General features: G+C 41.6%; 12 protein-coding genes and 1 long non-coding RNA gene across 25 annotated transcripts; 5 read left to right on the top strand and 8 right to left on the bottom strand.

The window, feature by feature from the left end:
- Nucleotides 1-2,286: 2,286 nt before the first annotated feature.
- LOC119902782 lies at nt 2,287-3,118 on the bottom strand. Its single transcript, XR_005444366.1, has 2 exons — nt 2,548-3,118; nt 2,287-2,455 (listed from the first exon to the last, which is right to left on the bottom strand). It is a non-coding gene; the product is annotated as an uncharacterized LOC119902782 (long non-coding RNA).
- Nucleotides 3,119-4,071: 953 nt separating this feature from the next.
- On the bottom strand, nt 4,072-8,409 carry cpb2 (carboxypeptidase B2 (plasma)). Its single transcript, XM_038719138.1, has 11 exons — nt 8,249-8,409; nt 7,815-7,890; nt 7,609-7,733; nt 7,397-7,505; nt 7,175-7,276; nt 6,890-6,994; nt 6,667-6,777; nt 6,475-6,565; nt 4,737-4,939; nt 4,521-4,605; nt 4,072-4,435 (listed from the first exon to the last, which is right to left on the bottom strand). Exons 1-11 carry the CDS (start codon nt 8,323-8,325, stop codon nt 4,218-4,220), a joined length of 1,302 nt encoding a protein of 433 aa, XP_038575066.1. The 5' UTR covers nt 8,326-8,409; the 3' UTR covers nt 4,072-4,217.
- Nucleotides 8,410-8,491: 82 nt separating this feature from the next.
- alg11 (ALG11 alpha-1,2-mannosyltransferase) lies at nt 8,492-12,333 on the top strand. The gene is made up of 5 exons (XM_038719126.1): nt 8,492-8,766; nt 9,487-9,708; nt 9,987-10,358; nt 10,533-11,098; nt 11,198-12,333. Exons 1-5 carry the CDS (start codon nt 8,720-8,722, stop codon nt 11,479-11,481), a joined length of 1,491 nt encoding a protein of 496 aa, XP_038575054.1. The 5' UTR covers nt 8,492-8,719; the 3' UTR covers nt 11,482-12,333.
- A 1,420-nt stretch (nt 12,334-13,753) lies between these two features.
- spp2 (secreted phosphoprotein 2) lies at nt 13,754-15,741 on the top strand. Of its 4 annotated transcripts, none has more exons than XM_038719092.1 (6): nt 13,754-13,914; nt 14,001-14,128; nt 14,254-14,376; nt 14,895-15,002; nt 15,330-15,378; nt 15,561-15,741. In XM_038719092.1, exons 1-6 carry the CDS (start codon nt 13,863-13,865, stop codon nt 15,668-15,670), a joined length of 570 nt encoding a protein of 189 aa, XP_038575020.1. In that variant the 5' UTR covers nt 13,754-13,862; the 3' UTR covers nt 15,671-15,741. The 4 variants fall into 4 exon arrangements, with proteins under 4 accessions (XP_038575020.1, XP_038575019.1, XP_038575029.1 ...); XM_038719091.1 differs by having other exon boundaries at nt 15,540-15,741; XM_038719101.1 differs by lacking the exon at nt 14,895-15,002.
- Nucleotides 15,742-15,889: 148 nt separating this feature from the next.
- Nucleotides 15,890-18,753, top strand: LOC119902757 (secreted phosphoprotein 24-like). The gene is made up of 6 exons (XM_038719114.1): nt 15,890-16,785; nt 16,876-17,003; nt 17,312-17,434; nt 17,937-18,044; nt 18,370-18,418; nt 18,600-18,753. Exons 1-6 carry the CDS (start codon nt 16,734-16,736, stop codon nt 18,722-18,724), a joined length of 585 nt encoding a protein of 194 aa, XP_038575042.1. The 5' UTR covers nt 15,890-16,733; the 3' UTR covers nt 18,725-18,753.
- Nucleotides 18,754-19,043: 290 nt separating this feature from the next.
- Nucleotides 19,044-64,237, bottom strand: raph1b (Ras association (RalGDS/AF-6) and pleckstrin homology domains 1b). 4 transcript variants are annotated; one of them, XM_038719070.1, is made up of 18 exons: nt 63,956-64,237; nt 50,021-50,104; nt 37,658-37,777; nt 37,253-37,358; nt 36,924-37,118; nt 35,763-36,193; nt 34,872-34,958; nt 34,203-34,277; nt 29,146-29,223; nt 27,213-27,372; nt 26,717-26,838; nt 26,312-26,377; nt 26,065-26,208; nt 25,195-25,305; nt 24,804-24,902; nt 24,545-24,665; nt 23,776-23,912; nt 19,044-23,656 (listed from the first exon to the last, which is right to left on the bottom strand). In XM_038719070.1, the coding sequence occupies exons 3-18, from the start codon at nt 37,775-37,777 to the stop codon at nt 21,077-21,079; spliced, it is 4,632 nt and encodes a 1,543-aa protein (XP_038574998.1). In that variant the 5' UTR covers nt 50,021-50,104; nt 63,956-64,237; the 3' UTR covers nt 19,044-21,076. The 4 variants fall into 4 exon arrangements, with proteins under 4 accessions (XP_038574998.1, XP_038575002.1, XP_038575008.1 ...); XM_038719074.1 differs by having other exon boundaries at nt 19,044-23,653; nt 63,956-64,236; XM_038719080.1 differs by lacking the exon at nt 34,872-34,958.
- A 1,840-nt stretch (nt 64,238-66,077) lies between these two features.
- On the top strand, nt 66,078-69,446 carry si:dkey-1h24.6 (cytotoxic T-lymphocyte protein 4). The gene is made up of 4 exons (XM_038719065.1): nt 66,078-66,413; nt 67,250-67,573; nt 67,675-67,811; nt 69,110-69,446. Exons 1-4 carry the CDS (start codon nt 66,329-66,331, stop codon nt 69,227-69,229), a joined length of 666 nt encoding a protein of 221 aa, XP_038574993.1. The 5' UTR covers nt 66,078-66,328; the 3' UTR covers nt 69,230-69,446.
- Nucleotides 69,447-70,679: 1,233 nt separating this feature from the next.
- fastkd2 (FAST kinase domains 2) lies at nt 70,680-76,801 on the bottom strand. 3 transcript variants are annotated; one of them, XM_038718991.1, is made up of 12 exons: nt 76,613-76,801; nt 75,676-76,276; nt 75,474-75,577; nt 75,206-75,314; nt 74,638-74,761; nt 74,286-74,425; nt 74,017-74,189; nt 73,343-73,506; nt 72,981-73,217; nt 72,687-72,783; nt 71,350-71,464; nt 70,680-70,963 (listed from the first exon to the last, which is right to left on the bottom strand). In XM_038718991.1, the coding sequence occupies exons 2-12, from the start codon at nt 76,015-76,017 to the stop codon at nt 70,841-70,843; spliced, it is 1,728 nt and encodes a 575-aa protein (XP_038574919.1). In that variant the 5' UTR covers nt 76,018-76,276; nt 76,613-76,801; the 3' UTR covers nt 70,680-70,840. The 3 variants fall into 3 exon arrangements, with proteins under 3 accessions (XP_038574919.1, XP_038574926.1, XP_038574911.1); XM_038718998.1 differs by having other exon boundaries at nt 75,676-76,119; XM_038718983.1 differs by having other exon boundaries at nt 75,676-76,801.
- An 81-nt stretch (nt 76,802-76,882) lies between these two features.
- Nucleotides 76,883-79,837, top strand: mdh1b (malate dehydrogenase 1B, NAD (soluble)). 3 transcript variants are annotated; one of them, XM_038719024.1, is made up of 10 exons: nt 76,883-77,080; nt 77,164-77,276; nt 77,383-77,517; nt 77,591-77,733; nt 77,825-77,993; nt 78,078-78,435; nt 78,549-78,690; nt 79,050-79,225; nt 79,410-79,549; nt 79,680-79,837. In XM_038719024.1, the coding sequence occupies exons 1-10, from the start codon at nt 77,059-77,061 to the stop codon at nt 79,734-79,736; spliced, it is 1,455 nt and encodes a 484-aa protein (XP_038574952.1). In that variant the 5' UTR covers nt 76,883-77,058; the 3' UTR covers nt 79,737-79,837. The 3 variants fall into 3 exon arrangements, with proteins under 3 accessions (XP_038574952.1, XP_038574942.1, XP_038574962.1); XM_038719014.1 differs by having other exon boundaries at nt 76,887-77,080; nt 79,410-79,822; XM_038719034.1 differs by lacking the exon at nt 76,883-77,080 and having other exon boundaries at nt 77,145-77,276; nt 77,383-77,494; nt 79,410-79,822.
- A 16-nt stretch (nt 79,838-79,853) lies between these two features.
- retreg2 (reticulophagy regulator family member 2) lies at nt 79,854-88,682 on the bottom strand. Its single transcript, XM_038719005.1, has 9 exons — nt 88,362-88,682; nt 87,744-87,847; nt 86,998-87,028; nt 86,510-86,639; nt 85,766-85,850; nt 85,242-85,379; nt 84,674-84,762; nt 84,143-84,278; nt 79,854-82,888 (listed from the first exon to the last, which is right to left on the bottom strand). Exons 1-9 carry the CDS (start codon nt 88,613-88,615, stop codon nt 82,089-82,091), a joined length of 1,767 nt encoding a protein of 588 aa, XP_038574933.1. The 5' UTR covers nt 88,616-88,682; the 3' UTR covers nt 79,854-82,088.
- Nucleotides 88,683-89,939: 1,257 nt separating this feature from the next.
- Nucleotides 89,940-93,288, bottom strand: prkag3a (protein kinase, AMP-activated, gamma 3a non-catalytic subunit). 3 transcript variants are annotated; one of them, XM_038719047.1, is made up of 13 exons: nt 93,143-93,288; nt 92,962-93,001; nt 92,672-92,772; nt 92,463-92,544; nt 92,315-92,373; nt 91,938-91,998; nt 91,800-91,854; nt 91,550-91,676; nt 91,251-91,416; nt 91,082-91,119; nt 90,825-90,971; nt 90,521-90,712; nt 89,940-90,178 (listed from the first exon to the last, which is right to left on the bottom strand). In XM_038719047.1, the coding sequence occupies exons 1-12, from the start codon at nt 93,158-93,160 to the stop codon at nt 90,596-90,598; spliced, it is 1,011 nt and encodes a 336-aa protein (XP_038574975.1). In that variant the 5' UTR covers nt 93,161-93,288; the 3' UTR covers nt 89,940-90,178; nt 90,521-90,595. The 3 variants fall into 3 exon arrangements, with proteins under 3 accessions (XP_038574975.1, XP_038574983.1, XP_038574987.1); XM_038719055.1 differs by having other exon boundaries at nt 90,619-90,712; XM_038719059.1 differs by having other exon boundaries at nt 91,953-91,998.
- A 351-nt stretch (nt 93,289-93,639) lies between these two features.
- cnppd1 (cyclin Pas1/PHO80 domain containing 1) lies at nt 93,640-98,119 on the bottom strand. The gene is made up of 8 exons (XM_038718977.1): nt 97,932-98,119; nt 97,278-97,380; nt 96,855-96,936; nt 96,649-96,769; nt 96,382-96,510; nt 96,232-96,293; nt 95,955-96,072; nt 93,640-95,717 (listed from the first exon to the last, which is right to left on the bottom strand). The coding sequence occupies exons 1-8, from the start codon at nt 97,992-97,994 to the stop codon at nt 95,076-95,078; spliced, it is 1,320 nt and encodes a 439-aa protein (XP_038574905.1). The 5' UTR covers nt 97,995-98,119; the 3' UTR covers nt 93,640-95,075.
- An 844-nt stretch (nt 98,120-98,963) lies between these two features.
- abcb6a (ATP-binding cassette, sub-family B (MDR/TAP), member 6a) lies at nt 98,964-108,259 on the bottom strand. The gene is made up of 20 exons (XM_038718968.1): nt 107,968-108,259; nt 106,706-107,226; nt 105,676-105,816; nt 105,252-105,441; nt 104,702-104,794; nt 104,368-104,560; nt 104,029-104,150; nt 103,784-103,893; nt 103,605-103,670; nt 102,565-102,690; nt 102,197-102,273; nt 102,056-102,119; nt 101,865-101,950; nt 101,679-101,736; nt 101,470-101,574; nt 100,803-100,977; nt 100,498-100,610; nt 100,315-100,409; nt 100,113-100,181; nt 98,964-100,006 (listed from the first exon to the last, which is right to left on the bottom strand). Exons 2-20 carry the CDS (start codon nt 107,216-107,218, stop codon nt 99,850-99,852), a joined length of 2,553 nt encoding a protein of 850 aa, XP_038574896.1. The 5' UTR covers nt 107,219-107,226; nt 107,968-108,259; the 3' UTR covers nt 98,964-99,849.
- Between the last annotated feature and the right edge of the window lie 6,785 nt (nt 108,260-115,044).

The raw sequence follows: 115,044 nt of genomic DNA, 5'->3' as shown, positions 1-115,044 counted from the left end.
ATCAAACTACATTTAGAAGATTACTCTGAAGGAGGCTTTAATACATTAGACTTTCAAACTATAAACCAGATTTTCAAGATTAATTGGATTAAGCAGTGTTTGTCTAAAGGCAGTTGTCAGTGGTTTTATTTCCTAATCTGTTATTTGATAAGTGTGGTTGTCTAAAATTTATATTATGAAATGGGGGGGCTCTGTGTCAGAACCATTTACTGTTGGTAATGGTGTTCGGCAGGGTGGTATTTTGTCACCTTTCCCTTTCAACGTGTATATGGATGACTTGTCACAACAATTAAATAAATGTAATAAAGGATGTATGATAGGCAATACTCTCACTAATCACCTTATGTATGCAGATGATTTGGTAATAATTTGCCCATCTAGTGCTGGGTTACAACAACTGTTGAAGGTTTGCTCTCAGTACGGTTCAGATTTTGATATCAAATATAATGCAAGTAAGAGCAATATCATGATTGTTAGAAGTAAAGAAAACAGGAAATTTAGTATTCCCTGATTTCTTTTTATCTGGTACTGCCCTTAAAGTGTGTGATGAAATTAAATATCTTGGCCATCATATTGTAAATGATTTATCGGATGATAAGGACATCAATAGACAGTGTCGCAAGATATATGTTCAGGCTAATGTGCTTGCACGTAAATTTGGCATGTGTTCTGCTTATGTTAAGGTAGCCTTATTCAAAGCATTCTGTACACTGCTATATACTGCCCACTTGTGGCGGTCTTGCAGCAAAAAGAACATGCAAAGGCTGAATGTAGCGTATAATGATGGCATGAGACTGCTCTTAAAACAACCAAGATGGTGTAGTGCTAGTCAAATGTTTGTTAATGTTGGGGTGCCTACATGCTCTGCCTTAATAAGAAATCTTATTTTTCGATACATGTGCAGAATGTCTGTCTCTGAAAATAGAATTATATAAGCTTTAACCCACAATAATTTTAGGTCGGTCAGGTATACATCTAGACTGTGGAGACATTGGCGCTCCTGTTTGTATATTACAAGTGAAAGATATTGACTTTTTAAATTATTTTTTATCTATGTACTGTATATTTATTGTTATGTTGTAGCTGTTGTTGTTTTGTCTTGTTTTTTTCTGTGTGCTATGGACCTTCCATTCTGAGTCCTGAATAAAGTCATTATTATTATTATCCTGTAATTATTAATGTACCAAACTTCCCCTCAAGCTCTCCGACTTCCATAAACAAGCTCTTGAAGTGTGGAGAATGGCTTTTAAACACAACTTCTCTCCACATTCATGCATATTATGGAACAACCAACATGTGTTATTTAGAAACAAGTCCAGGTACATAAGAGTGGATCGATAAGGGTGTTATATTTATTCTAGACGTACTTAATGATTAAATAATGAGCGAATTTTGTTAATATGAGGATTTTGTCCGCAACAAGGGTTTGGATACTTCGCGAAAAGAATATCATAATGTTTTAAAAAGCATATCTCCAAAGTTACTATTCTTAGGCTACTTAAAAGTGCATTGCTATATTTGAAGGGAGAGATCCCCAAGCTCTCACTTGGTGGGAAAGATATTTTTAATCATATGTGTAATAATCGTCATATCAGAAGAGTAGCCTTCTGACCTCTGGTCATAGGAACTTTCCCAAATCGGTTCGCTTATGGAAATTAAACTTCCCGGAACTCTTGGCAGAGGATATCTGGTCAGATTCTAACAAATTCCTCATTCCAAATAAAAGAAAATAAGTCCATATGAACATTTTGCATGGATACTATCCCTGTAATAAACAGTTAAATTTAAAACAGATTTCTCCTTTATGTACTTTCTGTAATCTAGAAGCTATTAGTCATATTTTCTTTAATTGTACTTATTCTCTTCTGGAATTCTGGATACAAGTTGCTTTGTTGATTTTTCGGCGCTTTAAAACGTTAATACCCATATTACAAGAAATGGTCTTGTTCCTAAAGTGCAACACTGACTCACAACCCATTGATAACGCTGTAAAACTACTATGTCTTGTTGGTGAATTTCACATCCATAAGGCTAGATCGCTTCAAAACACTCCCTCTTTCCATCTATTTTGTATTGAATTACAATATCTCTTTGACCCAGTCTCTAAAATATCAAACAAAAAAAGCTATTAAAACCTCGTTAATGATTAGCAAATTACATTTACGTATTTAGCTGACGCTTTTAACCAAAGCGACTTACAATTGCTGTATATGTCAGTGGTCGCACGCCTCTGGAGCAACTAGGGGTTAAGTGTCAGGTTTCAGGCAGAGAATACCCAAACGCGGATCAGAGTTAGACAGTTTATTCAAAGAGACTCAGCAAGGGAAGTCTGAGATCTCGGGGCTAGGGCTCTCTCCAGGTCCGGGGTGTAGGGAAATCCGTGAGCTGGGAGTGTCCAGGCTGCGGGCGGAACCGAGGCTAACAGGCGGGTGGTTGCTGAGGCGGTGGGAGTCTTCTGGGAGAGACAGAGAAACAAAGGTTAACCAGATGCAACAATTCCTAAGGTTCTAGGCTAGTCAAAGGTTGGCTGGAGTTGACAGGACATACGCGTGGCGATCAAACGATCCGGCGGGGCCTCTCCTTTAAGCAGCGGTGAGTGCAGGTCAGGTGTGCTGATTGCAGATGGGACTCAGGTGAGTGCGGAGCCCGCAGCAGACACGCCCCCAGCTCCCAGACTGGAGCGAGAGAGGAAGAGCCAAGCAGAGACAAACAAACGACACGCTCACCACACGCACACCAGACAGACATCCATAACAATCACAGGCTCACAGCCGGGGCCTCGTGACATTAAGTGTCTTGCTCCGGGACACAATGGTGGATGGGTCACAGTGGGAAATTGAACCCAGGTCTCTCACAACAAAGGCATGTGTCTTTTTTTGTTGTTGTTATTATTCACTGCTTGTTAGTCTGTTTGTGATTAAAAAAGTAAGGGGAAACAAATTATCAAAATCTAAGCGTCAAGGCAGATACAATAGAATGCACCGTTTTCTGGGCAACTCCTACAAAATAACCGACCGACACAAATAATAATAATAATAATGATCCTTATTTGTAGAGCAATTTTCAAAAACAAGTTACAAAGTGCTTTAACAAGTGTAAAGAATAATACAAAAAAAAAACAAGATAAGAGCATGAAAAATTAATATAAAATTAGTAAAATAGAATAAAATAAAAGGGATAAAATAAAGTCAAATAAGATCGGGAAAGGCTCTCCTACAAAAGTATGTTTTAAGAAGGGACTTAAAAGAGTTCACTGACTCAGCCGACCTGATTTCTTCAGGCAGGCTGTTCCAGAGCCTCGGGGCCCTGACAGCAAACTTTCTGTCCCCTTTAGTTTTCAGTCGAGACTCTGGAACAGACAACAGACCTCTGCCCGAGGATCTCAAGGTACGTGCTGGTGTGTATGGGACTAAAAGGTCAGAAATATAACAAGGCGAGAGGCCATGAAGAGCTTTAAAAGTGATCAATAGAATTTTAAAGTCAATTCTAAAACATACTGGGAGCCAGTGTAATGAAGCTAAAATAGGAGTAATGTGGTTATATTTCTTTGTTCTGGTTAAAAGCCTGGCAGCTGAGTTGCAACAGTTGTAACTCAGTTACTACCAATATGGATGTTAATTATGGTATTCATAGTAATTAATATTGACTGGCACTTGCTGATTATTATAATGATTATTCTGACAGTAGTAGCCCAATAGAAGGAAGATACGATAGGGTACAGCAACTTCCGAGGAACTCCTACAAAATAAAACTTCACAAGTTGAGAGAAATGTCTCTAATAATATTCTGTCCAGTGTATGTTTGGACACGGGAGTGGACAAAACATTCACGCACATTTTTTTTAGATATTGTTTAACATTATTTTCTCGTTCACGTTGTTTGGACAAGTAAAATTGATTAGGCCTATTAACACAATCAATAAGATGACTATAACCTTAATTTATCCCAGAGAATAATGACAACCGTTAATATCTGTGTGATATATGCATGATGACTTCACCTAAGTGTGGCATACTAATACCATATGTGGTCAGTAAGTAATACTAAACAGAAAGAAAGACAAACACTTAATCTGTTACTTCAATCACTTCAATCTTTTTTATTTATTTAAATATGTCCTCAAAATAGACACCCATTGGAGGAATGCATCAAAAATACCTTGAATAACAATCAGAATATGTTTAACATTGTGCATGATTCACATTCACAAAAATGGCTTAATAAACTGTTAGAGGATGACTTGTTGGAGCTTGTGTTTTCTCTATAACCTTGAGAGCAACAGTCTTCACAGCAATCAGAGCTTCATTGCAGGCCTTGGGAATGTGAGATGGTGGCAGGAGGAAACCGTAACGCCCAAGGTCCTGGAGCTCAAATGTGAAAGCGTACTTGATGCCAAGGTAGTACGCCCAGTCATCAGAACCACCAGGCGCTAAGTCTGGAGAACAGACAATGCATGTGTAGATGTGTGAGTGTCTGCATCAAGTCAAGCTTATTTGGCTTTAAAAATAAGTCCTACTTACATATTGTCTTTGCTCCAGCACCATATTTGTAGTTATTTTGATAATATCTTTTGATTTTCTGGGAAGCTTCTTTGACCATCTCAAGCTATAAAAAAAAAAAAAAAATACGCAGTTTATAGTCAAGTAAAAGTCTTCAAATACTCTGGAGCTGATAGATAAATAGGCAAGCACTTAGCTTGAGTGTTTGATTGATCAGCCACTGACCCAACCACTCACCAGGTCTTTGTGGTTCTCTGCTTCCTGTAAGCTGCAGGAGAACGGGAAGAGCAGCATTTGAGAGTAGGAGTGGATGCTGAGGTAGAGCTGGATTGAGTCCTTATGACTGCGCAGGAACTCGGCCACAGCCCGCGACTCTGGCTCCGACTCCGGGAACGCCCCGCAGTAGATCTCAGTGCAGGGGTCACTAGAGGCTCCTTCCGCTGGAAGAGACAGTATCCCTTTACCTTATAGATGCTACGGAGGCTCTTATAAATGATCAATTAATGAACAGAAGAAAGAGTTCAGTGTGTTAACACTATATTTTATTGTATTGATCAAAATTATTGTTATAGACAATTCAGTAGTATATTGGTAGGGACATGTTCCTACTAAATTATATGCCCTTGAATTTAATTTAAACCACTACAGTTTTTTGGCTGATAAATAAGCAAATTTGGAGCATGTTTTCCCTGCTCAGAGGAGGTCTTATGACGACAGGGTCAACCTACCTCCCCACTCTATTGTACCTCTACAACATCATACTTAACTTTTGTCTATTCATGAACAGACTGTTGAATATGGATCATAGTTTTCCCATTTAAAATGCCACATTTGTGTTTAGAAAGAACGTCTTATAACTTGAGACACATATGGTCTGTTGTTCACCTTCTGGAGGTTCACAAAGATTTGTTTATTTGATAAAATAACAAGTGAGCACAGCAGACAGCTCTGTTTTACTCTGACTCATGCCTCTACAGGGGAGAGAGTAAGGGAGACCTTCTGTGTGGCTACTTTGTGTTAGGACTGCAGGAGTGTCATACAGATCTAGCCCAATTGCTGTCGGGGGAAATTTCTTAGTGGGCTTAGGTCAGGTAACAAGTGAGGTATGACTTATGTAGGCCCACAGGTCATTAACAGACCCTTCCAGCCCTAGTTCTTTGCCTCTGTCTCACTCATTGTTAGGGTGACGACAGCTGGCCCGATAAGATAGAGACTGTAGTTCAGGTATCAGGCTAGCAGATATCGGTGTTCTCTGGGAACCTTTTAGATTTCAACATGACTTAGATTATGAATTGGAGTCTAAACATCAGGCACATTGACTTTTCTGGTTCAGGCTAGTTAAAAGATGACCTAGTATGGAAACAAAGACAGTTTGGGATAGCACATTGTGGACCAGGAGCTTTCCTTCAGATTTGGTGTTGGCATTGCATGTGTGCACGTTGTACGCGGGAGTGTATCTCCTCAACCGAGACTCTTTAAGCCATGCTGTGTAAGTCTTCAGTCTCTATAAATTCTTCATCACACCTGAACCTGGCTCACTATATTTCCATAACAATTGTGATTGTAATTTCGATTTAATAGAACTGCTATTATGCTAAATACATATATTGTATAGGCATATTATTGTACGTGGACATTAAATATCAACCACTGGCTGTCCAGTTTATTAAAGTAGGCTACTTAATAGTGAAAAGAAATCAATGAGATTACGGAATTATATTTTTTAAATGCAAGTAAGACAGCACTTACCAGAACAGTTGAGGATAGGTTTAATTTGATTCAAGTTATTTTTGTAAATGATAAATTTACCATTACTTGCACAGATCAATGAAAATGTATACTATACTAAAAGTCAAATGTCTTCTTTAACGCGCATGTTCTCAGAGGATTGAAATTAAAGTCTACACTTGAAATAATCCTGCATTACAGGACAGTGAGTGTTAGAGAGAGAGAGAGAGAGAGAGAGAAGACTCACTGCACCAGTTGGCATCAAAATTTCTGTTGAGGTCAACACCGATGCAGCTGCTGTCCTTGCTGACAGAGCGGTTCTTCCTCCACATCCTGTTCTGAGACAAGAAAAACACAGGGCCAGATCATGAATCTAGATAAAACCGCTTTCTTTACGACTGCACTCAACAATATACAAAATTGTTTTGTGTATTCTCACTGTCGTCCATGTGTACTCGTATCCATCAGGGTTCATAACCGGCAGGACGTAGACATCCATGTTGTCCAGGATGCGAGTAATGTCTTGGTTTATATTGTAAAATGACAAAGACTGTTGGAGAAAGGACGCTGATTTTAGCGCTAGACCACTGTGAAACCAACCTTAATGCTGAATGTTCCCTCAACACATTTCCACCCTATTGATACTAGAACAATGTACTCACATGTTTTACAAACCATAAGCAGAAAGCAGGACTGATCCACTCTCTGGCATGGATCCCACAGTCAATCCACATGGCCTTCTTATTTGGTCTGTTGTTTAGAGACAACTGAGGAGGAGAGGTCCAACATTAATCTGAGGTGGCTTTGATGGACTTCATTTAGAGGCTTCAACTAAAAATCCTTCTAACGGAAAGAAACAATTAATTTGAGCTGAATGTAAGCAGAAATAAAAGTTAAAATGATCAACAAGCATCTTTATCAGCTGATTAGGTGATGGATGAGTATACCTTCAGAACATAGAGGGGTCTCTTTTCATGTGAGGAGCCAATGAGAATGGCTTTGACCGTGCTGGGGTTGTGCTGTTGGGTCCTGTTTATCCAATAAAAGATCTACAATGGAGAGACAATGTGTTTGTATGTATACGGTAATATATCCATTAAGTGCAGCACATTTAGACTCTCTCTCTCTCTAATGAAGCTGGAGTCTCTAGGTAAAGGTGAAAAGCATACATCCTCCAGATTGTGATATCTCTCGTAGAAAGTTGCGCTGCTTCGTGGGTCATTGGAGGTGTTCCTTGTCTGCATTTCAATCAACTCGTTGGCATTGGCCAGTAGCACCCTAAATTAAACATACAAGAAAATAACAACCACACAAAGTGCACAATGTGGCATGGAGTATGATGCAAAGCTTTGTGAGTAATGCATGTATATTTACAACATACTCATGTGTCATGGCGTGTTTCTGTAGCAGATCAATGACAGTCTTGGAGCTGTTTGCAGGAACAAACAGGTGGACCTGAGTTTCTTCTCTGATGTACTGAGGTGAAACAGGCTGCCATAAGGCTGTCTGGAAGAAAACATATCAGACAACGATTCACAGGAAGAAAATAAAATGGAATAATCACTCAAAGAAAAATCTACTCTCTACCTTATATTGAGTGGACGCATCCTTCAAGATGTCCACTTGTTCTGGTGTTTTAGGGGTGATTGATAGAATTTGATCACTGAATAAAAAAAATAACAAAAATAAAAAAAAAGACATCAAAAATATGTAATGTCCGCCATGAACTATGCCGACCTCTTAGGGCCAATCTTTAACATGTCTATGTTTCTACCTGTATAATTGACCATGCCAGAAAGCAAATGTGAGGTGTATGACTTCCAGATGTTTTATTAAAAGTGTGTGAGCTTTAAGAAACTCACTGAGTTTGCATTTGTGTTCAGCTGCCACAACATACATGGTAAGGGTGCGTGTTTGCATAGGTGTGTCATAAGCTATTTTCTTTATGGAGAACAGTTACCAGCCCTTTCCCAGATAACAAATGAATACATTTCCTAGACAATGTCACCAAATCAACTCACCGCGTTTCTATGCAGTGTCCTGTCTTCGGGAGTTTGTCCAAATTCATTACAACAAACAAAACTAAAAGAGTTTTCATGATGTCAGGATCCAGATTGGAAATGAGAGAGGTTTTTCAAATCCCAGGGGTAGTTGCAAGGCTTTATTGATTAAAACACTGTTTATTTAGAAGTTAAACATTACTTTTTTTTTGAAAGAACAAGGACATAGTTCAGCCATCATGAGCTGAGAGGGAGCAGGGCAGTATGTTGCTGGTGCTACATTTTCAACAACTTCGTCTAAAACTTTGTTTAATTCACACATATCTGAAGTAATGTACGCTTTACAATTAAACTTCATCAATGCAAGCTAGAAAGGTCAGTGGAGTAATACCTCCTCGCCGGCAGGTGGCGACAGATAAATACAAATAACAGACGCAGAGGAGGAAAGTGACAACGTGAAAAAGGGGATATGTTGTTAAATTTCTTGGCAAGATGTCGGGCCACGATCAACTGGTCCTCTGTTTGTGTGAATTAACAAGGTAAGAGCTATTTATTAGGTGTCAAACCAAGTATTTACACCAGTGGGTAAAATTTTAATGGTCACTTTCATTTCGTGACATCAGTTTGCTTGTTTCATTTCCTTATGTATTAACTTGTGGCATTACTGGTAAATATTGGTAATATAACTGAGCTAATTATTATGTTGTAAGGTTAGTCTTTAGATATATTATATGGAGGTTTTCCTGTTTGTTGTAACGTTATAATGCAAACCAAGCTCTTCACAGTGAGCTAAAGCCGCGCCTCTTCATCACCTACAGGATATCCGTACAGTGTCTGTCTGTATGTTCCGCAACATGTTATATTCCTGTAGACTTCAGTTTATTATGACTTTATTCATGAATTATGTACTCGTATAACGTTAACTTACAGTTAACTTTAGTTAACTAGTATTTATCCTCTATTTCACTGCATTGTCCTTATAACACTCCTACAGCTTGTTTACACTGAAGGTGTTTGCAATTTGTCTTTTAAATGCACGTTAGGGTCAAAGTTTTTTCTTCAGCTTTCTCTTGGGCTACATCTTTTGTGGTTTGTGCACTTAATTCTGTTTGCTTTTATAACTTCTGTCTCTCTTTTATCTCCGTCTTGTAAAGCACTTTGTAATGTGTATATTGAAAAGTGCGATTTAAATAAAGTTAGCTTGATTTTTTTTTTGTCACTTACAGTATAATTCAGTGAGTTGTATCTCTGTGTTTCAGGCTGCTGTGGAAGTTGCTGCTGCCCCTGCTGTTCCTGTGTGTGCTGCTGATCGCTGTCCTGGTCCTGCTGGTGCTGGCGGTGCGTTTCTGGCTTCAAAGCAGCAGGAACGCTCGGCGGGCGAGGGACGGCCGTCCCACGGTCGCTTTCTTTCACCCCTACTGCAATGCTGGTGGTGGGGGAGAGAGGGTGCTCTGGTGTGCTATCAGGGCACTACAGAACAGGTAAAGCTGATTACATTTTCCAACATGTCATCACACAGTCTGGTCAAAACTCTGCCATCTAGTAAAGCCTTCTTGGGAAGATTTTGACAGCATTATATGCAGCTAAATATAAAGAGTGAACTAGCCAGGAAAGAAACATAAATCAGAGCTGAGTAGAGAGGGAAAATGACTCTGTAATACAACCAAAACAAGGTTTAGCATACAGTAGGTAATACTTAATGGCATCAAAATACCTTATTCTAATGTGTCTTGCTTAATCCGAACCCACATCTGCACAGGTACAGGGACATCAACTTTGTGGTGTACACGGGGGACCTGGGTGTGACGGGCCAGCAGATTCTGGAAGGGGCTCGGCGGCGTTTCAACATTGTGCTCCCCCGGCCGGTTCAGTTTGTGTTCCTGAAGCACCGGCTGCTTGTGGAGCCAGGCCTGTTTCCTCACTTCACCCTGCTGGGACAGAGCGTGGGCTCCGTCTTCCTGGGATGGGAGGCACTGACGGAGTTTGTCCCCGACCTTTACATTGACTCCATGGGCTACGCCTTCACGCTGCCCCTGTTCCGCTACTTGGGAGGCTGCAGTGTGGGGAGTTACGTTCACTACCCCACCATCAGCACTGACATGCTGTCTGTAGTGAGAGAGAGGAACCCCAGGTAATCACTGTGTGTCTTTACCAAAGCAAACTGTGTTGTGAGCACATCATACAAGGTCTTTTTTAAATTATATTATATATACAATTACAATTTATTCGGCTGTTCATGGGTGCTTATAACTAAAAACCACTTGTTTGCTATCTCCTCGAATAACACAAACCATTAATGCCCTAGGTTCAACAACCCAGACTACGTCTCCAACAGTCTGTTCCTGAGTGCCTTCAAGGTGGTCTACTACTGCCTGTTCGCCCTGCTCTACGGCATGGCCGGCTCCTGCTGCGACCTTATCATGGTCAACTCCTCCTGGACCCTCCATCACATCCTTTCACTGTGGCATGCTCCCAACCGCACCAGCGTGGTCTACCCACCCTGCGACGTCAGCGCGTTCCTGGACGTCCCACTGGAGGAGGACGGGGACAGGAAATGCCACTCGATCGTTTCTGTGGGGCAATTCAGGCCGGAGAAGGACCACCGTCTGCAGATCAGGGCTTTCAAGAAGGCGTTAGACAAGAGGAGGGAGAGGGTCGGGAGCATGGAGGGACTGAAGCTGGTTATGATTGGCGGATGCAGGAATCAGGAAGACGAGGATAGGGTGCTCATGTTGAGGGGGCTGTGCCAGGAGCTGGGCGTGGCCGACAGGGTGGAGTTTAAACTGAACATATCCTTCGAGGAGCTGAAGAGAGAGATGGGGGAAGCTACCATCGGACTACATACAATGTGGAACGAACACTTTGGAATAGGTGATAAATCTGTCTGAGCTGACGTTTACTCTTATTTTTAAATTTGACTTTTTCTAATTATATTAAAAGTTCGTCTTCACTCTTCTTTCCCCCCTCTAGGCGTAGTGGAGTGTATGGCAGCAGGGAAGGTCATTCTGGCGCACAAGTCCGGTGGTCCCAAGCTGGACATTGTGGTACCTTTCGAGGGAGGCCAGACAGGCTTCCTGGCTGATGACGAGGACAGTTACGCGGAGGCCATAGAGCGGATTCTGGCGCTGCCGTCCGCCAGCCGGCTGCAGATCAGACGCAACGCACGTCAGTCCGCAGCTCGCTTCTCAGATCAGGAGTTTGAAGCCTGCTTCCTTGCTGCTATGGATCCTCTGATGGGAACACTCGAGCGATGAGAAGAAGTGTGTGTGTGTGTGTGTGTAGTTGACGTGATAGTAGCTATTTGACACTTTGCGCACCTTTACTTTAATGCACTTGAATGGCTGCATTCACACTGTAGGACTGGTGAGAAAACCCGGTTATAACTGAAGCAGGGATCCCTCACATGCTCACACATAAGTCTGCTGAAATTGCTAACACATGCTAAGATTGTGCTTAGTTGTTGGCTCACCAGTCAAAGCATAGCATACTTGGATGTTGCCTAAAAGCAGAAAAGAGGCAGTGTACATTGGAATCAGAAAACTCATAATTGGGATGTATTATCACCTCAGCTAACAAATTTTTTGAGCACACTGCTCTTCTTCTTTTTACTGAATGTAAATCAAGAAAGTTTTTCAGCCATTCTTATGAAGGTCTGAGTACAGTTTAGATGCATGGCCTCACATCAGACACATGTTTGTAAGGTGAATGCAAATCAGGTACCGATAGAATCTAGTTCTGTCTGTGCAACATTGAAAACATTAGCTGTGGCTGGCGCGAATTCCGCCACAGCAAATTGTGTAGTTCTGCTTTACTGTTGAGTTGTATTTGTAAATATCTTGTGAAATCACAGTTCAAGCTCTTGTGACATTTTTCACAGAACGCATTCTGTCATTAGTGTCAGTTTAATTAAAAAGAGATGCGCTGTATTTAGGATGGTAAAAATGGATGAATGGGAACAAAGTAGTCTTTTTTTTTTTTATAGAATGTGCTGATACTAAACAGAATTTACAGATTTACTGTTTACAAGTATAATTCTATGTGTCCAAAATGTGAAGTATTTTTGATATTGATGATGAATGTAATAAAGATATGATGGTGGTAAGGGATTGTTGCAGTGAAGTAAGATAAACCTTTATTGATCCCCAGAAGGGAAAATAAGGAATCACGATAACCGTAAATAAACTGTAATACACTGTTTCAGAGGAAAAAGTGGCACCCAGGAGCTATTCATATTCTGCTTCACTAGATTTGGTCTAAAGGAGCAGATGATCAAAATGTAGAACATATATACAGTATGTACTATATGCCAAAACTGCTTCATGAAAAAACACATCTCAGATATGTATTGCTTCAAGTGAGTCAGTTTATTTTGTGTGTTTTTGGCTTCAGTGGCATTTCATACCCAAACAGCTGAAAATAGTCATCAGTGAAATAGTTATTTAAGGGCTGCAAGCAACTAATGATTATTGTCATTATTAATTCATCTGCAGATTATTTTCTGGACTGATCAATTGTTTGGTCTATAAAATGTCTGTAAACTATCTTAGAAGACTGTGAAAAGCAGCTGATTTTATTCTATTCTTTTCACACACAAGCTGAAATAAGCTGAAACTTGATACTTTTGTTCAAAAACGTATTTAAAAATTGATCATCAATGTGTTGATGCAGATTAATTTCATTTAACTGACTTATCATTTCAGCTCCAGTCATTTTAAACATTAGGAACCCAAAATAACTAATCAGTGGTTTGTTAAAGTGATACATAAGTAAAAAGAAAAAACTGGGTTGCTGGTGACGCAGTGTCCTCCAGTGATAAGACCTCAGTTATATACAGTATCTCACAAAAGTGAGTACACCTCTCACATTTTTGTAAATATTTGATTATATATTTTTTTGACAACAATGAAGAAATGACACTTTGTGAGAGTGATAACACCAGATTCAACACACCTGCTCCCCATTCACACCTGAGACCTTGTAACACGAGTCACATGACACCAAGGAGTGAAAATGACGAATTGGGCCTAATTGGGACATTTTCGTGTGTACTCACTTTTGTTGCCAGCGGTTCAGACATTAATGGCTGTGTGATGTGTTATTTTGAGGGGACAGCAAATTTACACTGCTATACAAGCTGTTCACTCACTGCTTTACATTGTAGCAAAGAGTCATTTCTTCAGTGTCACATGAAAAGATATGATCAAATATTTACAAAAATGTGAGGGGTGTACTCACTTTTGTGAGATACTGAAAAAAAAAAGTCAAACAAATTTTCTAGGCATATTGTATTCATTTAATTTAAATAAAACAATGTAAAGTCCTAAAGAGACTGCTAAATTAACTGAACTCATCAGATTTGAACATTTTCAAGTTAGAGAGTATTTTAGACAGAGGCTGTGACTGAAAGTCTGATGTAAATTGCAGTGTTCGTTTAATTCACCCTGGGATCAATAGTACTGAGCAAAGGTTAACAGCTATTGCGTGCAGGAAGCTGGACAGACAGCAAGGGAGGGAGGTTTGTTTTTAGGGGTTATGGAGGGTAAGAGGCGGTGCGTAGGGGTACTAGGACAAAGCTGAAGGTATTTAGAGGGAGGTAAAAGGAGGACTGAAACACTTTGGTTTGGTGCTAGTCAAGATGAAGTCTTACGTGCTTCTCTTGGCCCTGCTGCAGTCTCTGGGATGCTCAGGTGAGTGGCTCTCTGTACTGATCACTTCATAGATGCAGTAACTGTCACTGACTTTCCTCTCACATCTTTGCCGTTTGACCCTGCAGGAATCCCACTGCACAACACTGAGCTGGAGTCCATGGCAGACAGGGGTCTTGGAGCAGTTCTGGCAGAGGTCAACTCTGCATATGCCGTCAGCCATCTTTACCGGATGACTAGAGGCTCTGTCTCAAGGGTGAGTCTGCAAATACTTCAATCTTTAAGATATTATCATTAGCAGGTGTGTTATCTTTATGCAGAGTGTCAAATTCCATATATTGGTTATTTGTGGGTTTATAACAAATATCACATGCATGCCAGGTTATCCCAGTGGGCCTGAACACCGTTGACCTGCTGATGAAATTTGGCGTTAAAGAGACTGAGTGTCTAAAGGCTTCCAGAAATGACCCCCAGACATGCGCCTTCAGACCTGGCTTCTTTGTGGTGAGACGTTTATTGTCATAAGGGGTAAAAAAATAACCCGAATTACATAATTTCATGGTTTGTTTTAGTCCATTTAGTTTGCTGCCAAAGGGTTGAGGTATAACACATAAAGAGATTACAGCAAAACGCTTAGAAGAAATAGTGCCTACCTGAAATGTTTAATGATATCTGAAATAAAGAAAATGGACTTTAACACTTGTATAATCCTTTAATGCAAGCTACCCCTCACCAGTTATATAATATTACAGTCAAAAGCTGACTGTTATGTTGATTGTTAAATATTTCACCGTAAATCTAAATTTTGGATAAGACACATATTGACAAACTGATGCAGCCCACTGTTTGCATTGGCATGAATTTAATGGGAGAGAGTGTGTCAAAAATTTGTTATCTATACATGAGACAGTTGATTTTGATCATAAAAAACTAAAATAGCTATAACAAATACTAAATAATATCTGCATTATATAGAATATTAAAAACACCATTCTCTCTCCATTTCCACTCTTTCCCTTCAGCCATCCTTCTCCTGCTTCAGTCGGGTTCGAATTTCAGCCACCTCAACCCAGGTTGTTTCTCTGAGATGCGGCCATGACGAGAGTTCCAGCTCAGAGTCCAGTGAGGAGGTGAGGACACAGGTGATGGGGTAGAGAGGGGAAGAGGGAGGATAAATGGTGGTGGTGGTGGGGGGTGTCTTTATCATTTATTTAAAATTCCAAAAGCTCATTGTCCATTTTCTTTTTCAAGTCAAAGCAAACTGTAGCGGCTACAGAATTTTTTTTAAAAGTTGCTCATCATAAAAAGGACGTTTTCCATTAAACAGCAAACTAACCTTAATAAATAAACCTGTATCCTACATAAAGGTAAAAGAGCTAAGCTCTAAGCAATCGTCAATATAAAGGGTGTCCTGAACAATGAAGTGCATGTGAATAATGAAGGCTTTGATTCCACAGATGTTCTCAAGAGGGAGACACCAGTACAATATCCCGTTTGCAAATAGAGGTAATCACATGTTTTAACTAGTGATGGTACAGCACAATAAGTCGCTAAAGTGTTTAACTCCTTCACACTTTGAGACAAGCTTCAGACAGAACTGGTGCCTAAAATTTACAGGCTATTTCAAAAATAAAGATCATGCTAATTGTTTTTATGTAACTGACCAGAGCCCCAATATCTTTCTGCAGTCCCGGCTCCTTCTGCACCTCCTCCACCCATCCAGCCTGGTCGCTCCTTCCAGAGCCAGACAGTGGAGGTCCGGCCCAGAGGGGACGCTTTCAGCAACTTCCTGGTGTGAGAGTTCAGCTCACTCTGAAAGCATTTCAGCGCTGTTTAAAAGAAAAAACTAATTAAAAAACAGAATTTGCACATTGTGGTTTTTGTCCCTTTTTATGATAGCCTATTTAATTGGTAAATTTTAAAGAGCTGCGTGTAGATCAGTGACCCACATAAGGAAAACACATTTAACCTAATGATTCATGACTTTTTGGAGTTCAGTGTTGAATCTGTAATGCTGTACATCTTTTCAACCGGGTCACCTTGGATAAGATGAGTATATTTCACATGACTGAATCCAACCTGTACATTTTACTTCCTGAATTGTTATACCAGCTAACTTCAGAAGGCCACAGGGAGCGATAATAACGGAGTTGCAGCTGCAACTGTACAGACACAAACTGAAAGATAAGGTCCAAAATCAAGCCAATGCAAAGGGAACTCGCATGGTCCACGAAGATACACCATCACAGGCCTCCCCTCTCCATTTACAAGAAAGTGTTGTTTTCCAGTTGCACAGTCCAGACTCTGAAGGACCTTTAGAAAAAATCTCCTTTCTGCTTTGACCTCGGTGCAAGACTTTAGTCCTTGCTGCAATGTGAGTCACAATGAGTTTGACAGGCACCTGTGATGCAGGTTGTGTCGGACCTGAGGGAAGAACTTGGTGAGCTACTGCAAGGACGTGACTGCGCAGCTTAAGCAGTGATGAGATCAGCAGCCTGAGAGTTCTTTTAATAAAGGCCTAAAGAGCCTTTAGAAGCTGCTAAATGAACTGAACTCATCACATTTTAACATCTTCATCAAAATCAAACAAGTTTGAAAGTATTTCAGACAGAGGCTGTGACTGAAATCTGATGTAAATTCTTATTACAGAGTTTGTTTAATTCACCCTGGGATCAATAGTGCTGAGCAAAGGTTAACAGCTATTGCATGAAGGAAGCTGGACAGACAGCAGGGGAGGGAGTTTTGTTTTTAGGTGTTATGGAGGGTAAGAGGCGGTGCATAGGTGTGCTAGGACAAAAGCTGAATGTATTTAGAGGGAGGTAAAAGGAGGACTGAAACACTTTGGTTTGGTTCTAGTCAAGATGAAGTCTTACGTGCTTCTCTTAGCTCTGCTGCAGTCTCTGGGATGCTCAGGTGAGTGGCTCTCTGTACTGATCACTTAATAAGTAGATGCAGTAACTGTCACCAACTTTCCTCTCACATCTTTGCCCTTTGACCCTGCAGGAATCCCACTGCACAACACTGAGCTGGAGTCCATGGCAGAATGGGGTCTTGGAGCAGTTCTGGCAGAGGTCAACTCTGCATATGCCGTCAGCCATCTTTACCGGGTGACTCAGGGCTTTGTCACAAGTGTGAGTCTGCACATACTTCAATCTTTATGATATGATCTACACTTAGTTCTATGATTCTTTTATAACTTGCACCTGTTTATTCCATATCTATAAATTTTTACATTTATTTATGTCAGCTGTGTATTTGTTTACGTGTAGCACCTTATCACCAAAGCAAATTCCTTCTAGCCTACAAGTAAAATACTACTTGGCAATAAAGCTCATTCTGATTCTGATTGTTTGAGGGTCTAGTCTAAGAAATGTGACTAAACCCATCTTCCATATATTGGTTATTTGTGTGTTTATAACAAATATCACATGCATGCCAGGTTATCCCCGCGGGCCTGAACACCGTTGACCTGCTGATGATATTTTGTGTTAAAGAGACTGAGTGTGTAAAGACTTCCAGAAACGACCCCCAGACATGCGCCTTCAGACCTGACTTCTTTGAGGTGAGACGTTTAATGTCATCAGGGGTGAAAACCTAACCCGAATTACATCTTATGTTTTTTTTTTGTCCATTTAGTTTGCCACCACATGGTTGAGGTATAACACAAAGAGAATACAGCAAAACGCTTAGAAAAAAATTGTGCTTAGCTGAAATGTTTAATGATATCTGAAATAAAACACTTCCTTTTATGCAAGTTACCACTCATCAGTTACATATTATCACAGTCAAAAGCTGGACTGTTATGTTGATTGTTCAATATTTCACCGTAAATCTCAATTCTGGTTTAAGACACGTTGACAAACTGGTGCAGCCCACTGTTTGCGTTGGCATGAATTTAGTGGGAGAGAGTGCATCGAACAAATTTGTTATCTTTCCATGATGCATTAGACAGCAGCTTTTGATCATAAAAAACTAAAATAGCTGTAACAAATACTAAATAATATCTGCATTATATAAAATATGAAAAACACCATCCTCTCTCCATTTCTATTCTTTCCCTTTAGCCATCCTTCTCCTGCTTCAGTCGGGTTCGAATTTCAGCCACCTCAACCCAGGTTGTTTCTCTGAGATGCGGCCACGACTGGAGCTCCAGCTCAGAGTCCAGTGAGGAGGTGAGGACACAGACAGGTGATGGGGGGTGGAGAGGGGAGGAACGGTGAGGGGTGGTGGCTGAGAGCAACAGTTCTGTCACAATTCCTCAAGCTCATTTTCCCTTTTCCTGTTTGAGTCATAGCAAGTTAAGTTAGATGGTATAACAAAAATAAAGTGAAAAAAGTTGCTGGTGACAAAAAGGTAGTTTCCCATTAAACAGCAAACTAACCTTAAATAAACCGATATCCTACATAAAGGTAAAAAATAAAAAAGGTAAAAGAGCTAAGCTTTCTATAAAGCTGAACTGCAAAGTGCATGTGAATAATGAAGGATTTGATTCCACAGATGTTCTCAAGAGAGAGACACCGGTTCAATATCCCGTTTGCAAAAAGAGGTAATCACAATTTTTAACTAGTGATGGTACAGCACAATAAGTCACTAAAGTGTTTAACTCCTTCACACTTTGAGACGAGCTTCAGACAAAACTGCTGCCTAAAATTTACAGGCTATTTCAAACATAAAGATGATGCTAATGGTTTTTATGTAACTGACCAGAGCCCCAATCTTTCCAACAGTCCCGGCTCCTTCTTCACCTCCTCCGCCATTCCTTCGCGGCCGCTCCATCCGGAGGCAGACAGTGGAGGTCCGGCTCAGAGGGGACAAGTCCAGCTCAAGTTCAGCTCACTCTGGAGACATTTAGGGGCTGATAAAAAGAATTTGCACATTGTGGTTTTTGTCCCTTTTTACGATATTTAATGAGTTAGATTTAAAGAGCTGCTGGTAGATCAGTGACCCACAAAAGGAAAACACATTTAACCTAATAATTCATGACTTTTTTCAGGGTTCAATCCCCCATCATTTTATTTATTTGGCTATAATGGCTCCGGAATGCTGAGCAAAAGCTGATTTTTTTTTCTTAGTGTAGGGCAGAATAAGACCACTAGAGGGAGTGTAAGGTTCATCTACCAAACGTTTACCCCTCATCTAAATTATTTGAACAAATGAGGACGGAGACAGAATGAGGTCTAGTTTGAACATTTATATTGTGGTTTTCAGTTTAAATGCAAGGGGACACATTTACTCTATCTGCAACCATTTTTCTTCATTTCACTTGGCCCCACATGTTCACATCAGCACATTAATAACTTACATACTGTACTGTAGCAAACATCCTGTTAAGGACAATGATATTCAGTTATAACACATGGTACACTGCCTTCAAGTGGCAATCAAACCACTGTGGGACAAAAGAACAGGGCTCGTGTGGAAACAACCAATACCATCTTCATGATAAGCTCACTGGACATGTGGATGTAATGGTCTCCTCTGAACACTAGCATGTAAACCTTTTTCACAGCACACATTTCCACACTAAAGCCAAATTAAAACCAGTTTGAATGGTCTGAAATATTAATGATATATTAATGATATGTCACCATGGCACAAGGATGTTGAGAATGAGTTCCTTGAAGGACAGCACTAGCACCAGCACTGCTGATAGAAATGAAAAACCCTTCATGATCCACTCTGTAGGTACAAAATCAAGGGATAACCTTAGTCCATGTGCACCACGGGCTGACGTAGTAATGGCACCATGAAGAAACAAAATACGATAGACACACAGTTGAAAGCAACATTCAGTCTAATGACAGTCAAATGATTTCTGTTATTGACTACATGATTTAATGCTCTGTACATTAACCAGACAAATGTATGTTTTTTTTCAACCGGGTCACCTTGGATAAGTAGAGTTTATTTCACATGACTGAATCCAACCTGTACATTCTACTTCCTGAATTGTTATACCATGTGACTTTAGAAGGCGGCGGGGACCGACAATAACGGAGTAGCAGCTGCAACTGTACAGACACAAACTGAAGGATAAGGTCCAAAATCAAGCCAATGCACGGGGAACTCGCACAGTCCACGAAGACATACCATCACAGGCCTCCCCTCTCCATTTACAGGAGTCCATTAAATAAAACAAATTGTATTTTTCTTTTCCAGTTGCACAGTCCAGACTCTGCTGGACCTTTGGAAGAAATCTCCTTTCTGCTTTGACCTCTGCGCAAGACTTTGGGAATAAGGCTTCCTTCTGATTTGCATTTGCCAAGTAGTGAAACAGTCTAGTCTGAGAAAACAGATTTCAAAGTTTTATCGGTTTGAGTGTTTTTTTTTTTTTTTTTTACTGAATAACTGCCTTCTTGGTGTGTATTTGTTTTCAAACTCACCTTCCCATATACATTCCATTGTGCCCTAATGTTTTGTTCCTAACTAGACTTTGTTGACCAGCTATTAAAAGACAGACTTACAAAAAAAAATCCTTCCATTTATCAATCATTAAATATTTTATATAAAAGCAAACCTAACCATCCCCGCTCCGCGAAGGCCTTCCCTAATTGTTAACTACTTCACCACCATAAAATCATACATACATGCATGCACACAATGCATGTATGCATATTCAGTCTCAGTTTCTCTCTCTCATTCATGCTCACACACCGGAACAGCTTCATGTTTTACAGCTTATTCTTACATGAGGTCCATGCAATACCAAAGCAGAACGATCATGATGTGGGTTTTTTTTTGTCTCCAGTATGCGGCACAAACTTATGACAAAGAAGCGGACACGTGGTTTGGCTCAGACCTGGATCCACTAATATTTGCACAGTTCTTATTAGTATTTATTTAAACCTGCTTGGTGTACCAGATGGGTGGGGTTTACCATACAGGGCAATTCAATGTCTTCCAGAGAGTTTAGACAATTGCAGAAAATTTTCTGTGACTTTTCTGTGACCCCAAACTTACCTGCTCCAGTCTTAATTGTCCCAATTATTGTAAACCCCACTCATCCAGAATACCAAGCATGTTAAAAAATGCAAAAACACTAATTGACCATGGTCTGGTTTGGGTTTTGTATATACACAGTCTTCTATTTATTATTGTGATCTCAAGAGGACAGAAGGAATTCACTCCCATTTCACAAATGAGTGTTCACTTCATTGTCTATTCATCCACCTTTGTTGTGTCCTGATCTCCAAGTTCAACACTCTCAAGTAAGTTTGGTGGCGTCCCCCCGTTTCGGTGGTGCAGGTGGCGGTCCTCGTCGTAGAGTTGCATAGCCTGAGATGTTTCCGGACATGTAGCCACCATTTCCTCCATTGCTTTGCTTTCCTTGGTCCAGGAGCAGCTCAGGGGGTGGCGGAGGCAGTGCCATGTCGTCCATAGTTCCCGCCGGTTCAGACTTGCCCGTGAGACCAACAGAGTTGAGAGAACCTTGGCGACCCACTGACTTTCGCTTTAGTGTCCGGTGGAGATCATCCAGGAAATTGGGCTGGCCTGAGCTGCCCTTTGGGGAGGTGGGTGGAGGTGGTGAGAGTGGAGGGGGCTCCGGGGTGGTGTTACTACGCCGCACGTGTGTGGGTGGAGGAATCTTTTTCAATGAGCTCTTCCCCCATGATGAGTTGCTGACAAGGGGGACAGGCGGAGGGGGAGGGGGAGCCTGTGGCTGGGGGTTGACCACAGCTACCCTAGGAGGTCCTCCACTGTGTGCGTCACTACCAGGAGGTGGAGGAGGTGGGAAGAGCTCAGAAGCGGGGGGAGGAGGTGGGAAGTAAGCACACTCAGGTGGTGGGGACGGGAAGTCGCCACTGGACTGCTTTGCCTGGCTCACTTTGGCTTGGAGTGCCAAGGGAAGGTTGGACAGGTTAAGCTTGCCTGGTTTTGGGGGAGCAGGGGGTCCAGTTGAGGGGTCTTTGGAAGGGGATCCAATGGAGGAGGAGGTGGGACATGGGGAGGAAGGAGGGGTGTTGCTCTTGGGAGCGAACTTGCTGAGCAAGTTTCTCCTGGATTCTTCATAGGAAGCTGAGGAGTTGAACTTTATGCTGGAGTTCCTTTGCGGGGTGGGAGGAGGTTTCTTGCCTGCCAAATTGGAGGAGCCAGAGGGTGACCTCTTTGTGGGGGAGCCAAGGTTTCCAGGAGGGAGAGGAGGAGGAGGTGGAGTTGGTCCCATGACAGGGGCTGGAGGAGGTGGCGGAGGAGGAGGAGGGGCAGGGAAACCAGTGTTGCTGTCTGGAGGAGGAGGAGGGAACTCTGGAGACTGCAGCTGTTGGCCACCCCCTGGCTGCCATTTTGGTTTGGTCTTGACTGCAGGTGGGGAGAGGGGGGCTTTGGGGCTCTCTGTGTGATTGGCTACTTGGGATGAAGCTCCTGGAAACTGACTTGCAAGTTGTTTCACCAAAGACATAGTAGGAGGGGATCCTGTGGAAATGGGTGTTTGCTTAGACATGCTGTGCTGTTTTGGCAGAGTCGGAGGGGGGTGACTGGAGGTGTGGCCTGCCTGGAGGCTGAACTGCTTCTTGAAGGGTGCAGGTGGAGGAGGGGGTGGAGGTGGCGGCGGGGCCGGGCCACCCAGGGCAGCAGAAGGTGGGGCAGGAGGGAATGGGGAAACAGGTGACACAGGTTTGGGGGCAGGATGAGGCACAAAGCCCGGTGTGAAGGTTTTGGGTGGCGCTGGTGGCGGTGGAGGAGGAGGTGGGAACTGGGCTGGCACTGGGAACTGCTGGGGAGGTGGAGGAGGTGGTGGCGGAGGTGGAGGTGGAGGAGGTGGCGGTGGTGGTGCGGGGGCAGGCGGTGGGGACTCTTCAAGGCCTCCATTTGGAGAGAGGAGGTCCCGTGGCGGGCTGGGAAACCTTTCCTTCAATGCCTGCTTCAGCCCGTTGGGGTACACAGGCTCACTCATGGGAGCTGGTGCAGGAGGGGGTGGGGGAGGAGGAGGAGGTGGAGGAAATGCTACTCCATTGGTCTGTGGAGCAGGTGGAGGGGCTGGGGGAGGAGGAATGAAGGCAGGCGGGGCAGCTGGGCTGGGAGGGCCCAGCTTTAACACAGCCATGGCTGACCCAGGCGTTGGCATGGAGGGTGGAGGGGGAGGAGGAGGAGGAGGCGGGACATTAGTCCTTGCTGCAATGTGATTCACATTGGGTTTGACCTGTGCTGCAGGTGGTGGTGAGGGAAGAACTTGGTGAGCTATTGCATGGAGGTGACTGGGCAACTTGTGGTGATTGGCAGCCTGGGAGGGCTTCTGGTTCTGCAGCCTGGTGATCGTGCTGTACTTGTACATGGTGGGAGCCGGTGAGTGGTGCGACACCATTTGAACTGGGGGTAGGGGCGGAGGGGGAGGCGGTGGAGGAGGAGGTGGGGGTGGCTGGGCCAGCTGTTGCTGCTGTAGGGGCATGTGGTTGTAGTTGTTGATAGTTTGTGGCTGCTGCTGTTGTGAAGACTGCGGTAACTGCTGAGGGCGCTGATGCAGCTGGGGGGGCGGCTGTGGGGCCGGCTGAGGAGACTGAGGCTGGTGCTGGTGTTGTGGCTGGGTCGGTGTCTGGGGGTACATTGGTGGATGCTGAGCCTGGGGTTGCTGAGCCTGGGGTTGCTGAGCCTGGGGTTGCTGAGCCTGGGGTTGCTGAGCCTGGGGTTGCTGAGCCTGGGGATGAGGCTGGGGATGAGGCTGGGGATGAGGCTGGGGATGAGGCTGGGGCGTCAGGGCTGGGTGATCCACTGAATGCTGGCTGTGATGCCGGTGACTGTGGGAAGCATGCGGCAGGGTGGCCCCTCTGGAGGCCTCCATTCTCATCTGCTGGAAAGAGACTGTGTGAGCTCAGTGAAGTGAATGAAATATTGTGTAAAATGAGCAACTTTAACAGAGATTTTAAAATCCATGTGACAAGCCCCGCTGTCTTTGAAAGAAAGCCATACCTTAGTGTTTTCCTCGATCTGGGTACCTCTCTTCCAGGCCTCAGAAAAAATGGAGCTCACCACACTCTGGGACCGGCCATGAGAAGAGCCCGTGTCCACCCCGCTGTCTGAATGGCCTGAATGATTAGACTGGGACTCTAGAAGCACACATATCTGACAGTGAGACACTTTCAGAGAAGTGTATTCTTAAAAGTATGATGTATATTAAGTATTAAATTGTTCAATTCTTGAATTATAACAGACTACTGGTAAGACAGTATCTATTTGAGTACACATCCCCACAGACACTTCATAATGGGATTGGTAATAACAATCAAAACCATCAATTTCTTCTTTTCTGAGAACACATGTTGTTGCAGTAACTGTGAGGAAAAAGAAAAACTAGCTTTCAAAGTTCAGGAACATAACCCCGGCTATGTCTCACTGATGTAATCAGGGTTTTCTCCGTTTGGGCTTGAAGACGGGCATTTACTAGGCAGGGAAGGTTCAATGAAAGACTACTGTGTTGCATTACGGGAAATGTAGGATCTAGTGTTTTTGGAGCTTGACCCATACTAAGAGTGAAAAAATCAGGATATATCTGCCGCTGTGACCTTAATTTCGACAATTCTTCTTTTAATATGTTTCTAGAAAGACTCACAACTTCTGATGTGATAGAAAATTACTGGAGTATCCCTATAAAAATGTTTCAAATGTCAATCACCATGTACTAGATCTCTACTTGAAATGTATTATACTGATGCTCAGCCTGATTTGACTATGAACTAACCAGGTATGCTGGCAGAACTGGAGCCTGATCGGATGCTGGAGGTAGATAGAGATGACCAATCGTAGGCTGCCTCTGTCCTCTTCATGGCTTCCTGGTAGTTCACATATAGTTGCTTCCCATACTGCACACACACAGTGATAAAACACAATGACATTTAATGAATTAATGAACACAATTCCTCATAGAAGTGTTACAGAACAATTTGTTTGTCTTTTTGCAGACTAAACAAACCAGAGCAGACACTCAAGCTTGGACGCACCTTGGCGATGCGAATTCCGTTCACCCATTGGTGCAGGGTTCTGACGTCATCACAGCACAGATACTTGATGTACTGTGACTTCTTCTGGATTTGTGGATGCTTCAAAAACAAGTAAATATGTATTTTACTATCCAGCAGTGCCTCAAAAGTCCACTGAAAAATGATACAAGGTTTCTTCGTTATATAATGGGCTGGAAATCTTTTGGTTTTAAATCATCTTCTGGACATTAAATTTCTACATAAAGACAGCGAGTAATAATAAGTTATCTACTTATTAAATGGCAATAATATTAAACAATCACATTGACTTGTTTGGAAGCAATTTGTGCTTTTAATAGAAACCGTAGCAGCATATCTCCATTCAGTGGAAGATATAGGGAGAGTGCTTCACCTTCAGGGCCAGGCAGTAGTCAGTGGGAGCCTTGTATTTGCTGCGGTAGTCCTGGCCGTAATACACGTTCACATGGTCCAACTGCAGGAAGCACACAAGATCTCGGGATGCCTGCAGAGAGGGAGACAGAGAAGGAGGGACTGATGCGTGGTTGACTTCACAAAAGGGACGGATGCTGAGTGAAGCTGCTGCTCTGTGCAGGGTGGTGAAGTCGCGTGCTGTCCATGATGCCAGAATAACTTGGAGGCATTGAGACTTCCCTACAGGTACATCTAACATTTCTGGTCACAGTTTGGACAAAATTACATATTATTGGTCTAACAAAGTACTTTAGGAGCATATTCTGTTTCTATGCTTGAGTGAAGCTGCTCTAAATTTAAATAATCATGCGAAGAGGATCTAAGTCCCACTGTAGTCCAAGTCTTGTGTCTACATGTTTTTGAGGGTAATTACACAGATCTAAATGTACAGTGCTTTATTCAATGCCTTAGATTGCACCATAATGTGTTAAAGGACTCAACCTACTTTTTAGCTCAAAGAAGATTGCAGGATTTAAATGATGCAACAAAATGAGAAACAAGATTGGTCTCTAGTAGTGCAGCTACTGAATGCTGATGTGGTCACTGAAGACTGTGGAAAAAGTGTGTTAAGAGCACATGTGCACAACAAATCTTCCCTGGTTGAACGAAAACAAAAAAGCATGCATGGTTTCTGTTGTTCAAAGTGATCAAGCACTAAACAGGAAATACCACAGAGCAGAGTGTGTAATCTGGTTCTCATAACCCCAACCTACATTTCTGTTCCCCATCTTCATTTTGTCTGAGTGGTGTGACTGTATGCCTAAAGTACACCATCTCAAGTTTCACTGACCTTGGCTTTGCCTTTGGGGACGTAGTAAATCCCTGAAGCTCTGAGGAGGAAGTAGCGTTTCTTCCATGACTTCTTCCCATCCTCCTTCAGCCACAGGATGCCCTCAATCTCTGGCACAGACACAGAGCCGCCACAGAAACACTCCTGATAGACACACAAACAGAAATTGATGTCAAAATTTATCTTGTGAGTCCAGATCTGTAGGAATGATAAAGTCAACAGTCTGTGTGCTTGTTCATCATCTCACCTCTAATAAAGCCTCTTTATTCCTGTCAGCCATTTCGGATGTCTCCTTCCGCCCCAACAAATAGTTCTGGAGATAATTGAGAGGAACATTGAAGTAAATAGACGACAGGGAGGGGAGGAAGGGGGGAGTGTAAAGTCAGCGGCTCACCTCGTCTTATGTTAAATAAATTATTCACCTTTACTCGCTTTAGAGCTTTGACCTACTTCCAACTCTCCTACACAAACACACTCCCTTGTTCACTCCCTGGGCCGTGCAGGCACTGAGCATGCATACACAATGTGTTTGTGCGTATAGCATACGCTTTCAGCATTTACACACTGAATGCAGAGTGGCTACGGAGGGTATTAAGAAGATGATCTGTCCTCCCTCTCGTGCTACGTGTGTGTTGAAGTGTAGGACAGTCACCTGAGGGTTCTTGAAAAGAGCATATTTCTCGATGCGTTCGATGAACATCAGCTTGTTGTGGCTGTCCCGGGTCCAGTTTAAGAGATTCTCCACCAAGTTCTCATGATCCTCAAAATTACGCTCTGAGAGTGAGGCAGAGAGAGAAAAGAGAGTAATGAAGATAAGGTGCAAGATATGCATTTTTATTTTTATTTTTGGCTGACCTGCAAATGTGCACTTAATTTCCTCCCTGGAGGGATTTCTGGTTTTTTGGGTGGGGCAGAACCTTTAACTGTAAGCCTAACAGTTAGCTTGAAGTCACAAACAGTGGCTATTCTTAGACAACAGATAATTATACTACAGTACATGTTTGTCACTCATATAATTTACACCCCCCCACGCTCGCGTGCACAATGCCATGTGTCATCCATATGCAAACAGTGCAGACTAAAGCAAACCGTAAACAATGTTTATTTGACTCAGGTGTGGTGCAAACTATCTGGGGCTCCTCCCTTACCCATCTGTAGCTCAGTGATGGTTTCTACAAGAGACCAATCAGGGCTGTAGCCACAGTGTGACTTATCCAGCAGGCTGTCCAGCACCTGCCTGACTGTCTGCCGCTCATCCACCATCATGGTCTTCGAGCTCTCGTCTGACATGTGGACCCTGATCACCAGCTGAGGAAGAAGAAGAGGAGGAGAAAAGGGAACAGCTTGTTTTTTAACGTAATGCAAAAATTTAGGACAAGAGGCACCAATAAAATCCCCATGTATGCACTTTAGTATAAACTATTTTAAATGATTTCAGCAAATGTAATCATAAGTTAGCGTTTCTCTTTATTACTTACTTATCTATAGTCTTATTCCATTTTATCTATTGCCCACCATATTAAGTAAAGAAGAACAGTAAGTCATACTTAATCACGCTTCACTGTAGCGGCTACATGTTTTAAATTGATCACTTTTGACATAATAATAGCACGGGACAGAAATCCCTGGGAATAAATGGGCCGGTATCGTCATCTCTTATCACCTAGCGGGCAGCTTGACCAAAGAAACAATAGAAGTTCATCAGCCTCTGGGGCACAATGCTCTTTGAACAATTTGCAGTAAATGAAGTTATGCGAACATGTTTGAAGGCACAATGTTTTTTTTTGCAGCAGCCCATATCAAATAAAGCCACAGAATCTGGTTGGGGATAAATAGCTTAAATGTACTTGGAGGATGAAATCTAATCATGTGCTTTTAAAGCTTGTTTCAAATATGTCAAACTTTTTATGGGGTCATTACGGTGACAATGTTGCATATATGACCACTAAAATCCAATAATCTGGCCAAATTTTTACATCCAAAGTCAACCAAAAGTCCTCCATAACAAGCAAGCTTAAAGTAATCTGGATGTGACAAACGCACACACGTGCCAAATCCAGCCTCACACAATTGCAGCCTACATAAGACTTGTCCTGGTGTGAAACCAAATAAAGCCCTCAATTCCTTGACCTCCTGTTTGTCCCCTCCCACCGAGACCCTGACATCCAATGGGTATGCGGGTACAACTGATTGACAAGAGACTTGGGCCAATGAGAATGCTGGGAGAACTGCGAGACTTAGACATGAGGAGTCTGACCTACATTTCTCACAGGAAAGACCCCTAAACCCCCCCTTAGCCTGGCAGAAAAACAAACAAAAAAAACCCCCACTGCTTCTACGAGATCAATTTCTGAACCTTACATCCAAATGCATACAACTGCTTCAATGTCATGTATGCAAAATGTAGTAAATTGTGAGGCATAGCTGGCTGTGTAGACCGCTTACAACCGTAGGACTAATAATTTATCACATCACAGCATTTTCCATTTATGTGCCGGCTGTACCAGCACTCTTTATCTTGTCACATTGTATTCACTTGGTAGAGTGAAGTCTAGCCCTGTTTGTTTAAACACTGTTGGGTCTCAACTATTCATTGCATGTGAAAAAGGACACCATTCTGTTGCTCTCATTCACAGAGGCAGTTCATTCACTGGCGGAAGCACTGGTAAAAATGGCCTGTCTGTGGGGTCCCATACCGGCTTCCCAATGGAAACATACACATGCCATTGTCATCAATGGGGCAAGGCGTCCCAGTTGTTCACCGAAAAAACAGCACTTGTTTGGTTGACTGGGGTTAATAGGATGTTTTGTGTAGAACGTGTCTGCATTGTCTTGCAGAGCTCTTTTTCTGAAGCCTCTTTCTGATTTCTTGCTCCCTCCCCAGCACATACACACACATAATCAAACACTGCAATGACCCATTTTTCTCTGCGCTTCACCGCCTCGCTGTGAATGAAGTTCACAGGGAAATGTGGTGTGCAGTGAATATGACAAGACAGCAATTATTATGAGTCAGAATAGTCATTTAAAAGAGAAACTTAGTCAGTAAGTGAGAGTGTGTGTACAAAGAGGTGGTCCTACCTTTTTGACCTGTGCCTCCTTGATTTTTTCCAGGGCGACTCGGATCTTCTCTGCCTTCAGTTTGGCAGCTTGCTCCTCCTGGATGGACACACAGGAGTATGGTTAATACAGTTATACACATAAATCGCACACATGCAGAAAACTGACAAGAAACGCCTTTTGATTTCAAAGCTTTGCCTCATCCTCATAACGCATGTCTTTCATTATTCTCTGGCAGGAATAAGACATCATGCACACAACTTCATTAAATAGTAAGCAGCCTTCTGAACCATTTAAATGCACACGCCTCTGGCATGATGGCGCAAATGAAATCCATTTTTTTTTTTTCATGCTTTGGGTTACTTACCTGCCCCCTCCAACAAGATGCCATCACCTCCATCCCGCAAGTTGTGTGTGCTTCCACGTGTGTAAGTGGGTGTGTTGTAATCACTTGTGAGTGAATTTTCTGATCAAACACTAACAAACGCAGGGATGCTAAATCGCTGCTATTGTGACACTGGTCTGGTGTTCCGTCAAATATGGCGCTCCATTTGCTGTCTACGGTTCCATATTGGATTCATAAGGAGCTGCAGCCGTTTCCTTTGATCTCGCTATACAGCAGAAGGGAAACAATAGTGGAAGATCCCCAAAGGGCGAGAGGCTGCGGATGATTGTAGGATCAGTTCAGAAAGCCTCAATACCCTCCACACAAAAGATGCAACGATCTCCTGCAAAGATCATATTCGGATCTTCAGGGCCAAAATATACAGAAACGTCCATAACTAATGAATTAAAAGAAGAAGAAAAAAACGGTTGTCTTTACATTTCAAGATAAAGAAAAAAATGGGGGTTTTTGTCTGCTTGCCACCTTTCACAGTAGGCGACTGCCATATTAAAAGTTATTCCACAATTATCCTCAGTGGGTGAAATTCAGCCGATCATCCACATCTTCCATCACTCAAAGACGACAGCGGATCATCTAGCTGAGGATGTGCTGCGCAGAGACTTTGTGGCAGCGCAGGTTCACTGACACGCAGACATGTGCGCCTGAGATGAGCACAACTTGACTAAAACCCCAAGTGAGACACAGTAGGGAAGACGATGCCCCTCCCCCTTCTACCCTCCCACACGCTCTTCCTGCTTCCTCTTCCCTGTCTCTCTCGCTCTCCCTCTATAACAGATGCAGGGCTTTGGGAGCGTGCCCAATCGATGGAACATAATCCCCACAAAAATTGTAGAATGGGGGGCCAGCCAACCAGCGAGCCCCTATTGCAAGACATTCAACTGTTTAGCCAATCAGGCGAGGAGGGGAGGCCCGTGACCGACACTGGTGCCCGGAGCTAAACTACAGTGACAAGGACGGAGAGTGGAATTTGGGTGAATGAGAAGCTGAGGTGCTAAATATTTGAAGTTGTGTGTATACACAGGCAAGTGAGATAAAAGAAAGGGGATGAGGGGTATTAACAACCGCTCCCCAAGCCTCTTATCTCAAGAACCCCACCACCACCCCACCTTGACCCAGACTACCTTTTCCACATGACCAGCCACTATGAGTTGGGCCAACACATGGCAAGCTTTTAGTCAGTCAAGCGTGAGCATGTGCGAGTAAGAAAAAGTTGTGGGAGAAGAGAGGTCACGGGGGTTGCACAGATTACAGTCCAGAGTCAATCTGAGTCATGCTGTAGGTTTAGCCCCATAATTGTCAGTGTAACCCCCCCCCCCCACATGTGCCTCTCCCCTCCATTATTTCCTTTCCACATGACACCTAAACCCTGCTTTTTAATAGAAACTAGTCTGATTCCCATTCCACAGGCGTTTTCCCTTCCACTTTCACACTCAGCGACAGCAGAGTCAATTTTAAAAAGGCTCTTCTGCCTAGCCTGGTAAAAAAAAATCTTGGCACCCTCTCCCTTTGATGTCTTTCCACTCTCTCTCTCTCTCTCTCTCTCTCTCTCTCCTCGCTTGTTCCCAGACATCCTGCGCTCATTCAGTATTCTGATTTGCGAGCGAGGAGAGGGAGAGAATTTGCGAGTCCGGGGTGATCACGGCTCCTACTCTCCCATTCTCTGGTGAAAAGTGTTAACACGAACACAAACTCCCTCACAGCCTGTACACCGCAGGCAATCTATCCTCTGCCCCGTTTAAAAAAACCTTCCAATGCTCTCTGCATACACAGATAGACTGAGAGCCAGATATGCCAGAAACCTATTACCTTGAAACACAATAAACAATCATTTCCGATTCTTTTGTTATACAAAGAGAGAAACTAACTTCCCCTCCAAGATTTTGGCTCTAAAATCTAAAGGCAGATGAACTATGTGGATATTACTGTGAGAGTCAGCCAGTTTCATGATAGAGAGCCATTATATTCAAGTAAACGGAGATAACAGAAAGGGCTTTGGAAAGACATCTACAATTCAATGCCAATGACCGCTAATGGAGATGTTTCTCATCATAGTCTCTTACATGAATAGTAAAAAGCTTTCTTTTTTATTGAAGTCTTTAAAAGGAAGGGACTTTTAAAGTCCTGAAAACAATTAAAATTATTTTCCAGAAGTTTCCAGACCCATAGAGGAACCCTTATATTGTCCAAGATTAGTATAATTTGTGGTTTGCCTCATATTCAGCATATGCTCTTGGGTTGTTAAATCTCAATAGGATTTAAGAAACTCTGGCCTACATCTTCTGCCTCTCTTGGAATCCACTGCTTTGCACTTGGAAAGCACTCTACGTGTCATGTAGCAATGGTGGGATAAATCACAATCAACTTTGAAACACAAATCTGCACACATCTGAGCAGCATAAGCTTTGCAAGCGAGCCAAAAGGCTGCAACCAATACATTTGCTGGGAAAACTGCTGCCAAGAGGTTTACAGTAAAACAGAGCATTGGAAAAGTTGGGAGCTACGGAGGACCAACACATAATGGATAAACAGACAGTGGAGCACAGAGGGTTCACATTTAAAATGATTCTTCCCCCACTCTTCTGGCACACATCTGCCAGATGTTTGTGCATTTCATTGTCTTGTGTTTGTATGAGCATCGTTAGGTTCATGCGTATACTTTTTATTTATTTATATATGTAGCAAAGCAAATGCAATAAATCAGAAAACACACAAAAAACTTTGAGATAACATATAGGACTGCAACTAACAATTATTTTAATCTTCAATTAATTGTTTAGTCTATTTAATGTCAGAAAAAAACCCACTGTAAGTCAAGGTCCTCCGTCTGAGCAAACCCCATCTGCTGGGGGTGACTGTAAGATGCAACTGAAATCTCAACTATTAAAATCCTTTGGTAAAACTACTTGTGCCAAAATAATGAAAGAACATCCACTCTCTATTTCACACGTCTTGTTTTGTCCGACCAACCACTTCAAAACACTAAAATAATTTATATTGGATATATTGGAAAACAGAGGGGAAAAAAAGCAAATCCTCACATTGGAAGAGCTTGAATGGTATGAGTATTTGACTAATAAGTGACTGAAACGATAAATCTAGATGAATTTTCTCCTGACTAATTGTCACAGCTCTAATAACATAATTTCATAAACACTTGCTGCCCCTTCACAAGCTTTCCTTAAAGAAGACTGAGTGCAAATCAAAAGCCAGCTACATGGAGAAAGAGTAAAAATGAATGAAAATAGAAACCCATGAACCAAAGACCACCTGCCAGTGAAAGATAAATGTGGAAGCAAGAACACACAAGTGTATATAATCTGTAAGCATGGTACATGCTGGAAAATGATGTGAAGGAAAAATCCATGCTGATAGACCCTGTTAGATATTTGAATATTTGATTTACATTTCATGTGATATGGTCTTATACATTGTTTTTGGCATGCCCGATTTCTCTCATCTTGTCTTGTGTTTTTTCTTCATTTGTGCATTTTCAAGCATACTATTAAGGTAAATTTAAACTCCTGCATCAAATCTACGTATAGCTGCGTACCCTATGCCATACCCTACACTGTAGGCCGACGCACACCTCCCCAAAAATTTAACTACATGTCTATGGAATCAGATTTTGCCAATTTAGCCAAACAAAACTCCTTAAAAATCAAACAAAAGTTAAGATTCTGAGACACAATAAAACTAACTGAATTAAAAGTAAAATGTAGAACATGCAAACAAACAATTGGTCTTTTACGCTTTCTCCCTGATCAGACTTTTGCTCTCACTGTCAGCTTTGCAGTTTCGCTGCCAGCTCGCTTGTTTGCACTGCCCGACTTTTTGTTTGCAGTTCTGACACAAACTTCTCTCATGGGCGGACTTTTCAGGGGTGCATACCCATTGGCTAGTGAGCGTCTGAGTGACAGCTCAGTGCCCCAGATATTGTTCAGTTCAGCAAGCCGTTTTGACACCCTAAGCACTGGAAACTTTGCTGGAAACTGGATTTCTACAAGATTATTAAAGTGTAAGTTTTGATCATGTATATTGTCTGAGCTGTAGCTTACTAGCCCTTTTGTTGTCTTCAGTTAGAAGTAAAGCTGAGCCTTGCAATGTAAGTTAGCTTTCAATAATTATAATGTTGAAGCTAATTTGTGGTCTATAACAATTGCTAGCTAAGTAAAGTTAGCCTGTACTCTGTGTGTTTGTGTGATAGCTTTTGTAAAAACTATTTTTTTTATTTGTCTTCTTTATGTAGAACAATGTAACATTTAGACCTTCATGTTCATTGCTTATGACAGCCCATAGCCTATGCCATCAGCTACGGTGCAGACTCTATGCATAAGTATAAATTGGCCTTTAGACAGCCCTCACAGAACAGGCCTGATTCTGTTGGAGACAGTGAGAGTGCATCTCCAGGGGAGAAAAGCTGATGCCCTCTTGTTGGCTGAATTTTTTTTTTATCTTTGCCTTTTTTTAATTTAGTAAATAAATAAGCTGGTCTGATTTCCAGCAGGTGTTTCTCAACAGTCCTGTAAGCATGGATTTTCCCACTTAAAGACATGCAAAGTAGAAGAGAGGAGCAGTGCATGCGCACACACACACACACACACACACACACACACACACACACACACACACGAGAGAAAAACCAAAGACGCGAGCGAGTGTACGAGGAAGTCACCTTGGTCAGGAGGTGAGAAGGCTTCCCAGCTATGCTTTTCAAAATGAGCGAGGTTTCTCGGTCCAGATAGGAGTGCTTGGGTGAAGAGAGGATAAAAAAGGAGAGCAGAGGAACAGACAACATATAGAAAAGTCAGTGCCAGATGATTCTTGGAGGCTTATTAATCGCAGGTGTTTTGATCTTTTTTTGCATAAAGAAGCGTGGAAGCGAGAGATGGTTCCATAAATGGAGCGCTCAGCAGTTGGTGGTTGTCATTAGCTGCAGCTGTGGGTAAAGAAGCAATGATTGTGAGAAGTACTGTAGACATGTACAGAGCAAACATGACTGCAAAAGATTGGAGTTTGTGAATATGCAGCATACTGTGGTTTGCTACAAAACCTACAGCTACTTTCACAATCCAACTTTCATGTCAGACACACGTCAATGCTTGTGGATACATTACACAAAGGCTCCACACTAAAGCTAAAATGTCAATTCTGCTCTTCCAACAATTTAAATTGAATTAAAACTGTAAAAAATTATGTTGCAAACTAATTGAATAGAAATGGTTCAAAAGTGACATTGTTTCACATAAGTGTGATATACGATTACGCTCTAAAACAGTAACCTGCAGCCTTACATGGGCAAATGCCAAAACACATGCATGCACGCTCACACACATGCACTTACAGTGGCCCGATCCATTTCACCCTCTCGTGAGGTGAAGTCAAGCTGCCGCCTGGCTGCTTTACCATTGTCCCGTCGCAGTGTGACATGCTGGGAGAATCAGGAGGTGCAGGCAAGGTGTGTGTGGAGTGGATAGAGACCACAGATAGGAAAGATGTAAACACAGATAATATGATCACATGCGGGGGGGACAGGGGACATGCAAGATACTGTGTTAACTTTTTCTTCTGAATTGAAATACCATCTCACCATCAGGGTTTTACTCTCCTCGCATATCTCTATTTTTTTCCCTCTCCTACAAGTCACCTAAACATACATATCTGTTTATATACTGTATATTAGCTTAGGTCTTTGTTTCTTAAACATGTTAAACTCTTCTCAAATGTCGAGGATATTTTGCTTTTGTTAGAGAGCCAAGGTGTTTGGTGAGTGAACAAAAGAGCTCAGAAATGGTAGATATGAACATTGTAATCCACACCAGCCTTATAGGAGGTTACAATGTATGTGTCAACACACCATCCAATGCACAATACACAGGCCGTATTGTGGATTGACTGTCAATGCACTTCAGGCATGCGGTTTCTTCCAAATGTCATGCTGTGTGGTTAAACATGCAGGTTCAGAGCCGGACTGAGGTCAGTTCAGGGCAGTAAAAGGTAAAGTGTGCTTGTTTTCTATTGAAACTAAAATCTGACAATGATTTCTTTGTTGTCCTTTATGCCAGAAACTGAATTGACCCCAAAGTTGATTCACACACACATTTCACTTACCATTACATGTAGAAATGTACAGAGTCTTTCACGCTTTCACACTTTCTCATTAGCTCATAATACTATGTCTACCTCTTGAATATGTGTGTGTTTTATCTCTGTGTTGGTATTTTGTGTGTCATACCTCTGTGCTGGTCTGGTTTTGTCCTTGCGTGCTTGAGCTGCTCTGGCCCTCCACCTCTCCACCAGCCATCACTTTGTCAATGTCAAGGGAGTCCATGCTGGACGCTGAGGCACATGCTGAATTTACACTGGACCGCTGGGACGGAGCTTCCTGCTCGCTGACCGTGCCCACTGAGCCTGTCCTCCGGTGTTGCCCGCCGCCAGATGACCCAGACGAGGGCCGTCGGAGCGTGGTGGAGGAGAAGGAAGAGGAGGAGGAAGAGGAGGAGGAGGAAGAGGTCTGACGTGCTGCTTCATCCATGCTGAGAGAGGCTCTCTCCAGCTGAGAGGTGATGTCATCCAGGGAGATGTTGGAGGCTGCGGGGCGGCCGCCGACACTGCCGCCTCGTACTGTGTTGGCCGGCGATGCCCGGGTACTGCTACTGGCGCTTCCTGTTGGGGAGTTTAAAGGCAGCTCAGATGGAAGCAGAAATTAAGTGGATGGGACTGGAATTCAAGGGATACGTGATGTTTTTTTGGAATTTCTTAAAATTACACTGCATGTACCATACCAGATGGATTTCAGGTGCCACATGTAGCATTTTTCTGTTTTAAATGCAGCATTTTTAAAACATCAATATACTGTTTTTAGAATACCATAAATTAGGTTAGGTTGTAAACTTTTTATCATTACCACATAAGACCACAGCAAAAACACCTGGCTGCAATTATATCATACCAGTGGTACAGTCATCGCTCCTGTATGCTAAAGGCTACATTTCCCTGATGCAAACAGGATGCTGCTAATTGTCCCACCTTCCTCCTCTGTATTATTACTCTGCATGTGTTTGTTTTTGCTTTGGCTTCAGTAAAAAAGACATATGTTGGAAGAGTTCCTCTCCCCTCTCCTCAATCAACCTTCTGGCTCTTCCACAACCAGAAACACCATTTGCACCAGAAGAAGAATGACATCTTCCTGTTTTTGTATTGCATAGCAAATCCAAACATTATCCAAGGCCAACAAAGTGGGCTGCTATGTAAAATAAAAAGCGTTTGAGTATGGCAGAGGGCTCTATACAACAGCCGTATTTGTTTACAATAATATTTATTTTTAGTAATTGGTGGAGTCATTATTTTATTGTTGCTAAAATACCACATGAAGTACATTAATCAGCAGGACTACCTCCGCTGCTTCCCCCTCCACTGGTGCCTGCGTGCTTGGTACTGGCACTGCGCCCCCCAGGGCCCCGCTGCTGGCCTTTGCTCTGGCCGCGAGACGTGGAGTTTGGCTTGGAAATGGTACTGAGCTCCTGTTCGATGGAGCACAGGTCAGCCATCAGGGCGTCCAGGTCCACTGTGTCGCCCTGGTTCAACGCCTCTGCAGGAAGCAAAAATAAAAGCAGGGCAAGGTGAAGGTGGTGGTGGGGTTAATGATTTCATTTATCTGATCTTTTTTTGATCTGTACTGTTATTAGTTTGATCTGGACAGTGTGTCAGAGAGTGATGTCTCACCATTTATGTTATACATTGAGAAGCGGTAGGAGAAGTTGGCCATGTTTGTCTCCTGTCTGAGAGGGGGCTTCTGCAGTGTTTTCTGTGGCCTGCCATCATCCAGACTCTACAGAGAACACACACACAAAAAACATGGAGGTGCACATATGCAAAAACCACACACATTCTGACATTACAGTCAAAGCATGTCTGCCTGCTAGACCCCCTTAGTCACAAACCCGCACGCACACAATACAAAGTGGTGGTGGGAGGGGAGTTGCTAGGATACAGTATAGGGAGACAGGATTAGCAGTGTTAAGGTTGCTATGGATACAGCGCCTCAATTTTTGTCCGCTCTTCTACCTGTGTGAGTCTGTATCTGTGTAACCAACCCCCCTCTCTTTGTGTGTGTGTGTGTGTTTTAACCTGTGTGAGCTTATCCAGTTCTCCCAGCCAGGCTCCAAACATCTTGTCCAGGTCCTGGTCCTCCTTATCGCTGTCCTCCTCTGCTCCGTGGTCCAACTCATCATCTGACACCTGCTCCATCTGTGTGCACACACAAATCAGAAATTGTCAGATAATTCCACACATGTGCACAAATTCACACGCTATCTGATCACACCCACATAGCAAAATTGATCTAAAGGAGAAAAAAAACAACTTCAGCTAAGCTCATGCCAACCTCACTGCCTGTTACCATGACAACCGCTCATGGAGCTCTAGCGGGCACCCTGTGCAGTCTAATCGGTGCAGTGCCCTGTAGTGTCTAGTGTGTGCGGTTCACTGCTGACACTCCCAACACCTCTACTTCTAAGGATCCGGAAGACAGAGATGCTGATGGAAGAAAAGCAGGAGCAGAACACCAGTCAATGTCGCCTACATTGACACACTGAGCGGTTTGGGGATCTATAAACCTGCAGTGAATCTGTTTACCAGTGGCATCCCCATGGAGAAGATATCAATCAAACCAAACTGAACAACACTAGTGGGTGGTGTTAATGGCTATATGGGGCCGTGCGCTGTGAGTGAAGGAAGGCATGGCAAGCTGGTTGTGAGAGCCAAGCTGTGTTCTGTCAAAGGTGATGGCAGAGCTCCCTCTTCTGGAAACAAAGAAACATGCAGCTGTGTGGCTGACTCAATTCCCACCCCGAAGCAGGTGATGGTCTCCGAAAAGCATTTGAACATTGACGCACAGTACAACAAGAAAGTCATTCTTGTGGATATATATCAAATGGTTACGAATAATGATATATTCTGAGGATCTTTAAAACGAAGTCATTTTTTAACTGACTTATAGCACATATAGACAAGACACTGCAGATATAATTCTGTGCCTAGCTTTCTAGTGCAGAGTTCAAATGCAAAGGCCCTGAATGCAAACTACCCAACCCTTTTCAGTGTACACAAGGACACTTTTCAGTAAACAATGCACTAAATCAAAACATGAAAATCAAGGAGACAAACCATAACAGATAAGGCTTCAAGAACAATGCAAAAATAAATCCATTCTGCGGTGTGAAAAAATATGTAGAGTCAGTGTGAGCCATCCACCCTGCCTGTTTTTTTTTTTTTTTAACACAACTGACCTAGAAATGCTACAGTCAGACTTGTTAGATGATCTGATATTACCCAACGTGGGGAATGAATAAACACCCATGAATTCCAACGTACATTAAGGAAGAATGCGGTCTAATCTGGCGATATGACTGACAAGTGGAAAGAAAAGCTTGGTCAAGCACAGAAGGGGTCATGCCTGGTCAGATACAAGAAGTCCCGGGCCCCCCCAATACAGTCCACTCACATGGACTATTCCTGGGTAATCCCATTGATGTTTTCAGGCGGTGTCATTCCCTTCTATGAACCACGGTGTATGGTGTCAGACACTAGTGGGGACTGTACCAAGCCAGGATTAACCCCTCTGACGACCCCTGGTCTTCTGATCCAGCAACATGTGTATATGTGGCTTAAGGTGTATGTGTGTTTTTGTGTGTCTGAGCCTTTATGGTTACACATAATACTTGGGAGCAATCTAAAAGTCCTGCTTTGTTGTTAGAAGGTGATAAAAGCAGGTAATAAAAGGCAGTCAGTGAAAGATAATGTTGAGGGGCGCTTGTTTCAGATCAGAAGAAGTCACATTCCAGTCAGCTCCTTAAAGTCACTGTATGCAGTGCATGTACAAAATATACTCCTCCAGTCTCACATCCCCTCCCTTGTGTCTCTACAGCTGGTATTACAAGCCAAAGATGCCACTGCTGTGTGCGTGTGCATTACAGTACTGATGACGGATCGCTTCCTGTTTTGGCACACATATCAAACACATGAGGGACATGGACATCTTGTCGAGAAGTATTCAAACAAAAACAGGTCAATGAAGAGTGTGTGTGTGTGTGTGTGTGTGTGTGTGTGTGTGTGTGTGTGTGTGTGTGTGTGTGTGTGTGTGTGTGTGTGTGTGTGTGTGTGTGTGTGTGTGTGTGTGTGTGTGTGTGAGTGAGTGAGTGAGTGAGTGAGTGAGTGAGAGAGAGATATTAAATCCATGCACTTGAGCGTGTGTGGGAGTCCGAACAGGAAATGGCCAGGATGTACAGAATTCCTAATTTCCCCACACGGCCTGTTCCTTGGCAGGAAACTCCAGCTGTCCTTCGGTTTATCCGTGCCACTTATTGGGGACGGGAGGGACTTCTAAGTAGGAGGAGGGAGACCCCTCCAACCCTATACCCATCAACAGTGTCTTTTAGGCTGACCTAGTGGTATACCAGAAAAATGACAAAAGTATACAATGCATAATTTAAATTACATAGTGCCATACTACCACTTAAGAATGGTTTGTCTATTTCTCTACCCTCAAACATGGCTCCATATGGCGCCCTTTGGTCACAGACATATCTATTTGGGGGTTCCCCAGTATGAAAAATGTCCTTGCTGTAAGGCATGACATCATAGCTGGCTGGAAGCACACAGGAAGAGGGAATGGCTAGAATCAAATGAGCTTGCATTGTGTTTGCCAAAACCCTCTGGATGTGCTTCCATATGTAAATACATAAGCACACACACACAGACATGCAGATGGGTACAAAGAGAAATATACATATGCTGTAGTAGGTATGTAACAACATAACCGCAAGAAGAAAACAGAACAGAAAACAAAAATGATGGACACACAAAAACAAAACAGCACTTTTGAAAATAGCCCTGCTGCGGTCATTCTAATGGAATCATAGCCACACTGGCAGATGATGCTGCAAGTTTAAGTGAACTACCACCTGAGGCCCTGCTTTTAAGCTTGTGGAGCATGACTTGAGAGACACAGGGATGGGAGGAAGCTGGGTGTGTGCGTGTGTGTGTGTGCATGCGTATAAATGCACTCCCACAGGCATCATCTCAAACCTAACAACAGCCTTGGCCTTTTCTCCCCTCCTTATACTGCACGGTCCCTCTCTCTTGTCTGAGCATGACCAGCACTCATCTGTCTCCAGTCACTGCTGGGTGGCTCAGAGGTCTAGGGTGAAAGGTTAAAAGGTCAAAAGGTCTCCCCAGTGGAGTCTCTCTGTGCAGCCTTTGTTCAGCTCCGTATAAACACTCGCAGTTCCAGCTGAAGCTGCAGCGCCAGCAAAGTGAGATGAGGAATGAGGGGAAGGGAAGATGAATCTCACTAAGTCTTAAAGAAACCATCCAGTGCTGGAGAGGATGAAGAGGAGGAGGAGGAGGAGGTGGTGACATGTCTATCTTTAGACTAAGTCGTTCATATCAGAGAGTGTCAAGAGGATTGGGAAAGGGAGCGGTATGAAGACTAGATGTTAAGTCGCTGTACAAAGAGTAGAGAGTGTCGAGAATAGTTTTCCATAGTTCATTCACCTAACAACTATCCTACTAAATATCAGACAATAGTTTTCAAACTGTAAAGTTTTTAGTCAAACAACAAGATGTCCCCGGCCTAAATCATGCACACTGATTACAGCCCACACTGTTGTTTAGTGACAGAAAGTAGGTTAATAAACAAGAAAGGGTACCTTCGCTTGGGGCAAGTAAACACCGCCCTATTGGTTCAAAAGTAAACTCACTGACTTCTCGTCACATGTTAGGTCACACGTCTTCCAATGACTGAGTGCTATTTTCACACCAAACTTGACTAAATGTAGTCGCGCCAAACTGCAGACATGTGGGTTAGAGACGTTTTAGATTTATTGATAGCATATTAATTCTCCCGGGGAAATACATCCTCAGCAACTGATCCAACCTAAATATTTAGGACCTAATTCAACTGTGAGGTAAAACTGCAAAGTGTGTATTCCTAACTTCCTCTTTGGGTTGACAGGAAACTGGGGCACCCAAAGATTATACAAACTCGTCTAGTTGGGGGGGGGGTCAACTTTGTGATTGAGGCAACAGTGCTAACCACTACCCCAAAAAAACAGAAATACGGAGAGAAAGAGAAGGATTGAGAAAAACAGCTAAAGAGAAAGACGCACAAGTATTTGGATGTGACCGAACGAAAAAGGGTGAGGGCAACATGACATCACAGGTCAGATAAGGTCTCCATGGCTCGCTCCTTCCTAATTCAGTTTGCATGGTGGGAACAAACTACTGTTGTTCATTTGGTTCATATTAAGCTTACTCTGGGATGGGGAAGCATGGCTTTTACGATTCACCTTACTAGCTAGAGGAGTAGCACTTGTGCTTTGGAAAGTTTAGGTATTGTTACGCACTGGAACTTGCTCACTTTGCAGTCACTTTAACAGCAATGAGATAGGGGACTGACTCATTCCAAGACTAGCCTGATAGAATCACTTTGACTGTATCACCCTATTCATTGCCCTTTTCCCACAATATTACACAGGTACCATTTCCTTTATTATGAGTCAACACCAAAATAGAGCTTTTGGTAAGTGCTAAGTTTCTATATTGAACTTTTCTTTGTCTATACAGCTAGGTAGCTATCACTGCTCATGCGTACTACCTACCTACTTCTTCTGATTAGTAAAAACAAAACAGAAACACTGCTACTGCTATAAAGAGTGCATCACTTCCTGCCCTTTTTTATATTATGTTTCTCCCCCCATATTGTTTTATATGAATGCTCTAATCCTGTTTATTGGGCTCAAGTTAATTAGTAAGCCATACAATCCCAAAATACAAAACAATATAAAGGAAAACATAATGTCACAGCCATTCATTGACTGTTTCAGCACCACCTGCCCTGTTCCCACATCGACAATGACATTCAAATGATGAATTGCTTCTAACATATGAGTTACAAATAAAGTCCTTTAATGTTTCAATCACACAGGAAATACGAGGGCTTGGATGTAGAATATGACCTTAGCTGTGTAAACATTATTGTGGCCAGATACTCCTGCTGCAATGATGATTGATTGGATGTTTTCATCAAGCACATCTACATAGACTATTTTTGGACCAAATACTCCACCTAACCACATTTTGTGTGTGTGTGTGTGTGTGTGTTTTAAGTGTTGTAAGGTTGCAATGAGGACTGTAGAGTTTCAAGAACCCAGGCATTAGTCCTTTGGCTCTCATCACGTCCACCACGGAAAAATGGTGAGTTATACACAAACTACAAAAGCCACCTTGTCCTCACAGCTATTTTCCTTTTCCCTCAAATTATCTTTGCAAAAATAACTTCATGCAAATGTCTGACACCTCTCTTCTAAAAATATTCTCAACATATCATCCCACCAAAGTAAGCCAAAACGGAGAAGAAAGAGATCGGAAACAGCTGGGCACGGGGCTAGAAAACAGCACAGCGGTTACAGAAACTCAGTGAACTGAGCGCAGCTGCAAACATAGAGTGGGAATGCTTGAGAGTTTAGTGGGACAAAAACGCTCACACTGACAGGAGTCTCCAAGGGGCACATGCAGACAAAGCTCAAACACAGGGAGCAAGTAAAACATTTAGCATACCCACAGCTAGGAATAGCTCCAAACACAGTCACTCAGCAGGCCGGCCCGGCTACAGCCCACACTCTAAATGCTGCTGACTGACTCTGGGGATATTATGTGTGAGAAAATGTGAAAGTGACTGGTGCATGTGCACAATTTTGAGGCAAAGTGGGGTGGTTTTGCATGTTTGAAGGGGCCACTTTCAATTTCCGCCAGACTCAGCGTGGGAAAATATACCAGATGCACCCTAGCTACATAATATCTTTTAAAAGCAAAGCTGTCGTGTGTCCCAGTACTGTTGTTTATATGCAAATACAAACAAATATTTTCATGTCAAACCTTCCTTGTTAAAATCCAGCAACTGTAAGCCTAGTTCTTCCTGAATCTGCAACTAATTTCAAAACTGTTGATTACTTTAATTCAAATAAACAAACAAACAAAAATAAACATGTTAAATTAATGCTTTTTATATCATGTTTTACACAATATTCTAATAGATGGTAATCTTCCAGGATAGCTTATACCCATCCATAGAAATAAAACAACTACTTTTAGATACTACATGGTCAAATGTTGTTGTGGGAGATGGATCACCAATACTCAACTTACCATCTGCTGCACTTTCAAATACATAAAAATCTTTCATACCACACCTTCTCTCTCCTGACCTCCTTTCCGTCACTGTCCAATGTCAACCTATCATCTTGTGTGAACTGTGCTTCTGGCTTGACAGACTATGAATCACCTCTTATACATACGTGTCTGAGTGTCGTCATAGCCTGCAAGGCCTATAAACTCAAGCCATAAAATAGGCACACTTAAATGCCAATTGCCTGGATATCATAATGACGCCCGGTGTTGCAGTAAAGCCGTTTAAAGCTAATACACATTTACGAGTGCGTATTGTGATCTTGTGTGTGGCTAGACAGGCTAGGCATCCGTCAGGAATGAACAAAGGCTTTATTGCTGCTCTTAAATGTTTGGTTTCACTGCCTTTGAGACATAAAACAGATACAATCTTGCTGTAAACGTGTGAGCATGTAATAATGGTTATTTCCAGTCTCATGTGTTCAGCGCAGTCTGTGGTTATTTTTGCTCCCATTCGTTCTTTGCCCTGCCCTTTTTTCTAGGTCGACTCCCTTCGTGTACGGACGTTACACAAGGAGAGTAGAAAAGGAGACCAGAAACCAACGTCACTGTGGGAAATGGACGTTATTAAGTTAAAAGTGGACAGAGGAAATTCGCTAGGCGCTGTAGCTAGCAGTGCCAGTGAACAAACTCTTTGAACAATGGCGTGACTAGTCGGCTGCTGTCCAGAGTCTACTGGGTGTGGTTAGCTTATCAACCTCAACTAACCTGTGGTGGCCACTGATGTCTGACACAGAAAATGACATAATATGTGTGTGTGTGTGTGTGTGTGTGTGTGTGTGTGTGTGTGTGTGTGTGTGTGTGTGTGTGTGTGTTGCATTCACCCTTGATGAGTGAGAAATGTAGGGTGGATGCAGCTTTAGAGGTTAAAGAAGCAAGAGGGAAAACAAGAAATGCCTATGGCAAGGAGCTTAAAGGAATAATCCACCCGCATACACTAGAATTCTTGGAGATCTTCATATGAGTATTGCGCTTTACCATACTTTATCGAGAAAAAAAACAGAATATAAATATGACACTTACACATCAATATGATCTGAGAAAATGCAGAGTATTCTTGAGACTACATTGCATACTGGTCAGTTGAGGCTTGTGCCAGTAGCTGCTTTCTCTACCTCCTCACTAATGGATTTCTCATGGTATTCACTGAGTGCCAGAGCTAAACAGCAATTCTAGCTCTAAGTCTGAAAGACTAACACCAAAGATTGACATTTACCGTTGATGTTTTAGCCTGTTTTGCTTTAAACTCTAGTGCAGAGGGAAAATACACCAGCAAACAACAAAATGGGTCCAATAACTAACAGCTGTATTGAACATTGCTGACATTTTTAGGATGGGCTGCGCACTTACACCACACGGTTTCCTATGTATTTCTTTGCAGCTAGACGAATGAGTACATTCTAGTCAGAGTAAATGTTAAATTTCAGCAGATTGGTCCCAAACACTGTAATCTGAATTGGGTTTTTTTCTTGTCAAAAGGCAGTGCAAAGTTGTTGTTGTCCATGTTGTCTAAGGAGCCTACATCAAAAAGCCAATCCTCCTTTAAAGTAAAACTAATACCCAAACAGGAACATGCCTGTATGATTTTTAAAAATGTGACATCCTGATATTAACAATACTGAGATGTGTATTTACGATATATTTAAAAAGGATTGCGAAATTGACATCGCTGCTGGCTCTGCTGTGGAGGGGTTAATCAACACTCCCAGATAGACATAACAGCTATACTAGACTACTACACCTCAACCATGTGTTTTTTTTTTTTTATCAGATCGTCATGATTATCACCTATCATTATCAGATTGTTTTATGACAATATCGCCCATACCCTTTTCCCAAAGCAAGGTAGCTTTAATATAAATGTGCACTAATGTCGAGACAATTTTGTCCTACAGAATTAAAAAACACAACATAAACAAAACTTGATACACGTCTCATAAAAAGGAGGAGAGAGAGAGAGCACTGAGGGAAGGACTGATAGGGGAAGAGAGATGTGTAACAGGCAAGTAAGGAAGCAGGGGGAGTGATGGAGGGAATGATGGATAGGTTCAATAATGGAGGAGGGGAGCTATTAGGTTGTGAATAAAGGGGAGGACCTGCTGGCCAAAAGAACAGTGTCATTAGTCAAGCACGACCAACAGCCTGCAAGCACGGGAGGAACTCGCATACAAACACACACATATGGATCCACAAACACATCTGAGCTCACTCAAGCACAGCGTGACACAGCAAGCCACTCTGGCTTCTACCGCCAATTAGGATGGAGGGGCAGAGAGAGGAGAAAGATGAGGAGGATGTCAGAGGCGGACAGATGGAGAGGGAGTGTGTGTGTGTGTGTGTGTGTTTGGGAAGGGGGGGTGGGTGGCTGAGAGAGCACGATAAAGGGAAGAGAGGGAGTGTGAAAATGTACGGTCACAGTGGTGGGCGGTAGGTGTGAGGACTCAACAGCTCACAAATCTAAGAGCAAGCCAAACTTCAGCTGCCCTGCATCTATTCGAACAGCCACTGCCATGGCAACACACATGCATCTCCATCTCCATGTTGACATGCTCCGCAGACAGACATGTGGCTATCACAAGGCTTCACCGTGAGCTTGGCCTAGATCCTCTGTAATAACTAACATATTGACGTGATGTTTCCACATCCCTGTCCGCAGGGTGTCCATCTGCTTTATCATACAACCACAGAGCATTCAGCTGATGTTTGCCCAGATTTCCACAATTTCCCAATACTTCATGTCATGGTAAGAGAAGAAGAAAGAAAATCCGCAGTGGTTTTGCTGGGTAAAATGGCTGACTTCACACTGACTTCAAGTCCTTGCTCTTGTCTAATTTTGCGTGTGTGCGTGTCTCTCTCTCTCCCTGTGTCTGGCTATCTCCCCTCTCTCACTCTCTCCCCCTTGCACACAAGCGCACCTAGGATGTGTCAGCTTCCCTGCTTCCCTCCAGGGCAGCAGTCCAAACGTGAAATCAATAGTCTTGTCCGTGCCCTCGGGAGATTGGGTTACATCCACACACATAGGCGTCCACACACTCCCACCCACACAGGCTCAGGTGGTCTGCTGCAGTGGAGTCACAGACAGTTTTAAACATGATGCAGCACTGCAGCAGCAAACAACAAAGACCGACTGCAGGGAAGTGCTAGCTAAACATTTAAAACAGGCACTGCTTTCAAAAGATGAGAGGCCCGCTGCTCTTTTAGAACATAAAATAAAAAGAGCCTCTGCTGTGAAGTAAATCCTCAACTGATGTTGCCCTGTTTTCTTTCTGTGAAACTGAAGTGTGTTGCTTAGTAATGCAATACCTCATTTTGTGCCTGGTCAGATAGTGTAGCCCTAAAAACATTTAGAACCTGCTATAACTTATTTTTGAGACCACATAGAATGCAGTTTAATAACTGTTTTACAACCAACGTATGACAATATGATGGAGTTTTTAAATCTGTGATATTACCGCGCTGGCGCAGCAGTAATGATTGGTTTGCCAGAGCTGAAGAGAGCACCAACCCAGAGCCATGTAGAGAGCTCCACAGTCTGCCATTGCTGTAAAAAAGTAGCAGCTAGGAGTATGGCAGAAAAACATTAAAAAGCATCCAAGAAAAGTTTCAGATGCAGAAAAAAAAACTAAGTTCAGGTTGCTATTTGTATAATATGTGGAGTAGGCTATGTAGCAATTACATTTACTCTACTTAAATAATGAATGTTTCTATCTCTGAACACGAGCCTGGGCCGAGCTCACCTGTAGGCACACGTCATAAGCGTGCGTCGACAGTAGGAGACAAAAGTTCTGCACTGTTTAATGAAAATGTTCATAACCCTCTCATCCTCTGTTATCATCTACTCTAGATGAATGGAATCATTATGGTGCCAACAGATAGAATTTTTCATCAACCTTTAGTTGCTTGGTCTAGCAGAACAGCAGGCTTACGTCTGCCACCTGTTAGGGAATACAAAGCACAGTAGGTACAGCATACAGCACAGGCAACACATGCCCAAACACACACACACACACACACACACACACGGATGGATAACTGGTGCGTGAACAACACATTCTTACTGCAACAAGCCAGCCGTGTGCAGTACCTAAAGGCGAAAAGAAATACATACACGCGTGCACGCACGCACACGCCTGCACACAAGCCACTAGCAGCTGAGAATGTCTTCCTAGCTTACTACGTTTCCCCATCTCTCCCTTGCTCAGTCCTTCACATAACCAATAACCCCTGCAGCTGGCCACTGATTGGCTACTGTCGAGAAGCTTCTTGTCATCTGAATTTAAAAGCAACTGTCCAAGTGTGTGACACACACAGAAAATGGGCCGGCCTGTTTCCCGCCACGCCACCTCCAACATTGCCATCCTTTAAATTTTGGAAGGAACACACTTAATTTTTTTACTAGCAGTAAAAGGACCAAAGAGACCAGGGTATGGTTTCAAGGACAGCCTGTTTTAAGAACGTCCAATGCATGAATGAAACAGTTGCCATGACAACGGCGTCACCTAACAATGAAATGTTAACCATGGCCCTGCTGCATGTGTGACGTACATGTTGAATAATACTGACAGCTGAGTGTCAAAGTTAGTAAGCATCTTCACATGGCCCCCCCCAACCCCTTAAAACACATGACACACACACACACACACACAGCTCTTTATAAACCTCTCTGACACATAAACATCCCTACTTCCTGGAACAGTTTAGGATAGCAGTCTTCCCCCTCCCAGCCTCAAGCTCCATCACCGCTGGGGTCCCAGTTTAAAAACCCGGCTTCCTTCCCTCACTGCCGGGCTTTTTACACATCATGGGTTGTTTTCCAAGATGAAAATAATACTATGTGTGTCTGGGCTTTTGTCCACTCACTCCACCAATTAATATTTTCTAGACATTTTTCATTTTTAAATACTTCATCCAGACGTTAAATTCCCAGCTGACAAGCCAAGGTTCTTTAACTTTTACAACATGAAAAATAACACTATATTCATGTCATGTCTAGGTATTAATTAGGGCAGGTACAAGTAACCGATTAATCTATAATTAGTATGCCTACTCAATACAGTAATACGCATCCTATGTAGGCAAAAGAACCTAATGTACCAGTAACACTATTAACAAAGCAATTTACCCAAGCCAAATCCTTGGTTCTGGTTGGTTGCTCAGTTCTCCACCACTACAGCTAGACTGCACCTGACTGGCTCTGGAACATTTGATTAGTTACATTAGCTAGCTTTAATAACAAACTAGATTTCATGGAAGAAAGCAGCCTATAGGAGTCCTTTTATTTCTTGAGTTGTTGGAAGTTTTGCTTCTGTTTCTAAGGCTGCTATTTTATCTTCTGGGTCTTGTGCACTCTGTTGCTCTGCCCCGGGCAAGTTATGTAAGCCATAACTCCCTATTGACATTATGATGCATTTTTTTCTCATTTTCTCATTTGTGAGTTGAGAAAAAAATCTTGGTATCAAAATCTGACACTGAGTGTGTTTATTGACAAAACTTTTAAATGTAAATGGGAAATAAAATCCAGATGCTGATGTTATGTAGTCATGTTTGCATTTTCACACTGTCACACAGCCAAAATGGTAAGTAATAAAAATAGATATATTTGCCTTGCGAGTAATCAATCTGAAAATTTGTACATTATGCAATTACTTGATCTTTGAGAAAGAAAGTTGTCTCCCTTGGATAAATATAAGTGGAAAGTCTTAGAATCTGCGATAGTGAGGGAATAAAGGCTCACTGTAAGGAGCACCTCTTTGCTATAGACTCACATGGTTCCACTTAAGTCAGGAATTATCTCTGTCGGCGAGAGGAAGACTCTCCCTTGACAAGTTTCTCAGAAGCTTGACTCCTCTTTCATTTTGATTTGATTTACAAGGCCTTCTGATGGAGGCTTTGGCGTGGGGGGGGGTGACACTCTGGATTTACCTCTTTTTTTTTTTTTTTTTTTACAACAAACAACAAACACATGGATCCACACTGTTGTCTGGGGATTCCACTTTCTTCAAAAGGCACGGCAGTAACATGACAGATGATCTGGTTTGACGACATGATGCCTCAGACATTCAGGCAGAAGTTCTCTGGCAGCAACTTGTGTCACAAGAACAATCTCTGTGGCATTTGTGCAAGGAATAGTCAGTTTTGCTGGGCTTACTGGCAGCAATCGTTACCGTTTTTCCTTTTTCAGAATTTATTGCCCACAGAAAGTAGCAATGGCACCATTTACTCACTCCAGTTTACAGGAACTCTTACCTCTGAAGTGGCTTTCCCTTCTTCCCGCTGAGGTTAAAGGTCAGATGAAACAGCTACTCCACTCTATGACTGGGCTCTTATTCCCTGGAAATAAAAAAGGAAGAATAAAAATGATTAAATTATCACTGCACTGCAGGAGAATTCAGCCGATACAGCTGGAGGAGAGCAGACCGATTTCACTGTCACAAGAATGCAGGGGATTAACTACAGAGGGTGCTTGAGCGAGAGACTTAACTAAGCACAGACAAAAAAACGACACGCACAGCCAGAAAGACAGTTATTGCTCTGAAAGCAATCAAGCGCAGTTCTCCCTTCATTATAAACTCTCCGCATCATTACTGCAAGATTAAGAATGTGACATTTGAGCTGCAGAGGCCTCCTTCATTTGACTACAAAGCCTTTCAGCCCCCCTTCCACACACACACACACACACACACACACACACACACACACCCCTTAATAAGCACGACAACTGGCACCACAGGTTAATAATTTCACAGCATGAGTCAGTGAAGAAACTCACACCTTGTCAAAACTCTTACTCTTACTGTATTGACTATGACTCAACAGTTTGCACTGGGTCCCCAACAATGCTGACCAGCCTTAAACATTTCACCGAATCATCAGCTCATCAACAACGGTGCTGACTCATACCAGCCTAATCTTATTTTATGTAAAACAATCTAGATGCTGAATCATAGACTGGTAATAAAATATAATTAGGGCATGTCACACAGTCTGATGGTTGTCGGTTACAACATGCTGAGGTGGACAGGAAATATCAATGCCATGATTTGGTCAAAGTGTGTGTATGTGAGGCAGGCAGCTGATGTTATGGCTAACTACTAGGAAGCTATTCCCGCTGGCCTCAGCTGTCCCTTCGTTTTTCTACACACCAACTGTTGTTTAGTCACAGCATGTGGCCCCTCTCTTGGCAAAAAAGTGTCTGTGTGCGAGTGTGTGTTTTCACAGCAAACGGACTTCTTGTAACGGGGAGAGTGTGTCGGGTAGAGTATGACGTGTGTGTGTGTGTGTGTGTGTAAAATACACACACAATTGCCTGCTCAGATTACAGGTCTCCCCACCACCTCCATCCCTCCAGTGTAATTTGCACACAGTTAATGTGTGATATCACTCAGTCAACAGAAGGCCATTGAACAGGTGTGGGAGTGACACATGGCCCTGTGCAGCTGCAGGGAACACAGTTGCTACAGTCACAACAGGACAGGGGCCGGCCGCCAGCTGCTCCAATGCTGAAAACAAAGGCAGGCCTGCAGCACACAAAAACATAACCAACTTATGATCAAAGAGCAAATAGTTGTACAACACATTTTCATTTTAAAAGACTCAAATCAAACAACAAATTCTTCTGTAATAAAACTGGCAAACATATCGGTATGCACAGTCAAAATGTTGTTATAGTGTCAAACCATTTTGTGTATTTGTTCATGTATCACCTGAAACAATACACTTATACAGAGGTGAGTCTAACCAAGATTAGGTTAACAAAACACACCAATGCTGCTAGCTAACACCGGTATTGTTACATTTATAGTTACATCAGCAGATTTGTGTATGTGGAGCCCGTGCATTAAGCCACATAGAGCAACAAGCTCTGGAAAAAATATCTGTTCTTAAACACAGAGTCCAATGTAGTAAGACACAGGTGTGTCCTTGTCCACCCACACTTCTCCCATTAACAGCAGTCCTTTGGTGCAGCTCATTTCCTGTCGGGGCAGGAAGTGGGAAGGAGGGCAGGGCACTGAGCTAGCAGATGTGATGATGATGTCACAGGAGGAAAAGAAAGACAGGACTGTTGAAGGGGAGCACAGCAAATGAGTAAGGGCCATTCCACAGGGCTAAACGCACAGTAGATGCGTACAGTGAATGTTGGTATTGTATGTTTGTCAAATCCCCAAATATGTCACTTCCACTAATCACACTGTACTGTAGAAGTACTTCCTGTGATGAGACTGTAGCGTGATAGACACATGCTGTAACATGGGTTTTACATGACCACATCACAGACTGGTCCCAAACTGACATTAAAGAAGGGCAAAAATGACATACAAGCTACTAACAGCATTTTTGTTGGTTAGGATGACACCCCACATTAAGTGGGCAGATCAGTGTACATTATGCCCCTTGGGCACTTGTGTCGGCCCCATTCAAAGAGCACATACCCCTCATGCTGATTTCAGTTATGCTATTCATTCACAAAGAACCCAATCTGGGAAAGAATATACTGTAAAATATACTATGTACACTAATATATACTGTAATCATGTTTGCCTTTTTTAAAATGATTTTACTGCCAATGAACACAGCTTTATTTTAAATTATCATACCAGAAACATTGCATCTGTTGTTGAATTTTCCATTTTATAACACACAACATTACAAAATAAATTATAATTTTACACATAGTGCTGCCAAATCTGATATATTTGATCGGTATTAGCATTAATACAGACAAATGGACTGTGTACCGGCCATCTGTGCCCAATCCACATGAAACATTTCCTTACTCATTCTACTACCATATAATTAACATGGATAATAGGAATGAAAGTCAAACCAACTAAAACTGGATTTTCCATTAGGTTTTGGCACACTAACACTATCTAGACAAAATAACAGGAAGAACGCACAGCAGAATACAATCCAGTACAAAACCACCAAAAACTATAGCCTTAAAAATTTCTTCACAGTTGAATCAACACCTATCTTAACATACTCTTGCAGGGTAGTGGGAACAGATTGCAATACAATGTATTCATTTAAATCTGTGTCTAGACATTTTGGACACAGCAAGTTATCTGTAATGTTGTGAGATAATGCATCTACTCACACTTAAGGATTATAATTACAACCATCTTAGAGAGGAGTCTGCTCAACAGTCTGCTGAAGAAAGCTCTGCAGCGGGTGATTAAAACTGCTCAGAAGATCATTGGTGCCCATTTCCAAGCACCAGTGATATCAGTGAGATGAGGTGCTTATGCAGAGCCCAAAGGATACTAAAGCCCCTTTTCCACTGCACAGTACCAGCTCGACTCGGCTCGACTCACCTTTGTTTGGTTTACCATTGTGGAAAAGTTGTACCTGTACCTGTTTCCAGGTACTTTTTTTCGTATCACCACTGTTGAGCTGAGACTATACTAAAATGTGACGTGCACACAGCAGACTGCTGATTGGTCAGAGAGAATCGTCACTATTCACTGCATCATCATTGAGCGCGCCTGACAGAGGCCAGCAACAGAAAGTTTTCTATTTTACAATTTTCGTACTTTATTTCATCACAAAATCCACTTCTGAGAAGTTTTGAGGTGAGACATCAGGTGTTTTCATACAGCTTATCTGTCTTTACATTCTGAGTAAGGCTGAAAAGTTTTAACTTAAATAAAGAGAAAGCTGTATGTGGATCGCTGGTGTGTGTGTGTGTCACATTGAACATTACATCGCGGCAGTTGTGTGTGGCGTCGCTATGATGACCAGCTATATTTAAGCGTAGTATCTCTGGGTACTACCTGCAATGGAAAACGGAGCACGGCCAAACCAAGTCGAGTAGACTCGAGTAGAGGCCAGCTGGTACTGGTAATGGAAAAGGACCATAAAAGGACAGTACCACCCCAGCCACAGCCTGTTCACCCTGCTGCCTTCTGGGAATAGATATAGAAGTTTCTGCTGCCAAACCACCAGACTGCAGAGCAGCTTTTTCGCCCCAAGCCTCTTAAACTCTAATTCATCCTCATCAATACTCCAGTGATGATAGTTTATGTCGGTTTACCATTGATTCTGTATTAATGTATATCGTCTGCTATGTAGCAGAAGGGAGTTACAAAACACAATTTCACACTATAACTTGTAATATTGTGACAATAAAACTACCTACCTATCTTAATCATAACCGCACAAAAAAAACCCCAAAAAAACCAGAAACCCCATGACATAGTGACGCAACTCAGACTACAGGTTAATGATTAAAAGGTGCAGTACGCTCAGTCTTGTATTGCACGACAAAATAAAATCTGGAAATGGGATATATTATCACGTTGTGTGGGTAGTGACCTCTAATTCACAACGCAACATAGATTTACTCCCTAATTCACCAATCTGTATATCAATGGCTGGATCAAGGAAGACTTATTGATCAGACACTAAACAGAATCTTAATCTGGTTTCAGAACAAGATAAGGCCTTAGCAGTGACCCTGAGAGTCCTGCAAGGGCAGCGAGGTAAACCATCAGGCAGCTGAATGATGGTTCAAACCCAGTCCTCACTGGGAAGGTGCATTAGTATTGATCAGAGCATTGCTTTTATTCCAAGGCAAGTGCAACTCATAAAAGCAACTGCTTCCATTATTGCACAGTTCAATATAGAATCACTTCAACAGTTTCAAGTCTGAAAGGCCCCTGCTTTTAGATCTATCAAAGTTGGGAACAAATGAAGATGCACACGCCACGTCACTGTACAAAAGATATGTTAATAAAATTCTATATAATCTTTTCACATCCATGTCACACTTTGGGTAGTCTTTCCTGATGAGTAGTGGAATTTCAGTGAAGTGATTCAGGACTATTATGACTAATAATAAACACAACCCATATGTGTACTTAATTTCATTCAGTGTGCTCAACATCTACACACACTAAAGTGCCTCTTGGTCACATGAAGGGCTGAAACGATTCATCAAATAAATTGATTAATAAAAAGTTTTTTGTTTAATCCATTTAACTTTACAGCACAGTGTTTCACACGGACATTTATTACTGTTGCACATCGCGCGAACACGTGTGAACACAACGTGATTATAACGGAGCTGTTTGAAAAGTGGAGGAAGAGAGAGAAAACAGCGAGGGACCAAAAAGAAAGTGTCCAATGTATGGGATTATTTCAAGCTAAACAAAACAACAACTCTGTAACGTTACCGTCTGTCCACCGTAAAACGAAACTTATGTCGCCTCCGCAACAGCACCTGAACAAAAAGCAGCCGGTGTTCTGCCAGCGGACCACAGACAAGGTAACAGTAACATCAACTTTAGCATTTAACTGAAGTTCTGATTGATTGTTGAGTTGAAGGTAGGGCTGGACGATATGGCCAAAAATGTTATCACGATAAAAAGTTTCATATCTTTCGATATCGATAATTATCACAATAAGTATCAAATAGTTTTTTCTTTCAAGTTTAAAGGCTGATTTTTGCTCCTGAGTGAAAGTTGAAGAGACCTGATGGTTAACTGTGGTTTAAACTTTTCTTTATGGTCAACACTTGATGCCAAATAGTGGATCACATCACAAATCTGAGATAGAACATTCAAAATATTTATGATAAAATCTTTGTCAACAAATATCTTTAAGTAAAATTAAGTAAAACCTTTTTCAGTCATTTTCCTCAAAAGAATAAAACATCTTAATAAGAAAAATTAAGTCCTAATTCATGTATGATTCAAATGAATAAAACCAAACATTTATTGAACATTTGTTATATCATTATTGAAAAAAATTATATAGCGATAATTATTGTTGTTTTATTGTCCAGCCCTAGTTGAAGGTTAGCCAAAGTAAGCCGCAGACCTCAGCTGAAAATATTCACACGTGCGTTTGTTGTTCTCCTTTTTGGGCCGTGAGTTGGAACCTCAAAGTCAAGAGTTAGGTGGGTGTCGGGGAGCTGCACCTTTTAACTCCCCTCCAGCTCTCTCTGTAGCTCAGACAATCCCTGCTACCTGCTTGTACTAATCAATCCTTTCAGCTATATTCTTTGTCTTTATTATCGCCATCTTTATAATAACATTTCGGGTGCCATAGCCTTTGTCAGCTCCTGTAGAGTTTGTGTGTGTCCCTGTCACTAATCAGTCACATGGTGTGAACGCCACAACAATTACAAGACTGCCGTCATATGACGGCAAGTTGTGTGAACGGCACGGCCATTGGCTGATGCTGAAAGTCGTGTAGTCTGCACGAGTATGACACTGTCACTGTATGACACACTATAAACGTGGAAAGCCAAGCAAAAGTACTTCTTAAGCGACGCATCGATGAATAGTTGAAATAATCTATCGAAGTTTCGAATACTAAAATCATCGTTCGCTGCAGCCCTAGTCACATGACATGTCATTCTCTGTACCTGGGCAAAACAAACAACATGCTCTCTTAATGAGCTTTACCCCGTGGTGATGGTATTATTGAAGTGACCTTCCACTATCATGCAGTGAAGTCTGGTTGCGATTACAAGGAGCTGATCTCCTCTCCTCAACAGGATTCTCCACGGTCCGTGCAGCGAGCACTCGGCTCTGGAAAATCCACACATGGTGGGAATTATGGAATAATGCTGCGTCAGGAATGTTCCCACGATGGCCAGTGGGATCTGATGGAGGTCCCACTGGCTGGCTGGTGGGGTTTATGGGTAATGTAACACACACATACAGAGTTACGTGATCAAATGCCTCTAGTGTTAGTCTACATTTGGACCCGTTCCCTTTTGCGTTTGATCAAAATAGTCCTTTGTGTCAGCATTTGAACAAGCGTGCAGAAGAAATCAGTGTGCTCAAACTTGATCAGTGGCACAGCTTGCTCGCAGCTATCAGCTTAAAGATCTCACTCCTCATTTACACAGCAGCAATGAGGGGTCAAGCCGAGTGTCCACAAATAGTATGACAGTGACCCTCCTCACAGCCTCAAAGTCGGTCATGGTGCCAAACTCAAGGGCAGGCCTCTATTCAGTCACATAGTAGAGTTGAGTTGCCTGTGTGGCACATGGGCCGAAATAATCTGAACTCACTAGAGAGTGAAGATCAGCGGAGCAAAGAGAGATTAGCAAGCTACTCAGCCACTAACTTAACCCAGAGACTCAGTCAATAGAGGCTCGGGCTCACTCGCATAGCTGCCAGGGTATTAGTCAATGAGATTTGGCAAGAGGAAGCCACACAAGCGCACCCACACAGCGCTATTTTGTGGGATTAAGTCTGCAGGTTTGAGTGACTGTCAAGGGATTCTCTGTGTCAATCCACTTCTACCACGGCAAGCACGGCTGCTTTCACTTGCATTCTCTCTCGTTGCGTTGTAGGTCACTGACTGAAACTCTAGATTCCTTCAGTGTCCTACATGAACCCTGATGTAGAAAGAAAAAAAAAAATGGAGCAGCCAGCCAACATCAGTCTGTACAGCAAATGCAGAGCAGTAGCTTGAAGCCAAGCGTTGTGAAAAAGTGAGACTTCCAGACATTGGCAGAGGACGCAAGGGAAACGAAGAATGACCTCAGTGTTTCCAAGCTGTCATATTTCACATGGCACCAGCTGCACTGAGGAACATTTTATTGGTTCTCATGAACCTCTCTGTCCTGTCCTCTCCTTCCCTCTGTGCCTCATCTGTCTGATACACTTTTCACCCTCTTCCTCACAGGTGTTCTTCCACTTCCCCCAAAGTCTTTTTGGCAGCTTGCTCGTTTTTGGAGTCACTAGTGACATGGCGATGTGCGGTCAACCTTGTGGCTCTTGGCTTGGGATGTTTTGAACGGGCAATGTGACAAGGGCAGGCTGCTTTCCAACCCCCTCTCTCGTTACCCTTCCTTGAGGTTTCACCGCACACTTAAGTACCGCCTGGATAGTGTAGCTACTTTCTAACAGACATGAGAGGGGGTAACTTTCATGATTATGGGTGAGAGTGTAGTTAAACTTTCTGAGGGGGGAAAAGTAGGCTACAGTGAGTGCATATTTAATGACAAAACAAGCCCATTTCAGCCCTAGTTTTTGGTGCACTGCTAGTTCGTGGCTTGAACTCAACACAGAAACACGTTTCAATAATTTAAGTGTGAGTCTGTTTTCGGTATCAGTGTATGAATGTAGTGTAGCAGAATCCCTACAATTCAAGAGGATGACAACTTAAATTCAGTGCACGCTCAGGTCTGGAATCTATTTTCTATGCGTGGCAGGATATTTGTTCCAATGATTCAGGCATATGCCACTGCTTTTGTAACCGCACACAAACATGACACCCCCAACACAATATGATGCTAACCTCTTAAAAGAGACACTAGAAAAGAACACTGTAATCACTGTAACTCCATCCTTGACTTTCTCTGATAGTCTCATAATGCTGCTATTGTTAGTGTACGCTAAGTGGCACACAATCCTCAGTGGATTTGACTGGAATGTCAATGGTTAGAAACTGTACAAGCATAAACTCATCAAAACAGAGTTAATCTAAACATTTTGGGCCAAGGGGCAGGCATTTCACAGTGGGGTGAGAGAAAACAGTACAGTTCACTTTGTTTGCATCTGTGTGTGTTTGGGGTGTCTCGCTCTCAAACCCTTTGTATAATGGACTCTTAAGTGTTACCAGAGGCGGGCAAAAAAGGCAAACACACACCATCAAGCCTGCACACACATAAACAAGTAGACACGGAAACTGCTGTTATTGTTTCATGAGAATAGGCTGGACTCAGACACAAAGGACACATGCCCCGGTGTTTATCCCATGCTATAAGGTATGGCATGACCCGGTGCAAAGAACAGGCCATTTCATTTGATTCAATTAGGGATGCAAAATAGCGCATGCGAAAGCAATACAGTGAGTGGGAAATAAATCCACTTCTTCCTTCCATATGTACGTCTTAGACCAGACAGATCATACATCACCAAGTCAATAATGCATATTTTCTATACAGCAGCCAGACAGCCCACGTATATTTCCTCTGAGTTAGCACTTTGTGTGCTCTAACTACTACTCTCTCTCTCTGAAGCACTCCTGCTTGCCTTAAGGATTTTGTGTTCCATGTCAAAGACCCATTTTCCATTGCCCACCTCTAAAGGCTGTCCATCCACACAGACAGGCCGTCCCATTCATCAACCCATCCCGTTGCTTTAACTGGATTTTGCAGTGGATTACATAGGCAGGTGTGGTAGAGAAAGAAACATGATACCATAAATCACCTCCTCCACTCCACCCTCTGCGTTCTACTCGCCAACACCTGATGCGGATGCTGGAATTCTAGCTGCGAATTCCCACTGGGATGATATTTTTTCCAACCTCAGATGCTAAGGTAAGTTTCATGGTGCCTCAAGGTTTTGTGGCAGTCACAGGTGTTGATCATGCAGACTGCAAGATCAACTGACGTGACAAAGAGTAACATTCACGACAGTATGTTTCACAAAAGGCCCAATTTTTACAGGGCTCACCATTTTCTGTCACATGCACTGTTAAGTTAACAAAGACTGACCCCTTACAGTGAATGGGACAGACCATCTGTAATACTGTGGGGTTGGGTGGGTGGGGCTGGTGGCACCAGTGAGAATCTGCCACCTGCCATTGTCAAAGTCACACTGATTAATAGCTGCCTAAGCTGCTTAAACAAAACATACAGTGGTACAAAGAAAGAGGTAGCAAACAAAAGAGACAATTAATGAATAAACAATACAACAGGATAGACATGCATCATAGCAGATCAGATAAAATATAGGAAAATGGGTCATGGAATAAGTGGTGAGACAGTGTTTCCCACAGAATGACAGTGTACATGCTTGCTAATAACTTTTTTAAGCTGGCTCTCCTACATTGACAACGTGCAGCTGTGTTCATAAGGGAGGGAGAGAGCGAGAGAGAGGGACGAGCGAGGGGATGTGCTGCGGGAACACGCTACGGCGCTCTGCAATCAAATACAATTTTAAATAGGCCTAGTAAAAAAAAAAAAATTGAAAATCAATCTGTGGCGGTCAGCGTAAATGAACATATAGGAAACACTGTGAGATAAAGACGGACAGACTGAGGTTGTCATATAGTGTAATAGATGGCTCAAGACCCTATTAATGATTTCCAATTCTCCTTAAAAATACAGAAACAAAAACTGATTTCTTGGTGCCTCTCCCTCTAAATCAAAAAGCAATGACTCATTTCTGGACCCACAAATTTTCTACAGACGCTTAACAATTTGACAGGGACAAATCCATCTTAAAAGAAGCAGGGGTATCACTTTCTCCAATTATAGAAGCTTCAGTAGACCAGAATGCAATGAAACCACAACCAGAAATGGTGTGTATTGAGTAAGGAGGGCAACCATAATGTTTTCTCCACTTGAAAACTTGCACTTTCCACCTACAAATTATCACCCACAGCTAGATGCAACAAGTGCAGACCTGTTCTCCGAAGTTAATCTGGGAAATGTAGGTAGGTAGACAAGGCCGTTTTAGGGGAAATTAAAACATTTCATCATAAAATAACTCCTTTCCTTTAAGACTGTAATTCCCAGCAGGGCTGACCTGTACTAAAAATGTATACACTCCTGGCACGGGAGAAAAGGTTCCCCCAAAGGCACAGATATTAAAACGAACAAAGACATCCAAGTGTAGGTCAATCTTCGCCGTTTGGCTCACTAGTTGTCTTTATATAGCGGTGTGTATGTGCCTGTGCGCTTGAGTGCACCTGCTGAACGAGGACCTGGATCATGTATTGCCCTGAAAGGAGAGGAGGGTGCCCTCCATCTGCCTACTCCAATAAGCAGTGCAGCAAGAGGATAGAGGCTTGTGTTGTCCATGCACTGGCGGATGATATGACACACCGTCACATCTCTTCACCTTCCACATTTCCTGGCGGTGGGTTCATATTCATGAAAAACAATACAGAAACTGAGGCACAAGAGTAAAAGTGCATGTTTTTTTCAGGCTCCCCCACCTTACCCTTAGCCTTGTCGAAGGACAGAAATCAATCATCACAAAAGAAAAGGCTGTAGATCTCAAACAACAGATTTCCTGCCACTGATATAAGTTGCTCTGTACGTATGAAAAGGCCAACAGGAAGAGCAACTCTATCTGGAACAGTAGAGGTTCTGCAGGCTACAGGCGGGCTGGTTAGCCATTTGTCTTTGTTTCCAAATGGCAGGGGCAGCTGCCACCAAAGGTCAGCAAAATGTTACCAGAACAAGGCCCTATAGAGCCTGGGACCACGCACGGGTGACAAGAGGGGGGGGGGGGGGGGGGGGGGGGGACGGGACACACACCCAGGTTGAATGACACATAGACACTTTCACTAACACACAACACACCCTAATGTGGCATCTTGTTTGGCATCAAGGAGCAGGGCCCTGATGCCTTTTCCAGTTTGTTTTCCACTCCCTGACCCAAGTCACAGTAGTAACTCCTATCATTGGAAATATCAGCTTACACTCTCCCCTCCAGCTCTCCATGGGGTGTGTAGAAGGCTGCATTTGAAGTGCCATCCTCCCCCTGCCTTCCTTTACCCACCTACACCTGCGGCTGTAACACAACCTGGGTAAACTTACACCAACCACCACTGCCACCCCCCAGCTGCATCTCTGGAGCTTTTGTGCAGAAAAGTCTTATGCCCAGGGACATGGGTAGATGGATGGGCGGAAGTCAGACATGGGCCTTGCAACTCGCACGACAGAGCCAGTAAAGTGCTGACAGACGGACAGGCTAGCACGCAGGAGATGCTAACACACACACACAGTCTCTGAGGATCATTCCTCATGCCAAAAATTTCTTTGACAACTGTTTTTCTCATGGAATCAACTACATCCCAAGGAAATCAAGCATACAAAAAAAGAATGAAAGAGAGTAGAGGGTTGGAGAGAGGAAAGCAGAAGGGTTTTTTCTTCCCTTCTTCTTTTGGCAAAACAAGACAGAGTGGGTGAATGAGAAAACCATGTTCCTGGTTATGTATTTTGAGCTGATGTTTCCTCCAAAATATATAGCCCCTCTCCCTTGGTTCTCTTTTCAGTAGCCTCGGGAAAGAAAGCTGACAGTGAAAAATTCCTTACATGTGCTTTTAAAAACAGGGGTAGTGAAATGACACGCTCTCTTCTAACATGTTATACCTCTGTGGCTGGAAATGTAATCCATGACTGAGCTTTTTATGGATGAGCTGTATATCATATTGCCTGAATGCAATGACTGCGGGACTATTAACTCTACCAAGTAAATATTTTGTATGATCCTATTACTTTCTACTGAATCTATTTCTTTTTAAGTTGCTCATGTGCTCGCACCAATGCCAACATAACTAAATCTTGCTCATTATGTGATATTGCTACACCTACAATGACAATAATTCTGTTGGGATTCAGCCAAAGGACTAAAATGAACCCAATAAGATTGCCTCTAACATCAAAAACAGAGAAAATATTTTAAAACCCTCCATTTCATCAAAACAGCTGATAATTAAGTTCTTAAGAAACACTAATGGGACACAGACACAGAGCAGGAAACAGAAACACAATAAAAATGCCCAAAGGAACAAATACAAAATATCACCAGGCTTTCCAGATGTGCTAGTGGCATCACTCATTTTCTGTCCTCTTATGTGTCTCTGACCAGACGGCAAGTGAAATCTGACTCCAAACTCCTGTTATTTTCCAGAAACATGACAAACCTAAAGGCATCTGCCTGAGGGGAAGCAACCAGAAGGTCAGTAGTTATTTTCAACCCATTAACTGCACTGTAAGCGAATGGGTTGCATTGTTGCTGCACTGTCTCAATGCCCAGAATAATGTGCTTCTAGTCTATTGCTTTGTGAATGCAAATCAAGCGTGCCTTAAGGACACAGACAGTCTATTATAATGCCACTGTGGGGAAAAAAGGCTGGGCCAAGTGGCCTTTTTTTTGGAGCCAATACAGTTTGTTTTGTCTATTCACCCCTGAACGGAAGAGATACAGTTAAGAAGGTGCCCTGGCCAGGCCTTGGCTGTGTAAATAACACCCACACACAGGCAGGGAACGTTTACTGGGTGAAAATCTGGGCCCATATGGGGGCCAACCAGACAGCAGCATGGTGTACAGCCCCTTTACAAATGACCTTTGAACCCCACTGTCAATGAAGGGTCATTATCTTCCCAGTGTTAATGTCTGAATGCAATAAAAGTCTGAGGCTAAGACTTGGGAGGGAAAAGTGGCTTGACTTCAGTGGAGATAATTTGCAATAGTTTGGTTATTTGTGAACCTCTAGTTGTTTCTGCCAGTGAAGCAGCGGAAAAGTATAAACACAATATGTGTTTTGAGATTTAACTTTTCCACTTCTGTCTAGCTTTATTTGTCCAGACGGCTTCTGAACAAACACAACACACTGCGTCGTTTTTTAAAAAAAGATTTAGGCTACTTCTCCTGGCTAAAGTGGATGCTAGCATTAATTTGGATAGTCACTGGTCAAACTGGCTTCATGTTATCCAACCTGCTGGCGGCGTCATCCAACAAAGGGAACTAAAGCAGTGTTCATGTGCTGCAGTGAAAGACGTAGCTAATGATGAACTCAACACAGCCACACTAACATACATTACAACTTATTTTACAGGGTTATAAAGACAAAATATAGTATTTTTGAATAACCCACCAGCTCATTAGCGCGACAAAACCATCGGCCATTACCAGAAGCAGATAGCCTCCTCCCGCTAAACAGGGTGGAGACTATACATCTCCCTGTTCACTGAGATGCAGGGGAGGAAAATTAGGTTGAAAATGCCACCAGCCGGCCACGACAGAGCCCAAAGGCTTGGCTTTAGCCACATAACTAACAAATACAACATAACAAAAGGCTCGTGTTGGATTGAAAGCTGCGGCTCTTTTCCAAGTCGGCCAAAACGCTACACGCCCTTTATCCCCAAGAAAAGGATCGTTCAATGGCCGCATAGGGGACACACAAACCCCCATTCAAACAGCCACACTTTCTGTAACAGGCAACAACACATTCACGGTGGCTTGTTTCTTAACACCTAGTGGTCCTTGTCTTTAACAAGCATAGTAAGCATACAGCACAGCTACTCCACTGTCTCTTTTCCAGAAGACACAATCTAGGATGGGCTGCCAGTGGATAGCATAATAAACGGATATTATTCATGATTGGCATTTTTAGTCTGAGTATGCTTATTTAAAGGACTAGGAAAAAAGGTGTTGGTGAATTAAAACATGCCGGAATAGTAAAGAAAAATCCACTTACAGTCAAATGAGATTCACAAAGAGGATCCTCTCCTCTCCTGTGTTCTCCAATGGGAGCAAATATCCCTCTCCTCAGGGAAAAGAAGAAGAAAAACTCCTGATAGTCTATGATATGTGTAATTATCTGTTTTAAAGAGGAATCTAGTTAAAAACTGCCCGTTGTGCTCATGTTTTCCCACATTGGCTCGTCTACATATACAGTCACATTCCCTTTTCCCATTCTTCTCTCCCGGAGCTGCTGAGGAGACACGCTGCGCGTCTCCGTCGTTTCCTGTCCAGCCCAGAACCCAAACGCTGCCTTCATGGCCTGTCGGAATTATCTTATATTAGAGTTGGTCGCAGAGAAGAAGCTACAGTAGCTAATATACTGGAAAAGAGTTGAATTGTGGTCTGTGAATTTAACATCTCACACATTTTAGTGCAGTTTTGTGTTGGATTAAGTATACCTTCGTCCTGCCGATAATTATTCATCGCTCCTTATTTATATAAACGGATGAAAACTATTGATTTTTCAAGGTGTTTTGGGCCATCTCAAAAAGCACTGGAATGAGTTTTTATTTTACAGATTATGAAGTCGAAAGTCGGAGATAACAGAAACATTGAAGGCAGCATCAGCATCCAGCAGCTATTCTCTCTAGTTAGTGAAAGTAGATAATAATAATAATAATAATAATAATAATAATAATAATAATAATAATAATAATAACAACAATAATAATAATAATAATAAGCACCAATATCATCACCATAACAATAGCTAAACTAATAATAATAAAATACTGCTAAAAATAAAATACATATTTTATTGCTCTTTATAAGATAAAAAGATCAAGGCGAAATATGTTTTTTTTTTTTTTTAAGTTGAGTGAAGCAGACACATTTAACCAGACTGGAGCTCTGCATGGGTTCTTGCTGATGCTCACCCAAAGCCACCAGACAAAAGGGACTTGTTCCAGATTAGGAGATTATTGCATGTTATCCATATGGACACATGGCATTACTAACCTGTCATTCCCAACACAACATTTTAGAAATGATTTAATCCCCACTTTACAACCCCCTGAATCTGTTGCCATGTGTTGCCACACAAAGTAGATACTTTCCACCCTTTTATGGTCTCTAATCCCTGCTCTAGGTAGTTAAACTTGTATAAAACAGGAAAGGCATTGAAGCAAAGGGACATTATGTTGCAATTAATATAAGATTGTAGCAAATAGATATTTTCCAGGTCTGTAGCAGTTAATATGCTGATCAAAATAAAAGGCTTTGTTGTCATCTAGTGGACCAAGAAAGCTATTGCACTTTCCCATCACCATTTTGTTGACACAGGTTTTTAAACCATAGAAAAATCAAGTTACCTTCTCTTATAGCTGATATTCCTTCACAGCACAAACACAGTATTTTCCCCAACTGACATGTTAACATACATGTTATGTGCCAGTGTCTGTTCTGTACTCATACAGTATGGAGATGGTTTCTTGTTCACTTCCCCTACACTTAAGCATCTGGGCTTCCTCTGTCTTTTTGTGAGGTAATGATATTTTGGCAGTCACGCATGTCAGTTCAAATCTGTTCAATATCTGTTTGGTGGTGCTTCTCATTATGTTCAGCAAACCTTTCCACAAGGCACACTGGGTCATTGCACTTTAGGTCACTCGCTCCAACTGCAACTGTGGCTGCAACATCTACTTGAACACATACAGCTAGAGTGTATTTTCTCTAATATATTTTAGCAGTGCTCATTTGCATTGCATGCTAGTATTATAAGTAATAAGTATTTTAAAATGTTTAAATTTGGTAATAAAAGGAGGATGTTTTGTATAAGTCCGCCCTGCATGTTGGTGAGGTTCCCACATTTTTTTTCTCTCCCCCATTCTCTTATTCTTTGTCTCCAGACAATGATTCAATATAACGCATCAAATTAAATATGCATCAGCTTGCAAAATACTTAATATGTACAGAACTGGCATGCATTGACATCTTGGTCTAAATTAACACATAACATTAGTCTTAAGTTAAGAACACAATTAAGGCATCAAAGGTCACAAACTATGGGAGAGAGCGGAAACTTCAGAAGAGAAGGCGGTTCTGCCACAGGATGTTTTCCCTCCAGAGAAGATGTGTGCGGCTCAGTCACTGCAGCACCGTGGGAGTGCTTCAATCAGAGGCAGAATGAGGATATGATGCATTGCAGTCAAAGAAACGCGTGCACGGAACCAGCGTTGATAAAATCTAATTACCAGATCAGATTTCTCTGCAGTATACAGGTTAATGTAGTTTGTTGGAGGAGCTTAAAGTTCTAGGTGATGAGGGAAAGCCTCAAGGACATCATTCTGCTGGAGGCAAGTTCACACTCTCAGTGCAAAAGATCAAGATGAGTGCTTGCTTAGTGTTCACGATCCTTATGGGCTACAGATTATCTCATGCTGCCGAGTCTCAAAACATCTGCGCCGGCAACGGTAAGTTGTTGACGTTACTGCAACCCATAAATTCGAGCTAATTTAAAAAAATGCTTGTTGTAATTGGTTTTAGGTAGATTTATCCTCAGTTATTGGCTGTTTATCTATTGATTACCACCTATGATGAACTTAAAGTCTCATAATGCTGGCTGAATATGTGTATTTGTGGGTTCAGACACATATTAATGTGAACCAGCATCTACCAAAGTGTTTCCCCAGCTCAAGGATAATTGCTGTTTCCATAGAGTGGAGAAGGCATTCATTTCAACACTGATCCATACAACAAATAGCACTACATTACATAAACCACAACCTTGTGAGTGGCATACTTGAGTCAGTCACTGGCTGACTCAAGTATGCCACTCACATTCAATGTTTTTTCATGTGAAATGTGAGACTGGTTAAAAAAAGTAAATGTACTTAGATGTGCTGTTATTGAAAAAAATTCCATGTGGGGGTGAAATGTGAAATGATAAGTTTCAAAGCCTGAATATCAGCCAGGGGAAATAAATGCAAATAAATCAGTCTTGTAGCTGAGTTGCAGCCTGTAGCTCTAAGAACCCATTTCCTTTGCAAAGGTGTGTTTAGTTACAGACAAAGACACAGGTATCCTTACTTGGTTTGCTGCAACAACAAACGCAGTGCTAGGCTCCTCTAGCTCTCTGCTTAGCAAACTGTTTCTCTATTCCAAAGTTTCAATGTGTTAAGTATTTGCAAGCTTTTGTTTGTGCATCATTTATATTATTATAAATTATACTGTGTGTGTAAGAGACACCTATGATCAGAAATCAATATAAAATGGTACCCTGAATCATTATTACATTTCTTTTCTCCAGACACGCTGGAAACTTTCAACGTATCTGCTGGAGGCAATGTGGCCGTGCCATGCCCACAGCTGACTGGTGAACACCTGAAATTTAACCTCCTAAAGCAGCAAAAAGTAATTTACACCCATTCAAGCCACAAAAACAATGTATCAAAAAGTGATTCACCATACACCAGGGAGGACGTGGAAATGCATGAAAACAAAGATAATAAATCGTTCAGGCTCACTGGAGTGAACAACAGTCACCATGGTATCTACAGATGTGAGGGCACGGTCATGTACCCTCCTCCTCTTGTAAAAGCATATGGTTCAAGGATCCTGGTACTTGTAGAAGGTAAATATTCCTTGAAGGTGCAGAGGTTTTACACCAATCCTATCATTTTCATGTTCACATAGTCCCATACACTGAATACTTCCTGAATATATTTCTTCCAGGACACCAAGGCATTGACTGCAAAAACTGCAAAGTTCCTGAAACAGTTCAGCTTAGTGTATCTCTCTGGATTTGGATTGTGGTGGGTGGTCTCATCATCTACAGCATAACTGTCACAGTTATCGCCATCATCAGCTTGGTAAGCTATGCCTCAGGACAACAAAGAGAAACTTATGTTTTGAAGTAATCATTCTGAGCAAATACTTAAACCTTTTAGACACAGAAAAAAGAATTCAACTCAAAACCTTTTGGGAAAACGTTTAGTCTTTTAACCAATGGACAGTGTGTGTAAGAGAAGAGGGTACATATTCTGTAGTTCACCTGCTAGTTTAACATCACCCATTTTTTCGAAAGATCATCTGAAGCATCTTTTTAGCATCTTTCTAGCATTTTTCTAGAATTTAGAGAACAGTCTTTATCATTTGACTGACTTCAAGGATGTCTGTAAACCATTATTTTTCACAAAAAACCCTGCTTTATTTTCTCATTTCTGTTTTTTTTATAAATTCAAAAAACCAATGCATGTCCCAAATTGCCACCAAGATGGTCTAAAACTGTTCTCCAAGAGCTTTCACATCTCAGCAAAGAATTTTGAGAATTCTGTTAGGGAATTTGTTGTAATACTTATCAATTAATAGATTTATACATTTTTCTTGGCCAGAACATAGTCAGCCACGTCTGATAACTCCCACCATGGGTAACTTTTCAATTACAATAAAAGCATCATTAATTTGAACCAACATAACCTGTTAATTTTAATTCAAAAGTTTTGGCAATATTAAGTGGTCAAATTATTTCATTTAGATGTAATTTATATTACTGGAGTCAGAAGAAATAACACATTGCAACCTCAGTTTTTCTGATCAAAATGTTTATTATAAAACTCTTTATGTCCAAATCTTTCATTTTAACAATGGGCAATATTTCAACTGTGCACACATGTCCACATCCAACACTACATAAAATAAAAATGTACCTCATATCTTATATCACAGTGTGTTCAGGAGCTTCAAATGAGCACGTCAAGTCAAATTATTGCAGGCTTTCACCAGGAAGTGGCCCTCAAACTAAAATTACAACATATTAAAATTCTTTTGAAAGACGGATCCCCTGAACTGGGTCCAGCTCTTCACTCTGTGCATGTTAAAGAATATAAAGGAAAAACACGGCACACTAAATGCAAAGGAATGCATTCATTCCTCCTTTCTCTTGTGGTAACATCTGATGCTGTCTGGCAGCAGAACGATTCAAAGTTGGAATATTAAAATAAGTGTAAACATGTACCAAACCTATTCACTACCTCTAAGATTCTATCCTTATATGTCCTCAATGTACAAGGTACAGTCCTGGCAACGCTAACAACCATACTGTGTGTGACACATTATGAAGCTTCACAGACATGATGCAGTTGTTTAACGGTCTTCTCGCGTCTTGCAGGTCAAACTGAGGAGGACAGATTCCCAGAGTGACTACATGAACACCAAACCCAGAGCACCCAGGGGCCACAACAAGAAAAGAGGGGCTGGAACCCATATAGGCCTACCACGACACTTCTGATCACCCGTGCATCATCTGACCATTTGCACAGCTATCCCCATTAGTTTAGTTATAAACATAGGGGGGTCCTTGTAGTTGTTAGCCCTTATTGTGTGTGAGGTTGTTGTTTAGTTCATTTTGTTGTCAGTTATAGTTGTTTTGTGTCTTCACAGCGAAAGTAGCAGTTCCTTTTACAGTTGTGCCTGTATGAGGCAATAAAAAAATATCTTGCCTAACAGTTTGGTTTTGCTCATTTCCTGTTTCATTCACTATATCTACCAGCCTGTCACACCCACCCACCCCTGGAACCCCTATCTTCATGGTCGAAACAGAAGGTGGTGTCTGCATGAGGGGATCTAACCACATCCAAAGGGGTTCATTCAGCGCGTAAATCTGTGGAGAGGCACCACAATTTCACTAAATTTATAAACACAAGCCCATACAGCCAGCCCTCTACATATTTTGTTGTCAGTTATAGTTGTTTTGTATCTTCACAGTGAAAGTAGCAGTTCCTTTTAAAGTTGTGCCTGTATGAGGCAATAAAAAAATATCTTGCCTAACAGTTTTGGTTTGGCTGGCTTCCTGTTTCATTCACTATATCTACCAGCCTGTCTCTCTCTCTCTCTCTCACACACACAGCTGGAACCCCCATCTTTGTGGTCGAAACAGAAGGTGGTGTCTGCATGAGGGGGTCTAACCACATCCAAAGGGGTTCATTCAGTACGTAAATCTGGAGAGGCACCACAATTTCACAAAATTTACAAACACAAGCCCGTACAGCCAGCCCTCTACAAACTACGGCGTCAAAATTCACACATGTTCAACTTTGCACGCTCTTATTTCTAAGAAATCAGTGTTCTCGGAGAGTACCATCACTGTGGTTGATGAGAATCACATATACAACAGGGAGAGGCACACGTCAAACAATAACAATCTGCACAATTTCCTGTCTTCCTCCCTCTACTTTTCCCTCCCTCATGCTTTCTGCAGATTGTAGCTGCTTCAAAGGGACTCTACCTTCACCTTGCTCACCTTGCAGTTTCTGTACAGTTATTGCAAGCGCACACTGGTTTTATTGGTTTCGTTCAGCAGCAGTGTTACTCATCAACTACCATACGCATCAGCAAGATTAACACATTGTTTCTGTTAAGATTTTAACCCATTTTGGGACTTAGAGATGATTAAAAACACTTACGATAAAAGACTGTTTCCTTCCCCCACAGTCACTCCTCCGTTGAAGCTTAATTACAAGATAGGAACACTTAAATATTTCAGTCTTATGCTGTCACCAGGCTGTGTCTTTTTAAATCTTGCAGAAACAACTGATTTAACTATTGTTCGCGCGCACGCCGGGCAAACATGTACGTTCTTTCTTTATGTAGGAGGTTAAAAAAAGAAAAGAAAAAAGATCACTGTAAACACAACACAGTTTTTCACAGATGGATAAATGACCCTTCATGTGTGACACAACTCAACTTCTCCAGGGACCAAGTTTATTTAAATACTTTAATATAGGTTTTCCTTCTTAATTGTTTACAAAGCTTTGAATAGCACACCAAAAGCTGTGTGTTCATGGCGATTGCACGGAACCACGTATGGCTCTTGGAATCCATTTAACAGGGACATCTGTCCTCAAGATCCCAGGAGCTCAATTTTAGGTTGCATGTCTGATCTGCGGTGTCCTGGAAAAATCCGTCCCCTGAGAAACTCTGTCTTCTCTTCTTCAGACACAGACCGCAGCTCCTGCTCAGTAACCTGGAGAACAGGATTAGGAGAATATCAATCTCACCATCACTCAGATGCACTCAACACAGATACTTCTTCCATTTGTATTTGTATAATTTGGTTGTTGAAGAAGCATTTTTCCTAAATGTCAGTGAGCTATTATCATGGAGGGAAATATATACCAAGGTTCAGAGGTAATTTGACAGTAAAATGCTAACACGGACATCTGAAAAGAACATGTGGCTGAAGGTTTTATTAAGATAATTTAGGTGGCTACAACTAATTTGTAACAAATTCGGCATATGAGAAAAGCTATATGTAGTATTAGTATTGTAACACTTGGAAATTATCAGTAACTACTGGATCCTTAGAAAAAGAATAGCCAAACTCAAACTTGATCGTCTCTCGAGCCTCACCAAGATGGGGTTATATCCCAGGATCTTCAGATGGCGAGTCTTCACAGCCAAAGGACCACGGGGATTGGACGTACCATAGCAAAAACCAGAGAGTGGTGCGCAAATTACTGCAATTCTAAGATATCAAGACAAGAGTTTCTCAGCTTTAAAAAGGTCAAAATTTGAATGTAGATACAGGTATGACAGGATGAAAGTGGAGGTTCGGTTAGAAGAACCTCACTGGGAGGCAAACATCTGAAAGCTGAAAAACAAAACAGAGCACATTGTGGCTTTCTTTTTACTGAGGCAACACTGTGCTTGGAGCACTTTATACTGAACTACAGATATTTAGTTAGAAGGGTTATTATAGTTTTAGATTTGTTTGTTTTGTACTGTATTTTAATTCATCTTTCAAAATGTCTTTAAATTTTACTTCTTTATGAACAATGATTGAAGTTCAGAACAGGCATTGCGCAATACAAATGAAAAATCACATTCATTTCTACATACGATATACAAAAAACAGCCCAAAAAAAAGGACGGTTAAAATCAAGGGCAACTGGATTTGGTTGAAGATACTCAGAGTTTCACCTCTCATCCAAGAGGCTTCTTCAACTCCTCATTTGTTTATTTTTGTAAGTTACAGTTACTGTACTGTATTTTATTTCATTTCATCTTTAAAAATTTATTTAAAATTTTTTTTTTGCATTAGACAAAGAGAGATAGTGAGGAATTACTACTTAGGAGACTCCTTGCATAGAGTTCAACAAAAAGACATATAATAAAGGCACCAAGAAAAAGATGTCAGTGCACAAAACAGTAAAAATGCTAAATGTAAAGCTATATCCACTATTTAAATGGTTGTTGGCTTAAGCTTTTATACATGAAATTTTCAACCATGTCTAATGTTGTTTACAAAAAGCAAGAAAGAAAGTTATACGCGATTTTCCTATCTCAAACCTTTAAAATATTTAAATATGGGATTTAAACTCTATAGCATCTAATCATTGTGACGGTCAATACAACTAACAAGCAGTCTGGCTTTTAGAGCTCTATTTAATGCCCTTTATATATTTAAAGTGTCTTAGTTCAAAATGTAGATTGTATGCGCTTTGTTACATGCAGTTATAGAATAAGATATTTAATCTACGCAATCATGGCTTGCGTCAATGCCCGACAGTGTCACTACCAAAAAGGCCAAACATCCTCTCCACCTGATTTCACATCATCAAATTTTACCAAACATGACATAAGCACATTTAATCAAAAACAAAATGTGAAAGTAAAATACCACTGCAGATTTGCTCAAGATTGAGTCTGGTGATGTGGCCGGCTGCAAACTGATGTTGATGTCTTACCTTTGACTGCTCCCTGCTGGAGAACACTCTTCTCCTGCACAACTACTCACTTCAGTCACAGAGGTTTGGTTCGGCAGAGGTGTGGTTATCACACCATCTGAGAGTCAACACACACACAAACACAGGCGCTTGCTAGCATCACTCTTTCAGAACTAGTGGTGTTCTGTAGCCGTATTCTTGAAGCTAAAGAGCAAAACGCAGGCACAATAATCTGATACTGGGGTAATCATCAATTCTATAACAAGACCAAAAAAAGATTAGTCTGCTTATCTTCACTTCTAGCTCTGTCTTTACCTATGACGTAGAAGTCCTCCACCTCCACCATCTCCTGTAGCACTGTGTCTGTCTGTTCCCCCACCAGTCTCTGCAGGCCCTGTGAGAGCCACGGGTTGAATGATGGACTGCTGCGGCCGAGGTCTCCCAGGAGAGATCGGGGGACAGTCAGGGTCCGAGAGAGCAGATGACGGTCAAGACGGAGGCATATGTTCACTGTCTGAAACATTTTCACCTGGCTATGGAGAAACTTGGGTGCTGAAGAGAAATAGAGGAAGTTCAGATGGATGTAATTGTGTGATGTGAAATAAAAAATAAAGAGAAGCTGCAGACAAAAAAAAAAAAGAGAGAGAAGAATAAGAAGTCTTTTGTCTTTGTGTTACCTGTAGTATTAAACTGCTCCAGGGTATTGGCCTGCAGGAGTTGCTCCAGTAAAGCAGAGGGGAAGTGGCCCAGCAGACACAGATAGTATACAACCTTTAACAACTCAAACCCGGACATCTTGGGTAGATAGGAGTTCAGAGCCTGGCAGAGACTTTCCAGGAACCTAGAACAGCAAGATGGGACCCAACAAAGACATCAAGCCTGGAAACCAATAGACATGGAAGTTATGCAAAATATACTGTCTGACGATAACGAGAAAAAAAAAACATTATAAGATTGTTCGCCTGTCATGATAGCGGCCTTGTCAATTGGTATGTTTGTGAGAGACTGTAAGGTCGCTTTCAAATATAATAATTTTTCTGTAAATTTCATCAATTTTACCAAAGACTACCTTCACTTGTAATCCCCTGATCCTACTTTTGAAAGTAGTAGCTCTAAAAACAAACTTTATACTGTGCAACTTGGCATTTTAATGTGGTAAATTACACATCCTCTGTCCTGGTTTTGAGAGTATATTTCAGACTTAGATTTAGCAAGTAAGTAATTAATAAGTAACAGCAGGGCAAAAAACAATTGATGATGAACAATGGACATTTTTATTAAATTAGCTGTAGACAATTCTGAAGGGCCAGTGTACAAGGAAAAAGATGTGTGAGACACGTGCGTGACCTACTGTTGTCTCCGGTCCTGCAGATCATAGTTAAGAGAGGAGTAAACCTTGAGGACACAGAGGAGGTCTTTAAGCGTCAGGGCGTCTGGATTGGCGATAACCTTCTCAGCAAATACTTCCATTAAGGCGGTGGGACAGAAAATGAGGTTCTCCAACACAGATAGGAAGAGGATCAACTGAACAAGAACAGAAAAAGCATTAGCTTCTTTTAGATTCTTGCTAAACACCCTGTAGCATTAAGAATATTAATGAACGGTTGTCTGTTGCAGCACCTGTTTGTTGGTCCATATGTCTATCATAGAAGCAATGTAGTCCGAAATGTCAGTGAGCAGATCTAAGTCTCTGTAGTGCAGATCCCTACAGGACTGCAGAACTGTAAACAATCTGTTGAAAGGAATTCCGTGCAGGTTTTCTACCAGAGAGGACAGATGTGGAAAAAGAACCAAAGAGGGATATCAGGTTGGCAAAACTATGAAAAAGAAGTCTTTTTATGATATAATATTTCATGCTCCTTTAACAGGTTCTTCAATTTAAGAGGATGACCACACACTCATACAAATGTCATTACCCGTTATGAAATCCACACATTTCCTTTAAAAATTTTATCTCATGGAAAAGTTTTACCTCTGATCTTCTTACTGCAGACGTCCAGCAGTGGTTTGGAGTAGAAGCCCATTGTGGCCATGGTGGAGATCATATACTGGGTATTGGGAAGGCTGAACTGGTCTGTCATTGATAAAGCCTTACCCTGGAGGAAGCAGTGCACAGAATGAACGTCAATGTGGAATGGATTCAACTACAGGTACAAAAATACAGGACATTTTTGGTCATGCCCTGTAGTTCAAAAACAAAGAAAATGGTGAGATTGACAGACATTGTAAAGGGGCACTGAGACAGAAGCAAAGTAAATAAAAGGTTGGATCTGTCCTTGAGTGTGTTTACATGCACACTAGTATATACGCAGATTATTCACAAACACTTTTTTCTTCTGTTTCCCAACAATCAGAATATCATCAAACTAAATCCTGTAACAATTAGACACCATATAGACTGCAAACTGTAGTGAAAATGTTAAGCAGTCAAGGACACGCTTGCACGAGAGCTAGCAAATCATAATTCTGGATAATGTTACAAACACATATATGGAGATTAGAATTCCAAATATCTTCAAAACCAAGAGGCATAAACCAACCTCTAGCTTCAGTTTAAGGTGCAGTGGGACATCTTTCCCCAACAGACGCATCATGGTCTGGAGAGGCATTACATTCTTGATCCCGGGAAGACGAGCCTCAACGACCAGCCTAAGACATAACCACAATAAAAATCAATGCTAATTGAAATTGAAAAATCTATTTAGTAATCTAGGACTTTATGAAAACTTTGTCTAATGTGGCATGGATATCTAAAATTCTGATGCTTATATTTTGGCTAAGACATATGCACCATTTGATAATCCTGACCTCATGCCCGCCTTAAGTGCAGCCACATTGGGGCTGTCCCCCATATGTTCCAGACAGGAGGCCAAGATTGACAGGCCCTTCTCATCAAAGTCATTCAGTCTCTCCTGTTAGTGGACAATAATTTCATTTAATATGGGACACACAACAAAACAAATACTGCCAACATGTTTGCTTGCTGATTGAGAAGTCCTTCACTGCCTACCTGGCAGGTTCGGAGGAAAGTCTGGACCACACGGCTACGTTGGGGAACACCTAGTTTGACCATACCCATGAGAGAATAAGCCATGTCCTCGTTGCGCATGTGCCCCACACTCTTCATGGCCCTTTGCAGTAGCCTGTCAAATGCAGGATGCTCAAACATCAGCTGCAGCTCATAGTGTCTCTGCTCCTCCGACATCTTCTTAGTGGTGGTCCACATGTGGGTCAGGCAGTTGCTGACCTGTCGAACTGTGGGTGAGTATTGACAGGTAAGGTCTAGCACGTCTGTTGGGGAGCCACAGCGCCGCAGATGGTCCACAAAAGGGGACCTCCTCTCTCTCTGCATCGAGACTGTCTCGTCAGGTTGGATTTCAGCAGGCAGCGAAGACTCTGTCCCTGGAGAGGAGAGAAGCTCCTTCTCTTCCAAGTCCTCATTGTGAATCCTATCCTGTGAGTAAAACCGCACTGAACACACAAGACTCCTAGCCAGGCATGTCTGACTATGCCCGGTGCCCCAAGTGTGTGCTAAATGTTGACTTCGGACAGATGTGTCTTTGACTGATGCTGTCACCGGGAAACTGCGTTTCTGCCATAGAGACCTGCGGCTACAAAAGCGCATCCAGACAGACATTGTTCTCTAAAACTTAGGGGTTGAAAATGTGCCAGATGACAGATTTTTTACCAAATTATGTAGATGGAATCAAAGTAATGGCAACTATATTAACGTTAATCAATTAGGGTTATGTTAATGTTTCCACTTCACATTCTAGGCTGCATATAGTGTTAAAATATGCAAGTAACGTTAGTTAGTACAAATGATGAATTACAAAGTGCTACGACTAAGTTACTAACAAGGTCAAGGCCAACAGACCCCCTCCTTTAAGTTATTCAAACATTGGCTAGCTTACATTAGCTAGGGTTAGCTAAGTGATGCCCCCTACCTTGTTACTCTAACCGTGGAAACATGCAAGCAATTGTCCACATGGCACTTGTTGTTGAACCCTGTAAAATCTATCTGTGAAATCACTGTTTAGCGAAGAGGCACAGAGGTACGTTACACTAAAAAGAGGGTCCAATTCATGTTTGCTAGCGTGACACTCTCACGCCAATAATTCGTGCTGTGTGCGCTCCCATGTTTAGTCCGTCTGGCACAACTTGTTAAATCACTTACTGTGAAAATATAATAACCAGTTTTTATTTGAATATAAAACATCTCAAGCATAATATTTATTACGGTTAATGAATATATGTGTGGGCCTTTTTAATTCATAGGTCTCAAAGTCATCGTAACGCGTCCTGATATTTTGTATTTGTGGATTGTTTCCTACTCGGACTCAAATAAGCGCAACATCCGCGGTCTCCTAGCAACCAACGACATCCGGATAGAATGGCCAAATTTGTTCTTGCGGGTAAAGTTTGATATTTTTTTTCTTTTAGCTTTTAGCTTTTAACTGTAGCTATATCAAAATATCGCATTTCTCTATTGTTACAGGCAAAACAGACTGCCCACATTATGCCAAAGCAGAACTATTAGCTGACCGTCTGCAGCAATCTCTGCCAAACTTCAGGATCCACAAGATATCCATCCTCCCAGACAAATGGAAGGTCATATTCTTATTTATTAACTATTTATTATATTTACAAATATTTAGTATATTATTCACATTACATATTCGTCACCTTAATGTGACCTCTCAATGGTCTCTGATAGGAATGGCTGGAGGCCACATGCAGAAGAAATGGCTGGAAACATGAGCAGTCCCCTTTGGTTTGGAGGGAACTGGTGGCCCGAGGAGGGAAAGGGGTGCTCTTGGGCGGCTTCAGTGAGTTCCTAGAGCACTGTCAGGTAGGCATAGATTAGGATTTCTCAATAAAATCACTTCAAAACCTGCAATTTTCTTTAATCTGGGTTTGTGTAGGACTATTACAACATCACATCAGACATGCCTACAGATATAATGCTGAGTGTTGCAGCAGAGAATCTGGAAACCGAGATGAATCTTATTGTAGAGGAGCAGCATCGTGTCAGTCTTATCAAACCCCTTCACATATGGATCAGTAGGTGGGTTAGTCTGATAAAATCAAATCCCCAAAAATACCCCCTCTGTTGAATTTTTGGAAATTTGTTAAGTGTGTTTTCAATACCTTTCCAGTGCTCTCAGCCCAGCCTGCCACTTCCTGATCCCCAATCTGCTCTCTACTGAGGTGTTCCCCCACATTTCTGCCATCAGCCTCCACCTACTGGACCTGGAGGGAAATGAGGAGGGACTGCAGTGGCTGAGGATGGAGACAGAGGACCTGGCGCTCCCTCTGCTTCATCAAGTATAGTATTTTTTAAAGGAACTTTTCAGTTTTTGACCCATATCAGAAGGAAAATAAAGCCATCAAACTATCATTCATTTTTAGGTGACCATTCACACAGATCTGGAACAGGCCTTCCAGGAAGCAGATGTCATTGTATTGCTGGATGAGTGGTGGTCTGATGTCCATTGTGATACAGAGAATGAGAATGAGGAGGAAAAGAAGAAGAGAAAGGTAAAAGGGATCTCAGACAGGTACAGAGAGTATGGACAACTGATTGACACAAAGGCCAACAAGGAGGTGAAGGTGATTGTGTCTGGTGACTCTTTTATCAACCTGAGATGCTCACTTCTGTTGGACAATGCACGCTCCATTGACAGCCGCCAGTTTGTCACCACAACAACTCAGCTGGAGAATGAAGCCAGGGCCATCATTGCAAAGAAGCTTCAAGTGAGAACTTCAGGTAGATACTGTAAATCCCCTCACTCTATTTGGTGAAACTCAGTCACATTTACCTACTGCATATTCCCATTGTCACTTGATGATGAATCATTATTGCCTCTTCTTCTGCTCTAGATGTTAGAAATGTCATTGTGTGGGGAAACATCAGTGGTAGTTTCTACATCGACCTGCAGAGGGCAAAGGTTTTCAACTATGGTGGGGCAATCAAAGGACCAGCTTTCTTTTCCCAACCAGTCCAAACAATTCTCCATGATAGGTTTGTTACAATAACAAGCAGGATTTCAATAAGTAAGTTCTTCAGACTCCTGGTTCAGAAGTATAGGCAATTATTTATGTGTTTTAAAACACTAGATTAATGACATATCTAACTGTAGTGGTTAACTCCACCAATCTGGCACTTTGGCAGGCTAAACAAACATATATAATATAATATATATATAATAATATAAGGCACTCATCTACCACCAAATCACAAAACTGCCTACCAATGTGTACCCTGCTGAGTACAGTATGTGCCAGTGTTTATTGCACAATACATCTGACCCATCATTCTGACAGTTCTGTTTAAAAACAGGGATATGCCAAAACAGCCAATCATCTCCTTTTCTCTGGCAGGAAATGGTTGCAACAAGACTTTGAAGACTTGGTATGTTCTCAGCGTGCGGCTGTGGTTTCAAAGACCTGCCGAGCAGCTGCCATGTCAGCAGCCAATGGGATCCTCACTGTCCTAAAGGCTTGGAATGGCATTTGTAGTCCAGATGAGGTCTTCTCTATGGGTGCACTTTGCCCAGGTGATGACACTGCCAAGCACAATGTGTGACAAACACGGGGAACGGGGGGTATGTGCAGGGATGAAGTTTTAAGTTTTAAGAAACATTTTAAATGAGGGATCCATATCCAAATCTATACTTTATTTCTCCATATTGTCACCGATTTTGCTTGTGTTAAAATATGAGTGTCTTTGGCTACTTGTAGGCTACTACAATCTCCCAGAAGGTGTTGTCCTCTCAGTTCCAGTAACCTTCGGAGATGGTAAATGGTCTGTGCTGTCTGATGTGCTTGTTGGAGACGAGCTGAAGGAGAGACTTCAGCTTTCTGCAAATGAACTCAGGCAGGTAGGTCAAGGTAGAAAAAAGAACGAGGGATGTTGCACAACAAACATTTTCATGGCTACAATCTGCTTAAACATTTGGTGTTTTCAAAAAATGTTTCTAAAAAGATTTTAACAGTTGTTTTTTTCCCCAGGAAAAAGAACTAGCGTCAGAAAATTGCCTGATTGTTATGAATAAAGAAGACAGTTGATAGACATTTTTTTAAAATCACTTGCCTATTGACAACGCATAGTAAAATCATAGTCTAGAAGTTGATTAAAATGATGAAAGTAAATAATCCAGATACATTTCAGTGCCACATCTTAAGTTTGTTTCAGTTTGTTCTTTTATTCTCTTACTTTCACATGTGGAGTTGCAGTTTTTATTTGACCAGTTTAATGACAATAAATCTTTTCTGCTTTACGAAACTCATCCATTGCCATTATATTTTTAGATGTAAAAGATCAAACTGAGTACTTTATGGAAAAAGGAGAAATTAGAAAATATATTCCTTTTTTTTTTTTTTTTTTTTTTTTTTTTTTTAAATTGTACTGTTCAGTAAGTGCCTTTTTTATAGTTCAAGAAGCAATATTTGAAGCATATAACACACTAATACCATACACAAACTAGTTTGTTAATATCCTTCTCTAAATCTGATCACTTGCCACCCGTTTCCATTTACAGTTGGGCAGTTTTTAAAATGAGGACATCAAAACTTGTATTCCCCTCATTGGTAATTAAATATTAAACAAACTAAATTTAATGGGCTCTTTTAACCTGAAACATTCAAATTGATTTTTTTTTCCTCTCACAAATTGTGCAGTACATTGTCAGCTGACAAGGAGAACTTGAACAGAGTGCTGTTTTTACATGCAGAATATACACTTTTTTTTTTTTTAGCATTTCTACACTATACACAAGGAGGCATTGACTGAAAAAGGGAAAGGTTAGTACAAATACAATGCACTATGACAAGTCGGGAAATGGACACATATTCTGCAATGCTATATTCAATTTGTACAACCCACCCCTGAGATCTGGATGCAGAGTGGTTTACAAAAGCAAAACTGGCCTCTTTATACAGTCAAGCATAGTGCTAGATTGCTTTTCGTCTTGCCAAACATTTTCCTCAAATTCCCTGCAACGGCCAGATACATAATGTTTAATTTAACTAATGTCCCTCCAAAAACAGGAAAAAAGAAGCTCCAGTAAAAGTAACACTCTTTTGAAAATTGACCTCAAATATTGATCATGGTAAATACATGCGTGATGCATGGCATGCATGGACCTGCCGTGGCACAAAGGAGGTTATTTGGTAGATATACATATCCCAGTGACGACTATACACGTACAAATAGTTGGGTATAGATGGGCCTCTCTCTCAAGAAGCCTGTGATTTTCAACAAAGTTGTAGATCTACATATGGACCAATTACATATGGATGTATGTAATTAAAGTCTATTAACAAATTTTAATAAAAATGAGGCATTAACCACAGAGAGGAAAGTCAGGAACATTTTTGTTTATCTTGCCACACCAAAGTCACTTACGTGTATGGGTGAAGATCTACTACCTGTCAACATCCAACAATGTCAAAGATTAAGTTTCCATTTCCAGGCAACAAGTGAAAGACCACTAATGACTGAATGCTTCTGTCAAAACTGTAACCTTGAAGACCTTGGAGATGAGGATAAAGTGAAGGATAATACTATTGTTTTACTAAGTCTAACTCTGGGAATACACATTTTAAACCTGTAGCTCTACGGTGTCATCATTAAAACAATTTTACAATCATTATGGGCAACTGAAGGGATTACATTTACTTTTAAACTCCGCCTCATCTCGACAATAAAGTTTTATTAACTGACAGTTAAATTAAATAATTTATGGCATATATTAATAGTTATATAATCCAACATTTCAACTCTTTATAAACACCAACTAGATAAACATCTGCTGAACAAGGTGGAAGGGTTAAGGTCCTAGCTGAAGAAGAAAATAAAGGCATCATTATTGTGACATGAGACTGAACATGGGCAGAGTTGTCACTACGCTATAAGAAAAATGCTTGCCAACGTCAATGCTACATGATAAAGCAAAAACATATCTAACAACGCTTCACAACCCCTGACAATAATGATGTCTCTATGACTGTTAAGCCAGGTCTGCCCTGAACCTGCTCTCACTGAACATGACACTATCGGGGCCAGCAGACTGTAGGACATAAAGCATTACTGTAAATGCATTATTGATGATTTCTGTTATAGTTACCTGCACAGGTCAAAGCTGTGTCATTATGAATAAATGCCACTTGATAGTAGTTGATGATCCCGATAATGTGACGAGGCTGAACAGACCCCCTGTAATGACAGGCTACGAAAGCAGAGCGCACCGAGTAATCTCATCAATCTGCCACACAACCAACACACCAACCAACCGTATTAAACGCCAAACTCTTTGATAAATGTTTTGTATATAGCAGTATGTAGGGATATAATAAGCTCTAACGTACAAATAAAAACATAACATTTGGAGGTGGGGGTAGGGGGAGGTAACCGGGAAGCTATGACTGTGGTTGATGCTGGGGAGATGAAGGTGTCTCTGGAGCTCCTCCCACCACCTGTCTGTCAGAGCTGAGGTCCAGCCCCTCATCCAACTGCTCCAGTTCACTTTGGTCCAGAAGCTCAAAGTCCTCTTCCTCGGTCGGTACTAGTGTGTCATCAGGCATCTCCTCGCCGGCGCCGCTTTCTGTCGCCATCACCTTATCCGGGTCCTCATCAGTCCCCAGCGCCCCTGTTGTAGAAATTGTAGTGTTAGCAGTGGTGTCGGTGGGTTGGGCGGAGGTCTCTAGGGCACCCAGTGGGATTTCAGTGGGAAGAAACTCAGCCAGGGCGGGCTCCTCGCTGGCCTCACTGGAGCGCAGCAGGGCTGACAGAGTGTTCTGCACCACAGTGGAGATGGCTGTGCTCACTATCTCCTTGCTCAAGGCCTCCAAGGACCGCTGTGCACCCTGGGTCACTGCAACTTCCTTCTCCTCTGCCTCCTGCTGCCCCCCTTCCCCCCCTGTGCCTGCCGCAGGCAACAAGCCCTCCTCCCCCCCAGGTGGTCGTCCATGTCCGTTGAAGTGTGTGTTCACGAAGTGGAGCGGAGAGGCTAGGTGCTGGATAAGGAGGCTGGCGGGGCTCAAAGGTTCCCCCTCTGATTGAGCACCAGCCCGGGCTCCGTCACCCTGGCCGGGGCCTCGCAGAGGGAAGTGGAGCAGGTTGTGCTCAATGGATGGAAACTCCTCAACTGAGGGGAACTCAGGGAGATCCCGCAGGTAGGACTCCTCTGGGTCGCTGTGTAAACTCTGCTGGTCTAGGTCTGTAGTAGAGACGAGACAGCAGGAAAAAAAAAAAAAAAAAAATCTAACGCAACTGACAAGCATCTAAGCCAAACATAATTTATAGAACACTTTACAGATCAAGACGTTTTTAGTTTTAAAAATAACTTTTAAACATTTATTTAGTAAAGTCTGGGACTGTATCTGATGCTATATGTCCTTTTGTTGTATCCGGCTATGTTTGTTTTTCCTGTGTATCTGCTGTCCTCAGGTCTCTCTTGCAAAAGACATCTTGATCTCAATGAGATTACCTGATTAAATAAAAGGAGAGTTCCACAGCATTAAAGCTGTTCTGGAGGCTCTTGTGGCCTGACTCCATACTATTGACCCTTTTTCACTGCATGGTACCAGCTCGACTTGCCTTCGACTCAACTTTTTTGGTTTTCTATTGGGGAAAAGTTGTACCTGGTACTTTTTTTTGTATCACCTCCGTCGAGGTGCCAAGTGAGCCCAGTCAAGCTAAGGCGATACCAAAAGGTCACGTAAAAACACTGCAGACTACTGATTGGTCAGAGAGAAACATCACAAATCACTGCATCATCATTGCAACATCAGCAACAGAATGTTTTATATTTTACAGTTTTCATATGCCATTTCATCACTAAATAGGCTTTGAGTTTTGAACTGTGTAGATTTCGAATATTGGCAGTTCTATGAAAATTAATGGTGGATCGAAAATGTGCTTAAATGTTTTTGGAGCTGAGAAGCTTCACAAGTGCCCGGCGGGGGACGCTAGTGAGCCAGCCGGCCAGTTAGCTCACAGACCCCTCTGGTCCCACAGTCCCACAGACTACTGCAGCCAATGCAGCAGAGACTCAAGCAATAACACATTGTGCCATTACTCTGTCTTTACATTCTGAGTAATTTTGAAACGTTTTAACTTAAATTAAGAGACATCTGGTGGGTGTGTGTGGGTCGCGAGTGTGTGTTGCGTTGAACATTACGTCGCTGCAGGTTCATGCGGTGTTGCTTTGATGACCAGCTACATAGAGGGGGTACTATCTGCAATGGAAAACGGAGAATGACGGGCCAAAAGCGAGTCGAGTAGTTGAGTCGAGCTGGTACCAGCAGTAGAAAAGGGGCATAATTTTTCCTTGAGCAGAGCTAAACAACAGCAGGTTGTAATATGATCTGGCTCCAGAGCTGAACTGACTCCCTAGCTTTCATCCCAAGCCAAAAACAACTTCTGTAGAGGCATAAATTGAGGTGTGACGTTGATTTGACTGATCATTTACCTTCAGAGACGTCAGTGAGTTGAGGAGTGGTGGCTCTGGACACGGAGAACCCTCCACTCTCCAAGATGGATGCCTCCTCATCCGACAACTCTGAGTCTGTGATGGCCATCGCCAGGGCTGTGGTCTTCACATCCACCTGACCAACAAAAACAGAGCATCTCATCTCATCTTTTTCATAACTGCACTTACTGGAGTTAAGTTTACTTAAGTTTACACAGTGCTCTGCAGGTCTTAATTCATTCCACAGATACAACATTGTGACTTAATACCTGACATTACATCAGAATTGTCAGTTACTGAACTATATATGTCCTACAGGTATGTTAATGGAATGTGGTAGTACTTGAAATACATTTACTACACCACTCTACAGAGCTCCATCCCAGCTTTCCTAAAAGCCATGGCTGACTTCAGCACAACACATACCTTGCTCCCAACACTACTGCTGCTAACTCTGTTGGTCTTAATCTACAAAATAAAAGTCTATGTGGCAGTGTATTGTGGGTTGAGGTTTCAGCCGTGTGTCCATACCGTCGGGGCGAAACAAGACAGCTCTTCCTCACTGTCACTCTCTGTTTCAGCTCTTGGCTCGTCCCCTTCCTCCACCTCCTTCTTCACCTCTGTGAAAACACGCATACCACACATTTAAAAATGTCACCCTGGAGAAGAAAGTGCATGCCAATTGCACATGATCACCCAACAGCGGCAAATGACTGATTCAAAAGACAGAACGGCTCTCGGTTTTATGCCATACCTTAAGAATGTGCAACAGCTTACGTATAACATCCTGTTACAGATACGGGATCTAGGTACAAATATAACCTGAGAATTTATAATCACACTTCTTGATGTTCAACACTGCTCTATTTACACAGTTATGTAACACAATGGCTATTCTTTCTGTTTTTGCATCAGTAAGAGGGAAAAGAAAGGCGATCTGCGTCAATTCAAAACTCAAGCTCCTTATCGCATGCTATAGCCCTGTATTAATGTTACAAACATAAACCTGTTTTAATAGCTGCAGGATTTAAATTTGATCTAATGCCCACAAAGTGTTAGGCCTAAATCTACTGCCTGAAAAAGTCACAGTGGCACTCACTCCTTTTGTCGTGCTTGCGGTGCTCTGTATCTCCTTTCATGCTGTAGTCCAGTTTCATTAGGATTGGCTCCAAGCCTGTGTACATCCTCTGGATCAGTTCGTGGTACACCACTAACGGCCACAACAGCACGCTCAGGACTGAACAGGTGCACAGAGAAAACATTGACAACTTTATACTGCACTTATTCTTCACGAATATCAAAGCAAGATACTGCAGATGCACACAAGAGTGTATGCAAAAAAGGCTGATTTTGTAATGAGGATCATGTTATATCCACTTACTACAAACTATTAAAATACAAACATGACCTATTAGATAGAAATTAACCTGCACCAACAGGAATCCTGAGTTTATAAATGCATCAACAAGGAATCCACAAGCAAATGTAATTACTCCATCGAGTGCTATTACTACCTATTATCACACACACTCTGTTTATCATGAAAAGCACATATCCAATGGGAATAAAGGGCTTTGCATGACAGTTTTTGTGAATATGTCAATTAGGGAAGAGGTGACTCACCTATAATATAGGAGATCATGATTCCTGGTACATAATGTCCAACCATGGCAAGTACAAAACAGCCACTGCACATCATCACACAGAACTGGGAAAAAGACCATGTAAGAGAAATTAAGGCTTCCACATCTTTACGCTGAAAGTGTACAATATAAGGAAGTGAAAAAGTGGCATCTCTGCAGCTGTGGGGTGTCTTGGTGTATGATAGAAGAGAATGTCTGGGTGAGTTCCTGCTACTGCAGCACCTGCTGAGATCCGACAGATTGTATCACACTTTATAGATTCACGTTCTTTCAATGATGTTTTCAGTCTGCAGGTAAACTAAAAACACGCATCTACGTTATTTGTCATTTATTCAGCCATAGCATTAGTAATGTTGACTTTTACATACAGTATTTGGCCATGTCTGCTTACAATGACCTGCACAAGGCTGATAAAGGAATCAAGACACCAGATAGCCTGAATGTAAATAGAGATACAAAGGCTTTTACAATAAACGAAATCAGATATCTGAACAAGGCACATTATTACAATTCTCTCTCATCTGCTAGTACACTCGTAAAGATCTTTAGTCAGTGAAACGCACATTTGTTAATTCACCTCGTCTTTATTTTCTGTAGATTAAAAGGTGAATTCGCAATTGCACCGTTTAATCAAAAATACAAACGTGTAAGGTGTCTGAAATGTCACATAATTCCAGTGCATTTCTTTCCTTGTGTTTCAATGGGCGGAGTCGGAGTGCCGTACCTTGCCATGGTTCTGTCTTTTGTACTGCAGCATCTCCTGCAGGTACAGGCAGCAGGTCAGGTAGCTCTCCGCAAGGTGGTGGCTGAGCTCAGGAATACTGAGCAGACGCTGCTCCCCGCTCATTGTTTCACTGCACGCAAACAAGAATACACACAACACCAAACACAAGAAGACAGTGAGAAACACAACACTTGTAAAGTGTACTTAAAAGTACTTCAGGCTATATTTAAATGATTCAAGAAAGGAGGTAGTGTAGGTTTGTGTAATGATAGTGCGGGGAGGGAGACACACACAGAGTTGAACACAAATACAACAGACTACACTAGACCAGTAGCCTGTAATTAATTCTGATGATATGGTGTGACATGTGAGGAAAATATTATTAACATAAAGACAAGACTTCTCGCTGTAACAGATGCTCATATTCTAAAGCAAGAATATGAAGAAAATGTAACAAGCAATCTGTTTATCATGTACATACTACACACCTTTGTACAGTTTGAGCCTCTGCATGTTGAACTGCGGCAGGAGAAAAAACACAATTAGCAGCAGATTGTGAACAAAAAATGAGACCATGGAGCCTCAAATGAAGGTGAAATTATTCTTTTACAAGTTTAGTTTTTAAGGTTTGTGCTTGTGGGCCTTGGTGCATAAAAAAGTGTATTTTACATTTGATATGATGTAGTGTGTTTGACTACATGGTTGCTGAAAAATCAAGCTATCCTATACTGGTTGCGTTAACCTTAACTCGATTAGAAAGTAAGATTTCTTTGAGTTACATATTTGCATGAGGATTTCCCACCTTGACAAGCCCTGCAGTAAAAATAATATTTGTAAAATCTCACAAATATTAGTATGACAGTGAACCACCTTTGGTGAATAGTCAAGAACTGTCAGCAGCTTCAGACTAATAGCACCATGGTATTGGCAGTGAAAACTCCTCCTGACTTAAAGATGATTTTGATAGTATCATTACTCAATTAACAATTTGATGTCTCCCTTGGAAACCAGACACTGTACCAGGATGGTATTAATGCAAGTTGAATAAAAGTATTTAAAAATATGTCTTTTAAACACACACAGTGTAAACACTGACAGTCGTAGTAGCAGGCTTCTCCATCCAGTGAAGATACTGTGCTCCACAAATATAGATTTTAATTGGCTCAGCAACAGAGAACATTTGCTTTGACAAAGCCTGATGACCAGATTATATTCCATAAAGGCCTGGGCTTACCAGTAATGATGGGCAACTTGGACTTCCATCTCTCCAGTAGCATTAGTCCCAGCAGGGACACACTCAACAGGAACAGAGGTCGCAGGGAGGTTGATGACAGGAGCCTGTGGAGACACAGAAAAACAGCCTACCAGTTGACTTATGTCCAACATATAAACATATAATATAATAAACATACAAACAAACATCAGGAAAATCACTTCCAAATTAGACTTAATAAATAAAATCTACATCTGCACCTGTAAATTGGCTCTCACTGACAGCTGGTTATCAAGGCCCGTGCCACTCAGCATGACATGAGTGTTTATTTTGTTTAGCAGAACAAAAGCTAACACGAGTAACAACTCAAAATAACCACGACTGTCTATTTAAGCAGAGCAATAATGAGTTTCCTGATAGTGTTTCACGCATGACGCCGAATTTGCCGTGCTGAAAATTAAGTTTAAACTGGCTTGCAGGCTACGTTAGCATTAGGCTAAAGACGTGGGATTAGCTAACTTATCTTGACATTCACTCGTAATATCCTCCCTGACGTTAGCCAGCTAGCTAATGATGTTCAATGCAACCTCGTCGAGCTGGCAAAGAGGTGGAAAACGTGATTAACGTGAACGCTATTACCAGAATAATGTGTTGAGTGTCAGAGCGACAGTGATGCTGTACAACGGCCTCTCCCAGACCAGCAGCCTCTGCACCCACAGAAGTAGGGGCTCATACTGCGATAGCCAACCCTGAAGCCGCTCCCGCAGGCGAACGAGATCCGGGTTTGCGTCCCCGCAGGCCTGCTCCGACGTCCCTGCAGGGAACAGAGACTCGAGGCCGACCGAAGACGAGGTAACAGAGGGGCGTCTTCTTGCCTCCTCTTCGCTCGCCATGTTTCCCCCACTTTGTTATGTTGTTTTGGGTATCACGGGGTATATGGAAAGATCAACGTCAAGCGTGGTAAACTTAAAAAAAAGAAGCTTCCCGTTGTGACTTTCAAAATAAAACATATCGCCTGTTGCAACCATAGACTATATAAAAAGGTTGCAACCAGGATGCAACGACAGGTAGCGACAAGTAAGTTACACAATATTTGGTGAATGATAGTACGTTTGGAAAAATGTACTCACAAATAGCCTATTGGAACGACCAATGTGAAACTATACACACCCAAAAAGTACAAAAATACATATGCATATATTCATCAGAATCAGATTTATTTGCCAGGTATATGTACACATATGAGGAATTTAACTCACTTTAACTCAGCTTACTTATACAATAATACAATAACACAATAACACAATAATACAGTAAAAAAATCTAACACAGGCTTCAGTATAGAGAATACATACACACTATAAACAAAACAGAAAGATTGAATAGTGCAATAGTGCAATGAGCAGAGTGCAAAGGATGCAGGATTAAATTATTATTACCATTATTGTTGTTATTATTATGTACATGGTGGAGGTGGATGCGATATACAGGTGCACATACACATACAAGCATACATGTACACAGTGTGATGAGTGCAAAGAATGCTGGAATATTATGTGCAGTGTTATGTACATGAGGTAAGTGGATTTGGTATATGGTATATACAATATACAATATGACAAAAGTAACAGTAAGAACAGCTCTTTATAGTTAAGTTAATCTAAGTTTGCAGACTCTAAATATAAAACCGGATGTGTTTTCAGATAACTTCATATTTAATATAGTGATTTATAATTTTTAAATTTGATTACATATATTTTATGGATTTTATGTCAGGTAAGCTTATTTTACTTGGAAGGCAATCTCAACTTCCGGCCTCATCCTTAATAATTTCTGGCAACTTGATGTACCAATGACACAGATGGCGGACGGATCACAAGGCCCGTCACGGATGTGAAAAAAAATACAGTCACGTGTTTCCTTGTTTACCGTATAGGGGTTAAAGCCCAAGCGTACCACCGTGTGGTTAGAGGAAAGTGCTGCATGCATTAAATGTTGCATAAGCTCTCTTTCCAACATGACCAACCTCCCACCACCAGTGCTGCTTCTACTACTCCAACTACTATAACTGATCATCTATACCGTGTATATTTTGATGGGACTATAGCCTATGTGTGTTACATTTTTATTCTTATTTTGTAAACTCTTCTGTAGAAGCACAAGTCAGCCATAGTCCACTTACTGCATTTCTCCAAGAAATGTACACACACAAGCCAGTTTGATACAAATGTTTAATTCAGAGGTATATAGCATTGAGTAAACATATATTGATCAATTTGATCAAATTCAGCCAATATGGACATTTTTCTAGAGACCTAGAAGGTCAGCTCACTCTGTCCATTATTGCTTCTTGAAGACAGCACATAGATTGGGGAATACATGTTAATGTAAACAGCAGCACACCCAAGGATTTTTCCTTCCACTTGTGATCCCTCACTTCAGTCACATGTTGATTCCTGAAAGACATAAACAAAAATTACTATCATTCCACTCAGCCACTATCATGAGTATCCTCAAAAACACATGGATTGCCTGTGTTTGCAAAGCATCAGTCAAGCAGCCGGTGCTGTGTGAGTGAGAGCACGTGCATGTCTGTGTGTTTGTGTGTGAGATTTGGTCACTTGCACATAACAATGGAGCGAATCTAAGCAATCGAAAGCAGGGTTAGGTTTTTTTAAATTTTATTATTGCGCTGAGAAACACAGGAAAAGCTGATTGTGGGGTCAAGGTCTCTGGATACTGGTGACCAGACAACAGCGTAGGAGGGGGTTGTAGGTGGGATGGACTCCAGAGCCTACCTGGCTGGGTACAAGGCCAGGACTCAAGCCTACACAGTTGGTAAAGGAAGGAAGGGGATGCTCTGTCCCTTGGTGCTAGGACAAAAGGGCGTCAATACCTGCAGGTGTTAAGACCATAGCCTGCAGCAGGTCAGACAGAGAGATGATGCCCTTCACCATGTCAGCCCTGTCCACCAGGACCAGCCGATGGACCTGGGATAAGAAGAAAAATTATATTATATATATTATCCTGTATTTCTCTTGATTTATAACTTGATTTTTTGAACTCTTGAAGAGACCAAACTGTTTCAAACTAAATATCTACCTCAGCTTTGACTATACGGTCGATGATGGTTTCCAAGGTTTCGTCAGGGTAGCACTTGATTACTCCCTCAGCAAAACATCTGCGCCTGTGAATGGCCTCCTGCATAGTCATGTCCAGATTGTTGTAAGTCTTTTGGGCTGCTAGATTCTGCCGTGGAGCAAACACAGATACCCCAGTGTCCGAGCAGGTGTCAGCGAAAAAAACGGCACAAGACATTCAATTTCTTGAATGAAATCTTGCTTATATGTGGTACTTACAATCACATCAAATCTTGAATAGAGTGCCACCACTTTGCCTGTGAAAACAAATTGTTGGATGCTGTAATATAGAGTTTGGATCCTTTCTTCAATGCATTTCCACCATACTACTACTACAACTACACCAGTACTACTAAGTACAACATTATGAAATCAAATTAAAGTATACCATGTTTATCCACCACTGGTAGGGCAGACACCCGCCTTTCCACAAAAACGGAGAGGGCATCATAAAGTGTAGCTGTTTGCTGAATAGTGGCGATGTTACTGAAAGTTCCGATCCCAAGATCCTGGATCTGCCTTCGAACGAATGCAGGCGTGGGAACTTTTTCCCCCTGAAGACACCCAAACAACACGGTAGAAGAACACTGAGTCCTTTATTCATGGTAAGGTTATGACAAACATAAACATCAGATATAAATAGAAGTAAATCACATGCTTAACATGCTTGAGTTAAAGATTGCTCACAAATATATGGAGGAACTTGAGGATTCTTTTGTGGGTCAGAATGTGCAAGACATTTCCAGACTCTGGGTCGATGACTGGCAGCCTGTGGATCTTATATTTAAGTAACGAATAGATGGCTTCAAAGAGCCTAAGAGGAAAGAGTAGAAGAAACAAAAGAGGAATTCACTGCCTTTCCGGATAGACAGTTGACTGGAATGCAAACAGTTAAAAGTAGGTAATCAAAGATTACATCTGAGTTGTGCGCACTCACCTGGCCTTAGGAGAAATACTAATGAGGAAGCGATTGGAAGACTGCAAGTAGACATCTAGACAGAAGAAGAGAGAGAGCAGCTCTAAATTCATAGAGATGTGTACGCATAGATGCCATTGATCTATGTGGCGTATTTACTTTGAAATGAATCACCTCTCCATGTCTCAATCTTGTGGCTCTCCAGCTCATACATTTGAACCTTCAGAGGGAGACCCCAATGACAAGTTATGAGTCAATAATTACAGATCAAGGACAGGTCAAATCAAAAAACTGCAACCCCCTAAAATCTTCTGTTTGATGTGGGGGATGCACACTGTGTTGTACTGCCAGCATTGCGGTGGCTCATGTCTAGAATATTCTGGCTGTGCTGATCAAATAACATTGCTTAACTGCCATCTCTGGCTTCTAATAAAAACATGTGGTGCCAAATGATAATCTTTGAAATCTATGCTGTACAAGTGTGCGGAAAGTAACTCCACAAAAACGAAGCTAAACTGCAATGTATTCATGCTCACCAAAGGGGACTTGTAATAGCAGTGGAGGATGTTGATGAAATCTGTAATAGTGAGCATACCTGCAAGAGAAAAGTGTTTATGTTCTCATTATAATAATTCCCAGTGACCGATACTTCACTTTGGCTATGCAGTCAATCCTTCGTCTTACCCACAAATCTCTGTAACTTGCTGTCCCATAAAGGCGCAGCCCTCAAGCCATTTGCCACCAGTGCAAAAAAGGCCTTTTTCACCTTTGGAAGTAATAAATTCAGTCAGTGAGAGAAAACATCAATGGCGATTCAAGCTTCTGTGTATTATAGTATGTGACACTGGACACAGTCTTGTTTTTATGTTCCCATTGGAAAGCTGCAGTCTTACTTGTAGTGTGGTATCAAATATGACCAGTTTACAGCTGGTTGGAATGGCATCATAGCAGCTGTGACTTTTCATGAAATTCATGTAGACTGTGGCATCAGCCTCTGGGAGAAATCACACATTATACCACATATTACAACAGCTAATCACACTACCTGAGTACAGACCTATAGGCGAATGCATGGTTCCAAACAAGCATGGGATCCATGTGCTTGCCTGTGTACATATAACCCTACTTAATATTTACAAAGACAGATCAAAACACACATGTATGGCAATTATTAAAATAGTACCTTGCTTCTGTATTTCCTGCTTCTTTTCTGGGAATGACATCTACAATAGAGCAGGCGAAACATTCTCCATGACGTTGTCAAAATAGTTCCACAATCCACAAGTATCCTCATTTCCAATAATAGTTTAAACTCCACAAACGTGTTCCCCTAAGTTATATTCATTCCAAAAGTAACATTTCACCTGTGAGGGAGGCTCCATGATTCTGTTGTGTGTCCATGAAAAAGTTGTTTTCAAAGCTGCACGCTCAAACTGTTGGTGACTCTGCTCAGTTTGTTACCCTTTCTTACAAAGCAGTTGGGTCTATATTTGGTAACTGTCAAGTGGTATATGTCAGGAAGGGGCTCAGGGGAGGGGTAAAAGAAGAAGGCACAGGCTCAGGAGGAGGGACATTCCAGCCCAAACCAGACATCTGCTTGCCTTATCTGTAACACACATGCAACATCACCTTCCCTGTATGGTTGTTTAAATGAATGTATTTGGCTTTAAGTGATTTCCCCTGCCACTCATTTGCCACCGTTTATTGGCTGCAGCACACAAAAGGTGGAACTTCTGGCATAGAATTAACCGTTAAGACTTTTTATAAATCTGGCTTATATGATTTATCAAGGCCCATAAAGAGGGTACAATTTCTGCTAATAATATGGCATGAACTCTTTGTCTATAAAAAGTAACAAATGTCACAAAGAAATTAATTCTTTATTAGTTTTTTTTTTTTTACATTTGTACAATATTTGCATTTTACACCATGTACAAAATGTATCAACACCGTGCTTTAAAGTGTATCAAATTCAGATGCTCAGAGCAATTTGTCAAAAGGTTTAATCACAAAGTAAATGTCCTGGGGACTGTGTGTGACTGTGTACATAAAAAGTGATCCATTCTGTAAATTATTTTAATGCTGTATGTGCAAGTCACTTGACAATGCTGTAATGGTGGAGTGAAATGTCCTTTAGCAATGAAAATGGAGCCAGATGTGCAAATTCCAGACCGCATCAACAAAGAAGCACTGCCGTTTGCCTTTAACATGTCACATTCAAAATGTTCACTTTACAAACACCAACCAAAATATCATGAAACCCCTTATTTTTATACAGGCCTTCTTCTCCTTGGAGAATTGGAAAACATATAGGTTAATCTCTTAAATTTGGCTACCCTGTTATAGAAAAATGACTTTGATGTTTTATGTTACATACAATCCAGCGATTTTTCACAAGATTTTTCTAGAAAAGGACCAGATAACAGAAGTTGATGTTTGTGATTTCTGTGGTCAGTGACAGTTGAGGTATGGAGACAGAGTCTGCATACAAACAGTCTCATTTCTTCGATGCTTTCTCCTGAATAAAAAAGGGGAAAGTTTACAAGAACAGGAGACAATTTATTTCACAAACAGTAACAAAAACTCTCTGGTGTACAAAATCAGTGCTTGCTGTATGTGTATGGCCAATATCTGGTATAAAGCTCCTTATACACAAATGAAAAATATATGTAACACTAAGCAAATATGAATAAGCCAAAATTTTGAAGCCAACTGGTTTAGTCCCTTCTATTCACAGAGCGCAATCATAACTAAAAAAAAAAAAAAAAAAAACTTACTGTGAAACCTTCAGATATGCTGTGAAACCTCCACATACAGGCAAACCTACCAAGTAGCAAGCAGCTGTGATAAAATAACTCCAAACACAATCCTTAAACGGGTCTTGCATCACCATCTGATAGGACTTTCAAACAAATATAAATGTGGGAAGCAGTATAAATGTTTGGTTGAAGCCAAGAAAACAAACACATCAAATTATCTTCAAATTCCTTGTGAACTTCTCTGCATTGTAAATCAAGTTACGGAGCATTAACTGAACACTATGGCATTTTACTCTGGGCAAATGTGTTCTGCATTAGTGAACTATCGGTGACCTCACACCTATCAAACTCTCACCACGCCTGAAAAGCGCCTAATTACTCTTGCCTTTGCACTTTTATTCTGGATCCGGAAAAGTAAACAAACAAACAAACAAAAATAAAAATATGACTTGAAGTGGTAGATGAGTCATGAAGACAATGCTGGTTTCATTTCCAGAGTCCATTACTACAGGCTGACAGGACACGGGTTTGCCGGTCTCTAGCCGGGCATGAGCAGAGCTTGGGCTTTGTCAACAGGTAACATGGACTTTGGTTGGCAGGGTCCCAACTGCACAGGGGGAAACACCCCTAGGCGAGAGTTCAGACTTGGTTCCACCCCTCCAAGGAGGCTGGGGGCCAGCCATGGTGAATGACGCTGATTGTTATCAAGGGAGCCATGAGTGAAGACTGTTGAGGTGTTTCTGAGCCCGCACTGAAGAGGAGGGAGGGATGCAAGACAGCCAGGACAGAAGAAGGAGGCAGGAGACCAGGTTTGGGGATCTTCCATCTCAGAATTTGTTTCAGGGTGTATGTGACCCATTGAGGCAAGGAGGGAGCCCCAGAGACACAATATTGATGTCTGTGAGGAAGCCGATGGGGGATTTTGTGAGTGGTGCTGGCCGATTCCAAGTGTACCCGTCTGATGGTTCAGACTCTTGTTGGCCAGAACAAAACAGGGGAGGGCTGCAGACGGAGCTTCTGAGTTCAGGTCGGAGGTCGGAAGGTGGTCTGGGCTAATCTCAGCTGGAGGTGGAAGCAGGCAGTGGCCGCTTCTGGAGAGACTGAGCTGGTGCAGCACAGCGCTGGTGGCAATAAGGCCAGCCACACTGGTCAGATAGACAAGGCCGAGCATACAGGATACCTGGAAATAAAATTAGTTCAAAACTGATGACCAAATCTAATACCTTAACAATTCTAATAACTAATTCCTCTTTTAGAATTTTGACTTTATTGTTGTTAAAATGTTTGTTATACAAGTTATAAACATAGAACAAAAACAAGACATAAAAAAAAAAAACAAAAAAAAAAGAATACACCCGACATATCCCGAGCATATAAATATTCTTTCAGCTCCATTCAACTCAAACCCACTTCTCACCTTGGTAAAGTGCTGGTAGATGGCTGTGAGGGCTTGACTCCACGCTGACTGCTCCAGCAGCACACAGAGGTCGGTGTAGGTGAACCAGCCACGTTTCATCCCCTGTCGCTCTGCAATGCTGGGGATATAGAGCCAGAAATACTTTTTCACACAAAGTGGTAGTGGAAGTAATGTAAGTGGGCTTGGCTGACTCTTGAAAAGACATTTTTAGGGATGAATATTTCTTACAGACACTGTATTTTGGTCTAGTGCAATTTGAACATAGCGGACCACCAACCTGGTTTCCAGTTGACTTAGTATATCAAATAAGTCATTTGGCTCTGTGAAGAGGCTCCACTCCTAGAAAATAGGACACAAGGATTAGGACAAAGAACTTGAACCAAACATGCATGTAAGCACATATGACATGCAATGCACACACACTTACAATGGCGTTCAAGAAGTTCATCTCCAGGTTGTTGACAGTTTTCACGTCCAGCTTTCCAGCTGCTCCCCACTCATCATTGAAAACTTCTTCTTCCTCGCCTTCATCATACAGGTACTTGCTGGCAACCATCTAATGTGAGCGAGAGATCGGTGCGTTTGTCAGTGCAATGTTATACTAGTTTTATGAATCACAGAAAACAGCAGTATAGGCCAACATACTAGAAATAGCACTGACATTTAGAATGACATTTGAACTCAACACACATACCATGGAGATCAGGAAGAGGTCAGAGGAAGAGATCTTTTGTAGGTACTCAGGATTTCTATGTCGGAGCCTTTCTATGTAAACTAGAGCCAGCATCATGGCACATGGAGAGATGCAAGCCTCCCTGAAGCAAGACATAGATAAGTGTTTAGATGTATGGCTGGTAGTGGTACATGCAGTTCCTGTAAGAAGGTATAATCTACGCATACCTGGAAACATGAGCAGCATACTTCTTCTGTAGTTTTCGTATTGGGCTTGGGGCAGACTTCTGGAAAATTTCGACAGCAATATCTGGAAGTACAGAGATTAAAAAGACAAAAGTCAACTCATGTGATTTCATCTACTTGTTTTTAAATTTATCAGAATCTGATTCAGTTTTATTGCCAAGTAGGTTTACACATACAAGGACTTAGGTAGGTATATAATAGGTAGAAAAATATAAGAAAGATAAACATAGAGTAAGAGCTTCTTCTTCTGTATATGTAACATGTAAGTTTCATACTGGCACAACATTTTTAATACAACACAAAAATAATCTTATCCAAGAAGATTGTACATCAAGTATTTGTTATGAAGGTGTGCCGGGGAGGAGCGTATATCTTTCTACTAACCTAATTTAAACGTTAACTTACCCGTAACAGGACAAGAAAGGGCATCTAGAGAAACGTCTTTGTCCAGGCCATAATACAGTCGCTTTCTCACTCGTTCAGTCAACTTCTGGTGTCCAGGAAGAAACTGTAAAAACACTAACATTAGCTAGCTATAACTTAGTAGTTTTGGGGAACTATGTTAGCTGGGTTAGCTAACGTTAACTTAAGTTGAACAGCAATAAGTATAAAACACAGTTACCTATAAATCCTTAGCACTGACTTTATTTACATGCACATAGAAAATGCTTCCATCAACACTAACATTTGTTTATCGTTTACAGCAACCGTGTTACCCATATACAACGTTAGCTAAGCTAACGTTAGGCCTGTAACTGCCCAACGGAGAGCGAGCGTAAAATGAGTGATAATCTACTAACGTTAGCGTTAGCTAACTAGCTATATGAGCTAGCGTTACTCATGATAAAGTTTCTTTAATTTATACATTTTAAACGACACACAGTCGTACGGGTAACTTGGCTAGATCGTAGCTACGTAATGCCACCGACCAGCATATTCAGACAAGGGATCCGATTTTAACGTCAGTAAACTTAGCTAACGCGCCTAGCTTCCGTACTTTGTTGACCAAGTGTGGTCTTTGCGTAAGTTAGACTGTATATAAAAAGCTCAACAACATACCGTGAACTCCTGGAAGTCCGAAAACTGAAAAGTCTTCTCGTTAAACAGAGCGTCGAAATCCATATCTACTATAGATTAAACATTAGTCTGCCGAACGTTGAAAAGACGACTGCTTGGCCTGGCCCCCGCCTTAGCTCAGCTAGCAACACAACCTGACCGGGGACAGTCAGTGACGACCGAAGCCTCCAGCTGTTTATCCACACAAATACAGATGCTGCTGGGGCCGGGAGGGGCCGCGCTGTACAGCAGTTACAATTGGCCAAATGATGTATTAATGTTTTCACGTACTGATCATGTTTCTTAGCAGGATCAAATGTTTTATTGATGAAGGACATCAGATGCTGTTACGATGATGAAATCTGAGCAACATCAGAAGTGAATACCGGTTAAATATTAATAGGGAGAATGTATTTCCCTAGTGAAACAAAACATGTACTGACACGTGCTGCTAACATTTTTCACTCATCCATGAACTTAATAATTTGATACCATACATTAAACTATTTTGTTGGGCATTATGAAACACCATTAGAAAATAACTGAACAGGGGAGCATTCAAAAGCTTATCAAAAATAGAAACTGTTAACCCAGCTGTGAATCACAGTTAACCACAAATTCATAACTGTCATTGACATCAAGCTGTTACAGCACACACAAATACAATACGGTAAGTTCACCTATTGGTATTGCATCATAGCTGGCCTCAATTATTATGGATGTAAAGACTCAATAAAAATCCAGAACTAAGTAATGGAAAATGGACATATAATTTAGTTGGGACATAGGTTAAGTTAGTTTAGGAATGACTCATGTCCCTACCAGTAATATCCAACAACTACTGAATTGTCCTTAGCAATCATTTTAATCAAAACAATTAAATTCAAATTTGCAGCGTTAACAGGGTGTTTTATGTCACCTTAAGAAATTCATACTCCAAATTTGCTTTTTTTCTCTGGTAATTAGCTAAAAAAAACTGTAGTGTTTTAAAATCAAATAAATGGAATAAGGATATATTTTAAATCTGAAAATTGATTTTACAGATTGGAACAAAAGTATTTTATTTTAGTCCAAGACGAAACTAAATATTTACAACAGGTAATAATCATCAACAGTACCTTTTGTGATTGTAAAAAAAATATATAATTCCTCTTGAGAAATTGTGTATGACTGTATATATTTATATATTATTATGATAATGGTGGGTATGAATTCTGCATGTTCCATTGAATTTGATGGCATATCTTTTTCAAGGCAGACTTGTTAATGCAGCAAAAGCACATATCTAACTGATAACTTGGTTCCAATATATTCAGGTAGCAAGTCAAAATGTCTGCCATGAGAAAGGTATATTGTCTTTAACTGCCAACAACAGGCAGACATGGATTTTGCAACTTTATGTGTACATCAGCCAATCTAAAAATCTTTTGCCTTAAGTATTCATTAATCCTTAACAATTTAGAAGACACAATAATCAGATGAGCAAACACACTCCGGTTTATCTTAACAAACAAAAGTATACAGTCTTACACATTTAAAAAACAACAACTTACACTTAATAAAAATAACTAATAACAGCAGAGCTCACAATGTAAAAAATAAAATAAAGATGACTATAATCTCTGACAACATGTATACAAACCCAGTGTCATTTATATACTATTCAGCAGGAAACACAATCATTAGCCCCTCAATTCAACAAGATGCAGTTCTGAGGTGATAAGTGCTTTTTATAACCTGATTTCTTGCAACTCTTCCTTCTGTATCTTTAAATAATGTGTCAACAATTCTAAAAATAAATAACATTTTCATCTTGCTGAGTGTTGTATCATGTTAAAATCATCCATCAACTTTTTACAATTAGGAGGGGAATCAAAATGTAGAGTTCTTTTTTTTAGAAAAAACAAACAAAAAAATACATTCAGTGGTGGTACCCTGAAGAGGTTGATGGTGGCTGCAGTTTCTCAGACTTGCAGTCTTTGGCTTCTGTTTCTGAGGAGGAATCAGAATCCTGGATCTGCTGTTGGTTCATCCACATATCTGCATACAAGCCTCCCTTGAGCAGCAATTCATCATGTCTTGGATGGAGAGAAAGTGAGTCACTTGGAGTTCAATGAAAAAGGGAATGTACTATATGGTTGTCAGTGTGACATTGAGAACAATAAGTAAATGAGGGACACTTACTGTCCTTGTTCAGCAATCCGGCCATTACTTATAACCAGAATCTGGTCTGCTCCGATTATGGTGGACAACCTTTTATGTAAAAAAAAAAAAAAAAAAAAAAAAGAGAGAAAGAGATTCACACATCTCATTAGATACAACCATTGGTTTCCTAAAACAAAGAACATTTCAAAAACTAAAAATCTACATTATGAGCATCTCTTACCTGTGAGCAACAACAACTGTTGTACGATTGGCACAGATTTTAGCCAGTGAGGCCTGGATGTTGCGTTCTGTCTGCGTGTCTAGTGCAGATGTGGCCTGTAGAGGAAATAAGAGCAAAAACTTTAGTTTCTGTTTTCAGTCTGCTTGGCCACTCAGATATCATTGCTACTTTTTGCAATCTCACCTCATCCAGCAGGATGATCTGTGGTGCTTTGAGGATAGTTCTGGCAATAGCCACCCTTTGCTTCTCTCCTCCACTCAGCTTCAGACCTCTTTCACCCACCTGCGTATCGTAACCTGCCAGGGAAAAATACAGGTAGGTGGTAAAACCAGCGATCTTACAGTTACTCTGTGGCAGTCAGACGAACACTCATCACATTACTTTAAATGTCTACGATATACTAGACCAATCAGTAAAAAAAACAAAAAAACAAAACACAAATAACTCTATAAACTTTGAGAACACAGGAGTGTTAATCTATAGGTTACCTTCAGGGAAGGTCATGATTTTATCATGGATATCAGCAGCTACAGCAGCCTCCTCCACCTCCTGGTCAGTAGCAGAGATGCGGCCGTAGCGAATGTTATCCCGGATGGTGTCGTTGAAAAGCACAGTATCCTGGGGAACCACGCCGACATGAGCTCGCAGAGATTCCTGCTTTACCTGAGAAAAAACCATGAAGACACAGTAATTACTAGTCCAGAGTATGCCCGTAAACACACACAGTCACATACAGCGATATTAAAGACATTGTAACTGGTGCTTTCATTGTTCTTGGTAATCTGAAGAGCAAAACAACAAGGGGCTAATTTATGTTTATAGCAGTTAGAACATGAAATAATGTCCAGTGTCTTATAATACATATGAGAGCTTTATAAAGTTGTAATGTTACATTTAATTGAATCAGTGTATCCCAGAGGCATTGCTTGAACTCTAAAATATTTTTGAGGCAATTGTTCATAATGATGTTGAACCAACCAGAGAGCTACCGTAAATTACAAACACGAAGGTACAATTTATTACACAGATAATGTATTGGATGTATTCATGTTCACCTCCAGTTTAAACATACTGTGTCAATATGTAACGTTACTGGGCTTTGATTACTCTATGCTAAACTGTACTTGGAAATGTGTTCTGGTGACAAAAATGTACTTTTGATATATCCTGGCCATCAATGCTGATGCTGCCTCCCTGAACGTCATAGAAACGGAAGAGGAGTCGAATGATGGTGCTCTTCCCGGCGCCCGATGGTCCCACCTGGGGGCGGGGGGATTAACAGATTATATTATAATTGTACAGTCCTAACAGATGGCAGGCAGTTTAACTGTGTGAACGAGTAGAGAATTGCTCCTTAGATTCACCAGGGCAACTGTCTGTCCTGGAAGTACAGTGAAGGAAACATCCCGGAGAATCTCCTTCCTGTAAAACAGTAAAGAAATCTAAGAATGGAGTATTGTAAAATAAAACTTATTTCTCTACACGTTGGCTTACATCAACTTTAAGCAATGTTAGTTCTAATCAGGCATCTAAATCCAATGTGAACCAACCCATTTGCATAGCTGAAGTAAACATTCTCAAACTCCACTTTTCCCTGTTTGTAGAGGAAATTCCCAGCATTTACTTCATCTTTCACCTGCACAAGTGAACAAATATAGAGAATGTAAAATATAGATTATACTTATGAATGATGATTATAAAGTGAAAACACAGTCCAATCATTTGCCAGTTTCCAAAGTACCTCTTGCTCTTCTTCAAAAAGTTTGAACATGCTTTCCATGTCAATGAAAGATTTCTGGATCATTCTGCGGGGAAAAAATGAACAGGTAAGAACATTTAAGGCAGATGGATGCATTTCTAAGCTGTTTCTGCCTCTTCTTACCTGTAGTAGGTTCCAAACCAGTTGAGGGGGGTGTACAACTGGATGATGTAGGTACCAAAGAGAACAAAATCTCCAACCTATGATAAGAGGATTTTTTTTTTATCAGTCATACTGAATGGATCAATACATATTAGCATTGTTATTCTTCATATTGTTATCAGTTAAACATATAATACATTTGAGCTTATTTCAAGACAGGGCAAGGCAAGTCATTTTAGAAGTGTTCGTTTACAACAGGTGGTTCTAGTAGAGATTGGAGAACAGAATAATATAAGCAACATAAGCAAATTCAAAGAAACATTTTGGATTAATAATGACGTCGATAAATGGCAATTTCAGTATCATAAAAGATATGATGTAATCAGTACCATAAACTTTCCTTCAGTCACAAAGTAGGCACAGAGTAGGGAACCGGCCAGCAGGCCTGATCCGATGATGAGGTTCTGCGTTTGGTTGAGCAAGGCCAGGGACGCCTGGGTCTTCCACTCCGACACCTAAAAACAGGAGGAGTAAAGAACCGTTGCCTGCATGCTTGTATAGGCTGGTAACATATTTTAATACACATTTTATCAGCCTCCACATACAACTACTGACATGTAACAATAGGAGAGAGCAATATTGGAAACCACAACAGAAGACTAGTTCCTTCACTACTGCTTTTATAAATGCAGATTTGATGCTACCAAAATTATCTTCTAGTTTTAAACAATAACGCCCTGTACAGGTTTTCATGATCTGCTTGATGTAGACCAGATGTTCTTCAATTCAGCTTCCAAATTGTTCTTAGCTCCACTAAATTTTGTATTTTCTAAGCACTGCATTATAGCACAAAAAACAACTAGATAATACTGGGCATTAACACACACACACACACACACACATATATATATAATCTTCTATTAATCTTCTATTATGACTATACTAGAATTCATATGTGTGTGTTCTTGCTGGAAACAACTGTGTTATATATATATTAATCTTTTTCTTCTTGAATTTGTTTTTAAACTAAACCAGCCCTTAATAATCATATTTCCTGGAGGGGTTTGGCCATCTGCTGTTGGGCAACTTGATGATTTGCTTCCACTTGTGGAGCTTGGCACTCATAGCAATCTCAAAAGCAGAGATAGCCACATACAGACAGGGCCGAGCTTTCCTCCAGGCTTGTTTTGGCATCTTTCAAAGTGAGCACATGAACATATCCTTCTAGTAGCAATGATTGTGTGGAGGCTGGGTTTTTAAAACGCTCAGTTAAGTTTAACAGCTTTTAATACCAGGCTGCAGGTATTGTGTACAAATAATTAATGTCTTTGATAAATGATCCAGGTTATAAATAATAATTTTAATTTACAGGATGTTTTAAGATGCAAAGTGTTGATGACTGCAAATTAACTTACTACCTCTGACTTACCTGATATTTTAAGATGGCACCCTCGTAACGGCTGACCTCATAGTTTTCTGCATTGTAGTATTTGACCTATTGAACAGGCACAACATAAAAATAAGAGAAACAAAATGTGACATCTTGGAATAACTTCTACTACTTAAAAGAACCAAAAGTCAGATGGCTCATCAAAATGTTTGCTGTACCGTCTCAAAGTTTAACAAGGAGTCCACAGCCTTGGACATGGCATTGTTGTCCTGCTGATTCATGTCTCGCCTGTACTTGGTTCTCCATTCAGTGATGATGATGGTCACAGCTGGTGGAAATATCATCAGGCAGTCAGAAAAAATTCAGGGAAAATGTTACCATTTATGAGTAATTACATTGTTTAATATTATGAACTAAATTCAGTGGAAATTTGGATAGCTATGGGTGAACATGCACTACTTACTGAGGTACAAGGTCATGCAGATGAAGACAATAAGGCCGAACCAGGCATTGAAATAAGTGATGAAGTAGATGATAGAAATGACAATATCAGCGATGGTTGGTAAGATGCTGAACACTATGTAGCTGTGGGGGGAAAAGGGACAAAGTGAATTTTCTCTTCAAATTCAATAATATGTTATAGGTTATGTGTATATAATCTTCTGCAATTATTACCGCAAAAATAGAAGCCATTTTAGTTGCCACATGATTTGACAAGCTCATATTGACTAGCTAAACAGTTGAATTCATTAATTATTCCAACTTTTATAATCCTCCATCACATATCTGGGGCCAATCTAACCTGAGCAGGCTGTTAATGGAGGAGGTGCCACGGTCCATGCTTCTCAGCACATCACCGGTTTTGCGGCTCAGATGCCAGCGCAGGGAGAGGGAGTGCAAGTGGGAAAACAGCTGCACTTGAACCAAGCGGTTGGTGTACTGCTGCACCTTGATCCACAGGAAAGAGCGCATGTTGCTGACAAATCCCGAGGCACCTGGGAAGAGGAGAAGGTAATGGTGAACCTCAGAGACTTTCTAAAATGTGATTTGAGATAGAAATCAAATGTGCCTTTCTGTGATGCTGCAAAGCTACCTTTCTACATAATGCATCCAGGACATGAATGAGTTAATCCTACCTGCCCCGCCGCCCTGCATGAACTTGAGCAGGACATAAACACACACTGTCATAGACAGAGTGTGCCAGCTGCTGCCATCAGTCAGTTCATTCACTGAGAGAGGGACAAAGACATAAAGGTAAATGAGAAAAAAGTCAGACGGTCAGGTGTTTTGCTTGAAGATAAAAGGTAGAACAAAATGATAAATGAGACATGAAAAATTCAGAAGGTGTCCTCTGTCACCAGGGTATCTTATATTATTCTCTGGCCTCTGGAGGCACTAAGTAATCAGGAGAGGGATTTCTCAATTTTATTTTAATCACACATCCAGAGGAACACCGTGTGTTTATCGTGATAAGTTTGTCTACAAGCCACGACGTGTATATTCAGCATTGTAATTTGGCGTGTTTGTATGTTGCTCAAACTGAATAAATAAACAACACTCTTAGCTCGTGTCTCAGGCTTGTTGCAGCAATGTAGCTGCAGAAACAGGCCACTTACCTTAAGGACCAGCTCTGAAATAAAATTACATTTAAGTCTACAGGGTTGTGTAAAAAGATATGACACTCACCAATATTTTTGTAGTAAATGGGTACAAAGACATTGATAGCTCTCTCAATCCCAATCAGCCCCAAACAGAAGAGGACCAGTAGCTGTAGCAAGATGTTGCCCTGGGGCCACATGTAGGGAACAAGCATGCGGACTTTCTTCTTGAAACCCTGCCAGGTGGACTGGTTTTCTTCTGTTCTGCCCAAAAGACTCTGAGGTGGAGAAATATATTAAATACCAAACATAGCAGTGCATGGCGTATAACAGTGGAATAGAAGGCATGCCTGAGATGTGACATTTTAAAATACTGTTGCCAAATAGGAGTGTCACAGGTTTTACTGAAACAAGTTAAAACGGTAGGAAAAAAGCCGGCAATACAGTACGACCTGACGTTAGTTTAAAACAGATGTTGGCACAACTTTCAAGAGCCATTTGTGCGACACTACCTGTCCGCTGCTCTCTATGTCCCGCTCATCTTCGTTTATCAGTAGCATGTATGGTCTGCGTGGCAGCCCTGGAGCTCTGAGACCAATGAAGAAGAGCAGCCCGGTGCCAATGTAGCGCATCAGCCACAGGGCAAACTGCACCTAAGGGGTTCATAGGCAATAAAAAAAATAATCAATATGGATACCACAATGCAGTTAATCAGCGTGCAAAAGTGGAGTGTTGGTCATAACACAGCTGTGTATGAGAAAATGAGTAATTTTGGTCCATATCTTATACAAGTTACAATTACAGATGATAGAATATATATTTATTGTTTTTATAAAGGGAACCTGTAAAATAGGTATAAAATTGAGTAAAAACACAGGACAAACAGTTTGAGGAGTAGTACTGCATCTTACAAAACAACATTTTAAGTTAAGCACAGATAAATCCTTTAAAAAATACAAATGTGAAGTCATGCTTACAATTATACAACCACAATGTGGAAACTACTGCAACTGGCTCAGTGTGGGAGGAGATATGAAAGTCACACTGGGCAATGACTCAGCAAAAAAGGTTCTAGTCTTGCACATCTTGTTAAACTTGTCTCCCTTGGTTGGTTGTTTGTTGTAGTACTTGAAACAGGACAGGATGCACTTTGGCCCATTTGACTGTTAAAACTCACATTGTCTACATTCTAAAACTTTAACAGAAAGGATAATGAAGAGTTTTATCTTAATGCAGAATGAGGGCATACACTATCAGCGCATTCTTGGATCAACATTAGAGAAATAAAGTTACCTAAACTTAATCTTGATTTGACAGGAATGAAGATAAACCGCAAAACACAAGATGCATGCTGGTACAGACAACAGTGTGACATAATCACTACTGTACAATGCAGTATCCAGTGTACAATATTTTGACTAAATCCAGTTGGAAAATAGTCTATAAACAGAGACTTGTGCTACACTACGTGTTTTGGGGGTTATATTTTCAAAATGATGATTTAAAGAAATGGATCTCATGTGATATTCGACCTTTCCTCACCTGTTGTTGAGTGTTCTCCAGGCCCCACCACCAGTGAGGACTGTACCAGGAGATGAAGGCCAGGTTCTCGGCTGAGAAAGCCACAGCCCAGAACAGCAGCAGGGCCGTGCTGTGGCCCCTTGTCCGGTCCATCACCAGGACCCTATGTCTCTCCACCCTGAGCAGGGCTATAGCCCAGGCCCAGCCCAGCGCAGAGAAGCAGCCATACAACAGCACATAGCCTGGGAGCTCTCCTCCGCTGGCAGCCCGCCAGACCAACCCACTCAGAAACTGGACCAGGAGAAGGACGGAGATGGCCAGCTGGAAACTGAAGAGGAGGGAGCGTGGGACGAACTTGGGTTCCATTGCTGTGCCATATTTCTGGTAGCACACGCAGTGGATGGTGCCGAGGAAGAAGGCGATAGTTAGCAGGATGGCGGGGACCAGTGTGAAGTAGAAGCAGGGGGAGATGCCTTCATCCACCCAGGTGAGGGAGATGGAGGAATTGGCTTCGCAGTAGGTGTGAATCATCATGCCAGCAGCTGGGGGCGGACATATTTACATTTACTCATTTGGCAGATGCTTTTATCCAAAGAGAAGAAAAGATTTACATTTGAAGAACAACACACAAGCATCAACAGAGCATCAAATACAGCACGAGATCTACACCTGACAATACATACTACTAGTAAAAGCAGCAATAAATACTAGTAAGAGCTAATGGCACATATCACATCAATGGGGTTATATTTTCATTAGAGATTCAGTACAACCACAGACAAAATGCAAGATTAAATGTAACACCATATATGTCCAGAAGACTGTGCAGCTTAAAATTAAACAATTAACAAATAATAATTAACAAAATGAAATTGAGTCTGAAAAATGTAAAATAGCACCCCTCTCTTTCAGAGTCTCTACACAAACTTGGCTCTATATTAAGTTGTGACATCTTTAGTCGCTGAGTCATGGTTCACTACTGCACATGCAAGTAGCCGCTGGTTATAAATCACCACCACACAAACCATTTGCCACACATGATCAAAATGTTTGCCAAATGGGGCTGGGCAGAGCAGTTCACACAAACACTTCATTACGATTGACAAAGTAAGTGTAAACTGTTAACATAACGTTACCAACTCCAACATCATTCACACTGAGAAGTTAAGGGACAACAAACAAAAGGAATGCAGCTTAACACTATACTACACACTTTTTATATACAGTCTATGGTTATGGGCTGGATACACAGAGTAAGGCATTGTAGTTAGTTGTAATATTACCTTATTTGCCAGGCGGTTGCTGTCAACTTCACCTGAACGATGCAGGCACTCCACTTCTCACAGAGGTGACTCCTCGGAAGCTAGCAAGTCCACTAAAAACTATTAGCTGTTAGCTTCGTCGGCTATACATTGCTTTAACAATAACGACTCTTTATAACGTGGCTGACTGTAACTTAGTGATATATACCTAGGTGTCTGCCATCGCTACTATCCACTGTGTGTGCTCCGGCTGCTACCACTGTTGTCCTTGTTGCGTGCACGTTAAGCAACATCTACCCATGACTCAGCAATCGACCCTTTTACACAACAGTGTTTGACAACACGGCCTGAAACTCAGCGCCCCCCAGAGGATGAAGAGGGACCTGACTCATGGAGGCAGGAAGGGAGAAGCATGGACGCAGCCCAGAGCTAAAAATAAAGAAGAAATAGACATGGGTGGAACAAGTAGGCTATTGATACATTTTATTTAGGTAGAAGTAGCAATACCACAAAACAATAGTGTAGAAATAGGCCTACTCAATTACAGCAAAATGTAGACCTACTTAAAGTACCAAAGGTAAAAATACTATGCAAAATGACGCACGGTGTTACATTGCTCATAGGTCTAGGCCTATACATTATTTGAATACTGTGTACCAATCCACCTACCTCAAGTCATAACTCTTGCGCAAAATACTTATACTTATTTATTCCAGCTTCCTTTGCACTATGCTTCATTGTACTGTGTACATTTATATTTACCTGTATATCACATCCATCTCTGAGATGTACATACTCCCGCACTGCACTCTTCTCACTGCACTATTTGTCAATACGTCCATATTGTTTTTGTTCATTGTGTGTATATTTGTGTTGTCTGCACTGAAGTCTGTGTCTCATTATATTTTATATTTATTATTGTGATTTTGTATTTTTTTGTATGAGTAAGCACATCGTGAGCAATGTACAATCCTGAGTCAAATTCCTCTTGGCAATAAAGTTGATTCGGATTCTGATATTTTCTATGATGCATTCAGTGTAAGCAGCATTTTAATGTTATCAAGGCGAAGCTTATTCTTATTAGGCTGCTTTGTACATGGTAGGGTAGTTTAATCAATAAAAATGTTTCATTTTTTACTTTCTGATCATAGCTATGTTTTGGATAAAACTTTGAATATTAAAAGTAACTTATATATGTTAGATAAATGTTGTGGTATGAAAAGTACAGTATTTTCCTTCTGAAATGAGTGTAAAGTAACGTAAAATTGAAATAGCCTACTCAAGTAGGCTACTTCAAATTGTAGCCTAGGCCTACTTAAGCAAACGCACTTAGTTACATTACATCACTGGACATTAAATGCAATTTATTAACAGTTCAGTGAAAAACAGCAATGCTAAACTCATGTCTAGTATAACCTTATTCTGGTAATGTTATTAAGCATATTTTCAGTTCAAAGGACATACACATAAACCAAGCAGCAACACTATTTGATTCAAAGAACTCCTCAATTTCACACAATTTAGAGAAAATGAGAGCTTGCAATGTTACAAGATGATCGGTAGGTGGCACTAAATACTAAGGTATTATCAGACTGAACCACTGTATACACACTCATATAAGAACAATAGCTGACCAAAGGACACACAGGTGGTGAGAAAGAACTATGGGGATGGAACATAATAACAATGCACTATAATGGCATGATATTAATTGCTAATGTAGTGTGTATAATTACACAGCTATATAAAGGCCAGTGAATGAGTGATTAATGCCTCTAGTAACATAACCCAAGTGTGCCTCTTCCACTGAAAAGAGTAATTTTCAAGTCAAAGGAACATAAAAAGTATTTCAGTGATGAGGGGGTTTAAGTTAAGCTTTTTCCATCAAACTGTAAATGCAAGGTTTAGTACAAAGAAGGCAAGTGACTCAAAAGCCAGCTGTCGCACCTGTCCTTCCTATAACGATGAATAAAACACTCTTCAGAAAGCTTGTGTGTGTGTATGTACCTGCATGTGAAAGAAGAAAAAAATGGGAGGCATATCCTGATGGAGTGTGCGTATAAGGAACAGAAAGAAGCGAAAGAGCTTGTGATGTCTTGTGTGAGCTCACACACACACACACACACACACACACACACACACACACACACACACACACAGGACACAGGCTGGGATGGAAAAAGGCGTAAATCTTATCATTTAGAGCCTTCACAATGGGCATAAAGAGCTGCTAATCTGCTTCATCTCCCCGGTTCTTTTGTGTGAGTGGAAATGGACCTTCTGTCCATCGGCTGCTTGTCACCCCACTCTTTTGTCTCCCAGTGGATGCGATGGCCTGCCCATCACAGCCCTCATCTCTCTCCCCTTTTGTGGGTGTCTCTACATCAGCATACAGTCTCAGCTGGAGCCCCATAAGTCCTTTAGGTGTGTCTTTTCTTGTATTCAATCCCACCTTTTCACTCATTCTCATTTATGCTTCTTTGTTCGCTTCAGGTCGCCTGACACATATGGATGGTAACAGGCGGGGATAAGACGGATGTGTATGCCAATCTAATCCCTTGATTTAGTGAGAAAGGAATATTGGTGGTGTTAGGAATGCTGTGTCCAGTCTCATTAGTGCTAAGGGCGATCAATAAAGCTTACGGTTCTGCTGAATGTTGTATTCACTGAAGGATTGGGCTTTGTGAATTCAGTTCTTACAACAAACTCACTGGCAGATGACCTTTGCTACCTTTAATACTCACAAATCACCCATGATCTATTGTGTGGTAGCAAGTGCGCAAACAGGCTGTTCATATAGAGGACACGGGTTGGCAACCATTTACCTTTGTTGCTGCGCTGTTGACCAAGGCACTGAATCTCCACCAGCTTGCAATTTCCATCTGTACTAATAAGCCACAAATAAACTGTTGCTTTTGCTCCAGGGATGCAGCACTTAGTCATATTTGTCAGTGAGGATTAAGGTAGCTCTTATGTTATTTAGGTATGATGCTACATCACATTCAGACATACAGTATGTCAAATGATTTTGACGTACTGTATTCATGCCACAGCTTCACCCTCACCACTACTGTATGTCTGTTTTTGAAGAGACAAGCTTATCTACAAGAACCAACCCACAGTTAAAATCACATACAGAATTTCCTGGAAAAAAACGGGCGCCAACTTCTTGGTTTAGACATCTGGTCCAGACTCTTCCTTAGGCCCACATGCTGATGTCGGTCTGCAGGGAGAAAAGGGGATTTCTCCATTCATTAGATTTTCATCTTGTTTCATCATTGTGGTACTTGAGTCAATGGGCCACCTACAGTTTTTGTGCTGAGTTAAGGCACACTCAACCATCAGGCTTTCCGTTAAGGAATGATAAAGAAAGAAATACTCTTATTTTTTGATACTTTATGAATGTAACTCAAAGCATTTAAACTGGTGACTAGCTTCTCACACAGCACATGGGGTCGATATCCTGCAGCTTAAGAGATGTTTTAAAGAGATTTTAACTTGGAAAGACTTGCCACTTGGCCCACGGAGCTTGACATTGTATCTCTGAGTTTGAGCTTCAACTGTCCAACCCTGGCGGCCCACTGAGAGTCAGCCACCTTCTCCTGCTGTAAAGAGAACAGCGCAGGGGATAAGATCTCCTGTCAAACTGCTCTTGACAAACACAAAGGGGCTACTGCTACTGAACTGCACCCTCTCCACAGTTCTCTGTATGTAGACAGATAGACAGGCAGAAGGGAAAGGGGGAAAGCCAAGGTGAGTGAGAAGTGGTAGAGAAAGTCAGAGAGGAGAGTGGGAGGGTGTGTGTGCGCACGTGATAGAAGATAACACCATCAAGAGAAACCAGATTGACACCCCAGTGTCGTCAGTGTGTGGGCGAATCTGTCACAGATACAGAGGCAGATAGGCTTAGGCAGAGAGGCATTGTTAGAGAAGACGCAGAGCACCAAACTTAAGTAATCTACACACTTCAGGGACAATGGACTGGAAAACTAGCAGCAGCTTTCTCCATAAAGATGGAACACACACACACACACACACACACACACACATGCACACACGCACACACACATAGACTTACGCATGCACGCACACACACACACCCCTTGCATAGTTGAAATAAGAATATGTGGACTTGTGCTGCAAACTCAAGTTACGTTCAGTTCTCTGTGCAAAAGTAATGATTTACATGCAAAGCTGTCACATCTTCAGTGGCACATCATCTTACATTATTCTGCTTTGACCACTAGGGGCAGTCCCACATCATACCAGTACTTGTGGCTCTCTGAGACAAGTGATATGTATTTTTTTTTTAGGGCAATTTTGTACTTTCTACTCCATGACAACTATCGGACTGTAGTTACTGGTTACTTTACGAATTAAGATTTTTATACACGGAATGTGAAATATGAAAATGTACAAATACAGCTGAAAACGATTAGTAAATTAACTGATTCACTATAAATTACCTGGAAACTATTTTGGATGTTTAAGTCACTTTTCATCAGCATGCAAAAGTGCCATTTCCTGGTCCCAGCTTCTCAACTGTGAGGATAAAATATAAATATTTAAGACAGTTGAAAATAATGCACAAAAAAGCAGGACTATCTGATCAAAAGCCAAAAAGCAAATACAATACAATTTATTATTGAAGCCACTAAGCTGAACAAATTGAAGCTAAGAAATTGAGCCATTTGATGGAGACTGTATTCTGAGATGTTCCAGTCTCCACAGCACAGGTTAAACAGTCTTTTGTTGCCCCCTCCTTATGGTCACAGATTTGTGGATGTAGGGGTTGACACCACTGGAGGCTTTGAAGAGTGAATCCAGCTCCTCATGCCCTCCAATGGCCTGCTGCAAATGTCGTGAGGTGGATGCGTTTGACCTTCAGATACTTTAACACTTCTTCTGCCAAATCCTCAACCCTACCGTGAGCTGTCTTTAGCACGGCTGTGGCTGCTTCTGGGCATCATGGGTTTGTTGATCAAAGCCACTAAACTGCCTCCTTATTCTCAGTTAGTGTGAAATAGGTAAATAAAAATGCACCTGAATGGGGAAACACAAAACAAAACATCACTGGATTCTGGAACAAGGAGAAGTTGAGTCACAGAATATACGTCACAGACGTGATTCCAGTACTGCAGTCAGTCTTAAGCTGATGATACACACAGCAACTTTTAGAGCAATCATGCAGGGCAACATTGCCGTCAATGGTAATGAGTAAAGATTACTATCGTAATCCCCTTCCCCCTTCTTACTTATTTATTCCATGTGGTTCAAGTGTGTTCAAGGTACAAGGTACATTTATCTGCCATTTTACAACAAGGTTGTAACTGAGTTTAACTAAGTTTGTTGTTCCTTTTTTACTACTGACAAAATTGTTCAATGCAACATTTTTAAAATTAGGTACAGAAATAAAACTATTTCGCATGGTGCAGAGCTGAGGATGAACATAAGAAGAAGTTGCCCTGTAATCTTCTGGTGCAACATTAGATACTTTGTATCTCTTGCCAGAGGACAGCAGGGTGAACTAGCTGTGACTGGGGTGGGTAGTGTCTTTTAGTATCCTTTGGGCTTATTGTATAATATTCCACAGTGTATAAATCAAGTAGCTTCCTCTGTGTAACAGATTTTTTTGTTTGTTTACAATGTCCCCTCCTCCAAGGGCATGAGGGAATCTTTTCAGTACCCCAGAAATGAAGGGTAGAGATCGATCCATGACTCGCGTCAATCCACATAATAATTTGCCATCAGCATACTGAAGATTCTTAGTGTGAATAGTAGTCTTATGTTCCACAATCTTCAATTTTTGAGCTTGTTTAGTTTGGCCGACATACACCAGACCTCTGTGACATTTCAGTATATGTAACGTGAGTGTTATAAACGATACATGTATATCGTACATACAAATGGATTTTTGATTTTCCTCCCTATGCATGGGTGCACAGACTCCTTTACATCAGTGGAGACAGAGAAGTGAGCACAGTGACCAAACTGATAGAACCACAGGGATTAAATGAGAAAATAAATTGATCTTGTTTTCTATGAATGTTCTGAGAAATCAATCCATTGCACGATTGTTCTTAAAAGGTTAGTAGTGTGTACGTATATATATACAAAGTTATTTTCATTTATATATGCTTTGATAATATGGACTATTAGCTAGATGTAAGCAAAAAAAAAAGATTAACAACAAAATTAGTTCCTTTCCTTTCCATTCAATTAAAGAACTAGCATTGACTAACAACAAGTCCTTTGATGTCCGTTTAATGCCAAATCACCTGCTGACACCATTTTTGCAGAGTGTGCAGCTTTCAAGACACTTTACCACTTTACCTCCACCAAGGGAATACTTCCACTTTGTGTTCTTTCTTGCTTCTTACTGCCCGATCCCTTTGCCTCCAAACCCGCTGTCTCTACAGACAAAAGACAAAATGAGCCCAGATTTGTCAAATGTAGGGTTTCCTTCTCTGGATGATGAGGTGGCCTGTTTGGTGTCCCAGCCTCTCAGTGTAACGGCTGGTGAGGTTCCCCTGCCTCCAAGTCCTCAACCTGCTGTGGCTGTGTTTCACGTGGGAGACACTCACAAGAACAAGAACTCAGATTTGAAAAACATAGAGTTTTCTTCTCTGGGTGACGAAGTGGCGCGTTTGATGTTCAAACCTCTTAGCCTGTTGCCTCATCAGGTTCCGCTGCCTCCAAGCCCTCCACCTGCTGAGGCTTCGTTTCACGTGGGAGACACTAAGGAGAAGAAAACCCAGATTTGAAAAACATTGAGTTTCCCTCAATTGATGATGAAGTGGCTGGTTTGATGTCCCAGCCTCTCAGTGTAATGGCTTGTGAGGTTCCACTGCCTTTGAGTGAGCTACTTTAATGAGAAGACGTACCCAGATTTGAGAAACATGGGGTTTTCTTCTCTGGACAGGGTCATTAAACCAAAGCATCCTGACCTACTGCCTCATCCGGTTCCACTGCCTCCAAGTCCTCCACCTGTTAAAATTCCGCACCTTGCAGACATTACATACCTCAGTTGTCACCTTTCCTTGTCTGGATTATGACATATGAGACTGTAATGAAATGAAGTACAAAGCCAATGCTTGT

The sequence above is a fragment of the Micropterus salmoides genome, unplaced genomic scaffold (assembly GCF_014851395.1).
Source record: "Micropterus salmoides isolate LMB-PRFRI ecotype aquatic unplaced genomic scaffold, ASM1485139v1 Ms_hic_scaffold_1, whole genome shotgun sequence".
Classification (NCBI taxonomy): Eukaryota; Metazoa; Chordata; class Actinopteri; order Centrarchiformes; family Centrarchidae; genus Micropterus; species Micropterus salmoides.
The sequence above is the reverse complement of the archived record's forward strand: the minus strand, read 5'-3'. Positions and strand labels throughout refer to the sequence as shown.

What these genes read in the sequence shown, in the direction of transcription:
- cpb2 (XM_038719138.1), bottom strand. Translation starts at nt 8,325, where the DNA reads ATGAAAACTCTTTTAGTTTTGTTTGTTGTAATGAATTTGGACAAACTC. An exon ending in GCTTATGGTTTGTAAAACAT is followed by an intron (nt 6,778 to 6,889) that starts GTGAGTACATTG and finishes TTTCTCCAACAG; the next exon opens with TCTTTGTCATTTTACAATAT. An exon ending in CAGAGAACCACAAAGACCTG is followed by an intron (nt 4,606 to 4,736) that starts GTGAGTGGTTGG and finishes TTTTTTTTATAG; the next exon opens with CTTGAGATGGTCAAAGAAGC.
- alg11 (XM_038719126.1), top strand. Translation starts at nt 8,720, where the DNA reads ATGTCGGGCCACGATCAACTGGTCCTCTGTTTGTGTGAATTAACAAG. An exon ending in ATCAGGGCACTACAGAACAG is followed by an intron (nt 9,709 to 9,986) that starts GTAAAGCTGATT and finishes ACATCTGCACAG; the next exon opens with GTACAGGGACATCAACTTTG. An exon ending in GTGAGAGAGAGGAACCCCAG is followed by an intron (nt 10,359 to 10,532) that starts GTAATCACTGTG and finishes TTAATGCCCTAG; the next exon opens with GTTCAACAACCCAGACTACG.
- spp2 (XM_038719091.1), top strand. Translation starts at nt 13,863, where the DNA reads ATGAAGTCTTACGTGCTTCTCTTGGCCCTGCTGCAGTCTCTGGGATGC. An exon ending in TCAGACCTGGCTTCTTTGTG is followed by an intron (nt 14,377 to 14,894) that starts GTGAGACGTTTA and finishes CTTTCCCTTCAG; the next exon opens with CCATCCTTCTCCTGCTTCAG. An exon ending in TATCCCGTTTGCAAATAGAG is followed by an intron (nt 15,379 to 15,539) that starts GTAATCACATGT and finishes GTAACTGACCAG; the next exon opens with AGCCCCAATATCTTTCTGCA.
- LOC119902757 (XM_038719114.1), top strand. Translation starts at nt 16,734, where the DNA reads ATGAAGTCTTACGTGCTTCTCTTAGCTCTGCTGCAGTCTCTGGGATGC. An exon ending in CTCAGGGCTTTGTCACAAGT is followed by an intron (nt 17,004 to 17,311) that starts GTGAGTCTGCAC and finishes CATGCATGCCAG; the next exon opens with GTTATCCCCGCGGGCCTGAA. An exon ending in TATCCCGTTTGCAAAAAGAG is followed by an intron (nt 18,419 to 18,599) that starts GTAATCACAATT and finishes TCTTTCCAACAG; the next exon opens with TCCCGGCTCCTTCTTCACCT.
- raph1b (XM_038719070.1), bottom strand. Translation starts at nt 37,777, where the DNA reads ATGGAGCAGGTGTCAGATGATGAGTTGGACCACGGAGCAGAGGAGGAC. An exon ending in TGGAGGGGGAAGCAGCGGAG is followed by an intron (nt 36,194 to 36,923) that starts GTAGTCCTGCTG and finishes ACTCCCCAACAG; the next exon opens with GAAGCGCCAGTAGCAGTACC. An exon ending in ATAAAGAGGCTTTATTAGAG is followed by an intron (nt 26,209 to 26,311) that starts GTGAGATGATGA and finishes TGTGTCTATCAG; the next exon opens with GAGTGTTTCTGTGGCGGCTC.
- si:dkey-1h24.6 (XM_038719065.1), top strand. Translation starts at nt 66,329, where the DNA reads ATGAGTGCTTGCTTAGTGTTCACGATCCTTATGGGCTACAGATTATCT. An exon ending in AAACATCTGCGCCGGCAACG is followed by an intron (nt 66,414 to 67,249) that starts GTAAGTTGTTGA and finishes TCTTTTCTCCAG; the next exon opens with ACACGCTGGAAACTTTCAAC. An exon ending in TTATCGCCATCATCAGCTTG is followed by an intron (nt 67,812 to 69,109) that starts GTAAGCTATGCC and finishes CGCGTCTTGCAG; the next exon opens with GTCAAACTGAGGAGGACAGA.
- fastkd2 (XM_038718983.1), bottom strand. Translation starts at nt 76,302, where the DNA reads ATGTCTGTCTGGATGCGCTTTTGTAGCCGCAGGTCTCTATGGCAGAAA. An exon ending in CTGCAGTAAGAAGATCAGAG is followed by an intron (nt 74,426 to 74,637) that starts GTAAAACTTTTC and finishes CCTCTCTGGTAG; the next exon opens with AAAACCTGCACGGAATTCCT. An exon ending in ACATATGGACCAACAAACAG is followed by an intron (nt 74,190 to 74,285) that starts GTGCTGCAACAG and finishes GTTCTTGTTCAG; the next exon opens with TTGATCCTCTTCCTATCTGT.
- mdh1b (XM_038719014.1), top strand. Translation starts at nt 77,059, where the DNA reads ATGGCCAAATTTGTTCTTGCGG. An exon ending in TCCTCCCAGACAAATGGAAG is followed by an intron (nt 77,277 to 77,382) that starts GTCATATTCTTA and finishes GGTCTCTGATAG; the next exon opens with GAATGGCTGGAGGCCACATG. An exon ending in CGCTCCCTCTGCTTCATCAA is followed by an intron (nt 77,994 to 78,077) that starts GTATAGTATTTT and finishes ATTCATTTTTAG; the next exon opens with GTGACCATTCACACAGATCT.
- retreg2 (XM_038719005.1), bottom strand. Translation starts at nt 88,615, where the DNA reads ATGGCGAGCGAAGAGGAGGCAAGAAGACGCCCCTCTGTTACCTCGTCT. An exon ending in CAAGTTGCCCATCATTACTG is followed by an intron (nt 87,029 to 87,743) that starts GTAAGCCCAGGC and finishes CTCCTGCCGCAG; the next exon opens with TTCAACATGCAGAGGCTCAA. An exon ending in CCGCAAGCACGACAAAAGGA is followed by an intron (nt 84,763 to 85,241) that starts GTGAGTGCCACT and finishes GTGTTTTCACAG; the next exon opens with AGGTGAAGAAGGAGGTGGAG.
- prkag3a (XM_038719047.1), bottom strand. An exon ending in AGTATTTCTCCTAAGGCCAG is followed by an intron (nt 91,677 to 91,799) that starts GTGAGTGCGCAC and finishes CTTTCCTCTTAG; the next exon opens with GCTCTTTGAAGCCATCTATT. An exon ending in ACCGTATAGTCAAAGCTGAG is followed by an intron (nt 90,713 to 90,824) that starts GTAGATATTTAG and finishes TTCTTATCCCAG; the next exon opens with GTCCATCGGCTGGTCCTGGT.
- cnppd1 (XM_038718977.1), bottom strand. Translation starts at nt 97,994, where the DNA reads ATGGATTTCGACGCTCTGTTTAACGAGAAGACTTTTCAGTTTTCGGAC. An exon ending in CCTTTCTTGTCCTGTTACGG is followed by an intron (nt 96,937 to 97,277) that starts GTAAGTTAACGT and finishes CTGTACTTCCAG; the next exon opens with ATATTGCTGTCGAAATTTTC. An exon ending in TATGCTGCTCATGTTTCCAG is followed by an intron (nt 96,770 to 96,854) that starts GTATGCGTAGAT and finishes GTCTTGCTTCAG; the next exon opens with GGAGGCTTGCATCTCTCCAT.
- abcb6a (XM_038718968.1), bottom strand. Translation starts at nt 107,218, where the DNA reads ATGATGATTCACACCTACTGCGAAGCCAATTCCTCCATCTCCCTCACC. An exon ending in CTGCATGACCTTGTACCTCA is followed by an intron (nt 103,894 to 104,028) that starts GTAAGTAGTGCA and finishes TATTTCCACCAG; the next exon opens with CTGTGACCATCATCATCACT. An exon ending in CAGGACAGACAGTTGCCCTG is followed by an intron (nt 101,575 to 101,678) that starts GTGAATCTAAGG and finishes CCCCGCCCCCAG; the next exon opens with GTGGGACCATCGGGCGCCGG.